Here is a 144,179-nt window from a genome sequence, read left to right as displayed (position 1 = left end):
ACTTCGACCGTGTTTTCTTTAAAAATGATTGCTTAACATTTTTGTTAGAAACTATATATTATTAACATGTATATATTATGTGATATATTAATCTCTTAACATGTTTGATATTGTGTGATAGATGTCTACCTCTACCACAAATCCCATTGACTCACCTAATAATAACGAAGAGTCGAATATATATTGGACTGATTCACAAGTTCCCGAAGAGGAACCGGAAGAAGAATCAGAACCGGAAGAAGAATCAGAACCGGAAGAGGAGGAACCGGAGGAGGAAATAGAACCGGTGGGGGAAATAATAAAACGGTTAAGTAAAAGAAAATCCTCAACCAACCGACCAAGGTTAATTATGGTCAATGGTGTTTCCGCCAAGGAAGCAAAATATTGGGAGGATTACCAATTCTCCGATGAATCGGATTCCGACGAGAATTCCGATGATGTTATAGAAATTACCCCAACTGAATTTAAAAAAGCAAAAGAAAATAATAAGGGAAAGGGCATAAAAATAGAGAAATCTAATTCCAACCCCGATGAACTTTATATGTATCGTCAACCCCCGAAGTCCTTAAGTTGTAACAATGACCCGGGAACCTCTAAACCACCAGGTTTTTCTGAACCGTTGTGGAAAACGACAGCTAGTATTAGGGGAACATCATATATCCCTAGAAACTTGGCAAAACGAACCAAAACCGAAGAAGAAGAAACGAGCGAGTCGAAATAAGATAGTTGTATTCGTGTGGTGTAATATATGTAATATAGTGTGCTTATGTTTTATGATATATGTAAAAATTGCTTGTATTAATAAGTATTTTTTTTATGAATCTAACTCTTGTCTATTTTACAGTTTAAAAACACAAAATGGATAGACAACCCAATATTTTAAGAGACCTACCCGGAGACATGATTGATGAAATCTTGTCTAGAGTCGGTCAGAATTCCTCGGCACAACTATTTAAGGCGAGATCAATTTGTAAGACATTCGAAGAACGTTCCAAGAATGTCTTAGTTTATAAGAGACTTTCGTTTGAAAGATGGGGGATATCACATTGGGAAACCCATAAGTTACGATGTGTTTACTTTGACGCATATATTGCGAGGAACCCAAATGCTATTTTACGCAACGGGTTAAGAAATTATTTTGACTCAATGTATCCGAATATAGGACTTCATGATTGAGAAAAAGCGGCTAACATGCAACATAAAGAAGCATGCTATGCTTACGGGTTAGTAATGTTCGCTTCTCACCAAAGTGAGAAAAAGAACATCGGGCTACAACTATTAAACAAAACGTTCCCACAAGTGACGGAGTCGGTAATTGGGGTAAGAAATGAGGTTTTTAGGTTATTACGAGACTGTTGGTCATTACGTAACCCTCGTCCCTTTGACGACGTTACAACACGCTGTCTTATCAACGGCCATAACGGTTATGTTCCACAAGACCAAGGATGGGAAGTAGTCCTAGTAAAACCAGAATGCATGACTTGTTTCTGGATGTATGAATTACGTGTCTTTATTGCCTTTGCTGAACGACTTGTGTACTAGCTAGAATTATCTTTACAACTATCTTGTATCAAAGTTATTGTGTGCTATATTTCATGCTTTATGTAAAATAAGCGGTATTGTAAGTTTGTAAAATATTGTATAAAAGTTTGAACGCGAAATATTATTATTAGAATTATCTTTGGTTCCATCAAACTTAACGGGTAGGTACTACCCGAATTTAAACTTATAAAACGCTAATATGAAGAAAAAGCTTTTATAAATGAGTTCATATTATGCTACGAAATACTATTAACTACTCTTAATATTCGGTATGATTAACTTGTTCCATTTGACTATTTTGAAGGAAATGGCACCGACTACTCGACACACCGTGAATATGAATGAAGAGGAATTCCGTACTTTTCTAGCTTCAAACATAGCCGCAGTACAGGCTGCGCTACATACCAACAATAACCTTGGATCTAGCAGTACAGGAAATCGTATAGGATGCACCTACAAAGAATTCACTGCATGCAAACCTTTGGAATTTGATGGAACCAAAGGACCGATCGGATTGAAACGATGGACCGAGAAGGTCGAATCGGTGTTTGCCATAAGTAAGTGTACTGAAGAGGACAAAGTGAAGTACGCTACGCATACCTTCACAGGTTCTGCGTTAACATGGTGGAATACCTATCTAGAGCAAGTGGGACAAGATGATGCTTACGCACTACCGTGGTCAGCATTCAAGCACTTGATGAACGAGAAGTACCATCCCAGAACCGAGGTCAATAAGCTCAAGACAAAACTTAGAGGGTTACGAACCCAAGGATTTGATATTACCACGTACGAAAGACGATTCACAGAATTGTGCCTATTGTGTCCGGGAGCGTTCGAAGATGAGGAAGAGAAGATCGACGCGTTTGTGAAAGGATTACCGGAAAGAATCCAAGAAGATATAAGTTCACACGAGCCCACCTCCATACAACATGCATGTAGAATGGCTCACAAACTAGTGAACCAGATTGAGGAAAGAATTAAATAACAGACGGCTGAAGAGGCCAATGTGAAGCAAGTCAAAAGAAAGTGGGAGGAAAACGGTGATAAGAATCACCAATACAACAACAACAGCAATTACAATAATAATCGCAACAATTATCTCAACAATCGCAACATCAATCGCAACTACAACAAACGGGCCAACAACAACAACAACAACAACAACAACAACTACAACAATCGTCCCAACAACAATAACAATCGCAACAACAACAACAATCAGAAGCAGCTATGCCAAAGGTGTGAAAAGTATCACTCGGGGTTCTGCACCAAATTTTGCAACAAGTGTAAAAGAAATGGTCATAGCGCGGTGAAGTGTGAGGTCTACGGACCAGGGGTTAACAGAACGAAAGGAACAAATGGTGTCGGAATGAGTAATGGCAGAGCAAGTAGTGTCGGAACAAGTTATGCCAATGTAGTTTGTTATAAATGTGGAAAACCAGGCCACATTATTAGAAATTGCCCGAACCAGGAGAACACGAATGGACAAGGCCGCGGAAGAGTTTTCAATATTAATGCGGCAGAGGCACAGGAAGACCCGGAGCTTGTTACGGGTACGTTTCTTATTGATAATAAATCTGCATACGTTTTATTTGATTCGGGTGCGGATAGAAGCTATATGAGTAGAGATTTTTGTGCTAAATTAAGTTGTCCATTGACGCCGTTGGATAGTAAATTTTTACTCGAATTAGCAAATGGTAAATTAATTTCAGCAGATAATATATGTCGAAATCGAGAAATTAAACTGGTTAGCGAAACATTTAAGATTGACTTGATACCAGTAGAGTTAGGGAGTTTTGATGTGATAATCGGTATGGACTGGTTGAAAGAAGTGAAAGCAGAGATCGTTTGTTACAAAAATGCAATTCGCATTATACGAGAAAAAGGAAAACCCTTAATGGTGTACGGAGAAAAGGGCAACACAAAGCTACATCTTATTAGTAATTTGAAGGCACAAAAACTAATAAGAAAAGGTTGCTATGCTGTTCTAACACACGTCGAGAAAGTACAAACTGAAGAAAAGAGCATCAATGATGTTCCCGTCGCAAAAGAATTTCCCGATGTATTTCTGAAAGAATTACCGGGATTACCCCCACATCGATCCGTTGAATTTCAAATAGATCTTGTACCAGGAGCTGCACCAATAGCTCGTGCTCCTTACAGACTCACACCCAGCGAGATGAAAGAACTGCAAAGCCAATTACAAGAACTTTTAGAGCGTGGTTTCATTCGACCAAGCACATCACCGTGGGGAGCTCCTGTTTTGTTTGTCAAGAAGAAAGATGGTACATTCAGGTTGTGTATCGACTACCGAGAGTTTAACAAACTTACCATCAAGAACCGCTACCCACTACCGAGAATCGACGACTTATTTGATCAACTACAAGGCTCGTCTGTTTATTCAAAGATTGACTTACGTTCCGGGTATCATCAAATGCGGGTGAAAGAAGATGATATTCCAAAGACTGCTTTCAGAAAACGTTACGGTCATTACGAGTTTATGGTCATGCCGTTTGGTTTAACTAATGCACCAGCTGTGTTCATGGACCTTATGAACCGAGTGTGTGGACCATACCTTGACAAGTTTGTCATTGTTTTCATTGATGACATACTTATTTACTCAAAGAATGACCAAGAACACGGTGAACATTTGAGAAAGGTGTTAGAAGTATTGAGGAAGGAAGAATTGTACGCTAAATTTTCAAAGTGTTCATTTTGGTTGGAAGAAGTTCAATTCCTCGGTCACATAGTGAACAAAAAAGGTATTAAGGTGGATCCGGCAAAGATCGAAACCGTTAAAAAGTGGGAAACCCCAAAAACTCCGAAGCACATACGCCAGTTTTTAGGACTAGCTGGTTACTACAGAAGGTTCATCCAAGACTTTTCCAGAATAGCAAAACCCTTGACTGCATTAACGCATAAAGGGAAGAAATTTGAATGGAAGGATGAACAAGAGAAAGCGTTTCAGTTATTGAAGAAAAAGCTAACTACGGCACCTATATTGTCATTGCCTGAAGGGAATGATGATTTTGTGATTTATTGTGATGCATCAAAGCAAGGTCTCAGTTGTGTATTAATGCAACGAACGAAGGTGATTTCTTATGCGTCTAGACAATTGAAGATTCACGAGCAAAATTATACGACGCATGATTTGGAATTAGGCGCGGTTGTTTTTGCATTAAAGACTTGGAGGCACTACTTATATGGGGTCAAAAGTATTATATATACCGACCACAAAAGTCTTCAACACATATTTAATCAGAAACAACTGAATATGAGGCAGCGTAGGTGGATTGAATTGTTGAATGATTACAACTTTGAGATTCGTTACCACCCGGGGAAGGAAAATGTGGTAGCCGACGCCTTGAGCAGGAAGGACAGAGAACCCATTCGAGTAAAATCTATGAATATAATGATTCACAATAACCTTACTACTCAAATAAAGGAGGCGCAACAAGGAGTTTTAAAAGAGGGAAATTTAAAGGATGAAATACCCAAAGGATCGGAAAAGCATCTTAATATTCGGGAAGACGGAACCCGGTATAGGGCTGAAAGGATTTGGGTACCAAAATTTGGAGATATGAGAGAAATGGTACTTAGAGAAGCTCGTAAAACCAGATACTCAATACATCCTGGAACGGGGAAGATGTACAAGGATCTCAAGAAACATTTTTGGTGGCCGGGTATGAAAGCCGATGTTGCTAAATACGTAGGAGAATGTTTGACGTGTTCTAAGGTCAAAGCTGAGCATCAGAAACCATCAGGTCTACTTCAACAACCCGAAATCCCGGAATAGAAATGGGAAAATATTACCATGGATTTCATCACTAAATTGCCAAGGACTGCAAGTGGTTTTGATACTATTTGGGTAATAGTTGATCGTCTTACCAAATCAGCACACTTCCTGCCAATAAGAGAAGATGACAAGATGGAGAAGTTAGCACGACTGTATTTGAAGGAAGTCGTCTCCAGACATGGAATACCAATCTCTATTATCTCTGATAGGGATGGCAGATTTATTTCAAGATTCTGGCAGACATTACAGCAAGCATTAGGAACTCGTCTAGACATGAGTACTGCCTATCATCCATAAACTAATGGGCAGAGCGAAAGGACGATACAAACGCTTGAAGACATGCTACGAGCACGTGTTATTGATTTCGGAAATAGTTGGGATCGACATCTACCGTTAGCAGAATTTTCCTACAACAATAGCTACCATTCAAGCATTGAGATGGTGCCGTTTGAAGCACTTTATGGTAGAAAGTGCAGGTCTCCAAATTGTTGGAGTGAAGTGGGGGATAGACAGATTACGGGTCCGGAGATTATACAAGAAACTACCGAGAAGATCATCCAAATTCAACAACGGTTGAAAACCGCCCAAAGTCGACAAAAAGAGCTACGCTGACATTAAAAGAAAAGATATAGAATTTGAAATTGGAGAGATGGTCATGCTTAAAGTTGCACCTTGGAAAGGCGTTGTTCGATTTGGTAAACGAGGGAAATTAAATCCAAGGTATATTGGACCATTCAAGATTATTGATCGTGTCGGACCAGTAGCTTACCGACTTGAGTTACCTTAACAACTCGTGGCTGTACATAACACTTTCCACGTCTCGAATTTGAAGAAATGTTTTGCTAAAGAAGATCTCACTATTCCGTTAGATGAAATCCAAATCAACGAAAAACTTCAATTTATCGAAGAACCCGTCGAAATAATGGATCGTGAGGTTAAAAGACTTAAGCAAAACAAGATACCAATTGTTAAGGTTCGATGGAATGCTCGTAGAGGACTCGAGTTCACCTGGGAATGAGAAGATCAGATGAAGAAGAAATACCCGCATTTATTTCCAGAAGATACGTCAACACCTCCAACTGCTTAAAATTTCGGGACGAAATTTATTTAACGGGTAGGTACTGTAGTGACCCGAACTTTTCCATGTTTATATATATATTAAATGAAATTGTTATTTACATGATTAAGTGTTTCCAACATGTTAAGCAATCAAACTTGTTAAGACTTGATTAATTGAAATAGGTTTCATATTGACAATTGACCACCCAAGTTGACCGGTGATTCACGAACGTTAAAACTTGTAAAAACTATACGATGACATATATATGGTTATATATATAGTTAACATGATTTTATTATAAGTATGTATCTCATTAGCTATTTTAACAATGAGTTATATACATAAAAATGAGACTATTAATTTAAGAAACTCGAAAAAGATATATATAACGATTATCGTTATAACAACGTCTTACTAGGTACATATGAATCATATTAAGATATTGATACACTTGGTTAATTATGTTAAATGATAAGTAAATATATTATTAAGTGTATTAACAATGAAATACATATGTAAAAATAAGACTACTAACTTAATGATTTCGAAACGAGACATATATGTAACGATTATCGTTGTAACGACATTTAACTGTATATACATCATACTAAGATATATTATATATCATAATATCATGATAATATAACAATTTAACATCTCATTTGTTATAATAAACAATGGGTTAACAACATTCAACAAAGATCGTTAACCTAAAGGTTTCAAAACAACATTTACATGTAACGACTAACGATGACTTAACGACTCAGTTAAAATGTATATACATGTAGTGTTTTAATATGTATTCATACACTTTTGAAAGACTTCAAAACACTTATCAAAATACTTCTACTTAACAAAAATGCTTACAATTACATCCTCGTTCAGTTTCATCAACAATTCTACTCGTATGTACCCGTATTCGTACTCGTACAATACACAGCTTTTAGATGTATGTACTATTGGGATATACACTCCAATGATCAGCTCTTAGCAGCCCATGTGAGTCACCTAACACATGTGGGAACCATCATTTGGCAACTAGCATGAAATATATCATAAAATTACAAAAATATGAGTAATCATTCATGACTTATTTACATGAAAACAAAATTACATATCCTTTATATCTAATCCATACACCAACGACCAAAAACACCTACAAACACTTTCATTCTTCAATTTTCTTCATCTAATTGATCTCTCTCAAGTTCTATCTTCAAGTTCTAAGTGTTCTTCATAAATTCCAAAAGTTCTAGTTTCATAAAATCAAGAATACTTCCAAGATTGCAAGTTTACTTCCAAGTTTTCTAAATCCATTCCAAGTAATCATCCAAGATCAAGAAACCTTTGTTACTTATATTAGGTTATATTTCTAATACAAGGTAATAATCATATTCAAACTTTAATTCAATTTCTATAACTATAACAATCTTATTTCGAGTGGAAATCTTACTTGAAATTGTTTTCGTGTCATGATTCTGCTTCAAGAACTTTCAAGCCATCCAAGGATCCTTTGAAGCTAGATCTATTTTTCTCAATTCCAGTAGGTTTATCCAAGGAACTTGAGGTATTAATGATGTTCATAACATCATTCGATTCATACATACAAAGCTATCTTATTCGAAGGTTTAAACTTGTAATCACTAGAACATAGTTTAGTTAATTCTAAACTTGTTCGCAAATAAAAGTTAATCCTTATAACTTGACTTTTAAAATCAACTAAACACATGTTCTATATCTATATAATATTCTAACTTAATGATTTAAAACCTGGAAACACGAAAAACACCGTAAAACTGGATTTACGCCGTCGTAGTAACACCGCGGGCTGTTTTGGGTTAGTTAATTAAAAACTATGATAAACTTTGATTTAAAAGTTGTTATTCTGAGAAAATGATTTTTATTATGAACATGAAACTATATCCAAAAATTATGGTTAAACTTAAAGTGGAAGTATGTTTTCTAAAATGGTCATCTAGACGTCGTTCCTTCGACTGAAATGACTACCTTTACAAAAACGACTTGTAACTTATTTTTCTGATTATAAATCTATACTTTTTCTGTTTAGATTCATAAAATAGAGTTCAATATGAAACCATAGCAATTTGATTCACTCAAAACGGATTTAAAATGAAGAAGTTATGGGTAAAACAAGATTGGATAATTTTTCTCATTTTAGCTACGTGAAAATTGGTAACAAATCTATTCCAACCATAATTTAATCAACTTGTATTGTATATTATGTAATCTTGAGATACCATAGACACGTATACAATGTTTCGACCTATCATGTCGACACATCTATATATATTTCGGAACAACCATAGACACTCTATATGTGAATGTTGGAGTTAGCTATACAGGGTTGAGGTTGATTCCAAAATATATATAGTTTGAGTTGTGATCAATACCGAGATACGTATACACTGGGTTGTGGATTGATTCAAGATAATATTTATCGATTTATTTCTGTACATCTAACTGTGGACAACTAGTTGTAGGTTACTAACGAGGACAGCTGACTTAATAAACTTAAAACATCAAAATATATTAAAAGTGTTGTAAATATATTTTGAACATACTTTGATATATATGTATATATTGTTATAGGTTCGTGAATCAACCAGTGGCCAAGTCTTACTTCCCGACGAAGTAAAAATATGTGAAAGTGAGTAAGTCCCACTTTTAAAATCTAATATTTTTGGGATGAGAATACATGCAGGTTTTATAAATGATTTACAAAATAGACACAAGTACGTGAAACTACATTCTATGGTTGAATTATCGAAATCGAATATGCCCCTTTTTATTAAGTCTGGTAATCTAAGAATTAGGGAACAGACACCCTAATTGTAGCGAATCTTAAAGATAGATCTATTGGGCCTAACAAACCCCATCCAAAGTACCGGATGCTTTAGTACTTCGAAATTTATATCATATTCGATGGGTGTCCCGGAATGATGGGGATATTCTTATATATGCATCTTGTTAATGTCGGTTACCAGGTGTTCACCATATGAATGATTTTTATCTCTATGTATGGGATGTGTATTGAAATATAAAATCTTGTGGTCTATTGTTATGATTTGATATATATAGGTTAAACCTATAACTCACCAACATTTTTGTTGACGTTTAAAGCATGTTTATTTTCAGGTGAATACTAAGAGCTTCCGCTGTTGCATACTAAAATAAGGACAAGATTTGGAGTCCATGTTTTTATGATATTGTGTAAAAACTGCATTCAAGAAACTGATTTCGATGTAACATATTTGTATTGTAAACCATTATGTAATGGTCGTGTGTAAACAGGATATTTTAGATTATCATTATTTGATAACCTACATAAAGCTTTTTAAATCTTTATTTATGAAATAAAGGTTATGGTTTGTTTTAAAAATGAATGCAGTCTTTGAAAAACGTCTCATATAGAGGTCAAAACCTCGCAACGAAATCAATTAATATGGAACGTTTTTAATCAATAAGAACGGGACATTTCAAGGCAGTTTTATTTACGAATTTTCTTTCACAGCAACATTAATTACGAATTTATTAGCTTTTCTACATTGTTTTGCAATGGTTAAATTTATTACATCAAGTTTGGTTAGTTTAATCTCTTATTTAACTTTTATAATTTTGTTCTTTATTGAATTCAATGTTCATGCTTATTTGTTCTTCTTATTTATTTGTTATTTGCTTTACCATGAGTAGCTAAATATTTAGTATTCGCTTAGATGCATGAACCTAGGTGATGGATTGCGATCTTTTGGTTAACAACAATTAATTTAAAATTACACAATTTTATGTCTAGCTAAGATCCACCGTTATTAAAGCTTATTGATTGTTAGATCACGGAAGTTATTGATTAACTAACGACAGTTAAATTGATTAATAGCTTTTACTAGATTATTGAACGTGAATAATTTAGGAATACGTGAGATTTTATGAGGGACACCGATAATAAAATTAATCGTATAGTGGTTGAGCTTGAAATTAGTTGCAATAATTGTGAGGTTGTAAGGGACACCAAACCAACCTAAGTTAGATTATAATCTTGAGTAATATCATTGTGAATTGGTTAGTAATTCTAGGTTAACGACAGTTATACTTAGGTTGCTAGTCTTAAACTGTAGGAATCGACAGATAAATACAGTGTCACATCATTGTAATTGTTTACTTAACGAGTTTAACCGAGCAATCCCAGCCTAGGGAATTGTAGCTAAGTGGATACCTTTGTTTCTTATTGAGTTAAGTTTAATTTACTTTCGCGTTTAATCAGTTTTACAACAAAACTCCCCTTTTAAATCTTAGAATAATTAATAGTTCAAGTTTTCAATTACCTGCTCTCTGTGGAACGAATTGGTCAAATACTTGTTTAATTACTACACGAACTAGTTATAGTTACCTGTATTGTGTGATAATCGATAGGTATTTAGCTAATAATTTAGAGTACGAAATTACACATCAACTTTTTGGCGCCGCTGCCGGGGAGTGGTGTAATTATTGGAAATTTGGTTAAGCTTTTGATTATTCGATCCTTTTGTGAGAAGCAATTCTTGCAAAAGTTCCTTTTCTGTTATTTTTGTTTGATTTTACGCGCGGTTTTGTTGTGGTGTGATCGCAGGTTAGGTACCAATAACTCTGGAACCGTCTAGAGTTTACTACACATGCAGCAAAGCTAAAGAAGAAGAGGAAATCGCCGAGGATTTCGCTGAGTTACCTTTTTATATTCCGGATTTTGAGTATATTAAGGAAGAAGTTAACATGGCTGAAGGAGCAGCAGGACATACTATAGAAGCATTGATGAAAGCCAGAAGGGCTGGTAATGGACACGCCATCAGGCAGCCACCAGTCACCACAGATTTTGAGGTCAAAGGACAGATTCTTAATATGATAACTCACCAATGGCAATTCAGAGGTACACCGAAAGAGGATGCATTCGAGCATCTCCGTTCCTTCAAAAGCATTTGCAACTTGTTCAAGATTGCAAATATCGCGGAGACAGTTTTCTATTTGAGGGTTTTTCCTTGGACTTTGAAAGATGACGCCAAGGATTGGTTAGACTCATTTCCTGAAGGTGAAATTGATAGTTGGGCTACTATGGAAGATAAAATTTTGCAACGTTTCTTTCCAGCTGCAAAGGCCGCTCAACTGCAGAGCGAAATTAATCATTTTATTCAGAAGCCACATGAGACACTTTATGATGCTTGGACACGGTTCGGAAAAATGTTACGTAATTGTCCTCAACACGGGTTGAACAACTTCAATAAGGTCCAAATTTTCTACAAAGGTGTTAATGTGCCGACAAGGAAAGAACTTGATATTGCTGCAGGTGGTTCTTTGATGAAAAAGACTCCGGATGACGCTTATGAAATCATCTCAGATACTGCCACGCATTCGTATGATTGGCATCAAGAATTAGATCTTTCTCGCTCTTCTTATGTTGCTAGTACCGAAACTAATGACGAGCTTGCTGCAGTTAAGGCTCAACTTGCGACTTTTAAAAGACAAATGGAGTCAATGACTAAAGAGATGCACGCTATGAAAGTGGGTTGTCAATTTTGCCAAGGACCGCATCTGACCAAAGATTGTGATCAAGCATCAATGGAGGAACAGGCTAATTATCTGGGTTATGTTAAGAAGGGTGATTTTGCCCTTAGTGAATTTCCGGGTGGAAGACAGTTTTTCAATCAGGCGAATAACATGGGTGGTAACAATTATCAGAGTGGTAATCAAGTTTATCAAGGTAATCAGGGTTATCAGGGCAATCAGAAGGTAGATCCGTACAGGCCGCCTGGGTTTAATAACAGAAATCAGCAAGCACCACCTAGGAATTTCCAGCAGCCTATGCCACCAGTTCAGCAGCCAGAGAATAAGATACCTCCTTTGAAGGAATTGCTACGGGGTTTTATTATGAAAACGGACGAAAGTATCACTGCTTTGAGGAAAGATGGGGAATCTACAAAATAGCAAGTTAGAAATCAGCAGGCTTCGATTCAGAACATGGAACGGGATGTGGGGCGTATTGCTCAATCTTTATCGGAGAGACCACCGGGTGCTCTCTGAAATGTCCCGTTCTTATTGATTAAAAACGTTCCATATTAATTGATTTCGTTGCGAGGTTTTGACCTCTATATGAGACGTTTTTCAAAGACTGCATTCATTTTAAAACAAACCATAACCTTTATTTCATAAATAAAGGTTTAAAAAGCTTTACGTAGATTATCAAATAATGATAATCTAAAATATCCTGTTTACACACGACCATTACATAATGGTTTACAATACAAATATGTTACATCGAAATCAGTTTCTTGAATGCAGTTTTTACACAATATCATACAAACATGGACTCCAAATCTTGTCCTTATTTTAGTATGCAACAGCGGAAGCTCTTAATATTCACCTGAGAATAAACATGCTTTAAACGTCAACAAAAATGTTGGTGAGTTATAGGTTTAACCTATATATATCAAATCATAACAATAGACCACAAGATTTCATATTTCAATACACATCCCATACATAGAGATAAAAATCATTCATATGGTGAACACCTGGTAACCGACATTAACAAGATGCATATATAAGAATATCCCCATCATTCCGGGACACCCTTCGGATATGATATAAATTTCGAAGTACTAAAGCATCCGGTACTTTGGATGGGGTTTGTGAGGCCCAATAGATCTATCTTTAGGATTCGCGTCAATTAGGGTGTTTGTTCCCTAATTCTTAGATTACCAGACTTAATAAAAAGGGGCATATTCGATTTTGATAATTCAACCATAGAATGTAGTTTCACGTACTTGTGTCTATTTTGTAAATCATTTATAAAACCTGAATGTATTCTCATCCCAAAAATATTAGATTTTAAAAGTGGGACTATAACTCACTTTCACAGATTTTTTTACTTCGTCGGGAAGTAAGACTTGGCCACTGGTTGATTCACGAACCTATAACAATATATACATATATATCAAAGTATGTTCAAAATATATTTACAATACTTTTAATATATTTTGATGTTTTAAGTTTATTAAGTCAGCTGTCCTCGTTAGTAACCTACAACTAGTTGTCCACAGTTAGATGTACAGAAATAAATCGATAAATATTATCTTGAATCAATCCACGACCCAGTGTATACGTATCTCAGTATTGATCACAACTCAAACTATATATATTTTGGAATCAACCTCAACCCTGTATAGCTAACTCCAACATTCACATATAGAGTGTCTATGGTTGTTCCGAAATATATATAGATGTGTCGACATGATAGGTCGAAACATTGTATACGTGTCTATGGTATCTCAAGATTACATAATATACAATACAAGTTGATTAAGTTATGGTTGGAATAGATTTGTTACCAATTTTCACGTAGCTAAAATGAGAAAAATTATCCAATCTTGTTTTACCCATAACTTCTTCATTTTAAATCCGTTTTGAGTGAATCAAATTGCTATGGTTTCATATTGAACTCTATTTTATGAATATAAACAGAAAAAGTATAGGTTTATAGTCGGAAAAATAAGTTACAAGTCGTTTTTGTAAAGGTAGTCATTTCAGTCGAAAGAACGACGTCTAGATGACCATTTTAGAAAACATATTTCCACTTTGAGTTTAACCATAATTTTTGGATATAGTTTCATGTTCATAATAAAAATCATTTTCTCAGAATAACAACTTTTAAATCAAAGTTTATCATAGTTTTTAATTAACTAACCCAAAACAGCCCGCGGTGTTACTACGACGGCGTAAATCCGGTTTTACGGTGTTTTTCGTGTTTCCAGGTTTTAAATCATTAAGTTAGCATATCATATAGATATAGAACATGTGTTTAGTTGATTTTAAAAGTCAAGTTAGAAGGATTAACTTTTGTTTGCGAACAAGTTTAGAATTAACTAAACTATGTTCTAGTGATTACAAGTTTAAACCTTCGAATAAGATAGCTTTATATGTATGAATCGAATGATGTTATGAACATCATTACTACCTTAAGTTCCTTGGATAAACCTACTGGAAAAGAGAAAAATGGATCTAGATTCAATGGATCCTTGGATGGCTCGAAGTTCTTGAAGCAGAATCATGACACGAAAACAAGTTCAAGTAAGATCATCACTTGAAATAAGATTGTTATAGTTATAGAAATTGAACCAAAGTTTGAATATGATTATTACCTTGTATTAGAATGATAACCTACTGTAAGAAACAAAGATTTCTTGAGGTTGGATGATCACCTTACAAGATTGGAAGTGAGCTAGCAAACTTGAAAGTATTCTTGATTTTATGAAACTAGAACTTTTGGAATTTATGAAGAACACTTAGAACTTGAAGATAGAACTTGAGAGAGATCAATTAGATGAAGAAAATTGAAGAATGAAAGTGTTTGTAGGTGTTTTTGGTCGTTGGTGTATGGATTAGATATAAAGGATATGTAATTTTGTTTTCATGTAAATAAGTCATGAATGATTACTCATATTTTTGTAATTTTATGAGATATTTCATGCTAGTTGCCAAATGATGGTTCCCACATGTGTTAGGTGACTCACATGGGCTGCTAAGAGCTGATCATTGGAGTGTATATACCAATAGTACATACATCTAAAAGCTGTGTATTGTACGAGTACGAATACGGGTGCATACGAGTAGAATTGTTGATGAAACTGAACGAGGATGTAATTGTAAGCATTTTTGTTAAGTATAAGTATTTTGATAAGTGTCTTGAAGTCTTTCAAAAGTGTATGAATACATATTAAAACATTACATGTATATACATTTTAACTGAGTCGTTAAGTCATCGTTAGTCGTTACATGTAAATGTTGTTTTGAAACCTTTAGGTTAACGATCTTGTTAAATGTTGTTAACCCAATGTTTATAATATCAAAAGAGATTTTAAATTATTATATTATCATGATATTATGATGTACTAATATCTCTTAATATGATATATGTACATTAAATGTCGTTACAACGATAATCGTTACATATATGTCTCGTTTCAAAATCATTAAGTTAGTAGTCTTGTTTTTACATATGTAGTTCATTGTTAATATACTTAATGATATGTTTACTTATCATAATATCATGTTAACTATATATATAACCATATATATGTCATCATATAGTTTTTACAAGTTTTAACGTTCGTGAATCACCGGTCAACTTGGGTGGTCAATTGTCTATATGAAACATATTTCAATTAATCAAGTCTTAACAAGTTTGATTGCTTAACATGTTGGAAACATTTAATCATGTAAATATCAATCTCAATTAATATATATAAACATGGAAAAGTTCGGGTCACTACAGTACCTACCCGTTAAATAAATTTCGTCCCGAAATTTTAAGCTGTTGAAGGTGTTGACGAATCTTCTGGAAATAGATGCGGGTATTTCTTCTTCATCTGATCTTCACGCTCCCAGGTGAACTCGGGTCCTCTACGAGCATTCCATCGAACCTTAACAATTGGTATCTTGTTTTGCTTAAGTCTTTTAACCTCACGATCCATTATTTCGACGGGTTTTTCGATGAATTGAAGTTTTTCGTTGATTCGGATTTCATCTAACGGAATAGTGAGATCTTCTTTAGCAAAACATTTCTTCAAATTCGAGACGTGGAAAGTGTTATGTACAGCCGCGAGTTGTTGAGGTAACTCAAGTCGGTAAGCTACTGGTCCGACACGATCAATAATCTTGAATGGTCCAATATACCTTGGATTTAATTTCCCTCGTTTACCAAATCGAACAACGCCTTTCCAAGGTGCAACTTTAAGCATGACCATCTCTCCAATTTCAAATTCTATATCTTTTCTTTTAATGTCAGCGTAGCTCTTTTGTCGACTTTGGGCGGTTTTCAACCGTTGTTGAATTTGGATGATCTTCTCGGTAGTTTCTTGTATAATCTCCGGACCCGTAATCTGTCTATCCCCCACTTCACTCCAACAAATCGGAGACCTGCACTTTCTACCATAAAGTGCTTCAAACGGCGCCATCTCAATGCTTGAATGGTAGCTGTTGTTGTTGGAAAATTCTGCTAATGGTAGATGTCGATCCCAACTGTTTCCGAAATCAATAACACATGCTCGTAGCATGTCTTCAAGCGTTTGTATCGTCCTTTCGCTCTGCCCATCAGTTTGTGGATGATAGGCAGTACTCATGTCTAGACGAGTTCCTAATGCTTGCTGTAATGTCTGCCAGAATCTTGAAATAAATCTGCCATCCCTATCAGAGATAATAGAGATTGGTATTCCATGTCTGGAGATGACTTCCTTCAAATACAGTCGTGCTAACTTCTCCATCTTGTCATCTTCTCTTATTGGCAAGAAGTGTGCTGATTTGGTGAGACGATCAACTATTACCCAAATAGTATCAAAACCACTTGCAGTCCTTGGCAATTTAGTGATGAAATCCATGGTAATGTTTTCCCATTTCCATTCCGGGATTTCAGGTTGTTGAAGTAGACCTGATGGTTTCTGATGCTCAGCTTTGACCTTAGAACACGTCAAACATTCTCCTACGTATTTAGCAACATCGGATTTCATACCCGGCCACCAAAAATGTTTCTTGAGATCCTTGTACATCTTCCCCGTTCCAGGATGTATTGAGTATCTGGTTTTATGAGCTTCTCTAAGTACCATTTCTCTCATATCTCCAAATTTTGGTACCCAAATCCTTTCAGCCCTATACCGGGTTCCGTCTTCCCGAATATTAAGATGCTTCTCCGATCCTTTGGGTATTTCATCCTTTAAATTTCCCTCTTTTAAAACTCCTTGTTGCGCCTCCTTTATTTGAGTAGTAAGGTTATTATGAATCATTATATTCATAGATTTTACTCGAATGGGTTCTCTGTCCTTCCTGCTCAAGGCATCAGCTACCACATTTGCCTTCCCCGGGTGGTAACGAATCTCAAAGTCGTAATCATTCAATAATTCAATCCACCTACGCTGCCTCATATTCAGTTGTTTCTGATTAAATATGTGTTGAAGACTTTTGTGGTCGGTATATATAATACTTTTGACCCCATATAAGTAGTGCCTCCAAGACTTTAATGCAAAAACAACCGCGCCTAATTCCAAATCATGCGTCGTATAATTTTGTTCGTGAATCTTCAATTGTCTAGACGCATAAGCAATCACCTTCGTTCGTTGCATTAATACACAACCGAGACCTTGCTTTGATGCGTCACAATAAATCACAAAATCATCATTCCCTTCAGGCAATGACAATATAGGTGCCGTAGTTAGCTTTTTCTTCAATAACTGAAACGCTTTCTCTTGTTCATCATTCCATTCAAATTTCTTCCCTTTATGCGTTAATGCAGTCAAGGGTTTTGCTATTCTGGAAAAGTCTTGGATGAACCTTCTGTAGTAACCAGCTAGTCCTAAAAACTGGCGTATGTGTTTCGGAGTTTTCGGGGTTTCCCACTTTTCAACAGTTTCTGTAACGACCCGCACTTTTTCGATCATTCTATACTTATAAGATTAATATTTATATAAATTAAACCTTACCAACATGATAAGCAATCCAAATTGTTAAGATTTATGTTTTTGAAAAGAGTTTTATACAACGTTTGACCGTCTAGTTTGACCGATGATATCACGAACTATACAATATATGATAATTATACATACATATTTAACATGATCTAAGGATGTTTTAATATCTCATTTTGTATTAATAACAAAAAGTCATAAGTATATTTTGAAACTACTAACTTAAGTTTTCAAAACAATAACCATACGTAACGTTATTTGACATAAATACTGATGATTTATAATGTTTATACATATATCGTATAAGTAATGTATTTAATCATTTTTAAAGGGCTTTTATACATAAAACAATATAAGTATATTTACAAAAGATAGTTATATTTGAATTCTCGTTCCGTTTCCTCAATAATCCTATACGTATATCTAGGGTACTATACACAGCTTCTAGAAGTATTTACTATTGGTATATACCAATAGAAATCTTCAATTATTGGAATAATATGTCATTCATGACATAATAAATTTTAACTTATCTTAGATATTTTCACTAAAAACCAAATTTTCAAGCCTATAAATAAGCACCATTTCTAACTCATTTTTACACATTCATTTTCCAAATTTTACTTCCAATTTTCACACACACTTGCAAGAACTCTCTCAACTTTTATTTTACTACTTCTTTCCAGCAACTTTACATTTTAAACTTGAGGTAAAAACTCTACTTCAACTCTTTTTCAATTCATATATTTATAGCTATATATATAAGAGTTTATAAACTAGAACATAGTTTGAATGATTTCAAACTTGTTCGCAAACTAAATAGATCCTTCTAACTTAACTTTTAAAATACTTCAAGACCTGTAATATAACTTAAAAATATGCTAATTTAACAAGGTATAACTTGGTTTTTCAAAGAACACCTTAAAAACTGTTTTTATGACGTCGGAGTGCAACCGGGGGCTGTTTTGGGTTGGATAATTAAAAACCATCTTAAACTTTGAATTGGAGGTTTATTTTCTGGAAAAATGATTTTTACTATGAATATGATAACACATAAAAATTTCATGATTTAACTCAAAGTATAAGTATTTTTAGAAAAATAATCATTTAAGGTTGTTTACATGATGGAAAATGATTAACTTCATAAGTTTCACTAAAGTTTGACCTATGACCTGTGATTTCGAATACAAACTAAGGTATTTACAGTTCATAGTCTTAAAGAGGGACTCGATCCAAGGAAGTGGCAAGTTGAATCAACGAAAACGGAGTTGTAACGAAGAAACTATGACCAAAACGAGATCGGATATCTAAGACTAGTTTGGCTACGAAAATAATTGGAGAAAATTAAATAAATCACATCTTTTTAAAATAACATGATATTTTATATATATGTACTCATAATTTAATTTTATATGGTTCAGGATCACCCGTAAACAATACGAGAAGATTAATCATAAGATCCCATGATTGTACGCAACACGTCATTTGACAACACCGGTACTTTATGTACGCAACACGTCATTTGACAACACCGGTACCATGGGTCAAGATTAATCTCGACCAATACATATACGATGGGGGTTTTTATTTATTTCATTGGGGGTTTATTAAACACCTAAAAATGAACCATTAAAATTGAATTACTAACATCGGACTGCTAACTACGGACTAAGAAATTATTAAAACTATTAAAAGTATAAAAAGTATATATATGTGACGATTGTTTAAAATAGAAATATATTGATAAACTATATATGGATAGGTTCGTGATATCAATCGGAGACCAAGTCGAAATTACATATCTTCAAGACGAAAGTGAGTATATAGTCCCACTTTTAAACTCTAAATATTTCGGGATGAGAATACATGTATTTTATGTTTTACGTTATGGACACAAGTAACTGAAAAATATATTCTACGTTGAGTTGTACCACTGGCATACTTCCCTGTAGCTTGGTAACTGTTATTTACAGCGGTATTGTAAACGCGAATCCTGTTGATAGATCTATCGGGCCTGACAACCCCAACCGGACTGGACGACCAGTATTCAACGGTTGCACAGTACTTCGTTTCGTGACTACACTTGGTACGGTGTAGTAAGATTTCATAATAAAGGGAATATGCGACGTGATTAAATGTTAAGTATGGTTACCAAGTGCTCAACCACTTAGAATATTTTTATTAAACTGTTTATATATGAAATCTTGTGGTCTATATATATATTGCTGCCGGTACTAAACCTATATCTCACCAACTTTATGTTGACGTTTTAAACATGTTTATTCTCAGGTGATAATTAGAAGTTTCCGCTGCATTATGTTGAATTTGAGCAGGATCTTGCGTACGCATATTTGTGTCAAAAATAAAACTGCATACCCGAGGATTTGTGTTGTAAAATATACTAGAAATCGTGTTGTTATCATTATTTGTAAAGTTTGTAAGTCGAAGATTATCGCTAAACGATAATCATCTTTCTATCATCTAAAGCTTGTATCAAAAATAAGATTTGTGGTTTGTAATGTAAAATATATGCAGTTTTCTTTTAAAAATGTCTCATATAGAGGTCAATACCTCGCAATGAAATCATACGTTATCTAACTCGTTCTTAGGGTTAAGGACGGGTTATGACATGTGGTATCAGAGCGGTGGTCTTAGCGAACCAGGTTTGCATTAGTGTGTCTAACTGATAAGTCGTTAGGATACATTAGTAAGTCTGGACTTTGACCGGGTCTGATTTCAAAAACCATTGCTTATCACTGTTGGTTAAAATTTATATGTAAATATTATGTAGTACTAATGAGTTAGTTGTGGTGTGATAGATGTCGGGCTCAAAACTTATTATCACATTCAGCGACTCCGAATCAGAATCTTCAGATGGTGTTCCAGTCATTAACCTATCCGATGACGAAAATAATATCTTTGGGGAAGACTCACAAATTCCGGATGAACCAACTATAGAAAATCTGGAAAGTGAACCCGAGGAGGAAAGTGAACCCGAGGAAATTACGAAAGACAAGTTCGAACAAGGAAAGAAACGAAAAGCTAATGAATTAGAAAATTCAAATCCCGAGTTTAGGGAGGATGATGTGGCACCAACTCCACTAAACACTACCACCCCTATTCCCGCTATTCCTATTCGTGCTGTCCCGGCATCCAGTTCTTCAGCCCCACAGCCAAAATATAGGCAGACAGCTAGGATAAGCGTTAGGCCATTCCTTGAACCTAAACGTCCTAGAAAATAGACCAAACGATGCGCTGCCGTATTAAACCATGGGATCATATAATGTTTTGTATAATATTATTAGTGTGGTTTGCTTAATGTTCGATATAAGATAAGCATATGTAAAATAGTGAAGTGTGAAATGCAATAATTTTCCATGGTTAAGTATTATTTAGATGGTAGTAATTGATTCTGTACTAAGCTATTAAGTATGGACATTAACGGGTAGGTACTACCCTAGATATAATTATAAAACGCTAATAAGAAGAAAAGGCTTTTATAATAATACCTGGTTCATATTATTAATAAGCTATAATGTACTGTAAATATACACTACATCTATAATATTCCATGTGAATAATTATTTTCTTTTCATTCTTATAGAAGAATATGGCGCGATTGAACCGAATGACGGAACAAGAAATCCAGGAACTCATCAATCAACGAGTGAACGACAGAATGTTATGGGTCGAGGCTGCAAGAGGTGCTGCAGTTAATCCAAATCCTCGTGTGGGGTGCACTTACAAAACTTTTCAAGCTTGCAAGCCCTCATCATTCAGTGGAACAGAAGGACCAATCGGTTTAACCCGGTGGATAGAAAAGATGGAGACTGTGTTTAAAATCAGTGGTTGTGTTGAAAAGGACATGACCAAGTATGCATCGTGCACTTTACAAGATAGTGCACTCACGTGGTGGAAAAATTATGTGAAGGCTGTAGGAGGAGATGTAGCTTATGATACTCCTTGGGAAGAATTCAAAATAATGTTAATCAACGAATATTGTCCAAGGAACGAGGTTAGGAAGTTGGAAGATGAGTTACGAAGTCTGAAGGTTATTGGTACTGAAATCACCAACTACAATCAGCGATTCATGGAATTAGTTTTGCTATGTCCTGAATTGGTTCCAACCGAAGAACGGAAGATTGAAATGTACAAAGATGGTTTGCCCAAAAAGGTCAAGGCAAACGTTACAGCATCGAAACCTAAGACAATTCATGAAGCTATAACCATGGCAAACGAGCTAATGGATCAGGTCATCATGGATAAGAAAGCATCCAATACTGATGTGAAGGTATCAGGTAACAAAAGAAAGTGGAATGGAAATTATGATCGAGGTAACCAACAACAATCTTTTAAGAAACAAGAAAACACGCAAGGTGCGGGTAGTGGTTTAAGCTTTGGTTATAAAGGACAAAATCCTTTATGCAACCGATGCCACAAACATCACTCTGGTTACTGTAATGTGGTATGCAACAAATGTAATCGAAAGGGTCATCTTGCTGAAGATTGTAGGGCTCTCGTTACAAATACAAATGGTACCAAGACTCCTGCCACCAATGCAAATAGAACTGCTTTGGCTACCATTACTTGTTTTGGGTGTGGAAAACAAGGTCACTATAAGAGCCAGTGCCCGAATCCAGAGAAGAATATCGGACCTACACGTGGGAGAGCATTTGTTATTAATGCTAGAGAGGCATGTGAAGACCCGGAGCTTGTTACGGGTACGTTTACCATTAATAACTTATCCGCATCTATTATATTTGATACTGGTGCTGATAGAAGTTACGTGTGTAGAGACTTTCACGCTAAATTGAATTGTTCATCATTACCTCTAGATGCTAAGTACATGATTGAGTTAGCTAATGGTAAACTAATTAAAGCCGATAAAATTTGCCGTGATTGTAAAATAAATTTAGCCGGAGAAACATTTAAGATTGATTTGATACCCGTAGAATTAGGAAGTTTTGATGTAATAATCGGCATGGACTGGATGTCCAAAATAGGAGCTGAAGTTGTGTGCGCCAAGAAGGCAATTCGCATTCCTCGTAAGGATAAAACGCCAGTAATGATTTATGGAGAGAAGGGTAAATCAAAGCTAAAACTCATTAGTTATTTGAAAGCTCAAAAGTTCTTGAAGAAAGGGTGCTATGCTATCTTAGCACATGTTAATAAAGTCGAAACAAAGGAAAAAGTGAAGAGCATCAATGACGTGCCTGTGGCAAGAGATTTTCCTGAAGTCTTTCCGGAAAAGTTGCCGGGATTACCTCCATTTAGATCTGTAGAATTTCAAATAGATTTAGTACCAGGAGCTGCACCAGTGGCTCGTGCTCCATATAGACTTGCACCGTCCGAGTTAAAAGAACTTCAGAGTCAGTTAAAAGAATTACTGGATCATGGATTCATACGACCAAGTACTTCACCGTGGGGAGCTCCGATTCTATTTGTTAAAAAGAAAGATGGATCTTTTAGGATGTGTATAGATTATCGTGAATTAAATAAGTTAACTATCAAGAATCGGTATCCACTACCGAGAATTGACGACTTATTTGATCAACTCCAAGGATCATGTGTGTACTCAAAAATTGACTTAAGGTCGGGCTATCATCAATTACGTGTCAAAGAAGAAGATATACCGAAAACTGCTTTTCGGACACGTTATGGTCATTACGAATTTTTGGTTATGCCGTTTGGATTGACGAATGCGCCAGCTGTATTCATGGACCTCATGAATCGAGTTTGTAGTCCGTATTTAGATAAGTTTGTTATCGTTTTCATTGATGATATTCTTATCTATTCCAAGAGTGAGCAAGAGCATGAAGAGCATTTAAGGTTGATATTAGAGTTGTTGAGAAAAGAACAACTATATGCTAAATTTTCTAAGTGTGCTTTTTGGTTGAAAGAAGTTCAATTTCTTGGCCACGTTGTTAGTAGCAAAGGAATTCAGGTTAATCCAGCAAAAACTGAAGCCATTGAAAAATGGGAGACTCCTAAGACACCAACGCAGATACGTCAATTTTTGGGTTTAGCCGGTTATTATAGAAGGTTTATTCAAGATTTTTCCCGAATAGCTAAGCCGTTGACAGCGTTAACGCAAAAAGGGAAGAAATATGAATGGACTTCTGAGCAGGAGAGTGCATTTCAATTACTAAAGAAGAAGTTAACTACGGCGCCTATTTTATCGTTACCAGAAGGGAACGATGATTTTGAAATATATTGTGACGCTTCGCGACAAGGTTTTGGTTGCGTTTTTATGCAACGAAAGAAAGTTATTGCATACGCATCCCGACAATTGAAGATTCACGAGCGGAATTATACGACGCATGATCTAGAACTGGGAGCAGTCGTGTTTGCATTGAAGATATGGAGACACTACTTGTATGGGGTTAAATGCACTGTGTTTACTGATCATAAAAGCCTTCAACATATTTTTGATCAGAAACAGCTGAACATGAGACAACGTAGGTGGGTCGAGTTAATAAACGACTATGATTGTGAAATTCGTTATCATCCCGGGAAGGCGAACGTGGTGGCCGATGCTTTAAGCAGAAAGGAACGAGAACCAATTCGAGTACGAGCGATGAACATAAAAATTCGCATGAATCTCAACTCACAAATCAAAGAAGTTCAACGAGAAGCACTTACTAAAGAAAATATAGGAAATGAAATAATGAAGAAGTATGAGAAGCAACTCGTTATGCGGGAAGATGGAATTCGATATTTTGCAAATCGTATTTGGGTACCGAAGTTGGGTGGATTAAGGAAGTTGATATTAAATGAGGCACATAAGACAAGATACTCGATACATCCTGGAGTTGGAAAGATGTACCAAGATCTTAAGACACATTATTGGTGGCCTAATTTAAAGACAGACGTTGCAACATATGTTGGGGAATGTTTAACTTGTTCCAAAGTCAAAGCTGAACACCAGAAGCCGTCAGGGTTACTTCAACAACCAGAAATCCCAGAATGGAAATGGGATGGTATTACCATGGATTTCATCACGAAGTTACCAAAGACTGCCTGGGGATACGACACCATTTGGGTGATTGTTGATCGTCTCACCAAGTCTGCACACTTCTTGCCTATAAAGGAAACGGATAGAATGGAGAAACTATTACGATTGTATATAAAGGAAGTTGTTTCAAGGCATGGAATACCTATTTCCATTATATCCGATCGTGATAGTAGATTTACCTCAAAGTTCTGGCAATCACTGCAGGAGGCACTAGGAACTCGTTTAGATATGAGTACCGCATATCATCCGCAAACCGACGGGCAGAGTGAAAGAACAATTCAGACTCTTGAAGACATGCTCAGGGCATGTGTGATCGATTTTGGAAACGGATGGGATAAATATCTACCGTTAGTAGAATTCTCGTATAATAATAGTTATCATGCGAGCATTAAAGCTGCACCATTCGAAGCATTGTACGGAAGGAAGTGTAGATCTCCTATCTGTTGGAATGAAGTAGGAGATCGACAATTAACTGGTCCCGAGATCATACACGAAACGACTGAGAAGATAGTACAAATCAAGGAGAGATTGAAAACAGCCCGTAGTCGCCAAAAGAGCTACGCCGATGTCCGAAGGAAATCATTAGAGTTTCAGATCGGTGACATGGTTATGTTAAAGGTGTCACCTTGGAAAGGTGTAATACGTTTTGGAAAAAGGGGTAAACTAAACCCAAGGTATGTAGGCCCGTTCAAGATCATCGAACGCATTGGACCGGTAGCTTATCGACTCGAGTTACCGCAACAACTCGCCGGAGTACATAATACCTTTCACGTCTCAAACCTTAAGAAGTGTCTTGCAAAGGAAGACCTCACCATTCCTCTTGAAGAAATCCATGTCGACGAGAAACTACAATTCATCGAAGAACCAATCGAAATCATGGATCGTGAAGTTAAACGGCTCAAGCAGAGCAACATACCGATCGTTAAGGTTCGTTGGAATGCTCGAAGGGGTCCTGAGTTTACTTGGGAACGAGAGGATCAAATGAAACAAAAGTATCCACACTTGTTTCTCGATGACGCAAAATAGGTACAATTTTAAAATTTCGGGACGAAATTTATTTAACGGGTAGGTACTGTAACGACCCGCACTTTTTCGATCATTCTATACTTATAAGATTAATATTTATATAAATTAAACCTTACCAACATGATAAGCAATCCAAATTGTTAAGATTTATGTTTTTGAAAAGAGTTTTACACAACGTTTGACCGTCTAGTTTGACCGATGATATCACGAACTATACAATATATGATAATTATACATACATATTTAACATGATCTAAGGATGTTTTAATATCTCATTTTGTATTAATAACAAAAAGTCATAAGTATATTTTGAAACTACTAACTTAAGTTTTCAAAACAATAACCATACGTAACGTTATTTGACATAAATACTGATGATTTATAATGTTTATACATATATCGTATAAGTAATGTATTTAATCATTTTTAAAGGGCTTTTATACATAAAACAATATAAGTATATTTACAAAAGATAGTTATATTTGAATTCTCGTTCCGTTTCCTCAATAATCCTATACGTATATCTAGGGTACTATACACAGCTTCTAGAAGTATTTACTATTGGTATATACCAATAGAAATCTTCAATTATTGGAATAATATGTCATTCATGACATAATAAATTTTAACTTATCTTAGATATTTTCACTAAAAACCAAATTTTCAAGCCTATAAATAAGCACCATTTCTAACTCATTTTTACACATTCATTTTCCAAATTTTACTTCCAATTTTCACACACACTTGCAAGAACTCTCTCAACTTTTATTTTACTACTTCTTTCCAGCAACTTTACATTTTAAACTTGAGGTAAAAACTCTACTTCAACTCTTTTTCAATTCATATATTTATAGCTATATATATAAGAGTTTATAAACTAGAACATAGTTTGAATGATTTCAAACTTGTTCGCAAACTAAATAGATCCTTCTAACTTAACTTTTAAAATACTTCAAGACCTGTAATATAACTTAAAAATATGCTAATTTAACAAGGTATAACTTGGTTTTTCAAAGAACACCTTAAAAACTGTTTTTATGACGTCGGAGTGCAACCGGGGGCTGTTTTGGGTTGGATAATTAAAAACCATCTTAAACTTTGAATTGGAGGTTTATTTTCTGGAAAAATGATTTTTACTATGAATATGATAACACATAAAAATTTCATGATTTAACTCAAAGTATAAGTATTTTTAGAAAAATAATCATTTAAGGTTGTTTACATGATGGAAAATGATTAACTTCATAAGTTTCACTAAAGTTTGACCTATGACCTGTGATTTCGAATACAAACTAAGGTATTTACAGTTCATAGTCTTAAAGAGGGACTCGATCCAAGGAAGTGGCAAGTTGAATCAACGAAAACGGAGTTGTAACGAAGAAACTATGACCAAAACGAGATCGGATATCTAAGACTAGTTTGGCTACGAAAATAATTGGAGAAAATTAAATAAATCACATCTTTTTAAAATAACATGATATTTTATATATATGTACTCATAATTTAATTTTATATGGTTCAGGATCACCCGTAAACAATACGAGAAGATTAATCATAAGATCCCATGATTGTACGCAACACGTCATTTGACAACACCGGTACTTTATGTACGCAACACGTCATTTGACAACACCGGTACCATGGGTCAAGATTAATCTCGACCAATACATATACGATGGGGGTTTTTATTTATTTCATTGGGGGTTTATTAAACACCTAAAAATGAACCATTAAAATTGAATTACTAACATCGGACTGCTAACTACGGACTAAGAAATTATTAAAACTATTAAAAGTATAAAAAGTATATATATGTGACGATTGTTTAAAATAGAAATATATTGATAAACTATATATGGATAGGTTCGTGATATCAATCGGAGACCAAGTCGAAATTACATATCTTCAAGACGAAAGTGAGTATATAGTCCCACTTTTAAACTCTAAATATTTCGGGATGAGAATACATGTATTTTATGTTTTACGTTATGGACACAAGTAACTGAAAAATATATTCTACGTTGAGTTGTACCACTGGCATACTTCCCTGTAGCTTGGTAACTGTTATTTACAGCGGTATTGTAAACGCGAATCCTGTTGATAGATCTATCGGGCCTGACAACCCCAACCGGACTGGACGACCAGTATTCAACGGTTGCACAGTACTTCGTTTCGTGACTACACTTGGTACGGTGTAGTAAGATTTCATAATAAAGGGAATATGCGACGTGATTAAATGTTAAGTATGGTTACCAAGTGCTCAACCACTTAGAATATTTTTATTAAACTGTTTATATATGAAATCTTGTGGTCTATATATATATTGCTGCCGGTACTAAACCTATATCTCACCAACTTTATGTTGACGTTTTAAACATGTTTATTCTCAGGTGATAATTAGAAGTTTCCGCTGCATTATGTTGAATTTGAGCAGGATCTTGCGTACGCATATTTGTGTCAAAAATAAAACTGCATACCCGAGGATTTGTGTTGTAAAATATACTAGAAATCGTGTTGTTATCATTATTTGTAAAGTTTGTAAGTCGAAGATTATCGCTAAACGATAATCATCTTTCTATCATCTAAAGCTTGTATCAAAAATAAGATTTGTGGTTTGTAATGTAAAATATATGCAGTTTTCTTTTAAAAATGTCTCATATAGAGGTCAATACCTCGCAATGAAATCATACGTTATCTAACTCGTTCTTAGGGTTAAGGACGGGTTATGACAGTTTCTATCTTTGCCGGATCCACCTTAATACCTTCTTTGTTCACTATGTGACCGAGGAATTGAACTTCTTCCAACCAAAATGCACACTTTGAAAACTTAGCGTACAATTCTTCCTTCCTCAATACTTCTAACACCTTTCTCAAATGTTCACCGTGTTCTTGGTCATTCTTTGAGTAAATAAGTATGTCATCAATGAAAACAATGACAAACTTGTCAAGGTATGGTCCACACACTCGGTTCATAAGGTCCATGAACACAGCTGGTGCATTAGTTAAACCAAACGGCATGACCATAAACTCGTAATGACCGTAACGTGTTCTGAAAGCAGTCTTTGGAATATCATCTTCTTTCACCCGCATTTGATGGTACCCGGAACGTAAGTCAATCTTTGAATAAATAGACGAGCCTTGTAGTTGATCAAATAAGTCGTCGATTCTCGGTAGTGGGTAGCGATTCTTGATGGTAAGTTTGTTCAACTCTCGGTAGTCGATACACAACCTGAATGTACCATCTTTCTTCTTGACAAACAAAACAGGAGCTCCCCACGGTGATGTGCTTGGTCGAATGAAACCACGCTCTAAAAGTTCTTGTAATTGGCTTTGCAGTTCTTTCATCTCGCTGGGTGCGAGTCTGTAAGGAGCACGAGCTATTGGTGCAGCTCCTGGTACAAGATCTATTTGAAATTCAACGGATCGATGTGGGGGTAATCCCGGTAATTCTTTCGGAAATACATCGGGAAATTCTTTTGCAATGGGAACATCATTGATGCTCTTTTCTTCAGTTTGTACTTTCTCGACGTGTGCTAGAATAGCATAGCAACCTTTTCTTATTAGTTTTTGTGCCTTCAAATTACTAATAAGATGTAGCTTTGTGTTGCCCTTTTCTCCGTACACCATTAAGGGTTTTCCTTTTTCTCGTATAATGCGAATTGCATTTTTGTAACAGACGATCTCTGCTTTCACTTCTTTCAACCAGTCCATACCGATTATCACATCAAAACTCCCTAACTCTACTGGTATCAAATCAATCTTAAATGTTTCGCTAACCAGTTTAATTTCTCGATTCCGACATATATTATCTGCTGAAATTAATTTACCATTTGCTAATTCGAGTAAAAATTTACTATCCAAAGGCGTCAATGGACAACTTAATTTAGCACAAAAATCTCTACTCATATAGCTTCTATCCGCACCCGAATCAAATAAAACGTAAGAAGATTTATTGTCAATAAGAAACGTACCCGTAACAAGCTCTGGGTCTTCCTGTGCCTCTGCCGCATTAATATTGAAAACTCTTCCGCGGCCTTGTCCATTCGTGTTCTCTTGGTTCGGGCAATTTCTAATGATGTGGCCCGGTTTTCCACATTTATAACAAACTACATTGGCATAACTTGCTCCGACACTACTTGCTCCGCCATTACTCGTTCCGACACCATTTGTTCCTTTCGTTCTATTAACCCCTAGTCCGTAGACCTCACACTTCGCTGCGCTATGACCATTTCTTTTACACTTGTTGCAAAATTTGGTGCAGAACCCCGAGTGATACTTTTCACACCTTTGGCATAGCTGCTTCTGATTGTTGTTGTTGTTGCGGTTATTATTGTTGTTGGGATGATTGTTGTAGTTGTTGTTGTTGTTGTTGTTGTTGTTGTTGTTGGTGAAAAGACCCGTCCTAATCCACCTGGACGAAGTCATCAACATTTGGTCCCATTGCGATGATCGGCTCCAAGTAATGTCCTTAACATGAGCTAATGCACAGCGGAAGACTTAATCCATACCTGAGAATAACATGCTTTAAACCGTCAACATAAAGTTGGTGAGATATATAGATTTGATGCTTGCAGAGTTATAACTATGGACCACAAGATTTCATATATAAAAATATAATACACTCGCAAGTGTATGAAAAGCATTCCAAGCAGTGGGCACCCGGTAACTAGCCTTAACAAGAGTGTGTACCCCTGAGTTATAATAATATGTGCACCGAATCAAGTGCGTTCCGTTAACCTCGAAGTACTAAACACCCGTTTTTCTAGTTTAGTAGTGACTAGAACAACATCTGGGTGGGGGTGTAAAACCCGATAGATCTATCTTTAGGATTCGCGCCTACCAGTTCATAAACCAATAGTTAAAGTTACCAAGCTAGGGGATTTTTGATTCAAACCCATGTAGAACGTAATTTTAGTCACTTGTGTCCATAACGTAAATCATTTATAAAAATAGCGCATGTATTCTCAGCCCAAAAATATTTAAAGTTTAAAAAGGGACTATATACTCACCATACTGTATTTTGTAGTAAAAATACATATAACATCATTGAATAAATGTAGGGTTGGCCTCGGATTCACGAACCCATTTAAGTTTTTTCTAAAAAAATGCTCACGACAGGATTCGAACCCAGGACCTCTCGCTCACTAACCACATGCATAACCAATGTTCTGTCTGGTTCGATTTTGATTTAAATGGATACCCGAAATCTTTTTAACACTGTTATTATGCCCGACATAACCAAGGTTCTCGGCCCAATGCTTATCTTGGCCCACAGGTTTACATCTCAAATATGTATCATTAAAATATCACGGTCCAAGTTAAATTAAACTTCTCGGCCCAAAACTCTCCCAAGTCGCAAGATAACAAAAGGGATTCGGTTTATTTTGAGACTTTATAATAATTGATGGCTTTTAAAATAAAACCTAATGGTAAACTGGAAAACATGCGTGTTTTAGAATACCCCATCTTGTCCCCACTCCATTCCTCTTTTAATCATAAAAAGCAATTATCAATTATTTGCTTTTCTGTAAATCAATAGGGAACTTGCAGCAATTATATACATCCATCACAGTATTGAATAAAAAAAGGTGTATGTGTTGGTTATCAAAAACAGAAAGATATTGAGCGTAGAGGTGCAGGTTTTGATGGAGTTGGTTCAACGGTATTAGGGTTTTTAACCGGAAAACAACAGTGAAAAAGAAATGGGTTTATAGTGATGAGTTAACTAAGAACAATATACATCGAGTTGCAGTTGTACTCGGTAGTTACAGCAGTTCTTACAGTGATGATAGTCGTTTGATAATGAAACAGAAAACGCTTGGTGATGGCTATATGGTGTTGGGTGGCGATGAAGGAGATAAGAGAGATATTAAGATGGTGGTGACGGTATTTGGTTTGATGGTGAGTGATAGTGGTGAACCGATTGATAGCAAAGAAAGATGTTGAAGGTGATTTACGGTTAACAGTTTAGGGTGATGAAGGATGGTTGTTCTTGATTCTTGGTTATAAGGATTTGGAGAGAGAGAAAAAAAAAGAGATGGAGAAAGAAGGAGGTGGCGGTGGTTTCACGGTTGAGCGGTGGAGGTCGTGGTGGTGATCTTAGCTGAGAAGGATTTGGTGTTGTGATTGCATCAGTCCTTTTTGGTGGGTTTCTTTGGATGATTGATGGCGTGTTGGATGGTGGCCGCCAAATGGGTTTGCACAAAGGAAGGTGATTGAGTGGTGGCCGACGGTGGTGGAGGTGAAGGTGACCACAATTAAGGTTCGAAGGTGGTGGTTTGTGTAGTATTTAGTGGTCGATCAATTTAAATCGTTTGTGAGTTTGAAGAATCGAGTAGGAGAAAGATGGGTTCTCATTTAGTGGTTCTGCTCATCGACTACAACATCCAGCACTTTGTTTGATTTTGTTTTGGTACCCTAAGGTTACACTTGGCAAATAAGTTTTTGAAGATAGTGGGGTATAGTTATGGTAGCGGTGGTGATTATGGGAGTTCAACAAAAGAAACAAGAAGAAAGAAGTGGGATGGGTGTAGATTTTATTGGTGTGTGTTGATGAGAATGATAGAGTTTTTCCTATTCTATATCTCATATGTAGGTTTATATATAGAATTATAGAGTAATTATAATAGATAGATTAGATTAGATATTTAGATGTGGAGACACATTACATCAATTTGACACAGTATTTTACTTTTAATATCTTCAATTACGGAAAGTTAAAGCAATAGAGAATATGACATATAATATAAATATATATAAACGTGTGAAATTAATAAGTCATTAGCTGTCACTCTCTTGTGCCAACAGTTTAATTTAAGGTGTTATTTCGTACTCCGTTGTTCATCAGTGTCGAAATAAAGTTCTCAAAAAAATTCTAAATTTTTTAAATTAATCATCTTTATTTATTTCAGTCATTATGGTATAAAATTCGATCACTAATTTGTTAAATAAAAATTACATCAACTGTCCCTCTCATTTATGGGTAAAATATAAAAAAATGTTAAAATTAAATAATTAAATCCTAAATATACTTTTAATAAGCCTATAACTTAAATAACACATTTTCAGATCACCGTTTATTTTAGTTTGAATAATAACTTATCAAGAGGTACGAGACAATTACTATAACTATATATAATATATATATATCTATATACACATAAATGTTCGTGAATCGTCAGGCATGGTCAAAGGGTATTTGATTACCTAAATATAGATTTCAAACTTTTCTAGACTCCACATTACAGATTTTGCTTATCGTGTCGGAAACATATAAAGATTAAGGTTGTAATTTGGTTGAAAATTTCCGGGTCATTACAGTACCCACCCGTTAAAGAAATTTCGTCCCCGAAATTTGATAGAGGTCGTCATGGATAACAATAGGAATGTTTTCATGATGATTATGAGGTGATAATAAAGTTTTATCGTTTTTGAGTAATATAGATAAAACAATTTGATAACGCGAAGAGTATAAGCGAAGCTATCACAAGAGAGTGAAATGAGTAAATATGAAATCGTTTTAAACGATGACGTGGTTATAATTGATTTCCGGGATTTAAGGGATTTAAAGAAAATCTTACGTAATAAGATTAGGTTTTTCGGCGATTTAGGAAATCAAGATCTTCTTTGATTAATGCAATAATCTGTTCTGATTCTTCTGTCAGATATTTCACTATAAATCCACTCCCTTCTTTCCTATATCTTCCATATTTCACATTCTATTCTTTCTCCTCAGTTCATAAGCATTCTTCAAAATGCTCCATCCCGTTCTGATTCTTGTTATACTTCTAACTTTCATATCTTTCATTCTTCTCTTTCATCTACCGCCAGAAGAATCTATTCACTTCTATCATTTCATCGGAATTATAATGTTTTTAATTCTCCCGTGTCTTTACGTTGCAATACGTATTGATATACACGGTTTGTAAAATTCTGGGTGATTGTTGGGTTTTATATCCTTCATTATTTTTTGGAGCTTCATGCTTTCGTTTTCTCTTCCCGATTTCAAATCAAGCGAGTAATGGTCCGGAATTCGTAGGTATGAAATTTGGAATGAACATAGCTAATGCTCTAAAATAGAAATGGTAATGGAACAAATTTTGATTTGTCAAATTACCAGAATATCCTGGAAAAGATAGAACTATCAAGATGATATGTTCCTAATATGTTTGGGAATTGGATAGAATGTAAGAGCCGTGTAACATGGCACATGATGATGGTACTGTGAATCATCACATTCCATTAGAAACTCAACATGACTTACTGTAATATAATGAAGTTGATCAAGTTTCATTATATTATACTAATTCATGCATCAGTTCCCAACACTACTTCAAAACATTCATATTTTAAACTTGAAGGTTTTAGAACTTAGAAACTAACACAGTTTCTTTTATGTTGTAACGCAGATGTTACGGAGAGATAAATGATCCCAGATAAGAATAGTTGTGAAAATATCTCAAGAAATATGGAGAATATGTATAACGGAAGATACGAAGATATCTTATAGTATCTAAGATAGGATGATGGTGATGAATATCATCTGGAAAGATTTAGAATAATGAGTAGGGTTCTTACTAATGATTTCAGCAGACACTGAATCATTTGGATTCTTTGAAAGAAGATTCAGTTCTTGTATTTGTTCTTTGTTTCCTTCACGGTTAGCTCAATCCGTTTTTCATTACCAAATTTGCTATCGAGTGTTTCTAACACTTCCTTCTTTATCATCAACTTTTAACCATTAAGACCATCTACAACATGCTGCTTCGTCAGCATTTTCGAAGTTAACAGATCCGAGTCATCGGTTATCAAACCGAGGTGATTTCAGGAGCATTGTGTTTTTAGATGATTAAACGCTGATGGTAGTATGGTGGATTATAAAAGGTTCTCTGGTAACAATAAATAAACACGTATATATTCCGAGGTTATAACAAGGTTGTTTTGAACGAAAAATCGAAATCAACTTGCTGGAGCTGTGACAAAATTTGGCTAATTTGAAAAGGAATTGCAAAGTTATTTTGGGTAATAATAACACTAAAGGAATTAACACTGCTACGTATTAAGCGTTGACTCAGATTCCGAGAGTTTTTCAGGTGCATAATTATATGCAAGAATCTTTTCTTCCATAGATGAGGTGCAGTTGGTTCAACTTCTCGATCGAGGTGTTTTCAAGAATCATGAAAGGTTTGAACGCGAATTGTAATTGTCGAGGTACAAATGAGGTTTAGAATGAAATCAAGTGGCAAACTTGAAGAATTGTTTAGTTTCATATGTTATGATCAATATTTTAATTCATTTTAATTGTCCAAAGTTAGCAGTTCAATAGTCCGATGGTTCAATAGTTCAATCATTCATATATAATTTAATATTTAATATTCGAATTAAATAATACGTATCGTGACCCGTGTACCGGTCTCAGTGTCGATCACAACTCAAAGTATATATATTATTTGAGAATCAACCTCAACCCTGTATAGCTAACTCCCGCATTACTGCATATAGAGTGTCTATGGTTATTCCAAATAATATATACAGATGCGTCGATATGATATGTCAAAACCTTGTATACGTGTCCCGATATTTAAAGGGCGTAAAATAAATAACAGGAATTAAATGACGATAAATAAAATTGCGATAATTAAATTGCGATAAATAAAATGTAATCAGTTAGCTAGGAACAGTTAGCTGGAACAGTTAGCGTGGATTCTTAACAAAATTTCAATTAGTTAATTCGTTTGTTTCTAACAAATTTTATTTTGTCCAATGTTTTTCTTCATTATGCCACTTGTTGGATTCTGATAGGTCAAAATCCAAATATGAAATTGAACGAAAATGGATTCTGTGATGAACGGATACGTATATCTATGGATACAAGTAGGATAGTGACTGACTGTTGAATCAGAGTCGAAGAATGTACCGTGTAGCTGATTAATGTGAAATCTAAATATTCCTCGGGTATTACCTACCCGTTAAAATATTTTCACCATTAACAGTTTGTACAAAAGAATTTTAATTACAATCTTTATGAAAATATATATTTGCATATATATTTTCTTTAGATGTAATCATGGATTTAATGAGTCAATAATATATTAAACTCATTTGATTTACCATTAATACTAGATTACATAATCTCTAAAACTTTAGAAATTACATAATCGCCATGTCGAGCGAAGATAATCGATGTAGAACGATTCGTAGAACGATGATTATACTCGAGGTGCAGAATGAGATGGTGAGGCATGGATTGTTGAAACTTGGGTTATTGGTGGTACTGGTACCGTTGGTGCTGAAGCTGGTGATGTTACTGGTGTTGGTGATACTGCTGGTGCTTGCAAATTGTGTACCGTGCTCTCTAAAGTTAACACTCGAGCTCGGAGTTCTTTAACTTCTTCTACTAACCCTGGTTGGTTATCAGTGTGAGGTAAAGGTCGGATATCTTCTCTAGTTCCGTTAATGGTAGCCTCAAGACGAAAAATTCTTGCAAAAAGGGTATAAACGGTGTTGCGAACAGGTTCTCCGGTGAGCGGGTCGAGCACTCCGACGTTAGGTGGTAAGTTCGGCTCGTGATATGGAGTACCTTCTTCATTTATCCATAGGGTAAGTATTTCGCGAACCCATCCCCACTTTCTAAAGAAATCACGATAGTTGATCGGTTGGTGCGCTCCCGTCACGCTATCTTCGGAGTCAGAAGAACTTGGTCGATTCGTAGAGGCCATCGTACGCGATCACAGAAAAGATTTTTGGTATGAAAAGCTTAGTGACAGCAAATAATAGTTGGATGGTATTCTCAATGCATAATATGCATAGATATATATAGTACCAGGATCCCTTAAATTAAGGAGAAATTTACGGAAGATATTAAGCAAAGTCTATCGTAATAGATACGCTAAGATATAAATTTGTCTATACACTATCTATGCAATAAAGGCAGTAAGGCATGTCTAGACTTAAGAATGGTAAGCAGGCAATTCCCTAAGGATGATAAGTAGATGATTTCCGACTAGAAATGATAAGCAAAACTTTTGACATGTAGACACGGTCAAAGTCCAGACTCATTAATGTATCCTAATAACTACTAGTCAGACACACTAATGCAAGACCTGGTTCGCTAAGACCAACGCTCTGATACCACCTGAAAAGACCCGTCCTAATCCACCTGGACGAAGTCATCAACATTTGGTCCCATTGCGATGATCGGCTCCAAGTAATGTCCTTAACATGAGCTAATGCACAGCGGAAGACTTAATCCATACCTGAGAATAACATGCTTTAAACCGTCAACATAAAGTTGGTGAGATATATAGATTTGAGGCTTGCAGAGTTATAACTATGGACCACAAGATTTCATATATAAAAATATAATACACTCGCAAGTGTATGAAAAGCATTCCAAGCAGTGGGCACCCGGTAACTAGCCTTAACAAGAGTGTGTACCCCTGAGTTATAATAATATGTGCACCGAATCAAGTGCGTTCCGTTAACCTCGAAGTACTAAACACCCGTTTTTCTAGTTTAGTAGTGACTAGAACAACATCTGGGTGGGGGTGTAAAACCCGATAGATCTATCTTTAGGATTCGCGCCTACCAGTTCATAAACCAATAGTTAAAGTTACCAAGCTAGGGGATTTTTGATTCAAACCCATGTAGAACGTAATTTTAGTCACTTGTGTCCATAACGTAAATCATTTATAAAAATAGCGCATGTATTCTCAGCCCAAAAATATTTAAAGTTTAAAAAGGGACTATATACTCACCATACTGTATTTTGTAGTAAAAATACATATAACATCATTGAATAAATGTAGGGTTGGCCTCGGATTCACGAACCCATTTAAGTTTTTTCTAAAAAAATGCTCACGACAGGATTCGAACCCAGGACCTCTCGCTCACTAACCACATGCATAACCAATGTTCTGTCTGGTTCGATTTTGATTTAAATGGATACCCGAAATCTTTTTAACACTGTTATTATGCCCGACATAACCAAGGTTCTCGGCCCAATGCTTATCTTGGCCCACAGGTTTACATCTCAAATATGTATCATTAAAATATCACGGTCCAAGTTAAATTAAACTTCTCGGCCCAAAACTCTCCCAAGTCGCAAGATAACAAAAGGGATTCGGTTTATTTTGAGACTTTATAATAATTGATGGCTTTTAAAATAAAACCTAATGGTAAACTGGAAAACATGCGTGTTTTAGAATACCCCATCTTGTCCCCACTCCATTCCTCTTTTAATCATAAAAAGCAATTATCAATTATTTGCTTTTCTGTAAATCAATAGGGAACTTGCAGCAATTATATACATCCATCACAGTATTGAATAAAAAAAGGTGTATGTGTTGGTTATCAAAAACAGAAAGATATTGAGCGTAGAGGTGCAGGTTTTGATGGAGTTGGTTCAACGGTATTAGGGTTTTTAACCGGAAAACAACAGTGAAAAAGAAATGGGTTTATAGTGATGAGTTAACTAAGAACAATATACATCGAGTTGCAGTTGTACTCGGTAGTTACAGCAGTTCTTACAGTGATGATAGTCGTTTGATAATGAAACAGAAAACGCTTGGTGATGGCTATATGGTGTTGGGTGGCGATGAAGGAGATAAGAGAGATATTAAGATGGTGGTGACAGTATTTGGTTTGATGGTGAGTGATAGTGGTGAACCGATTGATAGCAAAGAAAGATGTTGAAGGTGATTTACGGTTAACAGTTTAGGGTGATGAAGGATGGTTGTTCTTGATTCTTGGTTATAAGGATTTGGAGAGAGAGAAAAAAAAAGAGATGGAGAAAGAAGGAGGTGGCGGTGGTTTCACGGTTGAGCGGTGGAGGTCGTGGTGGTGATCTTAGCTGAGAAGGATTTGGTGTTGTGATTGCATCAGTCCTTTTTGGTGGGTTTCTTTGGATGATTGATGGCGTGTTGGATGGTGGCCGCCAAATGGGTTTGCACAAAGGAAGGTGATTGAGTGGTGGCCGACGGTGGTGGAGGTGAAGGTGACCACAATTAAGGTTCGAAGGTGGTGGTTTGTGTAGTATTTAGTGGTCGATCAATTTAAATCGTTTGTGAGTTTGAAGAATCGAGTAGGAGAAAGATGGGTTCTCATTTAGTGGTTCTGCTCATCGACTACAACATCCAGCACTTTGTTTGATTTTGTTTTGGTACCCTAAGGTTACACTTGGCAAATAAGTTTTTGAAGATAGTGGGGTATAGTTATGGTAGCGGTGGTGATTATGGGAGTTCAACAAAAGAAACAAGAAGAAAGAAGTGGGATGGGTGTAGATTTTATTGGTGTGTGTTGATGAGAATGATAGAGTTTTTCCTATTCTATATCTCATATGTAGGTTTATATATAGAATTATAGAGTAATTATAATAGATAGATTAGATTAGATATTTAGATGTGGAGACACATTACATCAATTTGACACAGTATTTTACTTTTAATATCTTCAATTACGGAAAGTTAAAGCAATAGAGAATATGACATATAATATAAATATATATAAACGTGTGAAATTAATAAGTCATTAGCTGTCACTCTCTTGTGCCAACAGTTTAATTTAAGGTGTTATTTCGTACTCCGTTGTTCATCAGTGTCGAAATAAAGTTCTCAAAAAAATTCTAAATTTTTTAAATTAATCATCTTTATTTATTTCAGTCATTATGGTATAAAATTCGATCACTAATTTGTTAAATAAAAATTACATCAACTGTCCCTCTCATTTATGGGTAAAATATAAAAAAATGTTAAAATTAAATAATTAAATCCTAAATATACTTTTAATAAGCCTATAACTTAAATAACACATTTTCGGATCACCGTTTATTTTAGTTTGAATAATAACTTATCAAGAGGTACGAGACAATTACTATAACTATATATAATATATATATATCTATATACACATAAATGTTCGTGAATCGTCAGGCATGGTCAAAGGGTATTTGATTACCTAAATATAGATTTCAAACTTTTCTAGACTCCACATTACAGATTTTGCTTATCGTGTCGGAAACATATAAAGATTAAGGTTGTAATTTGGTTGAAAATTTCCGGGTCATTACAGTTGGGCCGTTTGTTGTAGTTGCGATTGATGTTGCGATTGCTGGGATAATTGTTGCGATTATTGTTGTAATTGCTGTTGTTGTTGTATTGGTGATTCTTATCACCGTTTTCCTCCCACTTTCTTTTGACTTGCTTCACATTGGTCTCTTCAGCAGTCTGTTCTTTAATTCTTTCTTCAATCTGGTTCACTAGTTTGTGAGCCATTCTACATGCCTGTTGTATGGAGGCGGGCTCGTGTGAACTTATATCTTCTTGGATTCTTTCCGGTAATCCTTTCACAAACGCGTCGATCTTCTCTTCCTCATCTTCGAATGCTCCCGGACACAATAGGCACAATTCTGTGAATCGTATTTCGTACGTGGTAATATCAAATCCTTGGGTTCGTAACCCTCTAAGTTCTGTCTTGAGCTTATTGACCTCGGTTCTGGGACGGTACTTCTCGTTCATCAAGTGCTTGAATGCTGACCACGGTAGTGCGTACGCATCGTCTTGTCCCACTTGCTCTAGATAGGTATTCCACCATGTTAACGCAGAACCTGTGAAGGTATGCGTAGCGTACTTCACTTTGTCCTCTTCAGTACACTTACTTATGGCAAACACCGATTCGACCTTCTCGGTCCACCGTTTCAATCCGATCGGTCCTTCGGTTCCATCAAATTCCAAAGGTTTGCAGGCAGTGAATTCTTTGTAGGTGCATCCTACACGATTTCCTGTACTGCTAGATCCAAGGTTATTGTTGGTATGTAGCGCAGCCTGTACTGCGGCTATGTTTGAAGCTAGAAAAGTACGGAATTCCTCTTCATTCATATTCACGGTGTGTCGAGTAGTCGGTGCCATTTCCTTCAAAATAGTCAAATGGAACAAGTTAATCATACAGAATATTAAGAGTAGTTAATAGTATTTCGTAGCATAATATGAACTCATTTATAAAAGCTTTTTCTTCATATTAGCGTTTTATAAGTTTAAATTCGGGTAGTACCTACCCATTAAGTTCATACTTAGTAGCTAATATACAATTCAACTACTACAATTCTATATGAAAAACTGATTATAATAATATTTCGCGTTCAAACTTTTATACAATATTTTACAAACTTACAATACCGCTTATTTTACATAAAGCATGAAATATAGCACACAATAATTTTGATACAAGATAGTTGTGAAGATAATTCTAGCTAGTACACAAGTCGTTCAGCAAAGGCAATAAAGACACGTAATTCATACGTCCAGAAACAAGTCATGCATTCTGGTTTTACTAGGACTACTTCCCATCCTTGGTCTTGTGCAACATAACCGTTATGTCCGTTGATAAGACAGCGTGTTGTAACGTCGTCAAAGGGACGAGGGTTACGTAATGTCCAACAGTCCCGTAATAATCTAAAAACCTCATTTCTTACCCCAATTACCGACTCCGTCACTTGTGGAAACGTTTTGTTTAATAGTTGTAGCCCGATGTTCTTGTTCTCACTTTGGTGAGAAGCGAACATTACTAATCCGTAAGCATAACATGCTTCTTTATGTTGCATGTTAGCCGCTTTTTCTAAATCACGAAGTCCAATATTCGGATATATTGAGTCAAAATAATTTCTTAACCCGTTGCGTAAAATAGCATTTGGGTTCCCCGCAATATATGCGTCAAAGTAAACACATCGTAACTTATGGGTTTCCCAATGTGATATCCCCCATCTTTCAAACGAAAGTCTCTTATAAACCAAGACATTCTTGGAACGTTCTTCGAATGTCTTACAAACTGATCTCGCCTTAAATAGTTGTGCCGAGGAATTCTGGCCGACTCTAGAAAAGATTTCATCAATCATGTCTCCGGGTAGGTCTCTTAAAATATTGGGTTGTCTATCCATTTTGTGTTTTTATACTGTAAAATAGACAAGAGTTAGATTCATAAAAAAAAAATACTTATTAATACAAGCAATTTTTACATATATCATAAAGCATAAGCACACTATATTACATATATTACACCACACGAATACAACTATCTTATTCCAACTCGCTTGTTTCTTCTTCTTCGGTTTTGGTTCGTTTTGCCAAGTTTCTAGGGATATATGATGTTCCCCTAATACGAGCCGTCGTGATCCACATTGGTTTAGAAAAACCTGGTGGTTTAGAGGTTCCCGGGTCATTGTTACAACTTAAGGACTTCGGGGGTTGACGATACATATAAAGTTCATCGGGGTTGGAATTAGATTTATCTATTTTTATGCCCTTTCCCTTATTATTTTCTTTTGCCTTTTTAAATTCAGTTGGGGTAATTTCTATAACATCATCGGAATTCTCGTCGGAATCCGATTCATCGGAGAATTGGTAATCCTCCCAATATTTTGCTTCCTTGGCGGAAACACCATTTACCATAATTAACCTTGGTCGGTTGGTTGAGGATTTTCTTTTACTTAACTGTTTTATTATTTCCCCCACCGGTTCTATTTCTTCATCTGGTTCCGATTCTTCTTCCGGTTCCGATTCTTCTTCCGGTTCCGACTCTTCTTCCGGTTCCGACTCTTCTTCCGGTTCCGATTCTTCTTCCGGTTCCGACTCTTCTTCCGGTTCCGACTCTTCTTTCGGTTCCTCTTCGGGAACTTGTGAATCAGTCTACGAATCATTCCAATTTACATTTGACTCTTCATTATTATTAGGTGAGTCAATGGGACTTGTTCTAGAGGTAGACATCTATCACATAATATCAAACGCGTTAAGAGATTAATATATCACATAATATTCACATGTTAAAAATATATAGTTTTCAACAAAATTTGTTAAGCAATCATTTTTCAAGTAAACACGGTCGAAGTCCAGACTCACTAATGCATCCTAACAAACTCGATAAGACACACTAATGCAAAATTCTGGTTCTCTAAGACCAACGCTCGGATACCAACTGAAATGTCCCGTTCTTATTGATTAAAAACGTTCCATATTAATTGATTTCGTTGCGAGGTTTTGACCTCTATATGAGACGTTTTTCAAAGACTGCATTCATTTTAAAACAAACCATAACCTTTATTTCATAAATAAAGGTTTAAAAAGCTTTACGTAGATTATCAAATAATGATAATCTAAAATATCCTGTTTACACACGACCATTACATAATGGTTTACAATACAAATATGTTACATCGAAATCAGTTTCTTGAATGCAGTTTTTACACAATATCATACAAACATGGACTCCAAATCTTGTCCTTATTTTAGTATGCAACAGCGGAAGCTCTTAATATTCACCTGAGAATAAACATGCTTTAAACGTCAACAAAAATGTTGGTGAGTTATAGGTTTAACCTATATATATCAAATCATAACAATAGACCACAAGATTTCATATTTCAATACACATCCCATACATAGAGATAAAAATCATTCATATGGTGAACACCTGGTAACCGACATTAACAAGATGCATATATAAGAATATCCCCATCATTCCGGGACACCCTTCGGATATGATATAAATTTCGAAGTACTAAAGCATCCGGTACTTTGGATGGGGTTTGTGAGGCCCAATAGATCTATCTTTAGGATTCGCGTCAATTAGGGTGTCTGTTCCCTAATTCTTAGATTACCAGACTTAATAAAAAGGGGCATATTCGATTTTGATAATTCAACCATAGAATGTAGTTTCACGTACTTGTGTCTATTTTGTAAATCATTTATAAAACCTGCATGTATTCTCATCCCAAAAATATTAGATTTTAAAAGTGGGACTATAACTCACTTTCACAGATTTTTTTACTTCGTCGGGAAGTAAGACTTGGCCACTGGTTGATTCACGAACCTATAACAATATATACATATATATCAAAGTATGTTCAAAATATATTTACAATACTTTTAATATATTTTGATGTTTTAAGTTTATTAAGTCAGCTGTCCTCGTTAGTAACCTACAACTAGTTGTCCACAGTTAGATGTACAGAAATAAATCGATAAATATTATCTTGAATCAATCCACGACCCAGTGTATACGTATCTCAGTATTGATCACAACTCAAACTATATATATTTTGGAATCAACCTCAACCCTGTATAGCTAACTCCAACATTCACATATAGAGTGTCTATGGTTGTTCCGAAATATATATAGATGTGTCGACATGATAGGTCGAAACATTGTATACGTGTCTATGGTATCTCAAGATTACATAATATATAATACAAGTTGATTAAGTTATGGTTGGAATAGATTTGTTACCAATTTTCACGTAGCTAAAATGAGAAAAATTATCCAATCTTGTTTTACCCATAACTTCTTCATTTTAAATCCGTTTTGAGTGAATCAAATTGCTATGGTTTCATATTGAACTCTATTTTATGAATATAAATAGAAAAAGTATAGGTTTATAGTCAGAAAAATAAGTTACAAGTCGTTTTTGTAAAGGTAGTCATTTCAGTCGAAAGAACGACGTCTAGATGACCATTTTAGAAAACATATTTCCACTTTGAGTTTAACCATAATTTTTGGATATAGTTTCATGTTCATAATAAAAATCATTTTCTCAGAATAACAACTTTTAAATCAAAGTTTATCATAGTTTTTAATTAACTAACCCAAAACAGCCCGCGGTGTTACTACGACGGCGTAAATCCGGTTTTACGGTGTTTTTCGTGTTTCCAGGTTTTAAATCATTAAGTTAGCATATCATATAGATATAGAACATGTGTTTAGTTGATTTTAAAAGTCAAGTTAGAAGGATTAACTTTTGTTTGCGAACAAGTTTAGAATTAACTAAACTATGTTCTAGTGATTACAAGTTTAAACCTTCGAATAAGATAGCTTTATATGTATGAATCGAATGATGTTATGAACATAATTACTACCTTAAGTTCCTTGGATTAACCTACTGGAAAAGAGAAAAATGGATCTAGCTTCAATGGATCCTTGGATGGCTCGAAGTTCTTGAAGCAGAATCATGAAACGAAAACAAGTTCAAGTAAGATCATCACTTGAAATAAGATTGTTATAGTTATAGAAATTGAACCAAAGTTTGAATATGATTATTACCTTGTATTAGAATGATAACCTACTGTAAGAAACAAAGATTTCTTGAGGCTGGATGATCACCTTACAAGATTGGAAGTGAGCTAGCAAACTTGAAAGTATTCTTGATTTTATGAAACTAGAACTTTTGGAATTTATGAAGAACACTTAGAACTTGAAGATAGAACTTGAGAGAGATCAATTAGATGAAGAAAATTGAAGAATGAAAGTGTTTGTAGGTGTTTTTGGTCGTTGGTGTATGGATTAGATATAAAGGATATGTAATTTTGTTTTCATGTAAATAAGTCATGAATGATTACTCATATTTTTGTAATTTTATGAGATATTTCATGCTAGTTGCCAAATGATGGTTCCCACATGTGTTAGGTGACTCACATGGGCTGCTAAGAGCTGATCATTGGAGTGTATATACCAATAGTACATACATCTAAAAGCTGTGTATTGTACGAGTACGAATACGGGTGCATACGAGTAGAATTGTTGATGAAACTGAACGAGGATGTAATTGTAAGCATTTTTGTTAAGTATAAGTATTTTGATAAGTGTCTTGAAGTCTTTCAAAAGTGTATGAATACATATTAAAACATTACATGTATATACATTTTAACTGAGTCGTTAAGTCATCGTTAGTCGTTACATGTAAATGTTGTTTTGAAACCTTTAGGTTAACGATCTTGTTAAATGTTGTTAACCCAATGTTTATAATATCAAAAGAGATTTTAAATTATTATATTATCATGATATTATGATGTACTAATATCTCTTAATATGATATATGTACATTAAATGTCGTTACAACGATAATCGTTACATATATGTCTCGTTTCAAAATCATTAAGTTAGTAGTCTTGTTTTTACATATGTAGTTCATTGTTAATATAATTAATGATATGTTTACTTATCATAATATCATGTTAACTATATATATAACCATATATATGTCATCATATAGTTTTTACAAGTTTTAACGTTCGTGAATCACCGGTCAACTTGGGTGGTCAATTGTCTATATGAAACATATTTCAATTAATCAAGTCTTAACAAGTTTGATTGCTTAACATGTTGGAAATATTTAATCATGTAAATATCAATCTCAATTAATATATATAAACATGGAAAAGTTCGGGTCACTACACTCTCCCAGCTAATACGCAATCCAATCCAAACAACAAAGTGCCTGCTAGGAATGAGAACATGAATGCTATAACCACTCGAAGTGGTTTGGTTATTAACAAGGAGACTCCGAAGTCTTCTCCTATTGTTTCTTCTAATGTTTTGCAGGTACCTATTAATGAGGAGAAAAAGGAGGAAGAGCCCGAGTTAGAAAAGTCGCCTGACGAAGAGAAAAAGGAAGATGATCCGCCGGAGATCACAACTAAATCACCACTGTTGAAAGAATACAAAGCACCAATTCCTTACCCGAAAGCATTAAAAAAGGATAAGCTCGCTACTCAATATCAGAAATTTTCAAACATGATTAAACAGATTAGCGTGAACATGCCACTCGCGGAAGTACTCCAGGGGATGCCTAACTATGGGAAGTTTCTCAAAGATCTAATCTCCAAGAAAGGTAAGTACCATGAGGTATCCGCCGCATTCCTCCATAAGGAATGTTCGGCCATCTTGAAAAAGAGTAAGATACCTCCAAAATTGGGAGACCCGGGTAGTTTTCTTATCCCTTGTGTTATGGGTAATTCGGAAGTGTACGATGCACTTGCCGACTTAGGTGCTAGTGTTAACCTTATGCCATATTCGTTATATCTTAAACTTGGCCTAGGAGACTTGAAACCTACAAGAATGGGGATTCGCTTAGCGAACTACTCTTTTGATACCCCCATTGGAATAGCCGAGGACATATTGGTAAAGGTTGAGTCACTTGTATTCCCAGTTGATTTCGTGATCTTAGAGATGAGAGAGGACACTAAGGTGCCCATTATTTTAGGTCGACCATTCCTCAACACCGCGGATGCTATCATCCACGTTCAAAAAGAACAACTTAGCTTAGGTGTTGGGAATGAGAGGGTGATTTGTCACATTAATAAAGCCATGAGACACTCTATTTCAACCGATGATGAATGTTTTGCTATTGATGTTATTGACGATTGTGTTGAGCATGATTTGCAGGAATTGTTAAGTGTAGACACGTCGGATGTAATCATGATGGGTGAAGTCAACGGTGACTTCGACCCGGAAGTTGAGTTAGAGGAATTGCTTAAAGAGGATGATCTTAAAGAATCGGAATCATTTGAAACTATCCGGTTGAAAAATGAATTCCGTATCAAAACATCTCTCGAAGAACCGCCCACCTTGGAGCTTAAGGAGCTTCCACCTCACATGGAATATGCTTATCTTCAAGGTACGTCCCAATTGCCGGTTATTATTTCTTCGACACTTACCGGCGACCAAAAGGGTCGGTTGGTTTTCGTTCTTAAATCCCACAAAAGGGCAATAGCTTGGAAAACCTCGGACATACCGGGCATCAATCCGGCCTTTTGTACTCATCGAATCCTAATGGAAGATGATTTTAAACCCGTAGTACAAAGGCAACGTCGTCTAAACCCGAATATGAAAGAGGTCGTTAAAAAAGAGGTGGTTAAATTGCTCGATGCCGGGTTAATTTATCCCATCTCGGACAGCCCGTGGGTAAGCTCTGTTTAAGTTGTACCCTAAAAGGGAGGCACTACTGTTGTTCTCAACGAGAAGGACGAACTTGTCCCTACTCGTACTATCACGGGATGGAGAGTTTGTATAGATTATCGTCGTTTGAACGACGCCACTAGGAAGGACCACTTCCCGCTTTCATTTATCGATCAAATGCTTGAGCGTTTAGCGGGAAGGGAGTTCTATTGTTTCCTAGATGGATTTTCAGGCTACTTCCAAATCCCCATTGATCCGAAGGACCAAGATAAAACCACATTTACTTGTCCTTTTGGTACCTTTGCTTATCGGCGAATGCCATTCGGGCTATGCAATGCCCTGAGCACCTTCCAAAGGTGTATGGTCGCCATCTTTCATGACATGATCGAAGACTTCATGGAAGTTTTCATGGATGATTTTTCTATCTTTGGCGACTCTTTCGATTCGTGTCTTGGTAATCTTGAAAAAGTGCTCAAAAGGTGCGAGGAATCAAACCTTATTTTTAATTGGGAGAAATGCCACTTCATGGTGAAGGAAGGCATTGTCTTAGGGCACAAAATCTCTCATGCAGGTATTGAGGTTGATAAGGCCAAAATTGATGTTATTTCAGGCCTTCCCAAACCTACAAACGTTAGAGCCATTCGTAGTTTTCTTGGTCATGCGGGATTCTATAGATGGTTCATTAAGGACTTTTCTAAGATTACCCGACCATTGACCAAACTCCTTGAGAAGGACGTTCCTTTCGACTTTAATATCGAATGCGAGAACGCTTTCAACTTCTTAAAAGAGAAGCTCACACATGCTTCTATCATGGTATCTCCTGATTGGTCTCAACCTTTCGAGCTTATGTGTGATGCTAGTGATTTCGTGCTAGGCGCGGTTTTAGGTCAACGCCACGTTAATCACTTTAAACCTATTTATTACGGGAGTAAGACACTTACGGGGGCTCAATTAAATTATACCACCACGGAAAAGTAGCTCCTTGCGGTCATCTTTGCGTTTGATAAATTTAGGTCATATTTGGGGTTGTCTAAAACGGTCGTTTACACCGATCATTCGGCCCTTAAGTACTTGTTCTCCAAACAAGATGCTAAGCCTAGAATCATTCGTTGGATTCTTCTTCTCCAAGAATTTGACATTGAGATCAAGGATAAAAAGGGTGCCGAAAATTTAGCCGCGGATCATTTATCTCGTCTTGAAAATCCAAACCTAGGGGAACTCAATGAATCGGACATTCATGATACATTCCCTGATGAGTCCCTTATGGGTATTGAAATTGAATCCGAAACTCCTTGGTTCGCCGATATTGCTAATTATCTAGCCGCGGGCATTCTTTCCAAAGGTTTAACTTACCAACAAAAGAAGAAATTCTTTGCGGATATTAATTTCTACTTTTGGGATGCCCCACATCTTTTTCGAATTGGGGCGAATCAAGTGATTCGTTGTTGTGTTTATGGGAAGGAAGCTCAACAAATTCTAGAGCATTGTCACCAAGGACCCACATGTGGGCATCTTGGAGCTAATTATACGGTTAAGAAAATCTTCAATTCGGGATTCTATTAGCCTACCATTTTCAAAGATGCTAGTGCCTTTATCAAAACTTGTGACGCTTGGCAAAGGGCGGGAAACATCTCCAAAAGAGATGAGATGCCCCAAACGAGTATTCAAGTTTGTGAGATATTTGACATTTGGGGGATAGACTTCATGGGACCTTTTCCTGCATCCAACAAATGCAAATACATCCTTGTGGTGGTTGACTACGTGTCAAAGTGGGCGGAGGCCAAAGCTTTGCCTACTAATGACGCAAGAGTCGTTGTTGACTTCCTTAAAAATCTCTTTTCGCGTTTCGGGCTTCCAAAAGCCTTGATTAGTGATCGTGGTACACACTTTGCAAATCAACTACTCGAGAAGGTGATTAAAAGTATGGAGTCACCCACCATTTCTCCACGGCTTACCACCCTCAAACGAGTGGCCAAGTTGAGAATACTAACCGCGCACTAAAACGCATTCTTGAAAGAACGGTGAAAAACAATCCTAAGATTTGGAACCGGAAGTTGAATGACGCGCTATGGGCATTTTGAACTGCGTATAAAACGCCCATTGGTACCACACCATTCCGTCTCGTTTATGGAAAAGCGTGTCATTTGCCAGTTGAAGTGGAGCATAAGGCGTATTGGGCACTTAAACAATGTAATACGGACCTTAATGAAGCGGGAGAACATCGGTTTTTGCAAATTCATGAACTTGAGGAATTGCGAAACCATGCTTATGAGAATTCGCGCATTTATAAGGAGAAAACGAAGTTATGGCATGATGCGCGTTTGAAAATGAGAAAAGAATTTGAACCGGGCGATAAAGTTTTGTTATTTCAATCTAAGTTCAAATTCTCCGCCGGAAAGCTTAGGTCACGATGGTCCGGTCCATTCGTGGTGAAAAAAACTTTTCCGGCCGGGCACGTGGAATTGTTAGATAACGAGGGTAGAAGCTTTAAGGTGAATGGTCATAGGTTAAAATTGTATCACGAGGCATTCGATAACACCGAGAGTGAGGACCTCACCCTCTACCCGAAAGACGCATGAGCGTGGCCATGAGTCGAGAAAACGACTCGTTAAAAAATCAATTCGTGTAGATTTTTGTATTTTTGTTTTTCTTTGTTAGATAATTTGTGTGAATTTTTGCTTTGTTTGATTGATATAATGAAAAAATCCAAAAACAATATAAAACCTGAAAAAAAAAAAAAAATATGTCACGGATCGCGACATACCCCCTCAAAACGCGACAGATTGATCAGTTTGGGACCCCATATGTTGTCGCGTTTGCAGCTTATTTATCGCGGAACGCGACAACTTGTCTCGAAACGCGACGTGTGCAGCAGGTTGGGGCATATGAGCTGTTTCCAGTTTTTTTTCATCACCACCACTTAATTTCTTTTCATCTCTCTCGACTTTTCTGCTCTCAATTGGCCATAACCCATCCAATAAACTCATAATTTACTCACGAATCTTCATTTAATCCACAATGACAACATGGCTAGGGTATGATTTAACATCTTCTTGCTTGTTTTCATCTTTTTCTCATGCTTAATTTCGAATTTCATTAGGGTTTATGCGAAAAACAAGTGTGGGGGTGTGTTTATGTGTTATTGTTCGATTTTTATTGAAGATTATGTATGCTTAACATGTTATTACTTCGATTTTCTTGCCTATTGTTCTATAATTTCATTCTTTGATTTCTAGGTTTCTTAGGTATGATTAATTTGGGGGTTTTGAATTTGTGAGTTAAATTGATATGTTTTGAATGTTGTATGATTATTAGTTGAGTATAAATACCATGAATTCATGTTTAAATTGTCTAGATTTTGATTTTGAATTCTAGGGTTCATGTGTAATTGGGGATTTTGACTTGGTTGACTGGGTTTGACTCAGTTTGACTTTTGGATTGTGTTTAACATGTGTTGATGATATGTATGCTTTAACTACATGTTTTGATTGTTGAATTATTTGGTTAGAGTTACATATATTGTTGAGAAGATAAAGTTTTTGAATTGAGTTATGTTAACTTGATTTATTTGGTTAAAGTTTCATAATTACTATGAGGATTATCATGATGATTAATGATGTTATATGGTTTTGTAATTATGAAAGTTGGTAAATTGGTTCTAAGTGCATGCTAATTGTTTGAGTTTTATATGATTTATGCTCTTGGAATATTTTTAAGTGACCATTAACATTGTGTGCCTTAGGTATATTTTTGGAAGTATGCAGGTTATAACTAACGCTAACATGTCCTTTGGGATATATCTTTTTGGATGTCATTGTGTTTGTTTTTCAGACAGGAGGACGTGGTAATGCTAGGGATGCTTCAAGTTCCGGTACTGCAGCCGGTGCAACTCAGGAGGTTCAACCGCAACCTCCAATTCCTCAAACAGAATTACATGTGAATTTACGGTTTAATGGTCGATCGGAGGTTATTAAGCAAAGAAAGGCGGATGTTCAAGAATTGATTCGGAAAGAATTTGAACCGCATCGGGTGGTCGATTGGAATGTTTTACACCGAGGTGGTTTACATGCTATGGTTATGGAATATTTGCAATTGGAATGGCGAAGTGCTGTGTATAATGATTGGGTTGCTTTCTTTGGTATTCATGAAGTAGTTTACCGGGAGTTGGTTATTGAATTTTACGCTACATATGTGATGAACCTTCACCCTGAAAACGTTGATGATCCAACGTTTATGACTTTTCGATTGGGTGGGGTTAACCGCTCTATGTCGTTATTTCAGTTGGCCACTTGTTTGGGAATTTATACCGATGAAGAACGCACACGAGTTAGTTTTCAAGATTATCTTTGGGGTGCTGAAAGGGTGATTGATATGATTGATCCTCGTGAATTTGATGCAGCAAGAGTTTGGGGGGAGATTGCTTCCGATTCTGAATGGAGCCCGAGTAACTGTCCTTGTGTTAACATCATGGATCTCGCTCTTCGTGCAATTCAACGAATGGTTTCGCATACTATTACACATCGAAGAAGTGGGAACGAGAAGGTCTCTTTACCGGACCTTTGGTATGTGAACCAATTCTGAACCAAGACACCTACTTCGGTTGCTTATGGAGTGGCTTATTTTTTAAAACATCAGGGTAGTGAACTTCGTTCTGCGGGAAGCCCGATTAGAGTTGGTCACTTTATCACGAGGATTGCGTCGGTTTTGAAATTGATAGATCGGATATGGAGCGAATTATTCCTGAAGCAGTTGTGTTAGGGGAAAATGTTTTTCGAGGAGCAAGAGTAATATCTATTGAGCATGGCCAGGTTATTCCATACAGGGTTTGACGTCGTCGTCCCCAAGATGCGCATGGGGCACAGGAGGAGGATGAAGAGATGGCCGAGGGTGGTCAAGATGCGGGTTAAGGTGTCGGGGGTCAGCGTTTTACAACCGGGATTTAATGGAACAGATGCGTAATATGCAGCTTTATAATGAGGAAACCCGAGAACGCTCGGAAATTCAGATTGCATATGGCATTAGTGAAAGTGTGTATCATCACGATTGGCATCGACACAACATGGAGCTTGTTTCTCCTAATACCATCTTTACTCCTTATGGCACTCGTATTCCATGGACTCCGGAGTTGACAGGTCCTTATCGTGTGTATGATCACACAGCAGCTCAGGCAGCTTGGGAGGATATGGTCCGACAAAGAGGAGCAGGTTCTAGTTCTCAGTATGATGCAGGTAACCAGGGAGATCAGTCAGGTGGTGGAGGTCCTTATGGTGATCAGTATGATGGATCTTATGGAGGGTATAACCCTTGGTGATTGGATGCGGTGGTGATCGTGTGGTGACAAGAAAAACAAAACTTTTTAATTTCGTTTTTTAGTTTTTATTTTGGATGACTGTAATCTTAATTAGGATGATTGTAATTGTTAGTCGTACAACTTAATACTTTGGATTTTAAATGGGGCGTTTCGGTATCGTGGTGGTACCACCCCATTAGTTATGGTTGTGGTATGTATGTTTTCGTTTCAGGTTCCACGGTGGTTATGCTTTAATTTTTCAAAGTCTGGCATTAAGTTCAGCACCTTACTTGATTATGATGTTTTGGTGATCGAGTGGATGCCGATGTTCTTATGCTGGCAGTAAGTTCAGCGCCATCGTGCACCGTGTTTCCGCGATATACGGATCTAAAAAATCCGGGTTTTTCTTTTCTTTTATTTTCCCTTTTTCGCTATTTTGTCCTCTCGAATTTATTTTTGTTTATCTGATTTCATGTAAATGAGGGCATTACATGATCTTAAGTGTGGGGGGGAGAGATAAATTGTCGCGAATTTTAAAATGTTTGCATGTTTTAATTGCCTAGGTGGTCAAAAATTTTAAACTTTTAAGGTTATAATTGAGATGTTTACCCATGAGAGCACCCGTAGTGATTAGGGGTTGATTTGGAATTTTTGGTTTTGGTCGGTGAGGTTTATTAGTTTTAAGCAAATTGTTAGTGGTTTGTTAATTATGAATGGACCTTTTTGACCATGACTTAGGAATTTTGAGTATATAAGTGCTTGAGGAAAGACAATTGATGAAAGGTGAAAGTTGAGAGGGAAAAATGTTGGATAAATTTGGTTAAAAATGTTAAAAATTCAATCTTATTTTATTTAGTTTAGTATTTGTTTCAAAGATGACAATGCAACTTATTTGTGTCAAGAAATGAAGAATAACGATATTTAGGACTTTAGGGTAAAATGCGAGAAAAATGGTTAAATTAGATATTAGGATATAAATGGCTTCATATTTTGTGTTTATGGCTTTTTGACTCTCTTAAAGAAGTGTTATACTCATAAGTGCTAGGTATGCATGTTTGAAAAGGAAAAATCACAAATCTCTAACTCCAATGGACCCTTTAAGGGGTGACTGTTGCTGACTATGGTGTGAATGGTATTGCTTATTGTCATGAGTTAAAGACTTCCTAAGAAAATCATTCATCATCATCGATCACATCATTATCCATCCACTACATCATACATTGCGGGTTCTACAAAGTCACAAATTGAAGACGAGGAAGACATTCAAAGAGAGTATTATTGTTGAGAAAAAAATGAAAAAATGAAAAAAAAAAGAGGAAAAAGCATAAAAAAAAAATGCTTATGAGATCCGAGCTTAAGTAGTAGTTTCTAAGACTCGAGCCGATAGATCCTTTGGGGTGCTAGATCACCTAACCACCTAAGACCTTTTTCCGGTTTGGGATCGGTTGGTTGAAGGTTCGCTACACGGGTCAAGGACGTTACTATCTCAAGGCAAGGTGATCATCTTTAGGTAGTTTTGGTTGTAAGTACTCGTCTCATACCTATGCAACAGTGATCATCTTTGGCTCATGATGTGGGAAATACCTAGTAAGGCTAGACCTTGGGGAGAGTTACCTTTGTGGGGTACGTTGGATAAGAGAGATGTGACCAGTATGTGGATAGCTTGCATATTTAGAAATTATCAGCATGAAATGGAATCAAAAGAGTTAAAAAGTTAAACGAATTTCCCTACATAAACACAGGTATGAATCTATTTATAACTGGATCTTTGATTAAATTATGAAGTATTGGTATTTGCAATAGCGCCTTAAATATTGTTAGTAGGCTATCTTGATGCGAATAAGGGTCATGATTACAAATACTAAACCTTATAACGTAAGATTGTTTTTTTACCATTTGTAATCATTTTACACCAATTGTTATCCGAGTTATACCTATCTCATTAATAAACACAGTTGTAGAAACAACCCGAAAATGTGTTTCTTTTGACATGATGTGTAGGAATTTGAATGTTTATTGGTGATTAGTTATTGAGGTTGGAAAGTTAAGTCTTAAGGGTTGATTGATGCGAAGAAAAGAAGGATATTGAAAGCCTAGTAATGTGATTTTTAGGGGAAGCCAAGTGAAAAGAATTTAAGCTTTGATAATGAAAGGTTTGTAGTGAGAATTAAAAGTTGTGGAAATTTGTGAGGTTTGAGTTCTTAACCCAATTGTCTTTACATCTCAATTCATGACCTAGGAAAAAATATTTTATAAAAATTTGTTTGCGATAATGGCCACTTAGGATATTGTTTTTGAAATGTGTTTGAATGAAAATGGGGGGAAGAAGGGGAGTGCGTTTGATGGTTTGTATGTTGTTTTATAAGTGACAGGAATGTGAGGAATTGTTTGTGAGGAAATAAGCTTAATCGTGAAAAGATGAAGAGTACGAGAGCTTGTGGAGGATTGACTTGAAGGCTTGAATCTTGCAAAATTTTGTTGAAGATTATACGTACAGTTATTGGTTCGAGATTGACTTGCTTGAGGACAAGCAAGGTTCAAGTGTGGGGGATTTTGATAACGCCATTTTCATACATATATTTTGGGCGTTATCTTGTTCCATTTGCTGGTATTTTGAAGACTTTGATTAAGATATCGAGTTATTTGAGTTTAAAATGAAGAAAGTGTCAAGATATGGTTCGTTGGCTCATTATTGTTGATTTTATTGAAGATATAGCGAAAACGAAGTTAGAGTTGAACATAAACGTGCCCCGGGTGAAAAAATCATTTTCCATCGCTTCAGGATGAGGTTTAACGTGTTTTGGTCATCGTGATACGTGATGAAGTGCATTAGAACACGACATGGAAAAGAAGCCAATCTGACCATTCTGTCGCGTCTCAAGTAGGTTTGTCGCGTCCTGGTTCATCGCGTATCGCGATGGTGTTGTCGCGGATCGCGACACGAGGCGGTTTCAGCTGTTTTCCCAGCTCCTATAAATAGACGAATTTTACCCCAATTTAGGGCAGGCAGTTTTATTTACGAATTTTCTTTCACAGCAACATTAATTACGAATTTATTAGCTTTTCTACATTGTTTTGCAAGGGTTAAATTTATTACATCAAGTTTGGTTAGTTTAATCTCTTATTTAACTTTTATAATTTTGTTCTTTATTCAATTCAATGTTCATGTTTATTTGTTCTTCTTATTTATTTGTTATTTGCTTTACCATGAGTAGCTAAATATTTAGTATTCGCTTAGATGCATGAACCTAGGTGATGGATTGCGATCTTTTGGTTAACAACAATTAATTTAAAATTACACAATTTTATGTCTAGCTAAGATCCACCGTTATTAAAGCTTATTGATTGTTAGATCATGGAAGTTATTGATTAACTAACGACAGTTAAATTGATTAATAGATTTTACTAGATTATTGAACGTGAATAATTTAGGAATACGTGAGATTTTATGAGGGACACCGATAATAAAATTAATCGTATAGTGGTTGAGCTTGAAATTAGTTGCAATAATTGTGAGGTTGTAAGGGACACCAAACCAACCTAAGTTAGATTATAATCTTGAGTAATATCATAGTGAATTGGTTAGTAATTCTAGGTTAACGACAGTTATACTTAGGTTGCTAGTCTTAAACTGTAGGAATCGACAGATAAATACAGTGTCACATCATTGTAATTGTTTACTTAACGAGTTTAACTGAGCAATCCTAGCCTAGGGAATTGTAGCTAAGTGGATACCTTTGTTTCTTATTGAGTTAAGTTTAATTTACTTTCGCGTTTAATCAGTTTTACAACAAAACTCCCCTTTTAAATCTTAGAATAATTAATAGTTCAAGTTTTCAATTACCTGCCCAGGTGGCGGTTCATGGTTGTGGATCATGGTGGTTGTCGGTGGGTGATAGGTGGTGGAAACCGTGAGGTTGAGAAGGATAGTGGCCGTGATGCAGGGTGGCGGTGGTTGATGGCTCGACATCAAGAAGGAGAAAGGAAAACCAAGAATGGTGAAATATATCTATATCCTATCATATGTATGATATGTCATATGTATATAATGATATTAGTTGTCAAATTGCAGAAAACCAATATTACACTCAATCAACACTTTAATCATAATAAAGTCTAAAAAGGAAACAGTAAAATAGAATATAAAAATCTAAGGGAAAAATAAACGTGTAATACTTCATCAAACTATTCCGCCGACACCATTTTTCGGAGTATTATATCGGGTCCGTTGCTAAACAGTTAATATATAAAAGTGTTCCTAAAAATCCCAAATTTTTAGATTAAATATATTTAATTATTTCACTCGTTACCTGTTTGAAACCTGCTCAAAAAGGTTCAAAAATTATTTATTTTCTGTTCCGATTTATATGTACGGAGTACTAATATTTAAACTTAAAGAGGCAAAAATACTTTTAACAAATCTAAAATCTTCGTAATCGATTTACAGTTCAACTTTTATTTTAATCCTTCATAAACTTATATTAAATCTATATAAACGCTAACGAAATGTCAACCGAGTATTACTGACATTTACTAATTAAACTCCAAATCATTTATATTCCCTTTCTATATATAAATAGTTTTAAAATAGCAAATTTAATTACTAAAACAAATATATTATATATTTTTGAACAAATAGATTTAATATAACCTTATATATTTACAAGTAATATTTATATACATATTTATATATATATCTATATATTTTCAAATATAGTTTCCATTAATCGCATTTTATTTTATTTATTTTACAATATAAATCCTAATAATCATATTATATAATATTCTAAATTATATTTCAAATTATAAATACCTATTTAAATATATATGTTATCTATTTACAAATAGTTGTTCGTGAATCGTCGGGAATGGTAGAAAGTCGAACGAATATGTGAAATAGTTCAAAATTTTTGTGACTCAACATTACAGACTTTGCTTATCGTGTCGAAATAATATAAAGATTAAGTTTAAATTTGGTCGGAAATTTCCGGGTCGTCACAGTACCTACCCGTTAAAGAAATTTCGTCCTGAAATTTGAGTAGGGTGGTCATGGCCAACAATAAAAATGTTTTCATGACGAATATGAGTTGATAAATAGAGTTTTATCATCATTGAGTAATATGGATAAAACTGTAACATCCCGCATTTTTCCGTTAAATTATTTTAACGCCCGTCTTTTTCTTTTTAAATAATACCCTTCATATCTAGATTCGTATCCTTTGTTAAGTAACATTTTAAATATTCTCGTTATCGGATTTTTAATATCTCCCGTACTTCCGTGTAATTTAAAATAATTCGTTTGGTCAATTCACGCACCCGCAACCGAACGCGAGGGACTAGTTTCGCCATTGGAGCAAAGATGTGACTAGCTTGACTAGTCAACACCCACCTCCCCATTTTCCTTTTCATTTTCATTTCCATTTTCTTTCTATACTTTCCAATTTTCTCTCAAACACCACTACAAAGAATCATCATCTAAATTCGGATTTGGAAGCTTCAACCAAAACAAAATACATATTTGGAATCCTCTCTTCATCCTCTTCAATTTGATACCAACTTCATCTCATTTGGGTAACTTTCTAAAATCACTAATTTTATGTGTTCTTGAGATTTTTGAGTTATAAAGTTGTTAATTAGTGTCTATGGCTCATTGTGATGTCGTGTATGTAATTTGTATGCTCGATTCGTTGTTTTTGGTGTAACTAGTTCAATATGAAAATTACTTGCTAAATCCTTGATTTTGGATGATCAAATGTTGTTAGATTGTTAAAGTGCATGTTTTAAAAGTGTTACTAGTATCATTAGCTTCGTTTTGATGTATAGGTTGATTAAGGAAACTCCAAGAACATGATTAGTGATTTTGTGAACTTGGATTAGGGTTTGATAAGCTTTAGATGAACTTTTGATGCACCAAATGCTATGAAATATTGTAGATAAGAATTTTGTTGCAATGTGTGTATGATTACCTTCGAAACGGCATATCATACATGTAAATTGGTTGCCCGAATCATAAAATGCGTTTTAGAACTTGAAACTTTGATTATGAACGTTTAATGCGGTTTTTGGTTGTTGTTAGTGATGAATTGCTTGATGAAATGTGCTTAGTTGTTTTCCTTGTCAAATTACCTTTCTAATGATATAGGTTATGCGTTTTAAGTGTTTTCGGTGCATGAAATGTGTTATATTGTATTTTGGTTCGTGACTTGGACCATTTTTCTGCAAACTGCATGATTCCCAGGTATTGCGCGCCGCGCATTTACCCGTGCGCCACGCAGAATCAGAGATCCCAGATGTTTGCCTTCTTGGTTGAGTTCTGACCAGAAATTGCACTTGGGTGCGCGCCGCGCAACCCAATGCGCGCCGCGCAAAAGCCCCAGGCCACTCTCTTTTGTTTTTAAATGTCACAAAAATGTTTCCGCTTAACTAAAACTCCGTTTAACATGAAACTTGACTATTAGGCTCTTATATGACTTCTCGTCTTGGGAAAATTGTCGGATACCCGACCTGACCCCGTTGACTTTGACTTTGACCAAGTTTGACTTTTAGTCAAACTTAACCAAACGATTATACAATCGTTCTAACATACTTAACTACTTGTATCGTGCATGAAACTTGACAAATTGATCCACGTGCTATATTAATCAAGTCGTAACGAGCCATAGGACTAATTGAACATCTTTGACCGTTTGTGTTTACCGTTATTGATACAACCTATATGTTTAGGTCAAGACTAGCTTTGTCTTTGCACGCGTCTACTTGTTGAAGTACTTTATTAACTCTTGTACTCAAGGTGAGATCATAGTCTCACTTTTTACTCTTTTGAACTTACTTTTGGGATGAGAAAACATAAACGATTCTTTTGAACTAAGTGAACACAAGAATGGGAAAACAAACATTCTACATACAAGTTTAGAACGAAAATTCTCAATCCAATTATCATTAGTTACATCAGATGGTGTAAGCGAGAACTTATGTTATATGGCCATATGGGTTTGACAACCCTCATCTTTGACGGTTCGCTACCGTTTACGGATGAAATATATTTTCGAGAATCAGTGTTTGTTCTAGCACTATTGATGGGGTATTCAACGGACGGAAATGTTAAGTTTTGATAATTGGGTGCTCGTGAATATTAACTTTTAGAATGTGTTACTATTATTTCAACTTTGCAAACCTTGTGGTTCGACTTACTTACTTTTAATCACTTACTTACTTAAACCTATGATTTCGCCAACGTTTTCGTTGACAGATTTCTATGTTTTTCTCAGGTCTTGCACGATATGTGATACATGCTTCCGCTCATTATTTGATACTTGCATTGGATGTCGAGTATACATGCATTTCATGGAGCGTCTTATGACTTTACTTTAAACCGTGTCGCCTAGATTTCATTTGTACTTATAACCTTGTAACTTAACTTTTGGTTGAACAATCCTTTTAAACTTTGGAAACAATCTTTATGTTGAAATGAAGGCGACATATTTTGGTCAAACGTTGTCATAAAGACTTCTGACCAGGCAATGGGACCTACGTAGACGACGCCGTCACTTGACGATTTGTCGGGGTCGCTACAAGTGGTATCAGAGCCTTGGTTGTAGGGATTTAGAGTTCATTTGTGTCCACCCCGAGTCATAGGGTACATAGGTGAATCTAGACTACAACCGGCATATAGACTGAAGTAGGAATTATTTGACTAATTGTGCATTTATACTCGAACTCTTCTATCATATCTAACTCGTATTCGATCTTGATCTTACGTTGATAAATTTTGTTGATGCGCCACCTTGACTTTATGAAGTAATGTTAAATGCACATGAGAATCAGGGTAATATAATTTCCGGGATTATATTACGGTGATTCACATGGACGTTCCGACATTATGACATAGAGAATTTAAGGCGAGTCAAGGAAAATTTTCTCTCTATCCTTATTCCATGCCACGGTTAGTATTGTTGAAAATACTAACCAACGATATTCTTGTCTCATGAAGGAACAATGGCTCACCAAGGTCAACACAATACTCCTCTCGAAACTCTAGAACAAGCTCTTCAACGAATGATAACCACCGCCGTGGGTACGGCCGTGGCCGATCACTTTTCTAACAACAACAATCATGGAGCCGGTAATTCAATCGAAGGTTGCTCCTACAAGAACTTCATGAAGTACAATCCTCCCACTTTCGATGGAACCGGGGGACCGGTTACTCTCACCCGATGGTTTGAACAAATGGAGACCGTTTTTAACACAAGCGGTTGTCGAGACCAAGATAAGGTCAAGTTTTCCACCCTCACTTTCACCGGTATTGCTCTCTCATGGTGGAACACGTATGTACAATTAGTGGGAAGCGATGAAGCCCACACACTCTCTTGGACCGAATTAAGAGAAAGAATGATCACCGAATACTTCTCGCGCGACGAGACTCGAAGGCTCGAACAGGGTCTAAGGAATTTAAAAACGACCGGAAATGACCTCGAAGCTTATAATCAACGGTTTACCGAACTAGTCTCGATGTGTCCAAATCTCATGACTCCCGAATCCCTAAGAGTCGAACTTTACATGGATGGCCTCCCTAAGAGCATTCAACACAAGGTAATGACATCTCAACCCACTAACCTACAAGAGGCTTTAACAATGGCCCGCCAAGCCTTAGAAACGGTGAATGAAATGGAAGCACCGGCACCAATGGTCGAGAACCACCCGAGTAACAACAAAAGAACATGGGAAGCCTCTCAATCAAGCAACCACAACAATAACAACAACCCCGCCAAGAAGCCTTTTACCTCCAACGACAAGAAAGGCTATGCCGGAAAACTACCTTTTTGTAACGAATGCCACAAGCATCACTTTGAAGGATGTGGCAGGTTTCGCCACCGGCGCCAAGGTCCCGTCGCTCGAAAGATGCCCAACGCACACAGAACGGGTGCTTGCTTCGAATGTGGCCAAACGGGTCATTTTAGGAATGAATGCCCAAATAAGAAAATCAACCCCAACGCACGCCGTTGAACTTTCAACATCAACGCCTGGGATGCCCGAGACGACGATGGACTAGTCACGGGTACGTTTCTTCACAACAAACCGTATGTTTCATACTTATTCGATTCAATTATCGCTAGACGTTTTACAACCAAGACTTTGACTTGTACTCATTACATTCCACCTTTTTCCCTTAGATACTACTTAGGCAATTTAAGCGACCAACGGAAAGATATTGTGTGTCTATAAATTCTATCGGAGGATATACGTTAAGAATTATGACTTGACACCTATAGAACTAAGGAGCTCAAAACCTATTCGTTAAGGAGAAAATTTTTTTTTTTCTTTCTTTCCTACAATTATGTATGGATTTTTGTGAACTAAATAATTTTCGGTTGGAAACCGATACCCACTTCCTCGTATCCATGACCTCATGATTTTTTTGCGTGAAACTCGTGTGTATTCCAAATCGACCTCCGTTCCGGTTATCACCAATTGGGGGTTAAGGGAGACGATGTCTCCTAAGCCATTTCCGAACTCGCAACGTTAGTTGTAAATCTCTCTTAGTACCGTTTGATTTATTTAGGGCTCGCCCGTATCCATAAACCTCTTGAACCGCGTATGCAAATTCATATAGACTAATCTGTTATCGTATTTATAGATGACATCTTAACTTATTCAAGTAAAGAAGGAAAACGAACAACATCACCATCTTAAGCTCGAACTTTTGAGAAAAGAGCAACTCTATACCAAAGTCTCTGAGTGAGAATTTCTGTTGAACGAAGTCCAATTTTCTAGACCATGATGTTTATGGTCAGGTCGTTACAATCAATCTCGAAATCAAGCCACATGTAATCAGGAAACTCTCCCAACTCAGACTTGTATTCGTAAAAATCTTAGATCTCACCGGTTGTTACCGAAGATTCATTTCTGACTTTTCTTGTGTTACACAACTTTAAACCTCTTCATGTCTGAGCCTTGAACGTGATTCTTCACACCAACCTTCCTAGCTAAATTCGTATAGCACTAGATGGAACTCAAACATGGAAATATTTCTACTTGAACGCCGAAAGGCATACTCTCTCGACTCAAAATCAACGTAACTAAAATTCGTTATTTTGCGCGAAGAATTCGAATACTAAATTGTGGATCCGATCAACTTTCTCGTCATCACGTACCACACTACATACCTATGTTATTTCACCGTTACCGTCTGATATTACTGGAATTTAAGATAACACACAATCCAACGATACTTCACTCTTCTTTGACTTAACGCCCTTGCGTTGCTGATAATCGTCCAACCATTATTCAACCCCGAACTATACAATTACGTGTACTATCTCGTTTCTCTTTCAGACTTCATTTTTTTTTTTGACAACTAGAGGCACGTTATGGCAACCTCGAGATGTAAGCTCATCCTATTCTAAGTCCTCGTTTCACTCCTATCTTTATCGCTCGCACTTCCGTTTAAGGGAACTCCTTGTAACATTTCTCCATGGATAGAGAAATTCCTCATATTACCTTAGTATTCGCCACGAGGGTGAATAGTCCTAACGAACAATTTTTTTTTTCGAACCCTAACTGACTTGTTCAAACATATCTTAAGAGATCCTATTCTAACACGGTGTACCATTGCCAATTACCTCGGATCAAAATACTCGTATCGCTTCTAGTTTTGCAAGAAACCTTGGAAACCCACTTAGACATGTGTACCGCGTATCTTCCACAACCCGACGAACCGAACAAACGAACGATTTACGTCTTGGAAAGACATGTCACAAACTCGTATTGTCACCTTTAGTAGATCACTCTTACAACAGTAGTTACCACTCGTGTGTTCACGCGCACTTTCCGAAACCCTATATGACCGCTAATGTCATACCCCTGTTCATTTAACCAAAGCATCAACCACCAAAATCTGAACTCCATCAAGAAACAACAATTGAAATCATTCAAATCCGAGGAGGGCTCGAGACGATCCGTAGTCGCCAAAAGAGTTATACCAAACTTAGATGAAAACCTCACAAATCCCAGGGTGTAACCGCGTAATATTGAGAAACCGCACCTTGGAAAGGTGTAATCCATTTTGGGAAATCGAGAAAGGCTATAGCCGCAATATTGAACCTTTTGAAACCTTGGGGCGTATTGGAACCGCTTCCTACCGTTTAGAACTTCCGACTCAATTAAGTTTCCGTTTACCTTACATTTCGTGTAACAAACATAGAAACGTGTCCTGCGGAACAGGAACGTGCAATTTCTTCTAAATGCACCAACTATTGAAGACAAACTTCTCTTCATAGGAAAACCAGTTGAAACCGGGGATCGTAAAAATCCAAATTCATGAGAACACTCAAGGACGTACCTTCACTTATTCATAGCATTGACATCTCCGGTCTCGAGTGAGAGGTATCGATTATTATTTCCAACTAAATTTCGGGACGAAATTTCTTTTGAGGTGTGGATAATGTAACATCCCGCATTTTTCCGTTAAATTATTTTAACGCCCGTCTTTTTCTTTTTAAATAATACCCTTCATATCTAGATTCGTATCCTTTGTTAAGTAACATTTTAAATATTCTCGTTATCGGATTTTTAATATCTCCCGTACTTCCGTGTAATTTAAAATAATTCGTTTGGTCAATTCACGCACCCGCAACCGAACGCGAGGGACTAGTTTCACCATTGGAGCAAAGATGTGACTAGCTTGACTAGTCAACACCCACCTCCCCATTTTCCTTTTCATTTTCATTTCCATTTTCTTTCTATACTTTCCAATTTTCTCTCAAACACCACTACAAAGAATCATCATCTAAATTCGGATTTGGAAGCTTCAACCAAAACAAAATACATATTTGGAATCCTCTCTTCATCCTCTTCAATTTGATACCAACTTCATCTCATTTGGGTAACTTTCTAAAATCACTAATTTTATGTGTTCTTGAGATTTTTGAGTTATAAAGTTGTTAATTAGTGTCTATGGCTCATTGTGATGTCGTGTATGTAATTTGTATGCTCGATTCGTTGTTTTTGGTGTAACTAGTTCAATATGAAAATTACTTGCTAAATCCTTGATTTTGGATGATCAAATGTTGTTAGATTGTTAAAGTGCATGTTTTAAAAGTGTTACTAGTATCATTAGCTTCGTTTTGATGTATAGGTTGATTAAGGAAACTCCAAGAACATGATTAGTGATTTTGTGAACTTGGATTAGGGTTTGATAAGCTTTAGATGAACTTTTGATGCACCAAATGCTATGAAATATTGTAGATAAGAATTTTGTTGCAATGTGTGTATGATTACCTTCGAAACGGCATATCATACATGTAAATTGGTTGCCCGAATCATAAAATGCGTTTTAGAACTTGAAACTTTGATTATGAACGTTTAATGCGGTTTTTGGTTGTTGTTAGTGATGAATTGCTTGATGAAATGTGCTTAGTTGTTTTCCTTGTCAAATTACCTTTCTAATGATATAGGTTATGCGTTTTAAGTGTTTTCGGTGCATGAAATGTGTTATATTGTATTTTGGTTCGTGACTTGGACCATTTTTCTGCAAACTGCATGATTCCCAGGTATTGCGCGCCGCGCATTTACCCGCGCGCCGCGCAGAATCAGAGATCCCAGATGTTTGCCTTCTTGGTTGAGTTCTGACCAGAAATTGCACTTGGGTGCGCGCCGCGCAACCCAGTGCGCGCCGCGCAAAAGCCCCAGGCCACTCTCTTTTGTTTTTAAATGTCACAAAAATGTTTCCGCTTAACTAAAACTCCGTTTAACATGAAACTTGACTATTAGGCTCTTATATGACTTCTCGTCTTGGGAAAATTGTCGGATACCCGACCCGACCCCGTTGACTTTGACTTTGACCAAGTTTGACTTTTAGTCAAACTTAACCAAACTATTATACAATCGTTCTAACATACTTAACTACTTGTATCGTGCATGAAACTTGACAAATTGATCCACGTGCTATATTAATCAAGTCGTAACGAGCCATAGGACTAATTGAACATCTTTGACCGTTTGTGTTTACCGTTATTGATACAACCTATATGTTTAGGTCAAGACTAGCTTTGTCTTTGCACGCGTCTACTTGTTGAAGTACTTTATTAACTCTCGCACTCAAGGTGAGATCATAGTCCCACTTTTTACTCTTTTGAACTTACTTTTGGGATGAGAAAACATAAACGATTCTTTTGAACTAAGTGAACACAAGAATGGGAAAACAAACATTCTACATACGAGTTTAGAACGAAAATCCTCAATCCGATTATCATTAGTTACATCAGATGGTGTAAGCGAGAACTTATGTTATATGGCCATATGGGTTTGACAACCCTCATCTTTGACGGTTCGCTACCGTTTACGGATGAAATATATTTTCGAGAATCAGTGTTTGTTCTAGCACTATTGATGGGGTATTCAACGGACGGAAATGTTAAGTTTTGATAATTGGGTGCTCGTGAATATTAACTTTTAGAATGTGTTACTATTATTTCAACTTTGCAAACCTTGTGGTTCGACTTACTTACTTTTAATCACTTACTTACTTAAACCTATGATTTCGCCAACGTTTTCGTTGACAGATTTCTATGTTTTTCTCAGGTCTTGCACGATATGTGATACATGCTTCCGCTCATTATTTGATACTTGCATTGGATGTCGAGTATACATGCATTTCATGGAGCGTCTTATGACTTTACTTTAAACCGTGTCGCCTAGATTTCATTTGTACTTATAACCTTGTAACTTAACTTTTGGTTGAACAATCCTTTTAAACTTTGGAAACAATCTTTATGTTGAAATGAAGGCGACATATTTTGGTCAAACGTTGTCATAAAGACTTCTGACCAGGCAATGGGACCTACGTAGACGACGCCGTCACTTGACGATTTGTCGGGGTCGCTACAAAAACAATTCGATTATTTGAAGAGTACGAATGAAGCTATCACTAAATAGTGAAATGAGAAAGACAAGTTTCATCATATCTTTTAACTAGTCATGGTTGATTCCCGAAATTCAAGGGATCTAAAGAAAATCTCCGTAATAAGATTTGGTTCTTCGATAATTAAGGAAATAAGGATCTTTTTTGGTTAAATACAACAATCTACTTCGATTACTCTGTCGGATATTTTACTATAAATCTACTCCCTTCGTTTCCTTTATATTTTGAAGATCCATACTTTTGTTTTCTTTTCTCGATTTTAATTCAAGCAAATAATGATCCAGAATTCGTAGGTATGGAGTTTCGAATGAACATGACTAATGTTCTAAGGGGAAAATTGTAATGGTACGATCTTGATTGGTTAAATTACTAAAATTCAAGAGAAAAGATAGAACTATCAAGAAATTATGTTCTTGATATTTTTGGAGATTAGATAGAATGTAAGAGTCGTGTAACATGGCACATGATGACGTTAAGATCTGTGAATCATCACGTTCCATTAGAAACTCAGCATGACTTACTGTAATATAATCACGTTGATCAAGTGTCATTATATTATACTAACTCATGCATCAATTTCCAACACTACTTCAAAACATTCACAATTCAAACTCGAATTTTAAAGGAATTTAGAAACTAAAGTAGTTTCCTTTATGATGTAATATAGATAGCACGAAGAGATAAATAATTTTGGACGAGAATATTTATGAAAATATCTTCAGAAATATCGAAAATATTTATGATGATATTTTAGAATTTCTAAGTTCGATGGTTGATGAAGAAAGATTTTTCGCAAGATTTTAACATGAGTACGAAGCAAGGTATTCGTTGAAGGTTTCATCGGATCCAGAATTACATGGATTCTTTGAATATATGGTATGGTCCTTGTATTTGGCATTGGTCTCTTTTATGGTTTGCTCAATCTGTTTTTTAGTACCAAATTTTCTATCGAGCGTTCCTAACACACCCTTCTTTATCATCAAACTTTTGGCCGTTTAGACAATCTACAATTTTTCTGTTTCCTCTGCATTTAATGCTACCATACATGAATCATCGGTTATCAATCCGAGGTGGTTTCAAGAGAATTTTGTTTTTCGATGATTAAACGCTGATGGTAATATGGTGGAATATAAAAGGTTATCCGGTAACAATAAAAGAGCACGCATATATATCAAGGTTATAGTAAGGCTAGTCCGACTGAAAAGTCGAAGTTGACTTGTTGGAGCTGTGACAAAATTTGCTACCTTGAAAAGGAATTGTAAAGTTATTTTGGGTAATAATAATGCTAAAGGAGCTAACGGGTTAAACGTTTTACTCAGGTTCCGAGTGTTTTCAAATGCATATCTATATTCATCATTCTTTTCTTCCGTAGATGGAGTGCGGTTGGTTCGTCCTCTTGACTGAAGTGTTTTCAAGAATCATGAAAGGTTTGAATCGCAGATTGTAATCATCAAGATACAAATGAGATTTAAGATGAAATCAAGCGGCAAACTTGAAGAATTGTTTAGTTTCATATGTTATAATCAATGTTATAATTCTTTCTAATTGTCCAATGTTATTAGTCCACAGTCGATAGTCCACAGTTAACAGTCCAGTAATTCATATATAGTTGAATATATTATATTCGAATTAATTAATACGTGTCGTGACCCGTATATGTCTCAGACTCGATCACAACTCAAACAATATATATTATTGTAGAATCAACCTCAACCCTGTATAGCTAACTCAAGCATTACTGCATATAGAGTGTCTATGGTTATTCCAAATAATATATATAGATGCGTCGATATGATATGTCAAAACCTTGTATACGTGTCTCGATATTTAAAGTGCGTAAAATAAATAACAGAAATTAAATGACGATAAATAAAATTGCGATAATTAAATTGCGATAAATAAACTACGATAAATAAAATGTAATCAGTTAGCTAGGAACAGTTAGCTAGGATTTGGTTAGCGTGGATTCTTAACAAAATTTCTCATAGTTAATTTGTTTGTTTCTAACAAATTTTATTTTGTCAAATGTTTTCTTCATTATGCCACTTGTTAGATTCTGATAGGTCAAAATCTAAATATGAAATTGAAGGAAAATGGTTATTCTGCTGTAAACAGATACGTATATCTGTGGATGTAAGTAGGATAGTAAATGACTGTTGAATCAGATTCGAAGAATGTACAGTAAAACATGTTAAAATGAAAGTTAAATATTTCCTCGGATATTATCTACCCGTTAAAATATTTTCACCATTAACAATTTGTACAAAAGAATTTTTAATTACAATCTTTATGAAAACATATATACATATATATTTTCTTCAGGTATAATCATGGATTTAATGAGTTAATGCGATATTAATCGCATTTGATTTATTGTTAGAACAAAAATATATAATCTCTAAAACATTAGAGATTACATAACCATCATGTCGAGCGAAGATAAATGATGTAGAATGTTTCGTAGAAATATAATTATACTCGAGGTACAGAATGAGATGTTGAGACCTGGATTGTTGATGGTACTGGTGCTGTTTATTGATGGTACTGTTGGTGCCGGTGATGTTGTTGAAGCTGGTAAGTTTTGCACCATATTCTCCAAATTGATTACTCGAGTGTGAAGCTCGTTGACTTCTTTCATTATTTCGGGATGATCGTCGGTCGGAACGAGTGGATGAATAAGGTTTAGAATTATGGATAGAATATAATCGGGTCGAACTACTCAGGAAATGAGGCTGAAAATGGTGTTTCGGATAGATTCGCCGGTAAGTGCTTCAGGTTCTTCGCCAAGAGGTAAATTCGGTTGGTGGAAGGGATCGCCTTCTTCGCGTCTCCATTGATTAAGTTGACTACGAACCTATAAGATGAATTGATGATGGCTAAATGGTTTATCCATTCCGGTCTCACTGCTTTCGGAGTTTGAGTGGAAATTCATATCGGAATAGCTGTCAGAATCCGAGGGATTTGAACTAGTTGAGGGATTCATCTCGTACGATCAGATGAAGGATTTTCGATAAGAAATAGATTCTAGGATGTAGATTAGTACCCTGCAATATAATACTGAAATCCCAAACGTTACGGAAGAATCTACGGAAGCTGTCAGGCAAAGGTAACAATAACAGATACGCTAAGATATGAATTTATCTATACACTGTCTATGCATTAGAGGCAGTAAGACATGTCTAGACTTTAAGGATGATAAGAAAATAATTTTCGACACTAAATGATAAGCAAAACTTTTGACATGCAGACACGGTCGAAGTCCAGACCCACTAATGCATCTAAACAACTATCAGTTAGACATACTAATGCAAGACCTGGTTCGCTAAGACCACCGCTCTGATACCAACTGAACGGACCCGTTCATATCGATTATAAACGATTCACAATAGTTGATTACATCACGAGGTAATTGACCTTCATATGATACATTTTACAAACATTTCATTCGTTTTTAAAAGATAAACTTTCTTTACATCGAAAGTTGACAGCAAGCATACTATTTCATAATACCTCCAACTATAATTGACTTAATAATAATCTTGATGAACTCGACGACTCGAATGCAACGTCTTTTGAAATATGTCATGAACGACTCCAAGTAATATCTCTAATATGAGTAAATGCACAGCGGAAGATTTCTTTCATACCAGAGAATAAACATGCTTTCAAGTGTCAACCAAAAGGTTGGTGAGTTCATAGGTTTATCATAAAACAATAAAATTCATCATTTTGATAGACCACAAGATTTACGTTTATAAATATATATACACTCGCAAGTGTATAAAAGTATTCTATAAGTTGTTGAGCGCTTCGGTAACCATACTTAACCATTAATGTGGCATATTCCCTTTATTATGAAATCTCCATACACTGTACCAAGTGTAGTAAAAACGAAGTACTATGCAACCATTTACGATACTAGAGCGACTAGCCCGGTTGGGGTTGTCAAACCTGATAGATCTATCAATAGGATTCGCACTTACATGTTCTTACAACATGTAAATATTAGTTACCAAGCTATTAGGGAAGATATGCAAGGTGGTACAACTCAACGTAGAATATATTTTAAGTACTTGTGTCTATTTCGTCAAACATAGAAGCAGCGCATGTATTCTCAGCCCAAAAATATATATTGCAAAAGCAATTAAAAAGAGAGCAAATGAAACTCACCATACTGTATTTTGTAGTAAAAATACATATGACGTTATTGAACAAGTGTAAGGTTGGCCTCGGATTCACGGACCTATATCAGGTATATATATTAATACATATAATTAACATGTAATAATAATCAAACCAGTTTATGTATATATTATTTATTTAGTTTAGTCATATATTCGTTATTTTAAAAGTTATATATATTTATTTTGTATTTTAATATTTATACCTACAGTTATATTAATATATATACGTTTATATGTATATTGTAAATCAATAATTTGTTATGTAAAAATAACACAAATTATAGTATAGATCATGATAACTCTAACAATATTATTACTAATGCTAATAAAAATGAAAATACTTTTAATATTAATAATAAAGACAATATTACTAAAAAAATAAATAAAAAGTCATATGTTAGTAATAATAATCATATTTGTGATAATATTGTTAATGACATTAATAATAATAATAATAATAATAATACTTTTTTAATAATAATACTAATAATGAAAATAATAATAATAATAATAATAATAATAATAATAATAATAATAATAATAATAATAATAATAATAATAATAATAATAATAATAATAATAATAATAATAATAATAATAATAATAATAATAATAACAATAACACTAATAATGATAGTAAAAATACTACCTTCTAGAAACAAGCTTTTAGAAAAATAAATGCCAATGCTCAGGCTTGAACTCGAGACCTCTCGCTAAACACAAACACTCCTTAACCACTACTCCAATTCCATTTTCCTGGTTAAAGCCCGACTTGCTTTTATTTAACTCATTTATTTTCAGCTAGGCCCAACAACAACCATGAGTTCTTGGCCCAACAGAATTTGTAAGTTTTCGGCCCAACAACACAACACAAGCCCAACTACGATTCTAAGCCCAAATAACGATGTGGCTTTTATATCTTCTGTATAATTATTTTGTGGAGCTACAGCAGTACGACCCACTATCATTCAGCTATCTTAATTTTTCGTGATCATGTCTTCACCTCATCTTAATCTTAATTATTATTATTATCTTCAAGTTATCACCATCTCCTCCATGTATCATCATCTAAAACATCATCATCGTTATTTTCGTGAATTACTCCCATCACCTTACTCTTACATCTAACAACATCATCACTTTGTTCCATCAGTAATCATCATCATCATGACCGTTATCATTCCTAAGTTCCATCATTTTCATCACAGCTCATCATCATCATACCCATCATCAATTTAGTGGTAACATCAGAGGTTAAACAGAAGCACTGCAGTAGTGTTCCGGCAGTTGTTTAAGGGGTTGGTGATCAAAGTGATGGTGGTGATTGTGATGGGTTTTACGGCTGCTATAGCAGCGGCTTTCGATGGTGGTGGTTAAGGTGGTTCCCAGTTGATCAGAGACAGGAAAACGTAAATAGCAGCAGCAGCTAGTTTTCGTGTTTTTTGCAGTTGATTTTTGTTGGTCATTGGCGAGTACAAAATGGTGATGGTTTAAGTGATTGTTCATAAAGAAAGAAAATAAAAAGTGAAGAAAAGTTATCATGGTTTCTATATATATATATCTATATCTCTCATGTACATATATAAAACTTGAGATTTTAATTGTGAGTAAACAAACCCAACGATAATACATGTTTCCATGGTGGTTCCGGTTGTGTGAGGGAGGTGATCATGGGTTTGTAACCAACAAGTGGGTGTTGTTTTACAGCGAAGAATAATGGGTGTGATGGTTTATTGGTTTTGACGATGGTGTTCGTGATTGGTGGTGTAAAGGTAATCGAACATCACCACCCAAATGGGTTCGGTTTTATTTCGAACACACTAAACAGGGTGTGGTGATGGATCACGTAGGGTGCCCAGGTGACGGTTCATGGTTACGGATCATGGTGGTTGTCGGTGGGTGATAGGTGGTGGAAACTGTGAGGTTGAGAAGGATAGTGGCCGTGATGCAAGGTGGCGGTGGTTGATGGCTCGACATCAAGAAGGAGAAAGGAAAACCAAGGATGGTGAAATATATCTATATCCTATCATATGTATGATATGTCATATGTATATAATGATATTAGTTGTCAAATTGCAGAAAACCAATATTACACTCAATCAACACTTTAATCATAATAAAGTCTAAAAAGGAAACAGTAAAATAAAATATAAAAATCTAAGGGAAAAATAAACGTGTAATACTTCATCAAACTATTCTGCCGACACCATTTTTCGGAGTATTATATTGGGTCCATTGCTAAACAGTTAATATATAAAAGTTTTCCTAAAAATCCCAAATTTTTAGATTAAATATATTTAATTATTTCACTCGTTACCTGTTTGAAACCTGATCAAAAAGGTTCGAAAATTATTTATTTTCTGTTCCGATTTATATGTACGGAGTACTAATATTTAAACTTAAAGAGGAAAAAATGCTTTTAACAAATCTAAAATCTTCGTAATCGATTTACAGTTCAACTTTTATTTTAATCCTTCATAAACTTATATTAGATCTATATGAACGCTAACGAAATGTAAACCGAGTATTACTGACGTTTACTAATTAAACTCCAAATCATTTATATTCCCTTTCTATATATAAATAGTTTTAAAATAGCAAATTTAATTACTAAAACAAATATATTATATATTTTTGAACAAATAGATTTAATATAACCTTATATATTTACAAGTAATATTTATATACATATTCATATATATCTATATATTTTCAAATATAGTTTCCATTAATCGCATTTTATTTTATTTATTTTACAATATAAATCCTAATAATCATATTATATAATATTCTAAATTATATTTCAAATTATAAATACCTATTTAAATATATATGTTATCTATTTGCAAATAGATGTTCGTGAATCGTCAGGAATGGTAGAAAGTCAAACGAATATGTGAAATAGTTCAAAATTTTTGTGACTCAACATTACAGACTTTGCTTATCGTGTCGAAATAATATAAAGATTAAGTTTAAATTTTTGTGACTCAACATTACAGACTTTGCTTATCTATACACTAACACATTTATAAACTAGTGATTTACACCCAAAACCATGACCAAAATCATCATCAAACCCTAACCCACCAATAACGGGTCAAAACCCATCTACTAACCACAACAAATCCATTTCACAACCATTAAAGGGTTTCTAACAAAATCAAGCTCAAACCCTAATTTGAATATCAAAATTAAATAATGAAAATCGGAGTTAGAACGTACCAACACTACCAAAACATAGCCGTTAACGAGATGAACAACTTTAAAACTCGGGCTCGGTCAAGATTCCTTCTTCTTCTTCCCCAAAGTGAGCTTTCTCTCACTAACACTCTATCTCTCTCTCTAAAATGAATATGAGTGTTTTGTGTGGGTGAGAATGAGCTCCAAATGAGTTCTAGATCAGTTTTGATGATCCCAAACTGACCCCAAATGAAAAGACCAAAGTACCCATTTTAATTTGAGAAAAATACAGCTGCTGGCTCGTCAGGCCTCTTGGACGGCGTCCAAAAAGGTTGGACAGCGTCCCAATGAACTGCGTCTGAAACTGAAACTTGTTTTGGTCATAACTTTCAAACCATAACTCCGTTTTCGACGAATCAAATATCGTTGGAAACGTAATGAGATTTACTATTCAATGGTAAGGTTTTTGAACATCAACTCCAACTTTATTTGGGATTCAAATATACGTTTACATGCCTCGTATTTCGAATGATGTTCGAAATAACGCGTAACTGAAAAACGGGTGTTACAACTCTCCCCCACTTACATTGGATCACGTCCTCGTGATCCGCACCAACACTAGTAGTAAGCACCTCTCCCTCGAACATTTCCGCTTCCAACGCGGAGTCACATACGTATTAATCACGCCTCGGAATTCTCACTTCGTGCTCTAATGCATCATATTACAACGATATCGGGCAATCAACCCTCGAGTCAAAACAACTGCAACCGTTTGCTCCTACGCCGAGTATCCAAACTCGTACCATACACTTCACAATTGTCTTAAAAGTAGAGCAATTCACCGACAACCATTGTCGTCATTCCTTTCAATCCTGCGAAACACAACCAAGCCTGACATCCATAACATCTTCCGTGAATTCTAGGATCTCACTACACGCTAATAGTCACTAGCGTGCACTACCGCAAAAAGCGATATCTCATACGCTCACGCCCAGAATTTCCATTTATGAAAATACAAAAAACACTACATATCCCTTCAAGTTCTCTCGGCTACAACTCGCCACAAGCTACATTCGTAACCATATCACTCAATCAATCGATCCGCACACAACCATCCGTCACTGGATTAATCCAGGATAACAATAATATACCAGGTGCTGAGCAAAACATCAACACTCGACGTAGGGTTCCTCCTCTAAACCCTACCACACAACCACATAAGACGGCTTCCTAGTACTAGCATGGGACTAATCGTATACTAGAATCCCGTCAATGGCGAATTATCATCACGAAATTTCCGGAATTCACCACACGACTCACAGAATATTTACCAACGCCGGGTGAACCTTCCTACCTAGACCGTCCGTTAAGGATGGTCTCGACATTTTAATGCAACCTACGGGTCACATCAGTAGGGCACACACTCTCGCAAACAAACAACATCCGCTTGTCTCTACGGGAGATAGTCAAAACCGACACTCTCCGCCTCACAATCGTCCATAAAGTGGAATGATCCACTGACAATTTCTAAGATCACTTTTCCCAACAGGGAAAATACAGCATTCGCCACGATACCGAACTCGTTCCCATCCAATAATCCTATCCGGGTTTCATGACAATCCAGATTTTTCACTACGAGAGCACCCGCAATGACATCTTCCTTTTCTCACTTCCGTGGTCTCCAACTGCATACTTGGTCTCATACCGCCCTTTGGTACTACATGACCACCTTACGTAAGAAATCTTACACCACGCTCGATTCTATCATCACAATCTCTACACATACCATTCCGGAATCATAACTCACAATCGTAAATGCACGATCTCGAGTCGACATCACCAACCCGTCACTCTTCCTCGTTAAGAAATCCGAATTCCTGCTGAGGCCTAGCACGGTACACCCCAACATTTCACTATACAAACACCACCGAAGCTTCCTCGGGCGGCAGTAAAAACTCCCCCACTAAGGATTCAGCTCCATATTCTCACCGCCAAGATGATAACATCCCGCGGAATTGTCATTCCACGACACACATGACCATCCTCATCATTGGTCATACACACCAAATCATCGTAACTTCACCTTAGGCTCTCAGAACCGTCATACACAATCACTAGATATATCGTATACGCGACGACATCGCACCTTCGTACCACGATTAACAACTAACAACCCTTCATCGTTCACCACCAAAATCCTATGTACGCCTCTAAACCTAGGCATACACCACTCCGCTTAATCGGTCGTGCATCTCAGTCAAGATCACCTGACCTTCCCCGCAATGAACCTTTATTTACAATTGCTCACTCTCGTGGAGAAGAGTGACCAACCCGACACAATAATTGTATCGATCGCAATATCATCACTTCATCATAACCTTTGGCCTAACCGACCATTAAGTTCATCACCGGCTCACCGGTCATCTTCAGCCGTCTATTACTTAAGAGCAACAAGATTCGCTCACCCGTCACTTCATGAGAAGTATTCGTCACAATGCTCTTAAACTTCGACTTTCGCAACCGTCGAATTACTATCACTCGTCGATCACTATTATAATCTCCGATGCTTCCAAGGGTATCTCACGGGCACCCTAAGTACAAAGTGATCACACCACTACCGGAGTTGAACATTACACTAGCAGGTATAATAGGCACCTGACGCAGTGTCATGCAGACTCCCACCACAATCAATCGAATTTTAGAAACTCAATCTTTGGGTTCTATACACTCGATGTCGTCCATCTCTCCATAATAATGACCCGAAGTCATACCTACACGAAAAACCTTACGGTTTATTGTCTTATCGAAAGTTTCTACCGATCACACGCTACACGCAATTTCTACAAGGAAAAACGATATAGCCTAACGAAACCTTTCATCCAACACTAAGGAGATGCTTGAGAACACCAAGTCTTACACCCTTCCACTTATCGGCAGAATCACAACAACATGGGTATTCCGTTAGGAATATTACCCTATAATCCACAGCACACTAACACACTATCGTAAACATCGTCATATGGGTCCCACTCCCATGAGTTTAATGACCCGAAGACTCCACGATTCGCCAAATTCCAAGGCGACTCACAATTAGAATCCTAACACGATTCTCTAACCACACACTCCATCGAGTGTAACCCAAACTACAATCATTAAACTTGTCGCATTCCATTACGGAATCCAAGTCCTCGACGCACACAAGCACACACCTAAATCGGTCACCCTAGTTACGATGGGTAACTACAACCAATGACAATTTCAATGGTGCACCCACTACTTAGGGTGGTTAAGCACACACCAAGCTCGTGAGTTTCGCATCGCTCACCTTAACTAACCGAATCCACCGTAACACTTCCCGACTCACAGAGAATTCGTGTGACAATGAACACATCACCCGAGATAACTATAACCTGGGAACCAATAAAAGATTCCTAATTCAACCCGAATCTACCCCAACCATGCTACGTTTCCTCCGCTCGGTACTCGTTATGTCATGCTTCGTGTCAAGATACACTTTCGTAATAATGGTGATCGGTCACTATTACAAATGCGTACCTTACCATTTTCACATGGTCACGCAAAGTACTTTACCCGGACTGACGCAACATTCACAATAGATAACACGCTAACTCCTAGTACCCGAATGACCAAAGTCCTTACCGTGAACTTGATCACTCAAAAACCGCCAAACCTTTGAATCTCTCCAATAGATTCATCCCTAGGACACTGCACCAAGTAAATACCTGTATATATACACCAAAATACAATATAATAATAAATGTACACAAGTACACTGCAACAACAAGTCAAACTATAACTTAGGTGACTATCACTAAAACAACGTCCAAGTTTGCTTACTTACACTAGGCACTAACTGTCTAAGGCACTAATTTACACACGAAATAAGGCCCCACGATAATCACACTTTGGACAAACGCAAGTCCTAGTTAGTCACCTACCCTAAGGCACTAACAAATCTCAATCCGACCAGTATTCCTACAAGTCCCGCAAATAACGCACAACGGCCAATAAGTCTAAGACTAGGCACCTATTCCAAGGTCACCTAATTCCCTTAGACTATGCTCTGATACCACTTGTAACGACCCAACTTCGTTTTACCAAAAACACGCCTTAAAAAAAAATTGAACCTGTACATCTGGACGGCGTCCAGATTCCTGGACGGCGTCCAGTACTGAAACCTTGGATGGCGTCCAACACTTTAGGACGGCGTCCAAATGAACTAACGGGGACTGATCAGTTTTTAATAACACGCGAGCGGAAAACCCGCTTCCCGACACTTTTAAACGAAACGACTTTCACAACACATCATATTAAGTAAAACTAAGAGATTTTCACAATAAAAATAAGTTTTACAACACCGGGTCCACAATGACCCGTTTTACAAATAAAATAGCGATTTTGACCCATTTATCTTTTTAGACGGATTAGGACTCTACAACCCAATCCGATACCAAGAGCATAATCCCGGGGACTACCAATCCCCAATCCGCGTTCAATATCCAAAAGCTACCCCATCGAACCCAAGCGCTCCTATGCATCTAGCTTAACAAACTAGCTAGCTTCAAACCACAATACCTATAAAAAGGTAAACAACGAGAGAGATAAGCCTAGGCTTAGTGAATGCAATAATTATATATATATACCTACTTGCAAACACTTACACAAATACCTCATACACGCTAGCAAGTTATAAGCATACCATCGCAAGTATAACGCTAAATTCTTCAAGACCACACGCTAGCACAACAACAGCATATATATAACCCGAATAATATAATATGCTACAATACAACGCATAACCATGGGTAACCAATAATACAAGGAATGGTACTTCGAATTTTCCACCGGTGTTCATAACAATCGTTAGTGTACAACGAAATATATCACTAACCCCTAGGCGATTCGGACAATGAAATATCCGTTCAAAGCAATTGTTAGTGTATAACGAAATATATCACTAACTCTTGGTCGGTTTGGAAAACGAAATATCCATCATTAGTGTACAACGAAATATATCACTAACTCTTGGGCGATTTGGACAACAAAATATCCATCGTTAGTGTACAACGAAATATATCACTAACTCTTGGTGGTATAGACAACGCATACCCGGCCCCTCCCCCGCCCTACAAATAGATACATTATATACACACATGTATAATCATTCCACTCACCTCGAGATGACCGCACAAGTCATAATGTAAGTCGTCTCCAAACTCAACCGAGCAAGCTTTTACCTATAATACGCATATAGATACACACACAATCAACATACATTCTCTAAGAGAGAATTCGACTTCAACACCCTTAAACAAGGGTTCACACCTATCACCACAAACCGCCCATTTAGACATCTAAAGTGGACTTCACCAATTACCACTACGGGTGGTAATTCCAACCCATTCAAACAAGTACAATTTAACCTAAATTATACTTGACGCCATTTAAACCCACCTACGTCTTAACACTAAGTTACTACTTAGGTAGTAATCATTTCAAACACCCTTTAACACTTAACAAAAGTGCTTATCATCCAATTAATCCAAATTAGTGTCATTACCAATTTTTAACCCATCTAAGTCAACCCATTTTGACATAAGTCCCAAAAACATCTTTAATCACTAACGACTAGTGATCTACATTCCAAAACACCATTTAACACTTTAATCAACCCTTTATATACTCGGTTCATAAAATCCCGGTCTCATGACTTAGTTTGATGATAAATTGAGGTTAACACCCATTTTGACCAACTAACATGTTCTTATGAACATCTATACACTAACACATTTATAAACTAGTGATTTACACCCAAAACCATGACCAAAATTGTCATCAAACCCTAACCCACCAATAACGTATCAAAACCCATCTACTAACCACAACAAACCCATTTCACAACCATTAAAGGGTTTCTAACAAAATCAAGCTCAAACCCTAATTTGGATATCAAAATCAAATAATGAAAATTGGAGTTAGAACTTACCAACACTACCAAAACGTAGCCGTTAACGAGATGAACCACTTTAAAACTCGGGCTCGGTCAAGATTCCTTCTTCTTCTCCAAAGTGAGCTTTCTCTCACTAACACTCTATCTCTCTCTCTCTCTAAAATTAATGGGAGTGTTTTGTGTGGGTGAGAATGAGTTCCAAATGAGTTCTAGATCAGTTTTGATGATCCCAAACCGACCCCAAGTGAAAAGACCAAAGTACCCCTTTTAATTTGAGAAAAATACAGCTGCTGGCTCGTCAGGCCTCTTGGATGGCGTCCAAAAAGGTTGGACGGCATCCCAATGAACTACGTCTGAAACTGAAACTTGTTTTGATCATAACTTTCAAACCGTAACTCCGTTTTTGACGAATCAAATATCGTTGGAAACGTAATGAGATTTACTATCCAATGGTAAGGTTTTGGAACATCAACTCCAACTTTATTTGGGATCCAAATATACGCTTACATGCCTCGTATTTCGAATGACGTTCGAAATAACGCGTAACTGAAAAACGAGTGTTACATGATATTGTTATTATTATTATTTTTATTATAGTTACTATTATTCATTTATTATAATTATTACAAGTATTATTATTATTATTACTTTAACATTTCAGTATTATTATCATTATTAAGATTATGATTATTATTATTATTATCATAATTATAAGTATTATATCTATTATTATTATTATAAATATCAATTATGATATTACTATTAAATTTAAAACATTTATAATATTATCATGAATATGTTCATTATTATGATTATTATGAAAGTAATATAAATTGTTATCATTTTCGTAAATATTAGTATTAATATGTTTTACAAATAATAGAAGTGTTAATATTGACATAAATAATAATATTATCATGGGTATTATTATTATGTAAGTACGAAAATCATTATCATGACTATCGTTAACAGTAAAATTAATATTGTTACAAGTATTATCATAAATATCACTATTATTATTACTACGATTCTTGTTATAATTATTATAAGTAATGTTATTATTAATATTATCATTATGGTCAAATACAACTTTTATTAATATTATTATGTATATAAAAATATACTTATAAGTAATATTACATATAAGTATGAAATTAATTATATTAACAATCTTTATATAAATATTCACATAAAACAAATTAGGTAATTTCATAGTATACATACATACATATATATATATATATATATATATATATATATATATATATATATATATATATATATATATATATATATATATATATATATATATATATATATATATATATAAATAATAATCATTTTCAAACATATATACAAATTAAATACATAATATGTAAAATTATAATATATGAAATTGTTCAATTACAATTATATGTATTAATAAATATACAAATGATATAGGTTCGTGAATCCGAGGCCAACCCTGCATTGTTCAATGTCGTCATATGTATTTTTACTACAAAATACAGTATTGTGAGTTTCATTTGCTCCCTTTTTAAATGTCTTTGCAATATATATTTTTTGGGACTGAGAATACATGCGCTACTTTTATAACTGTTTTACGAAATAGACACAAGTAATCGAAACTACATTCTATGGTTGAATGATCGAAATCGAATATGCCCCTTTTAGCTTGGTAGCCTAAGAATTAGGGAACTGGCCCTTAATTGACGCGAATCCTAAAGGTAGATCTACGGGAACCAACAAGCCCCATTCTGGAATTTGAAATGCTTTAGTACTTCGATTTTATCATGTTCGATGGGTGTTCCAAAATGATGGGGATATTCTATATGCATCTTGTTAAGGTCGGTTACCAGGTGTTCACCATATGAATGATTTTTATCTCTATGCAGTTTGCAAAATTCCTGATTCGAGAATGATGTTTATGAAAATGAAAATCTTGTGGTCTATTAAAATTATGGAAATGATTGATTACGATAAACTAATGAACTCACCAACCTTTTGGTTGACACTTGGAAGCATGTTTATTCTCAGGTATTAAAGAAATCTTCCGCTATGCATTTGCTCATTTTAGAGATATTACTTGGAGTCATTCATGACATATTTCAAAAGACGTTGTATTCGAGTCGTTGAATTCATCAAGATTATTATTAAGTCAATTATAGTTGGATATATTATAAAATGGTATGCATACCGTCAACTTTCGATGTAATGAAAGTTTGTCTTTTAAAAACAAATGCAATGTTTGTAAAATGTATCATATAGAGGTCAAGTACCTTGCGATGTAACCAAATGTAATGTATTCGTCCAGATGGATTAGGACGGGTCATGAAAATAACAACCATTAGTGCACTTAACACGTCGTACACTAATCCCACGGGTGGCATCTTAACACGTCGATACTTCACCCCGAGTGGTACCTTAACACGTCGACACTTCACCCCGAGTGGTGTCTTAATACGTCGACGCTTCCCTCGTTACATCTCTCGGAGTGGCATCTTAACACATCGATACTTCACTCCCGAGTGGTGTCTTAACACGTCGACACTTCACTCGCCACGTGAGAAGTGGTGCCTTAACACGTCGACACTTCACAACTCAACTACACAAATAAATACATCATATATGCACGCATAAAATTATTCTACTCACCTTATCACGTCGGTGGTGATTTGACACTTCTGTAAGCTTCGAGCAAAGTACCTAATGCATAAGTACACATTCAATACATAACTTGTGGAACTAACACAATACTTACCTTTGAGCATTTAATGACCCAAATGCATTAAATGGCTCACATCCACCACAACCGCCCATTAATGACCATGACTCGTCATAAATCACTAAAAGCTAGTGATTAGAGTCTACTATTCCAACTAACCCAATTTATGGGTAATTCATACCCATTTCACCCAATTAGGTCAACTATTACTCATTTGACCCATTTTGATACTTAGACTTACAATTTTTGTCCAAACATGACCCATTAACAATTCTTTCATCATTTACAAGTGTAATAGTGACTAACAACACCATTTAACACTTACAACCTCAAATCATAAGACCAACCCCTAGATTATAGCTATTTAGGGTTTCCTTTCATCAATATAACCCAAATTCACCCATTTTAACCCCAAATGGGTCATACAAGTCTCAAATGGCTAAACCCTAGCATTAAATTAACTAAATTAACAACGGAAGCTCTTAATAATCACCTGAGAATAAACATGCTTAAAACGTCAACAAAAATGTTGGTGAGTTATAGGTTTAACCTATATATTTATCAAATCGTAATAATAGACCACAAGATTTCATTTATTCAATAATCTTACACTCGCAAGTGTATAAAAATCATTCATATGATGAATACCTGGTAACCGACATTAACTTTAATGCATATAGAATATTCTCCGCATACTCGCAAGTGTGTCATAAATTGGCAATCACAATCACTATATAAATCGAAGTACTAAAGCCATTCATAACTTGAATGGGGGTTGTTAGGCCCAATAGATCTATCTTTAGGATTCGCATCAATTAGGGGCCATTTCTGTAATTCTTAGGCTACCAGACTTGAAGGGGCAATATTCGGTTTAATAATCCAACCATAGAATGTACTTTCACGTAATTGTGTCTATTTTTTAAAACATTTATAAAGCTGCATGTATTCTCATCCCAAAAATATTAAATTTTAAAAGTGGGACTATAACTCACTTTCACATATTTTTACTTCGTCGAAAATAAGACTTGGCCACTGGTCGATTCACGAACCTATAACAAATATATACTTATATATCAAAGTATGATCGAAATATATTCACAATATGTTTTATTATGTTTTAACAATTTAAGTTTGTTAAGTTAACAGTCCAACGTTCGTAGTCCACAATTAGTTGTCCACAGTTAGTAGTACAGAAATAAATCAATATATATTACCTCGAATCAATCCACGACCCAGTGTATACAAGTCTCAGACTCGATCACAACTCAAAGTATATATATTATTTTGGAATCAACCTCAACCCTATATAGCTAACTCGAACATTACCGCATATAGAGTGTCTATGGTTGTTCCAAATAATATATATAGATGACGTCGATATGATATGTCAAAACATAGTATACGTGTCTATGGTCTATCAAGATTACATAATATATGTTAGAATACATGTATAATACAATATAAGTTAGTTAGGATATGGTTAGTATAGATTTTTGTCAATTCATCCCGTAGTCAAATTAACCAATTTTGTTTTACCCATAACTTCTTCATTTTAAATCCGTTTTGTGTGAATCAACTTGCTATGGTTTCATATTGAACTGTATTTTATGAAACTAAATAGAAAAAGTATAGGTTTATCGTAGAGGTAGTCATTTCAGTCGAAATAACGACGTCTTGATGACCATTTTGAAAAACATACTTCCACTTTGAGTTTAACCATGATTTTTGGATATAGTTTCATGTTCATAAGAAAAATCATTTTCCCTAAATAACAACTTCTAAATCAAAGTTTATCATAGTTTTTAATTATCTAACCCAAAACAGCCCCCGATTTCACTACGACGGCGTATGTCCGGTTTTACGGTGTTCTTTGTGTTTCCAGGTTTTAAATCATTAAGTTAGCATATCATATAGATATAGAACATATGTTTAGTTGATTTTAAAAGTCAAGTTAGAAGGATTAATTTTTGTTTGCGAACAAGTTTAGAATTAACTAAACTATGTTCTAGTGATTACAAGTTTAAATCTTCGAATAAGATAGTTATATATATATGAATCGAATGATGTTATGAACATTATTACTACCTCAAGTATAGTAGTTAAACCTACTGGAAATAACAAGAAATAATCTAGAGCTTCAAAGGATCTTGGATGGCTTGGAAGTTCTTGAAGTAGAATCATGACACAAAAACAAGTTCAAGTAAGATTTTCTACTCGAATTAAGATAGTTATAGTTATAGAAATTGAATCAAAGTTTGAATATGAGTATTACCTTGAATTAGAATGATAACCTACTATAATTAACAAAGGTTTCTTGATCTTAGATGATTACTTGGAATGGATTAGAAAGTCTTGGAAGTATACTTGCAAACTTGAAAGTATTCTTGATTTTACGAAACTAGAACTTATAGAATTTATGAAGAACACTTAGAACTTGAAGATAGAACTTGAGAGAGTTCAATTAGATGAATAAAATTGAAGAATGAAGGTGTTTTTATGTGTTTTAGGTCGTGATATATGGATTAGATATAAAGGATATGTAAGTTTGTTTTCTTGTAAATAAGTCATGAAAGATTAATAATATTTTTGTAATCTTGCTAAATAATTCATATTAGATTACAAAGAATGGTTCCCACATGTTTGATGACTCGTTAAGGGCTACTAAGAGCTGATCATTGAAGTGTATATACCAATAGTATGTACATCTAGGAGCTGTGTATTGTACGAGTACGAATACGGGTGCATACGAGTAGAATTGTTGATGAAAATGAATGAGAATGTAATTGTAAGCATTTTTGTTAAGTAGAAGTAATTTGATATGTGTCATGAAGTCTTTCAAAAGTGTAACAGTACATCTTAATACGTTACATGTATATACATTTTAACTGTGTCGTTAAGTCATCGTTAGTTGTTACATGTACATGTTGTTTCGGAACATATAAGTTAACGATTTCGTTAAATGTAATTAATCCCATTGTTATTATATATAATGAGATGTTAAATTATTACATTATTATGAAAACATGATGTACTAATATATCTTAATAAGATATATAAATATTAAGACGTTATTACAACGATAATCATTACGTATAGATATCGTTTTGAATTTCTTAGGTTAGTAGTCTTGTTTTATGTATAAGGTTCATTGTTAATATACATAATTAGATACTTACTTATCATTTCATCATGTTAAACATATATATGTTCATATATATAATATCATGTCATATATAAGTTATAACGTTCATGAATCATCAGACAAACTGGGTGGTCAAATGTTAACACAAAATCCGTTTCAATTAATCAAGTCTTAAAAAGTTTGATTGTTTAATATGTTGGAAACATTTATTCATGTAAATATTAATCTCATATAATATATAATCATGGAAAAGTTCGGGTCACTACAGTACCTACCCGTTAAATAAATTTCGTCCCGAAATTTTAAGCAGTTGGAGGTGTTGACGTATCATCTGGAAATAAGTGTGGGTATTTTTTATTCATCTGATCTTCACATTCCCAGGTGAACTTCGGTCCTCTACGAGCATTCCATCGAACCTTAACGATTGGTATTTTATTTTACTTAGGTCTTTTAACCTCACGATCCATTATTTCGACGGGTTCTTCGATGAATTGAAGTTTTTTATTGATTTGGATTTCGTCTAATGGAATAGTGAGATCTTCTTTGGTTAAGCATTTCTTCGGATTCGATACGTGAAAAGTATCATGTACGGTGGTGAGTTGTTGAGATAATTCAAGTCGGTAAGCTACTGGTCCGACATGATCTATAATTTTGGACCTTGGATTCAGTTTCCCCCGTATACCAAATCGAACAACGCCTTTCCAAGGTGAAACCTTAAGCATGACCATCTCTCTAATTTTAAATTCTATATCTTTTCTTTTACTGTCTGCGTAGCTCTTTTGTCAACTCTGGGCGGTTTTCAACCGTTGTTGAATTTGAATAATTTTCTCGGCCGTTTCTTGGATTATCTCCGGACCCTTAATTTGTCTATCCCTCACCTCATTCCAACAAATCGGAGACCTGCACTTTCTACCATAAAGTGCCTCAAACGGTGCCATCTCAATACTCGAGTGGTAACTGTTGTTGTAGAAAAATTCCGCTAACGGTAGATGTCGATCCCAACTGTTTCCAAAATCAATAACACATGCTCGTAGTATGTATTCAAGAGTCGGTATCATCCTTTCACTCTGCCCATCGGTTTATGGATGATATGCAGAACTCATATCTAGACGAGTTCCCAATGCTTATTGTAACGTTTTCCAAAATCTTGAAACAAATCTGCCATCCCTATCAGAGATAATAGAGACTGGTATTCCATGTCTAGAGACGATTTCCTTTAAGTATAAATGTGCCAACTTCTCCATTTTATCATCTTCTCTCATTGGAAAAAAGTGTGCTGATTTGGTGAGACGATCGACTATTACCCAAATAGTATCATAACCACTTGCAGTCCTTGGCAATTTAGTAATAAAATCCATGGTAATGTTTTCCCATTTCCATTCCGGGATTTCAGGTTGTTGAAGTAGACCTGATGGTTTCTGATGTTCAGTTTTGACCTTAGAACACGTCAAACATTCTCCTACGTATTTAGCAATATCGGCTTTCATACCCGGCCACCAAATGTGTTTCTTGAGGTCTTTGTACATCTTCCCCGTTCCGGGATGTATTGAATATCTGGTTTTATGTGCTTCCTTAAGTACCATTTCTCTCACATCTCCAAACTTTGGTACCCAAATTCTTTCAGCCTTATATCAGGTTCTGTCTTCCCGAATATTAAGATGGTTTTCTGATCCTTTGGATATTTCATTCTTCAAATTTCCTTCTTTTAAAACTCCCTGCTGCGCCTCCTTTATTTGAGTAGTAAGGTTAGTACGAATAATTATATTCATAGCTTTTACCCGCATAGGTTCTCTGTCCTTTCTACTCAAAGCGTGGGCTACCACATTCGCCTTCCCCGGGTGGTAACGAATCCCAAAATCTTAATCATTCAACAACTCAATCCACCTACACTGCCTCATGTTCAGTTGTTTCTAATAAAATATATGTTGGAGAATCTTGTGGTCGGTATATATAATACTTTTGACCCCATATAAGTAGTGCCTCTAAGTCTTTAATGCAAAAACAACAGCACCCAATTCCAAATCATGAGTCGTATAATTTTGCATGTGAATCTTCAATTGTCTGGACGCATAGGTAATCACCTTCGTCTGTTGCATTAATACACAACCGAGGCCTTGCTTTGAGGCGTCACAATATCACAAAATCATCATTCCCTTCAGGCAATGACAATATAGGTGTCGTAGTTAACTTTTTCTTCAACAACTGAAACGCTTTCTCTTATTCATCATTCCATTCAAATTTATCCCCTTTATGCGTTAATGCACTCAAGGGTTTTGCTATTTTGGAAAAATCTTGAATGAATCTTCTGTAGTAACCAGCCAATCCTAAAAATTAGCGTATCTGCATAGGAGTTTTCGGTGTTTCCCACTTCTCAACGGTTTCAATCTTTGCCGGATCAACTTGAATACCTTCTTTGCTCATTATATGACCGAGGAATTGAACTTTTTTCAACCAAAATTCACACTTTGAAAATTTAGCGTACAATTTTTCCTTCCTCAACAATTCTAGCACTTTTCTCAAATGTTCTTCGTGCTCTTGATCATTCTTTGAGTAAATAAGTATGTCTTCAATGAAAACAATGACAAACTTGTCAAGATATGGTCCACACACTCAGTTCATGAGGTCCATGAACACAGCTGGTGCATTAGTCAATCCAAACGGCATAACCATAAACTCATAATGACCGTAACGAGTTCTAAAAGCAGTCATCGGAATATCATCCTCCTTTACCCGCATTTGATGATACCCGAAACGTAAATCAATCTTCGAATAAACCAACGAACCTTGTAGTTGATCAGTGTGGAGGTAGTCCTGGTAATTCTTTCGGAAATACATCGGGAAATTCTTTTGCGACGGGAACATCATTGATGTTCATTTCTTCGGGTTTGACTTCTTTGATGTGTGCTAGAACGGCATAGCAACCTTTTCTTATTAGTTTTTGCGCCTTCAAATTACTAATAAGATTTAACTTCGCGTTGCTCTTCTCTCCGTACACCATTAAGGGTTTTCTCTTTTCGCGCATAATGCGAATAGCATTTTTTTAACAAACGATCTCTGCTTTCACCTCCTTCAACCAGTCCATGCCAATTATCACATCAAAACTCCCTAACTCTACTGGTATCAAATTGATCTTAAACGTTTCGCTAACCAGTTTAATTTCTCGATTCTGACATATTTTATCAGCTGTAATTAATTTACCGTTTGCTAATTCGAGTAAAAACTTATTATCCAATGGCGTTAATGAGTAGCTTAATTTAGCACAAAAATCTCTACTCATATAGCTTCTATCCACCCCCGAATCAAATAAAACATAAGCAGGTTTATCGTCAATAAGAAACGTACCCGTAACAAGCTCCGGGTCTTCCTGCGCTTCTGCCGTATTAATATTGAAAACTCTTCCGCGTCCCTTTCCTTTAGTATTCCCCTGATTTGGGCATTCGTTTCTGATATGACCCGGCTTCCCACATCCATAACAAATAATGGCGGTATTATTTGTTCCGACATTTTTTGTTTCTTTATTCTTGTTAGCCATTGGTCCGTAAACTTCACACTTCGTCGTACCATGACCCTTTCTATTACACTTAGTACACGATGTCATACAAAGTCCAGTCGGATGGTGTCCTTCACACCTCTGGCATGGTTTCTGCCTCTAGTTGTTATTGTTGGGATTGTTGTTGTTGCAGTTGTTGTTATTGTTGGAACGGTTGTTGTAGTTGTTGTAGTTATTATTAGGATTGTTATTGTTGTTGCGGTTAAAGTTGCGGTTGTGGTGGTAGTTATTGCGTTTGTAATTGCGATTGTTGTTGTTGTTGTTGTTGTTGTTGTTGTTGTTGTTGTATTGGTGACTCTTGTCACTGTTTTCTTCCCACTTCCTCTTGACTTGTTTCGTGTTGGCTTCTTCGGCTGCCAACTCTTAAATTCTTCCCTCAATCTGATTTATGAGTTTATGAGCCATTCGACTTGCCTTTTGTATAGAGGCGGGTTCGTGTGAGCTCACATTTTCTTGAATTCTTTCTGGTAACCCTTTTACAAATGCGTCGATCTTCTCTTCTTCATCTTCGAACGCTCCCGGACACAATAGGCACAACTCTGTGAATCGTCGTTCGTACGTGGTAATATCAAACCCTTATGTTCGTAACCCTCTAAGCTCTACCTTGAGCTTATTGACCTCGTTTCTGGGATGGTACTGCTCGTTCATTAAGTGTTTGAATGCTAACAACGATAGTGCGTTAGCAGCATCTTGTCCTACCTGCTCGAGATAGGTGTTCCACCATGTTAACGTAGTACCTGTGAAGGTATGCGTAGCGTACTTTACTTTGTCTTTTTCAGTGCACTTACTTACGGAAAACACCAATTCGAACTTCTCGGTCCACCGTTTCAATCCAATTGGTCCTTCAGTTCCATCGAATTCTAGAGGTTTACAGGCAGTGAATTCTTTGTAGGAGCATCCTACACGATTTCTTGTGGAATTAGTTCCACTGCTAGATCTAGAGTTATTGTTGTTATTTTGCATTGCAGCCTGCACTACGGCTATGTTCGCAGCAAGAAAGGTACGGAATTCTTCTTCACTCATATTCATGGTGTGTCGAGTAGTCGGTGCCATTTCCTTCAAAAATAGCCAAAAAAAAATGAGTTAATCATATAGAATATTAAGAGTAGTCAATAGTATTTCGTAGCATAATATGAACTTATTTATAAAAGCTTTTTCTTCATATTAGCATTTTATAAGTTTTAATTCGGGTAGTACCTACCCGTTAAGTTCATACTTAATAGCTAATATACAATTCAACTACTACAATTCTATATGAAAAACTGATTACAATAATATTTCGCGTTCAAACTTTTATACAATATTTTACAAGCTTACAATACCGTTATTTTACATATAGCATATAATATAGCACACAATAACTTTGATACAAAGCAGTTGCGAAGACAATTTCTAGTTTAACGCAAGTCGTTCAGCAAAGGCAATAAAGATACGTAATTCGTAAGTCCAGAAACAATTCATGCATTTGGGTTTTACTAATACTATTTCCCATCCTTGGTCATGTGGAAAGTAACCGTTGTGACCGTTGACTAGGCAGCATGTTGTAACATCGTCTAAAGTACGGGGGTTACGTAATGCCCAACAGCCCCGTAACAATCTAAAAACTTTATTTCTTACTCCAACTACTGAACCCGTCACTTGTGGGAATGTTTTATTTAAAAGTTGCAACCCGTTGTTCTTTTTCACAATTTGGTGAGAAGCGAACATCACTAACCCGTAAACATAACATGCTTCTTTATGTTGCATGTTTGAAACTCTTTCTAAAGAACGAAGTCCTATGTTGGGATATATGGAGTCAAAATAGGCTCTCAACCCGTAGCGGAAAGTTGCAGTAGGGTTTCCCGCACTTAATGCCTTAAAGAAAACACGGTGTAACTTAGGTTCTCCCCAATGTGATATACACCATCTATTAAAGGAAAGCCTTTTATAAACCAAGGCATGCCTGGAACGTCTTTCAAATGTCCTACAAACTAATTTCGCCATAAATAATTGTGTCGATGAATTCTGACCGACTTTAGACAAGATATCATCAATCATATCCCTTGGTAAGTCTTCTAAAATATTTGGTTGTCTATCCTTAATGTAGATTGTGTGTTTTTTTACTGTAAAATAGACGAGGATTAGATTCATAAATGATAATTAACACACAATTAAAGCAATTTTTACATATAACATAAAAGTAAAAGTCTAACGACCCGTCCTAATCCATCTGGACGAAGTCCATATCGATTACAAATGACTCACAATAGTTGATTACATCGCGAGGTATTTGACCTCTATATGATACATTTTACAAACATTGCATTCGTTTTTGAAAAGACAATCTTTCATTACATCGAAAGTTGACGGCATGCATACCATTTCATACTATATCCAACTATACTTGACTTAATAATAATCTTGAGGAACTCAACGACTCGAATGCAACGTCTTTTGAAATATGTCATGAATGACTCCAAGTAATATCTCTAATATGAGCAAATGCACAGCGGAAGATTTCTTTCATACCTGAGAATAAACATGCTTTCAAGTGTCAACCAAAAGGTTGGTGAGTTCATTAGTTTATCATAAATAATCATTTTTCAATAGTATAATAGACCACAAGATTTTCATTTCCATTTCTCATAAACATAATCTCATATCAGGCATTTCGCACGGCATAGATGTAACACCCCAGCTTAACATGACCACAATATTGTCCGCTTTGCCCGCATGCGCACGGCTTTTTCTTGGCGACCACACACGAGAAGCACTTTCCCAGGAGGTCACCCATCCTGGTAGTGATCTCATCCGAGCACGCTTAACCACAACGTACTCGCACTTCTACTTAGCCTGTGATCCCAAAACGCGTTGTGTCATTTAAGCGTGAGTATTACCTTATAATCCCATGATCACTCATGTTCGTAGGCGATGTGGGATTTGCCTAGGGTGTTACATTTACCCCCCCTTAGGGACTCATCGTCCTCGATGAGGTTTGCCCCACCACCCCTAACGGCACATGAGTGGCTCTGATACCATTCTGTAACACCCCAGCTTAACATGACCACAATATTGTCCGCTTTGCCCGCAGGCGCACGGCTTTTTCTTGGCGACCACACACGAGAAGCACTTTCCCAGGAGGTCACCCATCCTGGTAGTGCTCTCGCCCGAGCACGCTTAACCACAACGTACTCGCACTTCTACTCAGCCTGTGATCCCAAAACGCGTTGTGTCATTTAAGCGTGAGTATTACCTTATAATCCCATGATCACTCATGTTCGTGGGCGATGTGGGATTTGCCTAGGGTGTTACATGAAATGTCCCGTTCTTATTGATTAAAAACGTTCCATATTAATTGATTTCGTTGCGAGGTTTTGACCTCTATATGAGACGTTTTTCAAAGACTGCATTCATTTTTAAAACAAACCATAACCTTTATTTCATAAATAAAGGTTTAAAAAGCTTTACGTAGATTATCAAATAATGATAATCTAAAATATCCTGTTTACACACGACCATTACATAATGGTTTACAATACAAATATGTTACATCGAAATCAGTTTCTTGAATGCAGTTTTTACACAATATCATACAAACATGGACTCCAAATCTTGTCCTTATTTTAGTATGCAACAGCGGAAGCTCTTAATATTCACCTGAGAATAAACATGCTTTAAACGTCAACAAAAATGTTGGTGAGTTATAGGTTTAACCTATATATATCAAATCGTAACAATAGACCACAAGATTTCATATTTCAATACACATCCCATACATAGAGATAAAAATCATTCATATGGTGAACACCTGGTAACCGACAATAACAAGATGCATATATAAGAATATCCCCATCATTCCGGGACACCCTTCGGATATGATATAAATTTCGAAGTACTAAAGCATCCGGTACTTTGGATGGGGTTTGTTAGGCCCAATAGATCTATCTTTAGGATTCGCGTCAATTAGGGTGTCTGTTCCCTAATTCTTAGATTACCAGACTTAATAAAAAGGGGCATATTCGATTTCGATAATTCAACCATAGAATGTAGTTTCACGTACTTGTGTCTATTTTGTAAATCATTTATAAAACCTGCATGTATTCTCATCCCAAAAATATTTGATTTTAAAAGTGGGACTATAACTCACTTTCACAGATTTTTACTTCGTCGGGAAGTAAGACTTGGCCACTGTTGATTCACGAACCTATAACAATATATACATATATATTAAAGTATGTTCAAAATATATTTACAACACTTTTAATATATTTTGATGTTTTAAGTTTATTAAGTCAGCTGTCCTCGTTAGTAACCTATAACTAGTTGTCCACAGTTAGATGTACATAAATAAATCGATAAATATTATCTTGAATCAATCCACGACCCAGTGTATACGTATCTCAGTATTGATCACAACTCAAACTATATATATTTTGGAATCAACCTCAACCCTGTATAGCTAACTCCAACATTCACATATAGAGTGTCTATGGTTGTTCCGAAATATATATAGATGTGTCGACATGATAGGTCGAAACATTGTATACGTGTCTATGGTATCTCAAGATTACATAATATACAATACAAGTTGATTAAGTAATGGTTGGAATAGATTTGTTACCAATTTTCACGTAGCTAAAATGAGAAAAATTATCCAATCTTGTTTTACACATAACTTCTTCATTTTAAATCCGTTTTGAGTGAATCAAATTGCTATGGTTTCATATTGAACTCTATTTTATGAATCTAAATAGAAAAAGTATAGGTTTATAGTCGGAAAAATAAGTTACAAGTCGTTTTTGTAAAGGTAGTCATTTCAGTTGAAAGAACGACGTCTAGATGACCATTTTAGAAAACATACTTCCACTTTGAGTTTAACCATAATTTTTGGATATAGTTTCATGTTCATAATAAAAATCATTTTCTCAGAATAACAACTTTTAAATCAAAGTTTATCATAGTTTTTAATTAACTAACCCAAAACAGCCCGCGGTGTTACTACGACGGCGTAAATCCGATTTTACGGTGTTTTTCGTGTTTCCAGGTTTTAAATCATTAAGTTAGCATATCATATAGATATAGAACATGTGTTTAGTTGATTTTAAAAGTCAATTTAGAAGGATTAACTTTTGTTTGCGAACAAGTTTAGAATTAACTAAACTATGTTCTAGTGATTACAAGTTTAAACCTTCGAATAAGATAGCTTTATATGTATGAATCGAATGATGTTATGAACATCATTACTACCATAATTTACTTGGATAAACCTACTGGAAAAGATAAAAATGGATCTAGCTTCAATGGATCCTTGGATGGCTCGAAGTTCTTGAAGCAGAATCATGACACGAAAACAAGTTCAAGTAAGATCATCACTTGAAATAAGATTGTTATAGTTATAGAAATTGAACCAAAGTTTGAATATGATTATTACCTTGTATTAGAATGATAACCTACTGTAAGAAACAAAGATTTCTTGAGGTTGGATGATCACCTTACAAGATTGGAAGTGAGCTAGCAAACTTGAAAGTATTCTTGATTTTATGAAACTAGAACTTTTGGAATTTATGAAGAACACTTAGAACTTGAAGATAGAACTTGAGAGAGATTAATTAGATGAAGAAAATTGAAGAATGAAAGTGTTTGTATGTGTTTTTGGTCGTTGGTGTATGGATTAGATATAAAGGATATGTAATTTTGTTTTCATGTAAATAAGTCATGAATGATTACTCATATTTTTGTAATTTTATGAGATATTTCATGCTAGTTGCCAAATGATGGTTCCCACATGTGTTAGGTGACTCACATGGGCTGCTAAGAGCTGATCATTGGAGTGTATATACCAATAGTACATACATCTAAAAGCTGTGTATTGTACGAGTACGAATACGGGTGCATACGAGTAGAATTGTTGATGAAACTGAACGAGGATGTAATTGTAAGAATTTTTGTTAAGTAGAAGTATTTTGATAAGTGTCTTGAAGTCTTTCAAAAGTGTATGAATACATATTAAAACACTACATGTATATACATTTTAACTGAGTCGTTAAGTCATCGTTAGTCGTTACATGTAAATGTTGTTTTGAAACCTTTAGGTTAACGATCTTGTTAAATGTTGTTAACTCAATGTTTATAATATTAAATGAGATTTTAAATTATTATATTATCATGATATTATCATGTATGAATATCTCTTAATATGATATATATACATTAAATGTCTTTACAACGATAATCGTTACATATATGTCTCGTTTAAAAATCATTAAGTTAGTAGTCTTGTTTTTACATATGTAGTTCATTGTTAATATACTTTATGATATGTTTTCTTATCATAGTATCATGTTAACTATATATATATATATATATCCATATATATGTCATCATATAGTTTTTACAAGTTTTAACGTTCGTGAATCACCGATCAACTTGGGTGGTCAATTGTCTATATGAAACATATTTCAATTAATCAAGTCTTAACAAGTTTGATTGCTTAACATGTTGGAAACATTTAATCATGTAAATATCAATCTCAATTAATATATATAAACATGGAAAAGTTCGGGTCACTACAGTACCTACCCGTTAAATAAATTTCGTCCCGAAATTTTAAGCTGTTGAAGGTGTTGACGAATCTTCTGGAAATAGATGTGGGTATTTCTTCTTCATCTGATCTTCACGCTCCCAGGTGAACTCGGGTCCTCTACGAGCATTCCATCGAACCTTAACAATTGGTATCTTGTTTTGCTTAAGTCTTTTAACCTCACGATCCATTATTTCGACGGGTTCTTCGATGAATTGAAGTTTTTCGTTGATTTGGATTTCATCTAACGGAATAGTGAGATCTTCTTTAGCAAAACATTTCTTTAAATTCGAGACGTGGAAAGTGTTATGTACAGCCGCGAGTTGTTGAGGTAACTCTAGTCGGTAAGCAACTGGTCCGACACGATCAATAATCTTGAATGGTCCAATATACCTTGGATTTAATTTCCCTCGTTTACCAAATCGAACAACGCCTTTCCAAGGTGCAACTTTAAGCATGACCATCTCTCCAATTTCAAATTCTATATCTTTTCTTTTAATGTCAGCGTAGCTCTTTTGTCGACTTTGGGCGGTTTTCAACCGTTGTTGAATTTGGATGATCTTCTCGGTAGTTTCTTGTATAATCTCCGGACCCGTAATCTGTCTATCCCCCACTTCACTCCAACAAATCGGAGACCTGCACTTTCTACCATAAAGTGCTTCAAACGGCGCCATCTCAATGCTTGAATGGTAGCTGTTGTTGTAGGAAAATTCTGCTAACGGTAGATGTCGATCCCAACTGTTTCCGAAATCAACAACACATGCTCGTAGCATGTCTTCAAGCGTTTGTATCGTCCTTTCGCTCTGTCCATCAGTTTGTGGATGATAGGCAGTACTCATGTCTAGACGAGTTCCTAATGCTTGCTGTAATGTCTGCCAGAATCTTGAAATAAATCTGCCATCCCTATCAGAGATAATAGAGATTGGTATTCCATGTCTGGAGACGACTTCCTTCAAATACAGTCGTGCTAACTTCTCCATCTTGTCATCTTCTCTTATTGGTAGGAAGTGTGCTGATTTGGTGAGACGATCAACTATTACCCAAATAGTATCAAAACCACTTGCAGTCCTTGGCAATTTAGTGATGAAATCCATGGTAATGTTTTCCCATTTCCATTCTGAGATTTCGGGTTGTTGAAGTAGACCTGATGGTTTCTGATGCTCAGCTTTGACCTTAGAACACGTCAAACATTCTCCTATGTATTTAGCAACATCGGATTTCATACCCGGCCACCAAAAATGTTTCTTGAGATCCTTGTACATCTTCCCCGTTCCAGGATGTATTGAGTATCTGGTTTTATGAGCTTCTCTAAGTACCATTTCTCTCATATCTCCAAATTTTGGTACCCAAATCCTTTCAGCCCTATACCGGGTTCCGTCTTCCCGAATATTAAGATGCTTCTCCGATCCTTTGGGTATTTCATCCTTTAAATTTCCCTCTTTTAAAACTCCTTGTTGCGCCTCCTTTATTTGAGTAGTAATGTTATTATGAATCATTATATTCATAGATTTTACTCGAATGGGTTCTCTGTCCTTCCTGCTCAAGGCATCGGCTACCACATTTGCCTTCCCCGGGTGGTAACGAATCTCAAAGTCGTAATCATTCAATAATTCAATCCACCTACGCTGCCTCATATTCAGTTGTTTCTGATTAAATATGTGTTGAAGACTTTTGTGGTCGGTATATATAATACTTTTGACCCCATATAAGTAGTGCCTCCAAGTCTTTAATGCAAAAACAACCGCGCCTAATTCCAAATCATGCGTCGTATAATTTTGTTCGTGAATCTTCAATTGTCTAGACGCATAAGCAATCACCTTCGTTCGTTGCATTAATACACAACCGAGACCTTGCTTTGATGCATCACAATAAATCACAAAATCATCATTCCCTTCAGGCAATGACAATATAGGTGCCGTAGTTAGCTTTTTCTTCAATAACTGAAACGCTTTCTCTTGTTCATCATTCCATTCAAATTTCTTCCCTTTATGCGTTAATGCAGTCAAGGGTTTTGCTATTCTGGAAAAGTCTTGGATGAACCTTCTGTAGTAACCAGCTAGTCCTAAAAACTGGCGTATGTGTTTCGGAGTTTTCGGGGTTTCCCACTTTTCAACAGTTTCTATCTTTGCCGGATCCACCTTAATACCTTCTTTGTTCACTATGTGACCGAGGAATTGAACTTCTTCCAATCAAAATGCACACTTTGAAAACTTAGCGTACAATTCTTCCTTCCTCAATACTTCTAACACCTTTCTCAAATGTTCACCGTGTTCTTGGTCATTCTTTGAGTAAATAAGTATGTCATCAATGAAAACAATGACAAACTTGTCAAGGTATGGTCCACACACTCGGTTCATAAGGTCCATGAACACAGCTGGTGCATTAGTTAAACCAAACGGCATGACCATAAACTCGTAATGACCGTAACGTGTTCTGAAAGCAGTCTTTGGAATATCATCTTCTTTCACCCGCATTTGATGATACCCGGAACGTAAGTCAATCTTTGAATAAACAGACGAGCCTTGTAGTTGATCAAATAAGTCGTCGATTCTCGGTAGTGGGTAGCGGTTCTTGATGGTAAGTTTGTTCAACTCTCGGTAGTCGATACACAACCTGAATGTACCATCTTTCTTCTTGACAAACAAAACAGGAGCTCCCCACGGTGATGTGCTTGGTCGAATGAAACCACACTCTAAAAGTTCTTGTAATTGGCTTTGCAGTTCTTTCATCTCGCTGGGTGCGAGTCTGTAAGGAGCACGAGCTATTGGTGCAGCTCCTGGTACAAGATCTATTTGAAATTCAACGGATCGATGTGGGGGTAATCCCGGTAATTCTTTCGGAAATACATCGGGAAATTCTTTTGCAATGGGAACATCATTGATGCTCTTTTCTTCAGTTTGTACTTTCTCGACGTGTGCTAGAACAGCATAGCAACCTTTTCTTATTAGTTTTTGTGCCTTCAAATTACTAATAAGATGTAGCTTCGTGTTGCCCTTTTCTCCGTACACCATTAAGGGTTTTCCTTTTTCTCGTATAATGCGAATTGCATTTTTGTAACAAACGATCTCCGCTTTCACTTCTTTCAACCAGTCCATACCGATTATCACATCAAAACTCCCTAACTCTACTGGTATCAAATCAATCTTAAATGTTTCGCTAACCAGTTTAATTTCTCGATTCCGACATATATTATCTGCTGAAATTAATTTACCATTTGCTAATTCGAGTAAAAATTTACTATCCAAAGGCGTCAATGGACAACTTAATTTAGCACAAAAATCTCTACTCATATAGCTTCTATCCGCACCCGAATCAAATAAAACGTAAGCAGATTTATTGTCAATAAGAAACGTACCCGTAACAAGCTCCGGGTCTTCCTGTGCCTCTATCGCATTAATATTGAAAACTCTTCCACGGCCTTGTCCATTCGTGTTCTCCTGGTTCGGGCAATTTCTAATAATGTGGCCTGGTTTTCCACATTTATAACAAACTACATTGGCATAACTTGCTCCGACACTATTTGCTCCGCCATTACTCGTTCCGACACCATTTGTTCCTTTCGTTCTACTAGCCCCTGGTCCGTAGACCTCACACTTCGTCGCGCTATGACCATTTCTTTTACACTTGTTGCAAAATTTGGTGCAGAACCCCGAGTGATTCTTTTCACACCTTTGGCATAGCTGCTTCTGATTGTTGTTGTTGTTGCGGTTATTATTGTTGTTGGGATGATTGTTGTAGTTGTTGTTGTTGTTGTTGTTGTTGTTGTTGGGCCGTTTGTTGTAGTTGCGATTGATGTTGCGATTGTTGGGATAATTGTTGCGATTATTGTTGTAATTACTGTTGTTGTTGTATTGGTGATTCTTATCACCGTTTTCCTCCCACTTTCTTTTGACTTGCTTCACATTGGCCTCTTCAGCAGTCTGTTCTTTAATTCTTTCTTCAATCTGGTTCACTAGTTTGTGAGCCATTCTACATGCCTGTTGTATGGAGGCGGGCTCGTGTGAACTTATATCTTCTTGGATTCTTTCCGGTAATCCTTTCACAAACGCGTCGATCTTCTCTTCCTCATCTTCGAATGCTCCCGGACACAATAGGCACAATTCTGTGAATCGTCTTTCGTACGTGGTAATATCAAATCCTTGGGTTCGTAACCCTCTAAGTTCTGTCTTGAGCTTATTGACCTCGGTTCTGGGACGGTATTTCTCGTTCATCAAGTGCTTGAATGCTGACCACGGTAGTGCGTAAGCATCATCTTGTCCCACTTGCTCTAGATAGGTATTCCACCATGTTAACGCAGAACCTGTGAAGGTATGCGTAGCGTACTTCACTTTGTCCTCTTCAGTACACTTACTTATGGCAAACACCGATTCAACCTTCTCGGTCCACCGTTTCAATCCGATCGGTCCTTCGGTTCCATCAAATTCCAAAGGTTTGCAGGCAGTGAATTCTTTGTAGGTGCATCCTACACGATTTCCTGTACTGCTAGATCCAAGGTTATTGTTGGTATGTAGTGCAGCCTGTACTGCGGCTATGTTTGAAGCTAGAAAAGTACGGAATTCCTCTTCATTCATATTCACGGTGTGTCGAGTAGTCGGTGCCATTTCCTTCAAAATAGTTAAATGGAACAAGTTAATCATACAGAATATTAAGAGTAGTTAATAGTATTTTGTAGCATAATATGAACTCATTTATAAAAGCTTTTTCTTCATATTAGCGTTTTATAAGTTTAAATTCGGGTAGTACCTACCCGTTAAGTTCATACTTAGTAGCTAATATACAATTCAACTACTACAATTCTATATGAAAAACTGATTATAATAATATTTCGCGTTCAAACTTTTATACAATATTTTACAAACTTACAATACCGCTTATTTTACATAAAGCATGAAATATAGCACACAATAACTTTGATACAAGATAGTTGTGAAGACAATTCTAGCTAGTACACAAGTCGTTCAGCAAAGGCAATAAAGACACGTAATTCATACGTCCAGAAACAAGTCATGCATTCTGGTTTTACTAGGACTACTTCCCATCCTTGGTCTTGTGCAACATAACCGTTATGGCCGTTAATAAGACAGCGTGTTGTAACGTCATCAAAGGGACGAGGGTTACGTAATGTCCAACAGTCCCGTAATAATCTAAAAACCTCATTTCTTACCCCAATTACCGACTCCGTCACTTGTGGAAACGTTTTGTTTAATAGTTGTAGCCCGATGTTCTTGTTCTCACTTTGGTGAGAAGCGAACATTACTAATCCGTAAGCATAACATGCTTCTTTATGTTGCATGTTAGCCGCTTTTTCTAAATCACGAAGTCCAATATTCGGATATATTGAGTCAAAATAATTTCTTAACCCGTTGCGTAAAATAGCATTTGGGTTCCCCGCAATATATGCGTCAAAGTAAACACATCGTAACTTATGGGTTTCCCAATGTGATATCCCCCATCTTTCAAACGAAAGTCTCTTATAAACCAAGACATTCTTGGAACGTTCTTCGAATGTCTTACAAACTGATCTCGCCTTAAATAGTTGTGCCGAAGAATTCTGGCCGACTCTAGACAAGATTTCATCAATCATGTCTCCGGGTAGGTCTCTTAAAATATTGGGTTGTCTATCCATTTTGTATTTTTAAACTGTAAAATAGACAAGAGTTAGTTTCATAAAAAAATACTTATTAATACAAGCAATTTTTACATATATCATAAAGCATAAGAACACTATATTACATATATTACACCACACGAATACAACTATCTTATTCCGACTCGCTCGTTTCTTCTTCTTTGGTTTTGGTTCATTTTGCCAAGTTTCTAGGGATATATGATGTTCCCCTAATACGAGCCGTCGTTGTCCACATTGGTTTAGAAAAACCTGGTGGTTTAGAGGTTCCCGGGTCATTGTTACAACTTAAGGACTTCGGGGGTTGACGATACATATAAAGTTCATCGGGGTTGGAATTAGATTTCTCTATTTTTATGCCCTTTCCCTTATTATTTTCTTTTGCCTTTTTAAATTCAGTTGGGGTAATTTCTATAACATCATCGGAATTCTCGTCGGAATCCGATTCATCGGAGAATTGGTAATCCTCCCAATATTTTGCTTCCTTGGCGGAAACACCATTGACCATAATTAACTTTGGTCGGTTGGTTGAGGATTTTCTTTTACTTAACCGTTTTATTATTTCCCCCACCGGTTCTATTTCTTCATCCGGTTCCGATTCTTCTTCCGGTTCCGATTCTTCTTCCGGTTCCGACTCTTCTTCCGGTTCCTCTTCGGGAACTTGTGAATCAGTCCACAAATCATTCCAATTTACATTTGACTCTTCATTATTATTAGGTGAGTCAATGGGACTTGTTCTAGAGGTAGACATCTATCACATAATATCAAACACGTTAAGAGATTAATATATCACATAATATTCATATGTTAAAAATATATAGTTTCCAACAAAAATGTTAAGCAATCATTTTTAAAGAAAACACGGTCGAAGTCCAGACTCACTAATGCATCCTAACAAACTCGATAAGACACACTAATGCAAATTTTCTGGTTCTCTAAGACCAACGCTCTGATACCAACTGAAATGTCCCGTTCTTATTGATTAAAAACGTTCCATATTAATTGATTTCGTTGCGAGGTTTTGACCTCTATATGAGACGTTTTTCAAAGACTGCATTCATTTTTTAAACAAACCATAACCTTTATTTCATAAATAAAGGTTTAAAAAGCTTTACGTAGATTATCAAATAATGATAATCTAAAATATCCTGTTTACACACGACCATTACATAATGGTTTACAATACAAATATGTTACATCGAAATCAGTTTCTTGAATGCAGTTTTTACACAATATCATACAAACATGGACTCCAAATCTTGTCCTTATTTTAGTATGCAACAGCGGAAGCTCTTAATATTCACCTGAGAATAAACATGCTTTAAACGTCAACAAAAATGTTGGTGAGTTATAGGTTTAACCTATATATATCAAATCGTAACAATAGACCACAAGATTTCATATTTCAATACACATCCCATACATAGAGATAAAAATCATTCATATGGTGAACACCTGGTAACCGACAATAACAAGATGCATATATAAGAATATCCCCATCATTCCGGGACACCCTTCGGATATGATATAAATTTCGAAGTACTAAAGCATCCGGTACTTTGGATGGGGTTTGTTAGGCCCAATAGATCTATCTTTAGGATTCGCGTCAATTAGGGTGTCTGTTCCCTAATTCTTAGATTACCAGACTTAATAAAAAGGGGCATATTCGATTTCGATAATTCAACCATAGAATGTAGTTTCACGTACTTGTGTCTATTTTGTAAATCATTTATAAAACCTGCATGTATTCTCATCCCAAAAATATTAGATTTTAAAAGTGGGACTATAACTCACTTTCACAGATTTTTACTTCGTCGGGAAGTAAGACTTGGCCACTGTTGATTCACGAACCTATAACAATATATACATATATATTAAAGTATGTTCAAAATATATTTACAACACTTTTAATATATTTTGATGTTTTAAGTTTATTAAGTCAGCTGTCCTCGTTAGTAACCTATAACTAGTTGTCCACAGTTAGATGTACAGAAATAAATCGATAAATATTATCTTGAATCAATCCACGACCCAGTGTATACGTATCTCAGTATTGATCACAACTCAAACTATATATATTTTGGAATCAACCTCAACCCTGTATAGCTAACTCCAACATTCACATATAGAGTGTCTATGGTTGTTCCGAAATATATATAGATGTGTCGACATGATAGGTCGAAACATTGTATACGTGTCTATGGTATCTCAAGATTACATAATATACAATACAAGTTGATTAAGTAATGGTTGGAATAGATTTGTTACCAATTTTCACGTAGCTAAAATGAGAAAAATTATCCAATCTTGTTTTACACATAACTTCTTCATTTTAAATCCGTTTTGAGTGAATCAAATTGCTATGGTTTCATATTGAACTCTATTTTATGAATCTAAATAGAAAAAGTATAGGTTTATAGTCGGAAAAATAAGTTACAAGTCGTTTTTGTAAAGGTAGTCATTTCAGTTGAAAGAACGACGTCTAGATGACCATTTTAGAAAACATACTTCCACTTTGAGTTTAACCATAATTTTTGGATATAGTTTCATGTTCATAATAAAAATCATTTTCTCAGAATAACAACTTTTAAATCAAAGTTTATCATAGTTTTTAATTAACTAACCCAAAACAGCCCGCGGTGTTACTACGACGGCGTAAATCCGATTTTACGGTGTTTTTCGTGTTTCCAGGTTTTAAATCATTAAGTTAGCATATCATATAGATATAGAACATGTGTTTAGTTGATTTTAAAAGTCAAGTTAGAAGGATTAACTTTTGTTTGCGAACAAGTTTAGAATTAACTAAACTATGTTCTAGTGATTACAAGTTTAAACCTTCGAATAAGATAGCTTTATATGTATGAATCGAATGATGTTATGAACATCATTACTACCTTAATTTCCTTGGATAAACCTACTGGAAAAGAGAAAAATGGATCTAGCTTCAATGGATCCTTGGATGGCTCGAAGTTCTTGAAGCAGAATCATGACACGAAAACAAGTTCAAGTAAGATCATCACTTGAAATAAGATTGTTATAGTTATAGAAATTGAACCAAAGTTTGAATATGATTATTACCTTGTATTAGAATGATAACCTACTGTAAGAAACAAAGATTTCTTGAGGTTGGATGATCACCTTACAAGATTGGAAGTGAGCTAGCAAACTTGAAAGTATTCTTGATTTTATGAAACTAGAACTTTTGGAATTTATGAAGAACACTTAGAACTTGAAGATAGAACTTGAGAGAGATTAATTAGATGAAGAAAATTGAAGAATGAAAGTGTTTGTAGGTGTTTTTGGTCGTTGGTGTATGGATTAGATATAAAGGATATGTAATTTTGTTTTCATGTAAATAAGTCATGAATGATTACTCATATTTTTGTAATTTTATGAGATATTTCATGCTAGTTGCCAAATGATGGTTCCCACATGTGTTAGGTGACTCACATGGGCTGCTAAGAGCTGATCATTGGAGTGTATATACCAATAGTACATACATCTAAAAGCTGTGTATTGTACGAGTACGAATACGGGTGCATACGAGTAGAATTGTTGATGAAACTGAACGAGGATGTAATTGTAAGAATTTTTGTTAAGTAGAAGTATTTTGATAAGTGTATTGAAGTCTTTCAAAAGTGTATGAATACATATTAAAACACTACATGTATATACATTTTAACTGAGTCGTTAAGTCATCGTTAGTCGTTACATGTAAATGTTGTTTTGAAACCTTTAGGTTAACGATCTTGTTAAATGTTGTTAACTCAATGTTTATAATATCAAATGAGATTTTAAATTATTATATTATCATGATATTATCATGTATGAATATCTCTTAATATGATATATATACATTAAATGTCTTTACAACGATAATCGTTACATATATGTCTCGTTTAAAAATCATTAAGTTAGTAGTCTTGTTTTTACATATGTAGTTCATTGTTAATATACTTTATGATATGTTTTCTTATCATAGTATCATGTTAACTATATATATATATATCCATATATATGTCATCATATAGTTTTTACAAGTTTTAACGTTCGTGAATCACCGATCAACTTGGGTGGTCAATTGTCTATATGAAACATATTTCAATTAATCAAGTCTTAACAAGTTTGATTGCTTAACATGTTGGAAACATTTAATCATGTAAATATCAATCTCAATTAATATATATAAACATGGAAAAGTTCGGGTCACTACATTACAGTCATCTTCATCAATCATAATCATAATCATAATCATAATACGATTAATATTATAATTATAATCATAATACATGATCATCATCGAGCATTAATATCAATCATATATAATCATCCTTTCATGATCATTATATTTATCGATTATCATTATCTCATTTACGTGATCCAACTTCATCTTATAACATCATCATGATCATAAACATTTCCGTAATCATGATCATCATTAGTTTTAATCATCACCACCAAGTTAATCGTGTAACATCCTTATTGAAAAATCATCATCATTAATATTTCCTCAACCTAAGTTAAGAAGCAGACTAAAGGAGTTCTGCCCATGAACAAATGAAGCTCGGCCCAAGAATAAATAAGGCAAGTTTTTGGCCCATCAAGAAAATGATACATGGCCCAAATTGAAACAATGAATCACGGCCTAGTATATAAACGAAAATATAGCTGCCCAACATACAACCCAAAAGCAACCGGTGGCGTGTATGTTTGGTTAAAATTGAAGGTATTTGATGTACGATTCAGATTCAAAGAATGTCTCCATCGTGAATTATAAAATAGCTATAAAGTTGTTATTTATGTGGGGTTTAACTTTTTAATAATTGTCTGCCATAAAGGGGAAAGAAAATACGCACATGAGACTTGAATTGATAGCACCATTCATCAACTTCTTATCACCATCACCATGTTATTATAATCGAGAGAAAAAAGAAATAATTGCTACTGCAAATCGGATGGCGACCTATGAAGTTCGAACCAAATAACAGAAGGCTAGTAGCAGCAGTATTTGTGATAAGTTGGTAGTTGTTCTTGGTCGTACATAGTTGAAGTTGTCGACGGTAATAGATGAGATGATGATGACAACCGAATCAGGAAAAAAACAGAAGAAAGAAGCACAAGATATATATAGTGAAGATATTGGTGATTTTATGATGTGGTGGTGGTTTAAGACCAAAACAATAACATGGAATGGACGTTTCAAATCAGTATTAATCGTACATCATAGGTTGCGAGTTTAATCGTGATAATGGAAGTGGTGTTCGAATATCACAGAAAATAGAAAGTGTAGAAGGTGAGTAACAGTAGTAATGTTAATCGAGAGTGGTGGTTGTGATGTTACGGTGGTGATGGTAACGGTGTGGGTGTTTGATGACTGAATCGAAAACGGAAACCAATAATAGCAAGCAGATATATAATGAAGATGGTGTTCATGAGATGATTTTCGGTGATGGTAATTAGAAGCAGAAAGGATTAGCAATATTCGATGATCATGCATGGTAGGGTGTAGTGATGAACCGAAACAAGTATTGAGCTAAGTAAATGATGATCTTTGAGTTGAACCAAATTAGTAAGCAAGAATCTTGGTGATAGTTGTTCGATGATCGATGTGGTTGGTCGGGTCGTAAACAATGAGCAAGTTAGTATTGTTGATGGGTTTTTCATGGAGCAATAGTAAACAGAAAGTAGAAAAAAAAATGAGATAGGGTGATGGGTTTTTGTTTTACAACAAGAGCTGCAATTGTATGTATTGTATATATATATATATATATATATATATATATATATATATATATATATATATATATATATATTTATATATGTATTATCCTATGCATGGCTTGTCTAATGAAAACAAATAAAATCAGTGAGAAAAATAGTAATAGAAAAAGTGTGAATGATGAAGATGCAAGTAGTTGTAAAGATGATGTGTGGTCTTAGACGTATATGTGCAGTGGTTAGAAAGTTAAAACTTTTCTCAAATCAAATAATAATAGAGTAATCAAATTTGGCATGTGCATGATGATTAATAATCACTGTAAAATTTTGCCGACGGTTTTATTTACGAAGATTATATCGTACTCCGTTGTTAATCAGTGACGGATAAAAGTCTTCGGAAAAATCCCAAACTTTTACAGTAATTAACTATATTTATTTCAGTCATTATGGTATAAAATTCGATCCTTAATTTGTTAAATAAAAATTACATCAACTATCCCTTTCAATTCTGGGTAAAATGTAAAAAGTGTTGAAATTTATTAATTAGCTTCTAAATATATTTTTAATAAACCTATAATTTATATAGCTCATTTTCGGATCACCGTTTACTTTAAAATTACATAAGTTTGAATTTAACTTGCTTAATATCAATCGAAACATCAAACGAATATTACAATCATTTAATATTTATATATATATATATATATATATATATATATATATATATATATATATATATATATATATATATATATATATATATATATATATATATATATATATATACCTTATTTATATATAGAGATATATTCTAAATACTAATTACTATAATATCCTACTTTTATTTAATTAATTTTTAATAACAACAACATATAATACTTCAAATTATATTTCGAATTATTATTTATATAAATACATACACACATATCTATTTAAAATAAATTGTTCGTGAATCGTCGAGAGCAGTCGAAGGTCAAATGAATATATTAAACACAGTTCAAAGTTTTTAATATTTCAACATCACAGACTCTGCTTATCGTGTCGGAAACATATAAAGATTAAGTTTAAATTTGGTCGGAAATATCCGGGTCGTCACAACAAGCATACTATAATACATATATTACACAACATGATTACAACTCTTTATTCCGACTCACTTGTTTCTTCCTCCTCGATCTTGGTTCGTTTCGCTAATTTTCTAAGGATATATGGTGCTCCTCTAATATGAGCTGTCGTTTTCACAAATGGTTTAGAAAAACCTGGTGGCTTAGATGTTTCCGGGTTATAGTGAAAGTTTAAGAAATACGGGTGTTTACGGTACACCCCATCAGGGTACTTCATGTTAACATAAAGTTCATCGGTTTTGGACTAGGATTTTTCTATTTTGATAGCTTTTTCCTTGTTATTTTCTTTTGCCTTATTAAATTGAGCCGGGGTAATTTCTATAACATCATCGAAATCCTCGTCGGGATCCGATTCATCAGAAAATTGGTAATTTTCCCAATATTTTGCTTCCTCGGCGGAAACACCATTGACCATTTTTTACTTTGGTCCATTGGTTGAGGATTTTCTTTTATTTATCTGTTTTACTGTGGTTCCTAATATTTCCTCCTCCGGAACCTCTTCTTCCGGTTCCACTTCTTCCGGTTCCTCTTCGGGAATTTGTGAATCTTCCCAAAATATATCCGACTCTTCATTATTATTAGGTGAGTCGATGGGATTTGTACTAGAGGTAGACATCTATCACACAATATTAAACATGTTAAGAGATTAATATACCACATAATATTTACATGTTAACAATATGTAGTTTCCAACAAAAAGTGTTAAGTAGTCGTTTTTAAAGAAAACATGGTCGAAGTCCAGACTCACTAATGCATCCTAACAAACTCGATAAGACACACTAATGCAATTTCTGGTTCTCTAAGACCAATGCTCGGATACCAACTGAAATGTCTCGTTCATATCTGAAAGGACCCGTTCATATACGTTATAAACGATTCACAATAGTTGATTACATCGCGAGGTACTTGACCTCTATATGATAAATTTTACAAACATTGCATTCATTTTTAAAAGACAAACTTTCATTACATCGAAAGTTGACGGCATGCATACCATTTCATAATATATCCAGCTATAATTGACTTAGTAATAATCTTGATGAACTCAACGACTCGAATACAACGTCTTTTGAAATATGTCATGAATGACTCCAAGTAGTATCTCTAATATGAGAAAATGCACAGCGGAAGATTTATTTCATACCTGAGAATAAACATGCTTTCAAGTGTCAACCAAAAGGTTGGTGAGTTCATTAGTTTATCATAATCATTCATTTTCATCATTTTAATAGACCACAAGATTTTCATTTTTCATAACATCCATCTCATATCAGGCATTTTGCAAACTGCATAGAGATAAAAATCATGCATATGGTGAACACCTGGTAACCGACCGTAATAATATGCATATAGAATATCCCCATCATTCCGGGACTCCCTTCGGACATGATAAATTCGAAGTACTAAAGCATCCGGTACTTTAGATGGGGCTTGTTGAGCCCAATAGATCTATCTTTAGGATTCGCGTCAATTAGGGTGTCTGTTCCCTAATTCTTAGATTACCAGACTAAAAAGGGGCATATTCGGTTTAATAATCCAGCCAAAGAATGTAGTTTTAAGTACTTGTGTCTATTTCGTCAAACATTTATAAAAACAGCGCATGTATTCTCAGTCCCAAAAATATATATTGCAAAAGCATTTAGAGAGGGAGTAATGAAACTCACGATATTGTATTTTGTAGTAAAAATACATATGACGACATTGAACAATGCAGGGTTGATCTCGGATTCACGAACCTATATCATTTGTGTATATATATTAATACACATAATCGTAATTGAACAAATTTATTTATTATATCTAAATTTATATATTATATATACTTAATTTGTGTATATACTCAAAATGTTTAATATTCATATAGTAATCTTAATATATTCATATTTATATATATAATTGTTTAGTGTTATATTTAAAAATCAATAGTTTGTTATATGTAAATATTTATATAAATAATATTAGTAGATTATATATATATATATATATATATATATATATATATATATATATATATAGTTTTGTGAAATGTTAATATACTTATAGTATGTGTAATAAGTATATTTTTTATGCACAAAATATTTATTTGTTTAAAATGATAGTTTTGATATTAAAGGTTTACTAATAATAATAATAGATTTATTAAGAATAATAATATTAATGATAATAATAACATTGATATTGTTAATAATAAAACTAATAGTTACAGAAGTGTTACTAATACTAATATTAATGAAAATAATGATAACTTGTATTATTTTCATAATAACAATAATACAACTGTTAGTGATAATAATAATAATATTCATATTTGTATTTATATTCATAATAATTGAAAATTTTATCATAATACTTATATTAGTAGTAATAATAGTATTAATAGTTATAATACTTGTAATAATAACATTAATTAATAATGATAATCATAATTAAATGATGATAATACTAAAATGAATAAATCAATAATAATTATTATATAAATAATACTTATACTAATACTAATGATAATAATGTTCTTAATACTTCTTAATATACATGTGATATTGGTACTAATTACAATACTAACAATAACAAAAATAATAATATCTATATCTATAATAATAATGATAATAATAACAATAATAATAATAATAATAATAATAATAATAATAATAATAATAATAATAATAATAATAATAATAATAATAATAATAATAATAATAATAATAATAATAATAATAATAATAATAATAATATTAATAATAATAATAATATTAATAATAATAATAATTATAATTAAAATATAATTACTACCTTAAAGCTTTTCAAAAAAAAAAAACATAAGAAGGATGCCACAAGCCGGACTCGAACCCTCGAGCTCTCGTATACCCGTCAACACCACAATCCATCGGACCAAATCAGTTTTTCTGATTAAGACTCAAACCCATTATTTATAATTCGTAATTATCGTTTATTATTTTTCCTTCTTCAACCTCAATTCATAATCGACCCGAAAATCACTCTTATCTCCAATCTACTATTACCTATATCATTTGTATTTGAAACGTAATTTTTCTGTTTAATTGATTTGATTAAATCAGAGAAAAATAAAATAAAAAGGAATTAAATACCCTCTGCTACGATGATGAACTCAATTCCAGTTTCTAAATTTAATGATGTTTTAGCCAAAGATTAAAACATGAAGAAGGTAGCATTCATCTCATAGAAACTTTCCATCCCAATAATTGAACCTAAATCTTAATAGATTACTCAAATTTTATCAAGAACCAGAGTTTGACTTTTTACAAGAATAAGTTTGACTTCAAAATTTGGATTCAATATGACCAATTGAGGTTTGAAACTTTTCAGAACACTTAAATGAAAGGTTTATAACAGAATTATATTAAAGGATTTTTGAATTAAACTCGAATTCGATTTTTGGAAAGATTTTGGCAAGAACAGGGGTCGTGGGAAAAAAATGAGTTTTCTGTTTTTCATTTATGGAATTTGCAATGAGTAATACTTATAACGTGCAAGTGAATAATTGTAATAGAAATTAAAGAACGATTTGATTTTTGTTTGTATTGCAGCTATGTCGACAGGATTAAAGATCTAGTACAGAAATATAAATAAAATAGATTGTGACGCCGCTAATTTTTTTTTTTATAATAAATACGTGGCGAAAGCATAATATTAATTAAATACGATATCGACATTTGTACAAACTGATGTCACGTGTCATTAAAACAATTTACATATTAACAGGAAGAGACGTAAATACATTCTGTTTTCAAAAGTACATGGTTCATATTCTAAAAGACCACATCAGAGTTAACCCTGTCAAACATAACATCATCATGCCCGTCTTCTCCCAAAAGCACTATCTACAAAAGCTAACAACCTGCAGGGAGGAGATAGAGGGGAATTAGCACGAAGCTAAGTGAGTACGACTAACTACAGGCCATAGCATACATAAGTGTTATACTAATCATGTCATAATAGTCTAACACACAAACATCACCCAAGTACCGTCTACAGAGACTCTGGCGGCTCCGCCAAACCATTAACCACCAGCTGATCGGACTGGGGCTTACCAGAAGTTCCTCCACCACCGTATGTATATACATAATCCACACGCGACGGACGCGTCATTCACATATATATACACCACGGCTGTCTAGGCTACCACAGAGGAACCCAACCCGCAGGTTGATCTCTCCTACCGAGGCTACCACACAATAGGGACGTACTGGGCTCCAGCAGAAAAAGCATCAACTAACATGCAGTCATCACAAGAATTAACTAACCACAACAATAAGTATATCTAACAAGCATGACAATCATAATATAACATGCTTCTATATACTATATTCTCCAGTTAGTCCCACTCACCAAATACCAGAAACGAGAAGGTATTCAGCTATCTAATCACTGAACCTTCTCTTTCTCCTTTTCTCCTGAGAAAAACATATACACAAGTTAGTTTCTGTTCGTTAATATCAAATAACACAATATATAAATTTTTGTATCAAAAAATGTCCGCTAAAAATTTTTGCTTAACACTTGTGCACTTTCAAAATTTACATCCTGAACATCAAAATACAAACGGGCAGCATAACGACTAGAAATTAACACTTAGTACAATATTTCACTGCATAGACCATCGGTCGATTGTCAGAGACTATCGACAGATCGTCACTACACCATCGGCCGATCGACTACACTATCGACCGATCGTTAAAATTTCAACCGTTGGTCGAAGGACTCACACCATCGATCGAGGGTCTAGTCCATCGACCGATCGTCAAACACCATCGGTCGATCATCAATGACCATCGGTCGAGGGTAGTTCATCTGTAACAGCAGCTGCTAAAGTGACAGGTTTCTCACGAAACTCACCAATTCTCGATCTAGAGCTCGTTTTTAACCTCAAAACTTACCAAATCAAAGACACTATACATTAAGAAACGTAAACCCACAAGATTTGGACTCAAACAACATCAAATTTAACCACTTAGACCCAAATTACTCATTTTGTAAAAACTAACACAAAAACTCAATTTTCTCAATGATTAAAGCATGAAAAGCTATGAATCTTACCTTGTTAGAATCAGTAAATCAAAAGGAACACGAAAATGTAAATGATTTGAGCTCTAAAACAAGAATCAAGGATTAGGGTTTGGTAGGTGAGGGAGATGAAGAACGGGTGTGTGTGGAAGAGTCTGGAAAATGAGAAAGGAACCAGCACACTAGTCACTTAATTGGGTTAAATTCCCACACTGTGCAACACACGGGTATTTATCAGTTATCTGATATCTTTCGTACATCATTTGGCAGCCCAAACGAAGTCCAAAATAAATAAACAAACCTGTTCTGTGACCCTTGTCACAAACTGGTCCTAAACACATCATTAAATAATAATAAATATTAAATAAAAATAAAAGCATATAGTAACACAATACTAACTTAAGGACAATTTAATAATCTTACAACTAGGCCCGATTGAGGATGTTACATAGATAAAAGCTATTTTTGATGTAATCAATTTTTGTTTTCATTGCAACTTGAGATCGATGGGTAATAGATTAAGGATAGAAACAAAGTTTAACTACAGAATGAGAGCTACATCAAACTGAATCGTACAAGCTTTATTGACTTTATATATATTAATATTAATAATTATTAAATATAATTATATAAATAATAATAATACATTTAATATCTGTAAAGACCCGTCCTAATCCATCCGGACGAAGTCCATATCGATTATAAACGATTCACAACAGTTGATTACATCGCGAGGTACTTGACCTCTATATGATACATTTTACAAACATTGCATTCGTTTTTGAAAAGACAATCTTTCATTGCATCGAAAGTTGATGGCATGCATACCATTTTATAATATATCTAACTATAATTGACTTAATAATAATCTTGATGAACTCGACGACTCGAATGCAACGTCTTTCGAAATATGTCATGAATGACTCCAAGTAATATCTTTAAAATGAGCAATTTCACAGCGGAAGACTTCTTTCATACCTGAGAATAAACATGCTTTAAAGTGTCAACCAAAAGGTTGGTGAGTTCATTAGTTTAACATAAATAATCATTTCCATCATTTTAATAGACCACAAGGTTTTCATTTCCAGTTCTCATAAATAAGCATCCCATGCATAGAGACAAAAATATCATTCATATGGATTGAACACCTGGTAACCGACGTTAACTTAATGCATAGAATATCCCCAAACAGAACCTCTCGTCTGTATAATAATAATAATCTCGAAGTACTAAAGCATTCGTACCCCGAATGGGACTTGTCAAGGTCTATAGATCTATCTTTAGGATTCGCGTCAATCAGGGGCCATTTCCCTAAATTCTTAGGTTACCAGACTTGAAGGGCGATATTCGGTTAATAATCCAACCATAGAATGTAATTTTAAGTACTTGTGTCTATTTCGTAAAACATTTATAAAAGCAGCGCATGTATTCTCAGTCCCAAAAATATATATTGCAAAAGCATTTAAAAAAGGAGCAAATGAAACTCACCTAATGTATTTTGTAGTAAAAATACATATGACAAAACTGAATAATGCAGGGTTGGCCTTGGATTCACGAACATATATCATTTGTATAACTATTAACACGTATAATTGTAATCGAGCGAGTTTATATATATTATTAATAATATGCTTGTTATATTATATGTTATTTAATATATTTAATTTATATATTTTATATATACTAATATTTATCTTTCTTTATAACAGGTTACAAATAAAAATTATACTAGGGTTTTTATATGATAAAAATGTATTTATATAACAATTGATATCTTTTATAACTTAATTAGTATCATAAAAAATAATAATATGGTGATATGTATTACTAATATTATAGTAATGAAATTTTTATATACGAATATCTATTTGTACTAATTTTGATAATGATTAGTGATAATAATGATAATGATCTTTCATTTATAATTTCCTTGAAAACAGTATATTTATTTTTTTTTAAATCTATTTTCATGAACCTGTTAATTTCAAAAATAATGATATTGATAATACTAATAATAATACCAGTATTAGTTCTCATTTTAACAAAGTGTTAATAATTATAATGATAATGGTTTTTAACAATAACAATATTAATGATAATAATAATCATAATAATAATAATAAATAATAATATTGATAATGATAATAATAAAAATAAAAATAATAAGGTAATTAAATGACTACCTCAAAAGGAGCTTGTTTTAAAAATATGGTCGCGAACCGGACTCGAACTTCTGACCTCTCGCACACCCGAACACACTCATCACCACTCCACCACCTCTACTTTTCTGATTAAACTACAAACAAATTTCTTTTAACTCCTAACTCATGGTGTTCATCTTCCTCATCAATGAACTCAATTCAAACTCAACCCAACTCCAATCCGCGAATTATATAATCAGTTTAAGACTTAATGTTATTATTTATACACTTATTTGTGTTTAATTACTTTGAAAGAAAGAAAAAAAAATTTAAATGAAGACAGGAACAAACCTCTGCCCGTCGCTGAATATAAAGAAAAAAAATTTTGATTGTGCAATTGAGAACGTTTTAGATAAATCTTTCAACACAAAATGTGTTTCAAATCACGCCTAAAAACTTTATAAATTGTCAATTTAACTTGAATTAAAATGAATAACACGAATTCGCTTGATGAACAAAGTTTGACTTTTTATTTCCAAAACTTTGACTCGAAAATTCGATCTTGTTTTGAAGAATTGGAAATTGAGACTTTGCAGATAGTTTAAATGGAAGATTCCTAATGTAACAGCATTGGTACATTTTTAAGATTGATGCTAAATCGGATTTTTGATAAAAATGTGGAGTTACAGAGGTGTCATCGGGTTTTCTTGAATTTTTTTGATGATTTTGATCAAAGTAAAATCTTTAGATGATATTAGTATTTGATAAGGCTAAAAAGGAACATATATTTTATAGCAATATCCCTCCTAAATAATAGGTTTTCATATGTAATTGTATTATATTTTCATTGTAATTGTTTAAATAAATAAGTGCGAAGACAAAAGGCGAAAATGAAGATTTGAAGACACAAACGTCCAAAAAGCTCAAATATACAAAATACAATTCAAAAGGTTCAATTTATTGATGAGAAATGTCTCAAAATGACAAGAGTACAAGTTACAAAATGCAAAGTACAAGATATTAAATTGTACGCAAGGACGTTCGAAAATCCTGAACCGGGACATGAGTCAACTATCAACGCCCGACGCAATGGACCAAAAATTATGAGTCAACTATGTACAAGAATAAAATATAATATATAAATAATTATATAAATTATTTATATATTATAAATATATATATATAATCATGTCGACAAGCTATGAGACAAAGGATCCTGAGCTGGATTTTCAAACTCCACGACTCGCGGAGTTTGAAGGCCAAAAACTCCACGACTCGCGGAGCTGTCAGAAATCAAAACGCCTATAAAAGGCCATGCATTCGTTCGATAAAAATAATAAATAATAATAATAATAATCTGAAATAAATAAATAAATAAATATATATATATATAATATATATAGTATAGGGTAGTTTTATATTAGATTAGTTCGGGTTATGTAAAGGTTATTTTACGGGTTTTTGAAGTCGAAATTCTGTCCGTGTAACACTACGCGATAAATACTCAATGTAAGTTATGTTCTCCTTTTTAAATTAATGTCTCGTACTTAAGTTATTATTATGCTTATTTGAGCCAAAGTAATCATGATGTTGGACTAAATATTAAAGACGGGGTAATTGGGCTTTGTACCATAATTGGGGTTTGGACAAAAGAACGACACTTGTGGAAATTAGACTATGGGCTATTAATGGGCTTTATATTTGTTTAACTAAATGATAGTTTGTTAATTTTAATATAAAGATTTACAATTGGACGTACCTATAAATAACCACATACACTCGATCGGACACGATGGGCGGGGTATTTATATGTACGAATAATCGTTCATTTAACCGGACACGGGAATGGATTAATAGTCACTAGTCACTAGAATTATTAAAACAGGGGTGAAATTATGTACAAGGACACTTGGCATAATTGATAACAAAGTATTAAAACCTTGGGTTACACGCAGTCGATATCCTGGTGTAATTATTAAACCACGTATTAAAATCTTGTTACAGTTTAAGTCCCCAATTAGTTGGAATATTTGACTTCGGGTATAAGGATAATTTGACGAGGACACTCGCACTTTAAATTTATGACCGATGGACTGTTATGGACAAAAACCATACGGACATATTAAATAATCCAGGACAAAGGACAATTAACCCATGGGCATAAAACTAAAATCAACACGTCAAACATCATGATTACGGAAGTTTAAATAAGCATAATTCTTTTATTTCATATTTAATTTCCTTTATTTTATATTTAATTGCACTTCTAATTATAGCACTTTTATTTATTGTTATTATATTTAATTGCACTTTTAATTATCGTACTTTTTAATTATCGCAAGTTTATTTTATCGCACTTTTATTATTCGCAATTTCATTATCGTTATTTACTTTACGCTTTAATTTAAGTCTTGTATTTATTTTTAATATTTTACATTTGGTTTTAACTGCGACTAAAGTTTTAAAATCGACAAACCGGTCATTAAACGGTAAAAACCCCCCTTTATAATAATAATATTACTTATATATATATTTGTATTTTTATAAAAGTAAACTAATATAGCGTTAAGCTTTGTTTAAAGATTTCCCTGTGGAACGAACCGGACTTACTAAAAACTACACTACTGTACGATTAGGTACACTGCCTATAAGTGTTGTAGCAAGGTTTAAGTAAGTCCGAGGTGTACGAGAAATACTATATATTTTTGATACGAAAAGTGATACAAACTACACAAGTTTTAATTATTTATTTACAAAATGGATATACCTAAACCTTGCTACAACACTATAGGCAGTGTACCTAATCGTAGAGTAGTATAGTTTTTAGTAAGTCCGGTTCGTTCCACAGGGAGCGGGCTTATTGCACACTATATTTTTAAACAACTATATTTGTACAAAATATATAAATATATATATATATATATATATGGAGGTTTACCGTTTAATGACCGGTTTGTCGATTTATATTTTAAGCGAAGCGTAAAGTAAATGACGATATTTAACTAACAATATAAAATAAATAACAATAATTAAAATGACAATAAATAAAAGTACGAGGAAATATGAAATAAAATATATTATGCTTATTTAAGCTTCCGTAACCATGATGTTTGACGTGTTGATTTTAAGTTTTATGCCCATGGGTTAATTGTCCTTTGTCCTGGATTATTTAATATGTCCGTCTGGTTTTTGTCCATAACAGTCCATCGGTCATAAATTTAAAGTGCGAGTGTCCTCGTCAAATTATCCTTATACCAGAAGTCAAATATTCCAACTAATTGGGGACTTAAACTGTAACAAGGTTTTATTACTTTGTTTAATAATTACACCAGGATATCGACTGCGTGTAACCCAAGGTTTTAATACTTTGTTATCAATTATGCCAAGTGTCCTTGTACATAATTTCACCCCTGTTTTAATAATTCTAGTGACTATTAATCCATTCCCGTGTCCGGTTAAATGAACGATTATTCGTACATATAAATACCCCGCCCATCGTGTCCGATCGAGTGTATGTGGTTATTTATAGGTACGTCCAATTGTAAATCTTTATATTAAAATTAACAAACTATCATTTAGTTAAACAAATATAAAGCCCATTAGTAGCCCATAGTCTAATTTCCACAAGTGTCGTTCTTTTGTCCAAACCTCAATTATGGTACAAAGCCCAATTACCCCGTCTTTAATATTTAGTCCAACATCAAGATTACTTTGGCTCAAATAAGCATAATAATAACTTAAGTACGAGATATTAATTTAAAAAGGAGAACATAACTTACATTGAGTATTTATTGCGTAGTGTTACACGGACAGAATTTCGACTTCAAAAACCCGTAAAATAACCTTTACATAACCCGAACTAATCTAATATAAAACTACCCTATACTATATATATTATATATGTATATTTATTTATTTATTCATTTCAGAGTATTATTATTATTATTTATTATTTTTATCGAACGAATGCATGGCCTTTTATAGGCGTTTTGATTTCTGACAGCTCCGCGAGTCGTGGAGTTTTTGGCCTTCAAACTCCGCGAGTCGTGGAGTTTGAAAATCCAGCTCAGGATCCTTTGTCTCATAGCTTGTCGACATGATTATATATATATATTTATAATATATAAATATCTTGTGTAAAATTGTATCGTATTTAATAGTATTTTCCTACTAAATTTAATAGTATTTTATATACACCTCGCGAAACATCAAGTTATTTTTGGCGCCGCTGCTGGAGAAGTCGGCGAAACTCTATATTTTTAATTTATTTTTGTATAAATATATATATTTTTAGAAAAACAATATAAAACTTAAGTTAAAAAAAAAAAACCGAAAATGCAAACTCCACGACTCGCGGAGTTTGCAGGCTTAAAACGCCGCAACTCGCGGAGCTGCTCTGACGCGCTGACAGAAACCCTATTTTCGCTTTAATTACGGAGTAATATTATTTATTATTATTTTTAAACCCTAATTACTTTATTAATTTAATATAATTAGTTTTAATTTTTAATTAAATTGTATTTTAAATTTTAATTAGTTTTATTTATATATAAATTAATACTTTTATAAAATAAAAAAATAAAAATAATATTTTTATAAAAATTGTACTTTTTACAACTTTAAGATTATTTTTATATTTTGTATCTTTTTATTTGTTTTAGCGTAATATTTGTATTTTATCGCTCGTACTTAGTTTTAAGTCATAGTTTTTGCCGTAGTTATTTTTATTTCTAGATTTTTAGGCTTTGTCATAAAATCCCTTAAGAGCTTTTTCTTTAGACTAAGATTTAGGTGCTTTAGAATTTTGCGACGCCGTTTTTATATTTTAGTACCTTTTTAAGTTATTACCATTTGGGATATAGTTTTTCTTTTAAGCTTTAATATTTTTAGACGCAACTTTTAATTCTTAGTTTTTAATTCCTTTTTAAGTTTCGAAGCGCTACTTTCTTATTTTTATTTTTCGACGCCTATTATTTTTCGACACTTTTATTTTTCGATATTTTTCGACGCACTTCTTTTTCTTTCTTATTTCTCGACGCTTTAGTTTTTTTTAGGACTTAGAAATTTTCTCTATTTCTTATCTAATATCTCAAACGGAAAGAAAAATTATTTAAGTGGTTAAATTAATGGACGTTGACAATTTTCTGCTTCGAAGTAATAGTTGGATTTGTTAGTGGCTGAGTTGTGAGCTTCCGATTTAAAGGGTTCTGGCTCCCTGCTGCATCTTTTGGCTATTCGAAACGTGGGCAAAAGCAGAAAAGTCTATTAATTGGACAACTTATATAAGTTTTTCTATTTTTATAACTAATAGGATAATTAGTAAATGCACCACATTGTAGCTAAAATTTGGCCATCGCAATAAAATGGAAAATTTTGAAAACAAGGCTATGGAAACTCTTTTTGATATCCAAAATCAATTAAATCAATACTCTCAAACGGGTGTTGATGACAATTCGTTCGGTCAATCTTGGATCACGAATGACGAAACAATAACTGGTTGTGAAATCTGTGGAGATTATCACTCAACATGGGAATGTTATTATTACGTTCCTATGGAAAATTACGCACCCACGGAACCTGAATGGAACGATTATGAAGAATACAATTCAAATTGGGATTATTTCCAAGAATATATCCAAACTCAACAACCAGAAGACGAGGAAAATTATGTGTCGAAAAATTCTTTAGATTATATGAAAATCAAACTCGAAGAACTCGAAGCTCAAAATGAACAAATGAGAGAGTTTGTAAATAGACAAGCTGAAACTCTATCAGATTACACACCTGTTGATCTGAGGAGTATTGTGCAAGAAAATCTCATATCATTGAATTCTAATGAATTCGAGAGCTCCGAAATCACCAACTATCCCGATGATACTTTTTATTCAGTTTTACCAATTTCACAACATATCGACACATTAGCCTCTACCAACGAAATCATCGATCCATCAATGGATGAAGAAGAAGTAAGGGTGACAAATTGGTACTCATGGGAAAACGATAACGTTGAAAATTTTACCCCCGAGACCAAAATGGTGGGACCGATTAATGAAGAAGAATTTGCTTTGATCCCGAAATTCACCATTCCACAACCTTCCAACTCAATATTCTCAATAGACAAGTCATCTACCAAAGATGAACTACAAGCTGTAATAGATATTGACACCTCAAATTTCACCCAATTGGGTAATAGAGGTGAAACCTTTAATCCTGAGAATAAAAGGAAGGAAATGTTAGGAATTGTCCACCCTATAATATATATGTCGGTGTATATCGATCCATTTGACCAAGAACCAGAAAAGAGATATATCCATTTACTAAAAACTACACTTAAAAAAGAATTAAGTAGTGACAATCGGTCGAGTCTAAACTTTAAACCCATTTATATATTTTATACCACCCGAGATGTAAATAACTGGCTCACTATTCTAATTCGTGGAACTTATTCTACCGACTTCACATGTCGTCAGCTAAGTGTGGGGAAGTCTAACCCCACTTAACGTTAAATTAGGGGTTCGGGTTAGTGCATAACTCGTTGATAAAAATGCATGATGAGTTAGGGTAAAAGACGTATTTTCAAATATTAGTAAACAGTTCAGAAAAGCAGCCATTTTTGAAGAAAAACATGTGTGATAAAACAAGAAGGAATGAACGATGAGGTGCACCATCTATCATCCTGCAATTTTATGGTATCTTAAACTACTTTCTACACTAATCACCCTCATGAATTTATAATTATAGTCTGATTTCATGCAAATGAGGGCATTGCATGATCTCAAGTGTGGGGAAGGGTTATAAATTCTCTCGGGTTTATACTTGGCTTATTTGCCAAATTTTATGAAAATTTGAAAAATTTTAAACTAAATGAATTCAAAATCATGTTTATACTAGGTGTTAAAACTAGGTGTTAATGCCGAAATTATCATTACCTTGGAAAGGACATAAATTGAGAAACACCCTAAAACGATTGAATTCATTTAAAATGGAATAAAGGAGAATAAAAAGGCAAAGAAAGAAACTAAGTGTGGGGAGAATGTACCAAGTTATTCAATTAAAAACTATCTATCACATGTTTCTGTAAAGTTATTGCAGGTACTTTTATTTTGGACGATTTTAATCAGTTTTACTCGATTTACTGTAATATATTTGAAAGAAAAGATGGATCTACACGATGAATCAATTCCATCATTAAAAGGAAGTAAAGTCTTCCGAAAAAGACACGCGCTTCTTGATTTAGGTCAAGAAGTTGTCGTCCAGACCAGCTGTAGGTTGACGAAAAATCTAGAAAAGTCATCTCTAAAATCAGCAGGAAATCCACGGACCTCAGCATCAAACAGGGTCGCCAGGTGGTCAGATTTATCCTAACCATGAGAAGGATTTATCTCGTACAATGGGGGGGACACCGTGCAAATTAGCTTGATAAGACTAATGAATCAGATCCCCAGAAAGGATAATCTCCTTAAAGATTAAAAATCAGCTTTTAAGACTGATATTACTCAATCCTTGAGATTGACCTTAAAGATTGAGAATTTAAACTCGTGGAATTCAATGATATCTAAACTCGAGCTTGAACGAGAAAATATTTTGATCAAAATTATAAACCGATTTGTTTTCTGAAAACCCATTTTCATTGCGTTCATTACCATTGAACGTAAAATCCTGAGAATTCATTGGAATTCATTAGGTCACCTGAACCAAATCGGGTGTCAACCGTAAGAACGGTGGTTGCATAGCATGGTCGAAGACAGGACCTTGTGCCAGATCGAAAAATCATAGGATGATCTTTACTATTTCTCCTACAAAGGATAGTAATAGCATCTGACACATTTATAGACCATAATCAAATGCATGTCATTAGACATTGCCTTAACAGTTTCTTGTTCATCGCTTTCCTTTACAACCGGACGGTAGTTTGCCGAAAGGTAATATACGGGACAAGTAAAATGGACGTGTTGCTTTCCTAATACAAGGTTAGCAAGTGGGTAACACAAAATCACAAGTGTTTAGCTAAAATTTTCAAATCTGAAACCCACACAACCCACAAAAATATTTTGCAAACACCGGTGAACGATTATTCCAGAAAACTTGTCTAGGGTAAAAGCTAGATTGAATTTTCAAAAGATCAAATGTTTTCATAAAGATCCAATTTCCTAAAGGATCTAAATTTTCATAGTCATGTGGGACTGTAAACCGCCTTTCAAATGTGCACTTTGCTTTGGAAACCGAAAGTAAATCGGCTATTTGATTGCAAGTGTCGTTGACCTAAACCCGAGGCAACTGTGGATGACACACCCACCTTTAACCATGGTTCTATCGTTACTATCATTGTTTATACCACCATATCAAAATCACTAATGTACAAAGTGTGATGAATAAAAAAGTGATTCATGTATGTTTTTATTTCAAGTTCTGTATTGCTTGAGGACAAGCAACGCTCAAGTGTGGGGATATTTGATAAGGCTAAAAAGGAACATATATTTTATAGCAATATCCCTCCTAAATAATAGGTTTTCATATGTAATTGTATTATATTTTCATTGTAATTGTTTAAATAAATAAGTGCGAAGACAAAAGGCGAAAATGAAGATTTGAAGACACAAACGTCCAAAAAGCTCAAATGTACAAAATACAATTCAAAAGGTTCAATTTATTGATGAGAAATGTCTCAAAATGACATGAGTACAAGTTACAAAACGCAAAGTACAAGATATTAAATTGTACGCAAGGACGTTCGAAAATCCTGAACCGGGACATGAGTCAACTATCAACGCCCGACGCAATGGACCAAAAATTATGAGTCAACTATGTACAAGAATAAAATACAATATATAAATAATTATATAAATTATTTATATATTATAAATATATATATAATCATGTCGACAAGCTATGAGACAAAGGATCCTGAGCTGGATTTTCAAACTCCGCGACTCGCGGAGTTTGAAGGCCAAAAACTCCACGACTCGCGGAGCTGTCAGAAATCAAAACGCCTATAAAAGGCCATGCATTCGTTCGATAAAAATAATAAATAATAATAATAATACTCTGAAATAAATAAATAAATAAATATATATATATATAATATATATAGTATAGGGTAGTTTTATATTAGATTAGTTCGGGTTATGTAAAGGTTATTTTACGGGTTTTTGAAGTCGAAATTCTGTCCGTGTAACACTACGCGATAAATACTCAATGTAAGTTATGTTCTCCTTTTTAAATTAATGTCTCGTACTTAAGTTATTATTATGCTTATTTGAGCCAAAGTAATCATGATGTTGGACTAAATATTAAAGACGGGGTAATTGGGCTTTGTACCATAATTGGGGTTTGGACAAAAGAACGACACTTGTGGAAATTAGACTATGGGCTATTAATGGGCTTTATATTTGTTTAACTAAATGATAGTTTGTTAATTTTAATATAAAGATTTACAATTGGACGTACCTATAAATAACCACATACACTCGATCGGACACGATGGGCGGGGTATTTATATGTACGAATAATCGTTCATTTAACTGGACACGGGAATGGATTAATAGTCACTAGAATTATTTAAACAGGGGTGAAATTATGTACAAGGACACTTGGCATAATTGATAACAAAGTATTAAAACCTTGGGTTACACGCAGTCGATATCCTGGTGTAATTATTAAACAAAGTAATAAAACCTTGTTACAGTTTAAGTCCCCAATTAGTTGGAATATTTGACTTCTGGTATAAGGATAATTTGACGAGGACACTCGCACTTTAAATTTATGACCGATGGACTGTTATGGACAAAAACCAGACGGACATATTAAATAATCCAGGACAAAGGATAATTAACCCATGGGCATAAAACTTAAAATCAACACGTCAAACATCATGGTTACGGAAGCTTAAATAAGCATAATATGTTTTATTTCATATTTCCTCGTACTTTTATTTATTGTCATTTTAATTATTGTTATTTATTTTATATTGTTAGTTAAATATCGTCATTTACTTTACGCTTCGCTTAATATATAAATCGACAAACCGGTCATTAAACGGTAAACCCCCTTTTATATATTATATATATATATATATATATATATATATATATATATATATATATATATATATATATATATATATATATATATATTTATATATATATATATATATATATTTATATATTTTGTACAAATATAGTTGTTTAAAAATATAGTGTGCAATAAGCCCGCTCCCTGTGGAACGAACCGGACTTACTAAAAACTATACTACTCTACGATTAGGTACACTGCCTATAGTGTTGTAGCAAGGTTTAGGTATATCCATTTTGTAAATAAATAATTAAAACTTGTGTAGTTTGTATCACTTTTCGTATCAAAAATATATAGTATTTCATGTACACCTCGCACGACATCAGTATTTGATAATTGTTACTGTAAATCCCTTCTCTGCTTTTAACACTGACATTGATTGAATTAATTAAAAAAATCAAGAGTTGACAGAATTTCTTCATCAGGTACAAAAATTGGATAAAAATATAAAAGGGAAATCGATTGATATCTGATTTTTGGATTGATTTGCTGTAAAGAAATCAGTTAGCAGATAGATACAAAGATTGGATACAGTTAGTCAAGGATGTACATTGAATATGGATTCAGTGATGGATTAACTCAGTAAAAAAAAATATAAAACTGATTTATATATAAAAATCTGTATGTGTGTATATGTATCAGCATATGTGTATAATTATATACTCTGTATATATGTATTTATATATGTATAACTATATTTCGAATATATACATGTATCTATAAATATATATGTGTATTAATAATATTATTAGTACTAATAATAAGTATATATAAATAATAATAATAATACAATTAGTAATGATAATAATAATAACTATAAAATTTATAACAATAATATTATTATTAATAATAATATTGATTATCATAATACTAATATTATTAGTGATTGATAATATTAGTAATAATAATATAATAACAATTTATATATCAAACTTTATATTTATTTTACATATATATTGCAAGTAATAATAATATTATAATAATAGTAATATAAATAATAATTAAGATCTAACAAGTTACATGTATCAAATCTCTTATTAAAACAATAATATTTATAATACTGATGTTAATAATAAAATTTAATAACAATACAATATTAATCATAAATAAACTTTTAATTTATACCACTAGTTATAATAATGATGATATTAATAATATTTATAATACTATTAATAATATTAAATAATAATCATAAATCAAATGTACCAGATTTCATATAATATCATTAATGATACTGTTATTAATATTAATATTAATATTTATATTTATATTGATAATGAAGATATTAATTTTAGTACAACAACTATATTTTAAATTGTATTTTATATTATTAATTACATAATATAATATGATAGTCTTTAATAAATATTTATTATTTATAAATTATATATTATATATATATATTATAATACACATATAATAATAATTAATCATAGAATTTATAGTTATATATATAGATTCATTTTAAATTTACACTCAATTACTTTGTATTCTATTTTACGTATTTAATTCAAATGTTTAAATTATATTTTATAATTTCAATTTAATATACATATACTTACATTTACATATACATATTTATTTACAAACAATTGTTCGTGAATCGTCGGGAATGGTCAAAAGGACAAATGCATTCATGTAAACTGTTCCAAAGTTTTCGAGACTCAACATTGCAGACTTTGCTTATCATGTCAGAAACATATAAAGATTAAGTTTAAATTTGATTAGAAATTTCTGGGTCGTCACAGTACCTACCCGTTAAAGAAATTTCGTCCCGAAATTTGAGTGAGGTGGTCATGGTTAACAATAAAAATATTTTCATGACTCATAAAAACTGATAATTAGAGTTTTATTACCATTGAGTAATAAGGATAAAATAATTCGATTAATTGAAGCGTATGAATGAAGCTATCACAAAAGGTCGAGATGAAGAAATGGAGATTTTCCATAACTTTTGACGTAGTCGCGATTGAATTCCAGAATTCAAGGGATTTAAAGAAAATCTTCGAAATCTAAAAGATTTGATTCTTCGGTGAGTAAGGAAATTAAGATCTCTATTATTTAATACGGTGATCTGCCTCGATTACTCTGTCTGATATTTCCATTATAAATTACACTCCTCAGTTCCATTATTCTCACCATTCTTATACTTTCTTTCTTAGTTCATACATCCAAAATATTATGAAAATGCTTAGTCCAGTTCTAATCCCTAATATTTTCCTAATTATCATTTCTGTTATCCTTCTTTTCAATCTTCACCGGAAAAATCTGTTTACTTCTACTATTACCTTGGGGTGATACTATTCTTGATTCTACCGTGTCTTTATATTGCTATTTGTAATAATATCCATGGTTTGTAACCTCCGTGTTGTTATTGGGCTTTATATTTTCTCTTATATTTTAGAGTCCCTGTTTCTGTCTTATATAATCATCGTCATTCACATTTAATGCTCTCTTTTATTTGCTGCGATTTATACCCCCTTTCTCTTTCGGAGCTTCATGCTTTTGTTTTTCTCGTCCCGATTCTACATCAAGCGAATAATAGTCCAGAATTTGTAGATATAGAGTTTCGAATGATTATAATGTTCTAGGCAGGAAGGAACGTGATAGCACGATTTGATTTTCAAATTTATCAACATCACGGAAGATAGAACCATTAAGAATACATTTTCTTAATATGTTCAGGAGTTAGGTAGAATGAAAAAGTTATGTAACATGACACATGATGATGGTATGATCTACTGTGAACCGTCATCACGTTTCATTAGAAACTCAGCATGACTTACTGTAATATAATCACGTTGATCAAGTGTCATTATATTATATTAACTCATGCTTCAGTTTCCAACATTACTTCAATAACATTCATATTTTAAGCTCGAAAGTTTACAGAATATAGAAACTAACAGTTTCTATATGATGTAACACTGATAGCACGAAGAGATTAATGATTTCAGATAAGATTAGTTATGAAAATATATTCAGAAATATCGAGGATATTTATAATGAAAGATATGATAATATCTCGGAATATCTAAGATCAGAGGATGATAGAAACTATTGCCCACAAGGGTTTAGAATAAGGAGCAAGATATTCGCTAAAGACTTTAGCATACATTGAATCATTTGGATTCTTTGAAGTCAAACTTATTCTTTGTGATTTGTCCACGGCTTCCTTCATAGTTTCGCATAATCCGCTTCTCGGTACTAAATTTTCTATTGAATGTTTCCAATACTCCATTCTTCATTATCAAACTTTCGACGGTTAAGGTCGTGCACGGTTTTATTTTTTTTAATTTTTTTTTTGCCGCTGTATTCAGCTTTTTCAGAATTTGTGGTATTGATTTTTAGACTGGGTGCTTTTCAGAATTTCAGAATGGAAGATCATAATTCTAAGAGATAAATGTAATATGTTTACATATAACTGTTGATGTACACATGCTGCGAGATTTCAAAATATTGATTGCTGATTCTCGGTGTTTGGTACGGCAATTCTCGTTATCAGATGCAGATGAGTAGATGATAGGATTTCAATGAATATAATAACTTTTCATAAAGTCAAAGATCAATGATGTTGCTGGTAAGTTTACTGCTAATGTAGTGAGATATAAACGGTTTTCCGGTATCGATGACGAAAGGTAACTTATATATCAGGGTTATAATAAGCTAATTCGAGTGAAAAGTAGAAGTTGACTGGTTGGAGCTGTGACAAAATTGGCTAATTTGAAAAAGGGTTGCAATGTTATTTTCGGTAGTAACAATGCCAAAGGAGCTAGCACAAATATGTGTTAAACGTTTACTCAGGTTCTGAGTGTTTTCAGGTGCATAACTATATGTATCAATCTTTTCTCCCATAGATGGAGTACGGTTGGTTTATCCTCTCGATTGAGGTGTTTTCAAGAATCATGAAGAGTTTGAACGCTGATTATAATCATCAAGATACAATTGAGGTTTAAGATGAAATCAAGTGGCAAACTTGAAGAATTGTTTAGTTTCATATGTTATAATCACTATTTTAATTCATTTTAATTGTCCAATGTTGGTCCTCAGTTGATAGTCCACAGTTAGAAATTCAATAATTCATATATAGTTTATAATATTCGAATTAAACAATACGTTTCGTGAGCCGTGTACATGTCTCAGACTCGATTACAACTTAAACTATATATATTATTGTAGAATCAACCTCAACCCTGTATAGCGAACTCAATCATTACAGCATATAGAGTGTCTATGGTTATTCCAAATAATATATATAGATGCGTCGATATGATATGTCAAAACCTTGTATACGTGTCCCGATATTTAAAGTGCGTAAAAATAAATAACAGAAATTAAATGACGATAAATAAAGTGCGAGAATGTAAATTGCAAGAATGTAAATTATGAGAATGTAAATTGCTATAATTAAATTGCGATAATTAAATTGCGATAAGTAAAATGTAATCAGTTAGCTATGAACAGTTAGCTAGGATTTTGTTAGCGTGGATTCTTAACAAAATTTCATATTGTTAATTAGTCTGTTTCTAATCAATTTTTATTGTGTCTATTATTTCTTCATTATACCACTTGTTGGATTCTGATAGGTCAAAATCCAAATATGAAATTGAATTTGAATGAAAATAGTTATTCTTTGGTGAACGGATACGTATATCGGTGGTTGTAAATAGGATAGTAAATGATCGTTGAATCAAATTCGAAGAATGTACAGTGTAACTTATTAATGTGAAATCTAAATATTCCTCGGGTATTACCTACCCGTTAAAATATTTTCACCATTAACAGTTTGTATAAAAGAATTTTTAATTACAATCTTTATGAAAACATATATACATATATATTTTCTTCAGATGTAATCATGGATTTAATGAGTCAATATGATATTAAACTCATTTGATTTACCATTAGAACAAGAATATATAATCTCTAAAACATTAGAGATTACATAATCGCTATGTCGAACGAAGATAAATGATGTAGAACATCATGTAGAACGATGATTATACTCGAGGTACAGAATGAGATGTCGAAGCAGGTGACGTGGATGTTGTTGTTGGTGGTACTAGTGCTGTTGGTGCTGAGGCTGGTGATGTTACTGGTGTTGGTGATACTGCTGGTGCTTGCAAATTGTGTACCGTGCTCTCTAAAGTTAACACTCGAGCTCGGAGTTCTTTAACTTCTTCTACTAACCCTGATTGGTTATCAGTGTGAGGTCGAGGTCGGATATCTTCTCTAGTTCCGTTAATGATAGCCTCAAGATGAAAAATTCTTGTAAAAAGGGTATAAACGGTGTTGCAAACGGGTTCGCCAGTGAGCGGGTCAAGTACTCCAAGGTTAGGTGGTACATTCGATTCATGATATGGAGTACCGTCTTCCCTTCTCCATAGGGTGAGAATGTCGAGAACCCACCCCCATTTTACCCAGTAATCACGGTAGTTGATTGTTTGGTGTGCTCCTGTCACGCTGTCTTCGGAGTCAGAGGAACTTGTTCGATTCGTAGAGGCCATCTTACGCGATCTCAGGAAAGATTTTTGGTATGAAGAGTTTAGTGACAGTAATTGATAGTTGGATGGTATTCTCAATGCATAATTTGCATAGATATATATAGTAAGGATCCTTTAAACTAAGGAGAAATTTACGAGAGATATCAGGCAAGGTCTACAGTAACAGATACACTAAGATATGAATTGTTAGATACGCTAAGATATGAATTTTGTCTATACACTATTCATGCAGTCAATGCCGTAAAACGTGTCTAGACTAAGAATAATGAGCAGGTAATTTCCTAAGGATGATAAGAAGATGATTTCCGACAAAAATGATAAGCAAAACTTTTAACATGCAGACACGGTCGAAGTTCAGCTCACTAATGCATCCTAACGACTATCAGTTAGACACACTAATGCAAGACCTGGTTCACTAAGACCACCGCTCTGATACCAACTGTAAAGACCCGTCCTAATCCATCCGAACAAAGTCCAAATCGATTATAAACGATTCACAACAGTTGATTACATCACGAGGTACTTGACCTCTATATGATACATTTTACAAACATTGCATTCATTTTTGAAAAGACAATCTTTCATTGCATCGAAAGTTGATGGCATGCATACCATTTTATAATATATCTAACTATAATTGACTTAATAATAATCTTGATGAACTCGACGACTCGAATGCAACGTCTTTCGAAATATGTCATGAATGACTCCAAGTAATATCTTTAAAATGAGCAATTTCACAGCGGAAGACTTCTTTCATACCTGAGAATAAACATGTTTTAAAGTGTCAACCAAAAGGTTGGTGAGTTCATTAGTTTAACATAAATAATCATTTCTATCATTTTAATAGACCACAAGGTTTTCATTTCCAGTTCTCATAAATAAGCGTCCCATGCATAGAGACAAAAATATCATTCATATGGATTGAACACCTGGTAACCGACGTTAACTTAATGCATAGAATATCCCCAAATAGAACCTCTCGTCTGTATAATAATAATAATCTCGAAGTACTAAAGCATTCGTACCCCGAATGGGACTTGTCAAGGTCCATAGATCTATCTTTAGGATTCGCGTCAATCAGGGGCCATTTCCCTAAATTCTTAGGTTACCAGACTTGAAGGGCGATATTCGGTTAATAATCCAACCATAGAATATAATTTTAAGTACTTGTGTCTATTTCGTAAAACATTTATAAAAGCAGCGCATGTATTCTCAGTTCCAAAAATATATATTGCAAAAGCATTTAAAAAAGGAGCAAATGAAACTCACCTAATGTATTTTGTAGTAAAAACACATATGACAAAACTGAATAATGCAGGGTTGGCCTTGGATTCACGAACCTATATCATTTGTATAACTATTAACACGTATAATTGTAATCGAGCGAGTTTATATATATTATTAATAATATGCTTGTTATATTATATGTTATTTAATATATTTAATTTGTATATTTTATATATACTAATATTTATCTTTCTTTATAACAGGTTACAAATAAAACTTATACTAGGGTTTTTATATGATAAAAATGTATTTATATAACAATTGATATATTTTATAACTTAATTAGTATCATAAAAAATAATAATATGGTGATATGTATTACTAATATTATAGTAATGAAATTTTTATATACGAATATCTATTTGTACTAATTTTGATAAGGATTAGTGATAATAATGATAATGATCTTTCATTTATAATTTCCTTGAAAACAGTATATTTATTTTTTTAAAATCTATTTTCATGAACCTGTTAATTTCAAAAATAATGATATTGATAATACTAATAATAATACCAGTATTATTTCTCATTTTAACAAAGTGTTAATAATTATAATGATAATGGTTTTTAACAATAACAATATTAATGATAATAATAATCATAATAATAATAATAATAAATAATAATGATAATGATAATAATAAAAATAATAAGGTAATTAAATGACTACCTCAAAAGGAGCTTGTTTTAAAAATATAGTCACGAATCGGACTCGAACTCCTGACCTCTCGCACACCCGAACACACTCATCACCACTCCACCACCTCTACTTTTCTGATTAAACTAAAAATAAATTTCTTTTAACTCCTAACTCATGGTGTTCATCTTCCTCATCAATGAACTCAATTCAAACTCAACCCAACTCCAATCCGCGAATTATATAATCAGTTTAAGACTTAATGTTATTATTTATACACTTATTTGTGTTTAATTACTTTGAAAGAAAGAAAAAAAAATTAAATGAAGACAGGAACAAACCTCTGCCTGTCGCTGAATATAAAGAAAAAAAAATTTGATTGTGCAATTAAGAACGTTTTAGATAAATCTTTCAACACAAAATGTGTTTCAAATCATGCCTAAAAACTTTATAAATTGTCAATTTAACTTGAATTAAAATGAATAACACGAATTCGCTTGATGAACAAAGTTTGACTTTTTATTTCCAAAACTTTGACTCGAAAATTCGATCTTGTTTTGAAGAATTGGAAATTGAGACTTTGCGGATAGTTTAAATGGAAGATTCCTAACGTAACAGCATTGTTACATTTTTAAGATTGATGCTAAATCAGATTTTTGATAAAAATGTGGAGTTACAGAGGTGTCATCGGGTTTTCTTGAATTTTTTTGATGATTTTGATCAAAGTAAAATCTTTAGATGATATTAGTATTTGATAATTGTTACTGTAAATCCCTTCTCTGCTTTTAACACTGACATTGGTTGAATTAATTAAAAATATCAAGAGTTGACAGAATTTCTTCATCAGGTACAAAAATTGGATAAAAAATATAAAAGGGAAATCAATTGATATCTGATTTTTGGATTGATTTGCTGTAAAGGAATCATTTAGCAGATAGATACAAAGATTGGATACAGTTAGTCAAGGATGTACATCGAATATGGATTCAGTGATGGATTAACTCAGTAAAAAAAATATAAAACTGATTTATATATAAAAATCTGTATGTGTGTATATATATCACCATATGTGTATAATTATATACTCTGTATATGTATTTATATTTGTATAACTGTATTTCGAATATATACATGTATCTGTAAATATATATGTGTATTAATAATATTATTAATACTAATAATAAGTATATATAAATAATAATAATAATAATACAATTAGTAATGATAATAATAATAACTATAAAATTTATAACAATAATATTATTATTAATAATAATATTGATTATCATAATACTAATATTATTAGTGATTGATAATATTAGTAATAATAATATAATAACAATTTATATATCAAACTTTATATTTATTTTACATATATATTGCAAGTAATAATAATATTATAATAATAGTAATACAAATAATAATTAAGATCTAACAAGTTACATGTATCAAATCTCTTATTAAAACAATAATATTTATAATACTGATGTTAATAATAAAATTTAATAACAATACAATATTAATCATAAATAAACTTTTAATTTATACCACTAGTTATAATAATGATGATATTAATAATATTTATAATACTATTAATAATATTAAATAATAATCATAAATCAAATGTACCAGATTTCATATAATATCATTAATGATACTGTTATTAATATTAATATTAATATTAATATTAATATTTATATTGATAATGAAAATATTAATTTTAGTACAACAACTATATTTTAAATTGTATTTTATATTATTAATTACATAATATAATATGATAGTGTTTAATAAATATTTATTATTTATAAATTATATATATATATATATATATATATATATATATATATATATATATATATATATATATATATATATTATAATACACATATAATAATAATTAATCATAGAATTTATAGTTATATATATAGATTCATTTTAAATTTACACTCAATTACTTTGTATTCTATTTTACATATTTAATTTAAATGTTTAAATTATATTTTATAATTTCAATTTAATATACATATACTTACATTTACATATACATATTTATTTACAAACAATTGTTCGTGAATCGTCGAGAATGGTCAAAAGGACAAATGCATTCATGTAAACTGTTCCAAAGTTTTCGAGACTCAACATTACAGACTTTACTTATCGTTTCAGAAACATATAAAGATTAAGTTTAAATTTGATCGGAAATTTTCGGGTCGTCACAGTACCTACCCGTTAAAGAAATTTCGTCCTGAAATTTGAGTGACGTGATCATGGTTAACAATAAAAATATTTTCATGACTCATAAAAAATGATAATTAGAGTTTTATTACCATTGAGTAATAAGGATAAAATAATTCGATTAATCGAAGCGTATGAATGAAGCTATCACAAAAGGTCGAGATGAAGAAATGGAGATTTTCCATAACTTTTGACGTAGTCGCGATTGAAATCCGGAATTCAAGGGATTTAAAGAAAATATTCGAAATCTAAAAGATTTGATTCTTCGGTGAGTAAGGAAATTAAGATCTCTATTATTTAATACGGTGATCTGCCTCGATTACTCTGTCTGATATTTCCATTATAAATTAAACTCCTCAGTTCCATTATTTTCACCATTCTTATACTTTCTTTCTTAGTTCATACATCCAAAATATTATGAAAATGCTTAGTCCAGTTCTAATCCCTAATATTTTCCTAATTATCATTTCTGTTATCCTTCTTTTCAATCTTCACCAGAAAAATCTGTTTACTTCTACTATTACCTTGGGGTGATACTATTCTTGATGCTACCGTGTCTTTATATTGCTATTCGTATTAATATCCATGGTTTGTAACCTCCGTGTTGTTATTGGGCTTTATATTTTCTCTTATATTTTAGAGTCCCTGTTTTCGTCTTATATAATCATCGTCATTCACAGTTAATGCTCTCTTTTATTTGCTGTGATTTATACCCCCTTTCTCTTTCGGAGCTTCATGCTTTTGTTATTCTCGTCCCGATTCTACATCAAGCGAATAATAGTCCAGAATTTGTAGATATAGAGTTTCGAATGATTATAATATTCTAGGCAGGAAGGAACGTGATAGCACGATTTGATTTTCAAATTTATCAACATCACGGAAGATAGAACCGTTAAGAATACATTTTCTTAATATGTTCAGGAGTTAGGTAGAATGAAAAAGTTATGTAACATGACACATGATGATGGTATGATCTACTGTGAACCGTCATCACGTTTCATTAGAAACTCAGCATGACTTACTGTAATATAATCACGTTGATCAAGTGTCATTATATTATATTAACTCATGCTTCAGTTCCCAACATTACTTCAATAACATTCATATTTTAAGCTCGAAAGTTTACAGAATATAGAAACTAACCATTTCTATATGATGTAACACTGATAGCACGAAGAGATTAATGATTTCAGATAAGATTAGTTATAAAAATATATTCAAAAATATCGAGGATATTTATAATGAAAGATATGATAATATCTCGGAATATCTAAGATCAGAGGATGATAGAAACTATTGTCCGCAAGGGTTTAGAGTAAGGAGCAAGATATTCGCTAAAGACTTTAGCAAACATTGAATCATTTGGATTCTTTGAAGTCAAACTTATTCTTTGTGATTTGTCCACGGCTTCCTTCATAGTTTCGCATAATCCGCTTCTCGGTACTAAATTTTCTATTGAATGTTTCCAATACTCCATTCTTCATTATCAAACTTTTGACGGTTAAGGTCGTGCACGGTTTTTTTTTTTTTTTTTGCCGCTGTATTCAGCTTTTTCAGAATTTGTGGTATTGATTTTTAGACTGGGTGCTTTTCAGAATTTCAGAATGGAAGATCATAATTCTAATAGATAAATGTTATATGTTTACATATAACTGTTGATGTAGACATGCTGCGAGATTTCAAAATATTGATTGCTGATTCTCGGTGTTTGGTACGGCAATTCTCGTTATTAGATGCAGATGAGTAGATGATAGGATTTCAATGAATATAATAACTTTTCATAAAGTCAAAGATCAATGATGTTGCTGGTAAGTTTACTGCTAATGTAGTGAGATATAAACGGTTTTCCGGTATCGATGACGAAAGGCAACTTATATATCAGGGTTATAATAAGCTAATCCGAGTGAAAAGTCGAAGTTGACTGGTTGGAGCTGTGACAAAATTGGCTAATTTGAAAAAGAGTTGCAATGTTATTTTCGGTAATAACAATGCCAAAGGAGCTAGCACAAATATGTGTTAAACGTTTACTCAGGTTCTGAGTGTTTTCAGGTGCATAACTATATGTATCAATCTTTTCTCCCATAGATGGAGTACGGTTGGTTCATCCTCTCGATTGGGGTGTTTTCAAGAATCATGAAGAGTTTGAACGCTGATTATAATCGTCAAGATATAATTGAGGTTTAAGATGAAATCAAGTGGCAAACTTGAAGAATTGTTTAGTTTCATATGTTATAATCACTATTTTAATTCATTTTAATTGTCCAATGTTAGTCCTCAGTTGATAGTCCACAGTTAATAATAATTTTAAATGAAATCATGATAATGATAATTTTAAATGAAGATAATAATTTTTAGTAATAATAGTAATACTAATTAATAATAATTATGTTAATAATAATAATCATAATATTATTTATGAGATAATACTAATAATACATTTATAAATAATTATAATGATAATAATAATGATATGATGATATTAATAATAACAATGATAATTTCAATAAATTTAATAATAATCAATAATAATAAAAATGACAATAATAATAATAATGTTATTAACAGTACTAATAATAATACTAATTATAATAATATTAATATCATTCATGATACTAATAATATAGTAATAACACTATAACAATTTATATACATCAAACTTCATATCTATATCATAATATTATTAATACTGATATTTATTTTAATAATAATAATTTAAGTAATTATAGTATTATAATAACTATATTTTAACTTGCTTTATCATTTAATTATTAATGTTATATCTTATATGATTACATATGTTGAATATTTTGTATTTATACATATCATATATGTTATCATATAATTATATTTGTATTTATTAATAAGAACCATATATTTTTTTTATTCTTCTTAATAATACTTAATTATTCTGTTTATTATTTTACATTTTTAATTCAAGTGATTAAAGTATATTTTATTAACTCCAAAATATTATATATACACTTACTTATATATATATATATATATATATATATATATATATATATATATATATATATATATATATATATATATATATATATATATATATATATATATATATATATATTTACATTATTATTTACACACAATAGTTCGTGAATCATCGAGAAAAGTCAAAGGTTACCTGAATTCATGTAAACAGTTCAAAATTTTAAGATTCAACATTACAGACTTTGCTTATCGTGTCGGAACATATAAAGATTAAGTTTAAATTTGGTTAGAAATTTCTGGGTCGTCACAGTACCTACCCTTTAAAGAAATTTCGTCCCGAAATTTGATTGGGATGGTCATTGTTAACAATAAATATGTTTTCATGACTCATATGAGTTGAAAATTTGAATTTTATCATCATCGACTAATATAGACAAAACAATTTGAGTTTGTGAAGAGTACGAGTGAAGTTATTACAAAAGAGTGAAATAAAGAAGTAAAGATTTGTCTTAGCTTTTGACGTAGTCAGGTTGAATTCCAGAATTCAAGGGATTTAGAGAAAATCTTCGTAATAAGATTTGATTCTTAAGGAAATTAGAATCCTCCTTGATTAAATGCGATGATCTATTTCGATTGCTCTGTCGGATATTTCACTATAAATCCATTCTCTTCATTTCCTTATTTCCACACCTCTCATCTTTCATACTTCAATTTATATTTCCAAAACATTTGTCAAATTATCGAAAGTCACTAGAAAATATAGAATTATTAATAACAATATGTTTTTGATTTGTTTAGAGATTAGGTAGAATGTAATAGTCGTGTAATATGGCACATGATGACGTTATAATATGTGAATCATCATGTTTCATTAGAAACTCAGCATGACTTACTGTAATATTATCACGTTGATCAAGTGTCATTATATTATACTAACTCATGCATCAATTTTCAACACTACTTCAAAAACATTCATAGTTTAAACTCGAAAGTTTACAGAATATAGAAACTAGCAGTTTCTTATATGATGTAATACTGATAGCACGAAGAGATAAATGATTTTAGATAAGATTAGTTATAAAAATATCTTCAGAAATATCGAGGATATTTATAATAAAAGATATGATAATATCCTAGAATATCTAAGATCGGAGGATGATGAAGAATATTGTCTCTAAGGGTTTAGAGTAAGGAGCAAGATATTCGCTAAAGACTTCAGCAGGCATTGAATCATTTGGATTCTTTGAAGGCAGATTTAGCCTTTGTGTTTTGTCCATGGCCTCCATCATGGTTTGTTCAATTCGTTTTTCAGTTCCAACTTTTGTGAGTTTTTTCAACATACTATTCTTTATCATCAAACTTCTGAGGGTTAAGGTCGTTTACAGTTTTTGCTGCTTCATCAGCAATTTCTAAATTTGGAGTATTGATTCATAGACTATGTGCTTTTCAGAGTTTCAGAATGGAAGATCATAATTCTAAGAGATAATGGTTATATGTATGCATATAACTGTTGATGTAGACATGCTGCGAGATTTCAAAATATTGATTGCTAATTACCAGTAATTGATGTGGTAATTCTCGTTATAAGATGTGGATGAGTATATGAATAGGTTTTAACGAACCAATACAATGGTTCTTCGGAGTGATTTAAGCCAATGAGTAATGAAGTTGCTGGTAAGTTTACTGCTAATGTGGTGAGATATAAACGGTTCCCTGGTAACGATGAAGAAAGGGCAATCGTATACATCAAGGTTATAATAAGACTAGTACGATTGAAAAGTCTAAGTTGACTTGCTGGAGCTGTGACAAAATTGGCTACTTTGGAGAGGTTTTGTAAAGTTATTTTCGATAATAACACGCCAATGGATCATAGATTCGTGTTAAACTTCTACTTGGGTTCCGAAAGTTCTCCCAGGTGCATGACTGTGGATAACATATGGTTGAATCATCATCTCGATTGAGGTGTTTTCAAGAATCATGAAAGGTTTAAACGCAGTTTGGAACCGTCAAGATACAAATGAGGTTTAGGATGAAATCAAGTGGTAAGCTTGAAGAATTGTTTAGTTTCATATGTTATAATCAATATTTTAATTCATTTTAATTGTCCAATGTTGGCAGTCCACAATTAGTAATTCAATAATTCATATATAGTTTAATATATAATATTCAAATTAATTAATACGTATTGTGACCCATTGTATACATGTCTCAGACTCGATCACAACTCAAAGTATATATATTATTGTTGAATCAACATCAACCCTGTATAGCTAACTCGATCATTACCGCATATAGAGTATCTATGATTATTCCAAATAATATACATAGATGCGTCGATATGATATGTCAAAACCTTGTATACGTGTCCCAATATTTAAAATGCGTAAATAACAGTATTTAAATGACGATAAATAAAGTGCGTAAAATAAATAACAGAAATTAAATGACGATAAATAAAATTGCAAGAATTAAAATTGCGATAAATAAAATGTAATTAGTTAGCTAGGAACAGTTAGCTAGGAACAGTTAACGTGTATTCTTAACAAAATTTTCCTCATAGTTAACTTGTTTGTTTCTAACAAATTTTATTTTGTCCAATGTTTTCTTCATTATGCCACTTGTCTGATTCTGATATGTCAAAATTCAAATATGAAATTGAATGAAAATGGTTATTCCGTGGTGAACGGATACGTGCATCGGTGGATGTAAGTAGGAGAGTAAATGTAACACCCCGTCAAATCCCTTTAACGGAATGTTAACTCTGATCCCAGTGCTTGGCTTGACTTCTACTTAACAGCAATATTCTACAGCGGAAGCAATTAATACCTGAGAATAAAACACGCAAAACGGGTCAACAATAATGTTGAGTGAATCTACAGATTTTAGGTAAACAATACAGTATGTTTAAGAAATAACATTTCGAAAACGTTTACTGGTGAAAGACCACCAAAGTTTAATGTTAAAGTTTTTAGACAACACCGTTTCTCGTTTCAAAAGTTTGTTGACACTACCATGTCAAATTGCAATCATTTGTAGACAACACCCTGTCAAGTTTTATCTCATTTGCTCGTAAACCACAGTTTAAATATCGTTGTATAGTATCTGAAAAACAGTTATCAGAAAAATAGTTTAATTTCATTGACCACAAGATTCTATCGCAAGCATAAACCGAGCACCTGAATACTAGCAAAGACCCGAGTATAGCCACTATACCCACCTTACCTCGTAAAATATTATACATTGTTCAGATGTATTAAATGTTCAAAGTAAATGCACCACTGCTTTTATAGTGGGTGAGGTTGTCAACCTAACGGATCCGTCCATCTAAATTGTGCTTACCAATGGTATTAAAAGTATTCAAGCTAGAGGCTTTTTGAACAAACTCAATATGCATATGTGTAGTACTCATGTCAATATAAAGCATTTGAAAATGTAAATATAACAGCGTGTATTCTCATCCCTGAAAATATGTAAAAAGCGGGACTGTAGACTCACCTTTGAATAAGCTCGGAATGAAAGACAAATGACTTGTACGGTTTAGACCCGAGTAATGTAACCTAAGTATACGTATGTAGGTTGGTCAATATATGTATCTTAAATAAGTGTGGTTTCATAGTGTACGTTGTCTTATTGCTCAACTCGACGCGTTTCAAAGTAAAAGTCAACTATATCATGCAAGTCAAACAAAGTCAACCGAAGTCAAACCAAAAGTCAAACTTGGTCAATGTGGTCAACTAAAGTCAACATCAGTAGGCTCATGCCAAATATTGGTCAACATGTCAAACCTAAGTCAAACAATACGTTTTAGGTCATGAATAATCATTTTCACAATTTCAGTTTATCGTTATGCACAAAATTTATGAACACGTAGCATACTTAGCATATTATCTCATAGTACATAATTCAAGTAAATATGACAAACTCCAGATCATAATTAGACTTAAAATTGATTCCAAAAAGTCCAGCCAGGGACTCATACGACAATTAAAAGTCAGGAATCAGAAGGGATACAGTTGGGGTTTGCCAAGTCAGTTTCTGACCGCGCACTGATCTCATTTCGGCTATAACCGGAATTCGGAACATGAAATTGATACAATACCAGTGGCCATAGTTCAAGGACAAATCAAAGTAACACATATCAAAAATCTAGCAACTTTTGTTTAGCCAATTGGTACAGTTTATTCGTGCAAGTTGAACATTCAGTTTTCAGCTCAAATCAGAATTCACATAAAGTATGGCTCTATTGTGCCCAATGCATAAGGTTTCAGAGATTGTCATAAACTAACAATAAGTCACATATCATATTAAGTTTCATTTTCCAGAAGAATACACACTCAATCAATATACAAAATTCACAAAGTACAAAACCATTTTCAATTTACAGATTCGATTCCCATTTCGTTAATCACACTCGCATACGATTATCCGAAGATATAGATACAATTAACCTATGATATCTACATGAAAGATGAAGTACTTTTTGTCTAATTTTCAAATATGCAAATCTTTAATCACAGAAGTTTCCACATTTTATCATACAAGGTTATTTTCATGCAAGTGCTGTATAAAACTTCATTTACACTAATTCTAGAATATCTTGGGCTATACATAAGCAAACGACATGATATCCTAGTCTAACTTGAGTGTTTTTAAATTATATTTCCAGTGGTATAAGTCTCACATGCCAATTCATTGTCTATCAATACCAGATTTCTGATCAAGCAACAAAAACACAACGATAATTCAAATTGACATAACTTAATCATACGGAAACGAAATCAAGCAAATCCAAAGCCTAAACTCAATAGTTTTTCGCAAGGAATCTGATTATAACATAATAATTAACATTTGAAAAACTTAATTTTTCTGACCAAACAAATACAAATTCGTTTTTAAACCCTAATGCATCAAACAATCAAAATAACAATTACAATTAACACGTACGCGTATAGACTTGAGCAATTGACAACATAACTATGAAACTCACATGAAAATCAGATTTTTAAGATTTAGGGTTCATGCAATTATACCTTTGATCGCTAAATTAAATACACCAACGCGTAGAGGAGATCGAGAATTACAACTTTCGTGTTCAAGGTTTTATCAAAAATTGAAAATTGATGTGTGTGTGTGTGTGTGTGCTATGGGCAATGGCCAAAAGGGAGAGGGAGGGAGCCAAAAGTTGACTGGTATGTTTGTGTGTGTGATTATGCAGTTTACCCTTTAACACAAGCTATTTAAATTAAACCCTAACTTAATCAATTTGCACATAAGGTCACCCAAGTAATCAAAATTAACAAAATAGGGGTGGGGAGGGGGTGTTCGGCCAAATGGGGCCCTCATGGGGTTCTCGGGCTCTCGTTTTGTAATTCCGTGTATTCGTGGTCCTTTTTAAGTGTCGTTTTGTCGTACCGATGGCCCGGAACGCTAACACGATCGTTAAACGCAACCAATCGCTTAATTTATTAAAAACCCAATAAATTAAATATTTAAAAAGTTAATAATTAATTAAATTAATTATTAAAATAAACCCGAGCGTTTCGTTGCTCAAAAAGCTATTATCAAAATCGTATCGTTTTTATCGTATTTCATTATCCGAAATATTTATTTGAATTAATATCAACCCATATCAATTAATGAAACCCTCCAAAGGTTAAGTACG

Source organism: Rutidosis leptorrhynchoides, chromosome 8 (assembly GCF_046630445.1).
Source record: "Rutidosis leptorrhynchoides isolate AG116_Rl617_1_P2 chromosome 8, CSIRO_AGI_Rlap_v1, whole genome shotgun sequence".
NCBI lineage: Eukaryota > Viridiplantae > Streptophyta > Magnoliopsida > Asterales > Asteraceae > Rutidosis > Rutidosis leptorrhynchoides.
The sequence above is the reverse complement of the archived record's forward strand: the minus strand, read 5'-3'. Positions refer to the sequence as shown.